The sequence below is a fragment of the Micropterus salmoides genome, unplaced genomic scaffold (genome assembly GCF_014851395.1).
Source record: "Micropterus salmoides isolate LMB-PRFRI ecotype aquatic unplaced genomic scaffold, ASM1485139v1 Ms_hic_scaffold_7, whole genome shotgun sequence".
In the NCBI taxonomy this organism is placed as follows: Eukaryota; Metazoa; Chordata; class Actinopteri; order Centrarchiformes; family Centrarchidae; genus Micropterus; species Micropterus salmoides.
Genome location: NW_024044459.1, coordinates 3,964,894 through 4,109,072, shown reverse-complemented (window position 1 = coordinate 4,109,072; position 144,179 = coordinate 3,964,894). Strand labels below are relative to the sequence as shown.

Genomic DNA, 144,179 nt, shown 5'->3' with positions numbered 1-144,179 from the left:
GGTGGAGGTATGAAACTGGATGCAGTCCAGATACTACAGCACAGCAGGAAGAGGTCAAAGGACACATTTAAAGGACACCTCGCTTGCCCAAGTAAGGCCATTGGTGTAGACAGAACACCCTCTAAGCTCTAAACAGTTTGAGGGAAGACTCTTTTATCTTCCGTCTTGTTATCTGTAGTACGGATTGAAATGCTGCCCAGATCACTTCCAGAAATCCCCTCTAGTATTGTCTGATGAATAAAGCCAGTGTAAGTGCAGGAATGCAGGAGAAATACGCGTCATAGCCTTTAGCCTCCAGACAGCAGCTGTCTGTGGTGCATGCAGCAGTAGCGCTGGACAGAAAAGGAAGATCTGACCGTCACTACAATGGGCACATTCTTTATTAGCCTAGATTCAGGCTGCTGTCACCCAGCCAGCATTCCTGAAAGCCAGGGGAGAATCTGGCTTTGTTCTGAATGTCAAGTATGCCTGGGATTGCATGAAACCATCAACAAAAGCCTTGATCAAAGCCTTTGCAGAATGACATTCACTTTCTGCTGTTACAAATAAATGCAAAACTCAAAAAAACATTATAGTTCCCGTAAAGTGGTGCTGAAAAATCAGGGCTGGTATTTTGGACAGAATGATAAGATGTTTTGGTAAGATATTAAAAGACATTACACCCTAATATGAAGCAAAAGGTATGATAAGGCATAAAAGCATGTTATATAACAGCATGTGGCATTAGAAAGTTTTACAAATGCATTAAAACCATCACAACCATTAAGGTGTCATACAGAACCAGCAGCAGCAGTGGTAGCAGGCAAGATAATAGTACCAGTAGTAATTGGCTTAGAAATAGCATACTGTAAATTAACTGCAGGAGTAGCAGTAATAGTATCAGTAGTAACCATAATTGCTGCAGTAGATTATGGTTACACTATTCAGATGTCCTTTGATTACATTTCTGCAGTTGCAGTAAAATGTTGTAGCAGCAGCAGCTAAATCCATCATCAATCTAGTTACTGCTAACTGTCACTACTTCAAGCAGCAGTAATAACAGCAGCTTAGGCTGTTAGAAGTGTCAGTAAAAGTAGAGACAGCTGCGGCTGCAGTAGTAGTAGTGTTGGTATTACTTGTATTGCAGTGGTGGATGAAGTATTCAGATACTTTACTTAAGCAAAAGTACTCATTTCCCAGTGTGAAAATACTAAAAGTATAAAAAAAAAGTATGTAAGTATAACCAGGAAAACGTACTTTGTTATGTCCCCTGTGACTGTTACTATTATATCATTAGACTATTATTACTCATGCATTGATGTAAAAGCAGGATTGCACCGTTGTAGACTGCAATTATTGACTTTTTTCATTATAGATTAATCAGTTAATTATTTTCTTCATTAAGCAATTGTGATACTTTTAGAAATGCTGTGACAATTCCCCAGAGCCTTTTACAATGGCTTTGTAAGTTTAAACCTCGAAATGATTTAAAAATACATTACCATGAAATGTTTTTACATGAAAAAAATGACTCAAACAGCATCAAAATAGCTGCCATAGTACGCAAAAAGCAAAAACATCATATTTTTAAACTAAATAAATATGTCTTGTGTGTAAAAATCTTACTTTGTAAGGTAACTAATAACTGAAGCTGTCAGACGTCTATGAAGATTCTCAGTCATCCAGGTCATAGTTATCCAACGAAGGCTAAAGTCAAGGGCAACTAGACTTGGTTGAAGATACTGGAAGTGAAGCTGTCAGATAGATGTTGAGAGTAAAGTAAGTAAAGTAAGTAAGTAAAAAGTACAGTATTTCTCTCTGAGATGTGTTGGATTAGAAAGTGGCGTGAAAAGAAAATACTCAAGTAAAGTATTAATACCTCTAATTTGTACTTAATTGCTGTACTTGAGTAAATGTGCTTAGTTACTGTCCACCACTGTTGTATTGTTGCTTTAATAATCTATAGTAAACTTACCTCGTCTATTAATGCTACTCCAAATCCACATCTTTGCAGGGAAAATTTCAAATCACAAAAACCACATATGACTCATGATATCTAGCTACACAAATATATTTTAAAAACAAATATAGTTCAGGTTTTCGTTACAGGGACAAACCAGATTTGCTATATCTGTTACTCAAAACGTTGCAAAGAGTCAAAGAAGACTGACTGTTAAGTTATTAGAGGTGTTCAAAACATATGTGACCAAATCTTTCTGAATGAATCTTCAAAGTGAACTGACTATACTAAATCACCATTGTCACTGATCGAGTAGCTTTTAGCACTGGAGCTCCTCTGAGTGAGTGCACTTGTCAGCTCAGCTGTGATTCACTGGTCGATTCTAGATGATAACCCTATATTTCTGATACTTTTCAAACCCAAATGCACCAGGGCAAGACATTACTGTTTTGGTCCCATCATGTCCACACATGTTGATCTACAACACAAAATCAAACATTCACTCTAATTTTGTTATTGATGGTGGTTTTTGGCTTTTTTCTTCACAGTATATGAGCTGTAGCTGTGAACATGACAGCTGACTGTGAACTGAATGAATGTGATCTGTGTTTATGCTCTAACTTTGTGGTTTGAAGTTGTGCAGTATTGATTATTTACAGGCCTGCATCAGGCTGATTTTGTTGGATCTGTGTTGTTTTTGCAGAATGGCTTGAGCCTGAATCCGCAGTTAATGTTAACTGAAGTCAGGCTTTCCACAATAAACCCAGCGTTAATTGTTGTGCCTTGTTTCTGGGAAACCCCGCTGTTCACCAGAATCACTTCTTCAACAGCTGTGAAGAATTTTCTGACATTTAGAACAAACCAATCCTGTTTCCGATGATGTGACACCTCAACACTCCTTTACCCCCCCAACAGCTGCAAGGTGGTGTTGATATTTGGCTTTATTATAGCAGGCGTCTGGTTTTGGGTGGGGCAGTGTGACGGATGGCAGGGCTGAGGCTGAAAATGCTCTGGTGCTGTAGTTCGATAAGTGCCAGCCAAGGGCAGCTGTTGGGATGGACTGTGTGGATTGCATTAGACCCTCTGGTGGGTGGCAGGTCTCTGAACCTTGCAGGGCATTGTTGTTGGCCCCTCCACAACACCCACCATCAAGTTTCCCATTTCAACACATTTTTGTTCTCTTGTCCCCACTCATGCTAAGGATAGATGATTTTGCCAGTATAAATGTGGTCTGGAAGTAATTTGTCTATTTTTTTCAAGGGGATTTCTCTCTGGCGAACTCCATGTGTCTTTCTCTCTCTCTCTACGCCTGGCTTGTTGCTAGAGCCATCACTGTTGCTTCAGGAGAGAGAAGTCCTGCAAGAGTCAGATGACGTGATTACAGTACACTAGCTGAAACCGATTTATTCACTGTGTGTTTAGGACAGTAACTGAGATTCCAATACTGACAACATTTAGTCTGCTAAAGCTTTGTAGTGACCTGGAGCTGAAGATGGAATATGTACAATGAAACCTGAATCCTTGCTCTGAGGGTGATGGGTTATTGCTGGGTCAGAACAAAAACAAAACAGGAATAACAGATCAGATGGTGGGATATTAAATGTACTTGTATGTATAGAAAAACATGTACAGTAGAAATGAGGGGAAATCAAATAATACACCAGAAATATGTATATGAAAAAAAAAAGTATGCATGTGAAAAAAAATACTTTTACATGGATGTAGTACAAAATGAACTCTCTTCAACATTTTTATTGTAAAAAGGAAACATGAGAGGATGTGGTCAATGATGATTTTATATTGGAGCAATTCTGTGATCTTAATCAGGCAAACAGGACAGTAATAAGATTGCCGTCGTGACTTCAACGTCATGTCTGACAGGGACGTAAATGAACACGCAAGGATAAGAAGAATCTTGTGGTTGGGGCTCGGACCTTTCTGTGTGGAGTCTGCAAGTTTTCCCCGTGTCAGCGTGTCTTCCTCCCACAGTCCAAAGACATGCAGATTAATAGGTTAATTAGTGACTCTGAATTGTTGTATATATGAGAGTGAATTGTTGTTTGTGTGTCAGCCCTGTGATGAACTGGCGACCTGCCCCGCCTCTTGCCCAGTGTTATCTGGGATTGGCTCCAGCCTCAAGCGAAGGGTAAGAGGTTATAGATAATGGATGGACAACAAAACATGACAAGAGCCTGCACTGTATGAACGTGAAGCAAGGCATTGCTCAGTTTACCTTCACATTTATGTATCTATTAATTTCATCTTTTTGAGATAAAGCACTATAGCACATCCAGATGTGGCAGCTCTATTGTTGACAGATGTATTTTCCTGTCACCATAGTGAACAGATGGGACTCCCTTCCTTGCCAAAACATTAAAACACATCATTTATCTATTTTGGAAAGACGTCTTGGATTCCATTTGGTGTTTTATTTGATGCTCTATATATTTGCCAGACTACCTGTTATCTTGTCATCTCATCTTAAAGACTCTATTATATTCATACCAAAATGAAGCAGGGGCACAAATTCAACACCTCATCAAGATGACTTATGTATGTATTTTGAAGAGTATTTCATCCTCATAAATAATCTTAGTTGAGATTTGTTTATGCCCTGCAGTGTTTTGCCTTGATCACATGCCAAAATCCGTGGGTGTCTTGAGGCATCTTTGTCTGCGCCTCTGCTACAAAATGTTGATGTGAGGTCGTGACACAACCCCTCCTCCATAATTTCCAAAGGCCTCCATTGTATCTTGTACAATGGCCTTATTTGGTGTACTCCTCGGTCGCTAGCCTAAACCTCAGGAAAGCCCCCTCTGCAAAGAACATGAGACATTATGGAGTGTGTGCCAGCTCCCATAGACATGCTCAAAGAATAGCAGTTTATAATTGTTTTTGAATATTAGACCCTCGGGCTTTATTTTACACGATGATTTCATAATGCTTAGGGGATTGACAGAAGGTTGACCATGCATACGTTTCCATGCAGCTTTGAAAAGGATGGTCCTGCATGTTCGCTGTCCTTGCTCTGCTCTTCCGTCTTATTCAGCCAACCCTTTCTCTTAAGTGAATGTTACAGGAAATAGCCCAAAGGGTCTTAATTAAAGTCATGCTGAGGTTCATTCTGTTCAGCACAACACTCAAGCTGTCACGAGCCCTATTTCCGTTTACACATACTTCTGTGTGAGCACTAATGTGTTTGCAATATGTTATTGAGGAGAGCTACAAATTTAAACTGCACAGCATTTTGCTAATCTTTATAAGTTCCATGTGAAAAACTTATCACACTGCAGTGCTTTACACTTTTTTTGATAGCTTGTAATTTTTCATCAAACTGGGCAAAAAAGAGAGAGAGGTGCAGTACGATTAGCAGCAAATTGAAACCCATGCCAGTTCAATTATCAGGTAATTTGTTTGTTTGTTTTTCAACCTTCAGGATGATTCTGACAGAGGTCAATATTTTGCGTTGTTTTCTGAGTCCTAAACAAGTCATTATAGGGCCCTCACCAAATTTAATACCATTTTGACAGAGTTAGAATTTGTAAATGTACAGAAACACTGTTGAAATGTTTTATGTATTACTTAAATACATTTAAGGACAATTAAAAGCGAAATGATATGGGATACTTTGGTATAGTATATTATTAATGTGACTAAGGTTGGGGTTCATCATCAAATCTGAATTTAGTTTTGGATCCCTCATTGAATCCACAAAAGTAAAAGAAAAAGCACAAAGTTAGAGTGATTCTTTTTTTTACCTCACAAATTATCTTTGGGCTGCAGAAGACAGCATTAAAGCTGAGGGTAGGCAACGTTGGAAAAACTAGCAAACTAGCATTTGGACCGAATTAAATGATTGGCGGTGTTTATTACAGTCCTGCGAATAGAAGATTGAGACTTGAGTCTCAGTCATGTGACTCTACTCCACAGTTTCTTTATGTTTATAATGAGACTAATACATGGAGGCCCTGATGAATTGTTGTAGAGCTGGGTGTGTATCTGTAAATGTGAGTAGATCATGCAATGGAGGGTCCCAATAGTGGGAGAAAAAGTACCTCAGTATAGCAGAGGCCTGTAACATAGGGACAAAGGTTTTACATGCCCGGCACTGTGAAGATATGATGGTACATGTTGAGTAGCTATGTGATGGAGATGAACAAGAGGCCCTGCTAATGTGAACAGGATCAAGTTGAGCTCTGATTTAGCAACAGGAGAGCCTTTGTGTTTGTCATATGGCGCTGGGACTGAAGCAGCATAGGTCATGTGAATTGTCAGTGTTCATCACCGTGGCTAGTGTGGACGTCATTGTTCCATTACAACAACATGTCAACATTTCGTGACAGAGTTCATGATTTGACACACCATTAGTGCTGTGCTCATCAAACTGAAGGACTTGCCTTGTACTCATTAATGAACTTCATTATCTGGGAACACAGTGCACTGAGATCTTTCAATAGCATAGGGGAGCTGATTTAAAAAAAAACCTACCACACCCACCATTCAGCTATTTCAATATCTCCCTCTGGAGTTGCATTACTTGGAGCTGAAGATTTTCAAATCCCCAGCCAATAAATCAGGCAGCCGTTCCCTTGTTACCATGGCCTAGGGCTACTCCTCTTAGTGTATTTTGGGATTGAGATCAAGCAGAGCATGACCACCTTTACCCCAGAAGTAAACACAGCTCATGAGAGCTTTTTTATCCAGAAATCAGAAGATCTGAGTTACTGGTCTTCATCTCTTCAACACGAGGTAGGATCCCATGGCATTTACTAGGTCACTATGGATTGGCTTATAAGGCTCACATCAGGCTTTCATAATGGAAATGTTATTTCACAGCACACAGGCACTGGTTTCAATTGTTGTATGATATTATTTATGTATAAAGACTTTACAATTGAACACATGACTTTATTGCAATCAGCATGCCTTTTATGAATAAACTTTAAAAAAAACGCTCTGCATAATTCACAAACAGGTAAAACAATGTAGTTGTGAATCATTAATGGTGTACAAGACCAAAGCAACACAAAAAAGTGCTGTAGGAGTTACCTCATGTGTCTTAAAGTTAAAACAAATCGTGGTCCCATTATTGAAGATGGCACAGCTTATTATAAGGACCACAATGGAAAAAAGCCTTTGGGCTTTATTGTGTCTTTATCCTTTTGATGATTTGTGTATCTCTGGCTAGAGGCCACTTTTATATTAATGATCAACAAAGAAGTTAAATCAATCAATGGCACAGTGAACCTTTTGTTATGACTGATTGGGGCGGTCAATTTCCATAGAGGTGAAAATGTTCAAATGCTCAACAATAATGACAAGATTTGGTGGTTATGCAAATGTTATTAACAATACAAAGGCTGCATATTTTATACAACATAGAAATGTAACATGATGCATGGAAATTAGAAAAAAAAGTTGTATGATATTGTCAAATGACTTCATGTAAATATAAAAACTATTACACTTAGAAACTTTTTTACATTGTCTTGTTTTTGGAGTTATATTATATTCAACATAACCCTCAAAACAAGATTAGTGGTATAGAGACAGGAAGTATCATGAGGCCGGAATAATAATCAACAGATACGTGATCAAAGTGCTTGGTGATAGGATGGAGTAGATGGGCAAATGAAACAAGGGTTGAAAGTTTAATTTTACAAACATTTTTCAGAAGGAGAACTACTCTGGATACAGAAATAATCTCATTAGTTGAGTTAAATGTTGGGTGGTGGAGCAAATAACACTAGCTGTAAAAATATCTGAAGCCTACTTAAAAGGCAAAAGATAAAAGAGGAGGTAGCTTATAGGTTATCTAGTTAGGTCACTGCATTTCCTCAAACTAGGTGCTAGCTTCAAGGAAACTCTTGACTGAACAAATAGACGACAGTGTTCATGTAGGGCACTTAAGTTGCGCTTGTATTGGCTGATCGGCATGCACTGTTTCATTAATGCTTCACCATCACTCCGGCTCCTTGGCATGCAGATGTACGCCACGGCCATTATAATCACTATTAAGGACCAACCAGACCTTAAAGCGGCACCACGAAGTTCATCTGTGCGTCTTAATGAAATTGGCAATGCTAGCAGATTGGTGACATAGTAACTACTAACAGGACTGTGTATCTGGCAAAATGCAATATTTGCTGTTTAACTTGCTATATAGACAGTCACAATTATTAAAATAGCTGCTGGCCACTAACAGGACAATAAGTTCGCTAAGTTTGTTCAAGAAATGTACTTCTACCATTGTCTCATAACTGTCAAACCATGCCTGTTTTGTTGAGCAGTTTTTACTCCAGCAGAGGAGGATTAGAAAAAGGTGCATGTTGAAATACTGCTAATAAGTTAGATAAGTCAGCACTGACAAGATGGTTTGCTCTCAAATTTTGGTGTCACGGTTGCATATCATTGAGTTAACTAAGATTTAATGTTCATGTACAGTATGTGTGAATTTTGGAGGGATTAATTCTCCCAGAAGAGTCCTTGTTGCTGCTTGGATTCTTGAAGAGCTCCCACAAAGCCCAGAGCCTTTTCTGCAGAATCGAATCCATTTACCACATATGGTCAATTTCTTGACATTAGTGTCTCTAACTGAACTCTCTTCTTTTCTCTTTTCACAGGGCGATGTAGTCTCAATGACTCTTGATTATTTCACTTATATAATGTAATAAGTGTATTGGTAGCGCTTTCAAAAAATATTGTTTCATCAGCATAGATTCTGATTCTTAGATGCTCAACTGTACGTTTAAAGAGTTATTGGTGGCTGTAATCATCCTCCTGTCTATAATGTTTGTGAAGTGACTCCATTGTAAGAAACTGGATACTAAACTGGACACAGAATCCACAGTTTTGAGTGTAAAAATGTTTTTTTAATGGTATGAATTTGTCTGGCATCGTGTCAGTGTAATTGCGCAAGGAGGGAATCACTCCAAGTCAGTATCGTCAGGAGGAATGATTACAGCAACCAAGACCTCTTTCATCTTACTTGTAGCTAAATATGTATTAGAATAAAATACAACATATCTGAATGACCCTTTAAAGAGATATCAAGGCTTATGTTTTAGTATCTACTTGACTGACATGAGCCAATATATCTGTCTGCTAGTTAGCCAGCCTGCTGACATTTCATAAATGACCATATAAAGAAATCTCTCTGCATTCCTAAACTCTGCCCAATGAGCTTTAACTCAACCTGTGAGATTATTTCCACTGTTTGCTGTCCAATCTACTGATATATTGTACAGTCACATCTCAAAAAACATTTGAGGTGTGTATGTTTGGTACACTGCGATCAGGTGTTTCAATAGCATGCAATGGTACTTGAAGGATGGTGTGGGTTCATCCTTTGTCCTGTTGAGTCCAATGTCATATTGGATTTGCTTCAAGGCTGTCAAAATACTGAGTATCTTCATTTTATTTAGGTGCCATACTGTGATCTTATCTGTAGCACAAACTAGCTGTGTTCATTGGTCAACAAAGTTTACCTGATATGTGAGCTGATGACCATTATCCCAGGCATACAAAACCTTCTCCTTGGGGTTGTAGTCAATCTGGGTGGTGAAGGAGTACTCATTGGTGAAGGGCAGGCGTGGGATGGCTTCAGTGTTGGTGTGGGTGTCATAAGCATAGGTCACCTCACCTTCCTTTTGGTTGTACACATTGACAGCGTACAAGACACCACAGATGATGAAGCAGTTTCCGTATGAGTTCCGTTTGAGACCTGTCCTCCAGGTTGTTTCCTTTTTCAATGACAGGTCTCCGGGATCCAGTTTACTGATGATGATCACCTCTTGCTGGTTGTAGTCATAGTCCATGGAAGGGTAGATCACCCACAAGCCGCTTTCGTCCACTGCGAAGTCAATGTCCGAGTGGCCTCTCCATTTCCAGGGGGTGGTGTCCTCGTAAACCACATCATGCAGCAGTGTCCAGGCCGCCACATATCGCATCCTCAGATCATACTTGATGATGTTCTTTGTAAAGGCTCTGTTGTAGTAGAAAGCTCCGTTATAAACCACATGCCCTGTGCCTATCCAGTTGTAAGGCAATTTGAAAAGGTTGCTCCATCGGCCTACAATAAACAAGAATATTATGTTATCTTTACTTGTATTTATTTATTTATTAAGAAACATGGATGAATACTCAATGGTCATTTGGAAATGGATACATCCTGTTGCATAAAACAGACCATTGTTTTACCTCTGATGCAAATGCTGCCTTCAAAGCCCATAAGTGCTCATGTTGAAGTGTATTATGACCTGAGGCTGCTCCATTGTGGCTCTAAGAAAAGCCAGTAGTTAGGTCTATTCAAAATCCTTCTCATCACACCTCAGCTACAGCTGAACTCCCTCCTTCTGGATTTTCGGGCTCCAGTAACTGCCATATAAACGTCAATCCAGGACTCTAATATGCCTTCACAAACATATATGGCAGACATCACTCTATGTCCATGACATTCTAGAGTCAATGATCCGATTATTTTGTAGTCAAGAAGTCCTGCTAATTTTGCTGATTGACACCTTGTCTGCTCTAAAGACTTGACTTGAGACTTAAAAGCAAAAACACTGAAGACTTAATATCTTATAACATAAAAAGGTAATTAAGACACCCACAGGTAAGCCTCGTATAGCCGGACATAATGTTTGAATCTTCAGTTATCAGGCCCATGCATTGAAAGCGCTTGGTCAGGTATACAAACAACGTCATTAATGCAACTCTGGTAGGAAAATGTTCAAATGGAGTTCAAATGCTCAGCCCCGAAAGACATGCAAATGACATGCAATTTGTTTATGATTCCTTGAGACTTGAGTCGGACTTGCCCTAAAACCAGCTCTGCTAGACAGTCTTGAGGAGCCAATGTGTTAATTGATAAATTTAGCTTGCAATAAAATAATTTTAAAACATTTAAAATGATTAATATGTTTGGTCAACAGCCAGCCTTTCAATAAGCGGGATAATATATAGCTAGCTGGTCATTAGTTGTAGTGCTTATATATTCATTATCTTTCACTTGTGCTAAGTTGATATTATGCCCTTCATAAAGCCAATAACATTGTTTTTACAATGCCAGACTGTGTACACACTGGCTTCCTTGTAACAGTGACACAGTTTGTTTAGTAGTTCACTTCTGAACAGAGGTGTCATTTTCTAATCACATCTGCTATTCTAACCTTCCAACCTCAGGTAGTCTGATTTAGATAATGGTAATAAAAGGAAAGCCCAGTGAAGGACAAAAACAACATGCAATAACCCCCCCCCCCCCCACCACCACCACCACCACCACCACCCTCGCCCTCCCCACCATCACCACCATCCCCATCCCTAAGTCCAGCCCACACTCTTAATCCCTCTCTGCTGTGCCAAGTTCAAAGGAAAGGCCAGAGCACATGTCAGGGAACAGCAGGTATCACCACCACTCCAAATACCTAGTCATCCGCACACAGCTGTGAGCTCACCGCACTGCAGGACGCCTCACATGTAAGTGCATTTAGAAAGCCCATTGTCCAAACACATCTAGATCAACAAACCAAGTCCTATGAGGGGAGATCATCTTAACTGTCTTAGAGAGTGTAATCCTATTCCTCAGTTGATTTGGATGTGGACGGAGTTGATTTTCCCACCCAGTGGAGCCATGAAACAACCAAGACCTGCATTCCACAGATCTCATCAGTCTCACAGAGCTCACTGGACAATCAACATGAATCAATGTCACATGTTATTAGAGAAAACACAGATATACATTAAAACAGGGTGATACTAGAGTTAGATCAAAATGTTGGGATGATAATGGTGTTTTGAGTTTGATGATGAAAAAGATGAAAAAGTGAAGATATTCATTACTCGTACTTACACCTGCACTGTAGATCTACACTTACACTTATACCTGCAATTCCCATTGTCCACTATAACTGCTGTACATGCTGTATATATCTTAGTGTATTCATTTCATTCGGTTCATACTGTTAAAAGTGCTCATACTGTTAATACTGTTTATACTGCATATATGTTAGTGTATCTTAGCGTATATATCACATTACATTACTATTATTATTATTATTATTATTATTACTTTTTTATTTCTTAGCCCTAAATCTTGGTCAAGTTAAATCTGAGCTAGCTTAATGATTTGATTGACAGATTTATGGGATTACAGTGTAGCTACGTGCATAGGCTATGAAGCTATGCTGGAGCAGGCCAGAGGTTTTCAAAGTCTGACAGTGTGGAATGCACCTCAAACCAAATCAAGACACACCCCTCCCCTGCTCCTACAATTTCAGGCTGCAATGTTCTTGATATCAAAATTGCTTCATTTTGTACTTACAGTACTGTACTTGTCTCCATGAGTTGTGTGTCACAGCCACTGCCATTGCCGCAGCTGCTGACCTCATGCAGTACCTTTGCCTCTCTAGGCCTACAGTGGCCCAAGAATTGATTTTACAACTTGTGTTTTCTCCTGCAAGTTCCTGATTCCAGTGGAGATAATGAGTGTCATGATACGGCTGTACCGGCCTCTCAGCTCTAGTGTTTCTTCTGTTTACCCCTCCTAGTGTTTTTGTCGGTCACCTTTTTGTTCTCCCTGTGTTTGTGTGTGTGGGTGTGGCACTCCTGGCTCTCCTCCCAAGGCTCCAATCATTTATTACCTGTGGCTCTTCTACACACCTGACAGCCATCTCCATATATAAGACATGCAGTATTTTAACACTGACTCAACACTCTATGCCTTGCCATATTGTCCGTTTACATATGTAGTATACAAGTCACGGCCGCAACTTGGATATTAAGTACTTTTTTGCTTTGCTTGTTTGCACTGCTCCTGACTACTGTGTTTTTTCTCGCCTGGGTCTCAGGTGTTTGTTCCATAGTTAGGAGCTTTCCGTTTGCCTGCTCTGTTCCACGAGTACTCTGTCTCTGCCGCCTGCCTGCTCACCGCACCGGCTTGCCCGCTCTAAAGACTTTCTGCCTGGATATCATCATCGCACATTTTTGGAGCCTGTCAATCAAACTTCAGTCTCACTGTCTGTTATTGAGTCCTCCGTTCCTACTGCCCATAAGAGATAGTAATGACAACTTTAAGGGAGGTGAATGTGATTGTATTGGAGTATTCTATGCAGTATCAATGCAATGCAAAATAGAGGTCACCAGGATGTTACCAGTTTTATATGTACCCACTGTATCACAAAGTGAAATAAAGCAGTTATTGTGGGGAATAAAATTAAAGCAGAACACTGATTATGGATGCAACTAGTATGTGGGTGCCATCAACAAGTGGAATTTGACACTGAATTAAGACTCAAAACCCAAGCCTAAAGTACCTATGGTGGGACTCCAGTTTACTCCTTGTATCAAACATAAATATGACTTGAGTCTAGGACTAATTGTTTGGCAATTAGGGCACTGTAAGAAGACCCAATTAAAGCACACCTTGCTTGAAGTTGTCCAGATTGCGGAACTCCACCAAGTTGTTGCCGTAGTAATAGTTTGTGACATAGATCTTGGAGTCTTTAGCCAGGGGATCCTTCATCCAGGCTCCCTCGTTGCGCCCATAACTGTGCTGCTTCTCTGGCTGCTCAATGGATGCTAGAGTGCCTTCACAGTTGAGGATCTTCCCTGGAAGAAACAAGCAGAACATTCAGCATGTATGCCTGGGGGGAATGACTTGCATTAACATGGGCTTAAATCGATTTCACACTCATAACATTTCTTGGCAAACTGGGCCTATACGCTTTGTGCTGCGAAATTGGTCCCTGTCACTACAACACGGCCTGCAACAGAATACCGAGTTTATTTACAGAGCATATAGCGTGTACCTGCTCTGTGGAGACTGGGCCGACTGTTGTTGTTGGAGTTGTCTAGAACCAGCACGATGGTCGGAGCTGGTCTTTCAGGTGCTGGTGTACTTTGTGTGGTGATAGCACTGGGTGTAGCAGTGGTGGTTGTTGTGGTGCTAGTAGTTGTGGTTGTGGTAGTAGTTGTAGTGGTGGGAACTGCAGTGGTGGCAATGGGTTCAGCCACGGTGCCCTCCACAGTTTCCAGGACCATTTCAGCTCCTCCGTCCTCTGACTGGTTTTCTGTGATGTGATGGACCGTGTACGTTTTGGCAGAATGGTCTAGAAGGGAGGGGAGGAAGTTCGGAGTTAGGCCAGAAGATCTAGATTCTGCAAGCTAGTTTTCACTGAAAATACACACAGTTCTGAGGCTGAGTGGAGATAGAGGGAAGTAATACTGAACAAGTGGCTTCTTGTTCTTGTTAGTGATTGTTACATTTAGGATAGTATGATCAAGTAGTGTGTAGGGACATCGTCTCTAAATAGTATTTCAAAAGTCTTTATAAAAGGTGTTTTAAGGTTTTCATTCACTGTACAGTACAGTATACAGCTCTTTGACAGCGGGAGACATATTATAGTCTGCTGTGTTCTAGAAGCTCACATCAAAGAAGGCACATTAGCAATGCAGCACACACAGAACACCAACTTCCTCTTCTCTGAACTTCTTTATCTTCTTTCCCTCCTAACCCAGCCTCTTCTTATTACTGCTGCAACCTAAATGATTGCATAATACAGTATATAATATAATATATATGGGATAAAATTCAGTAAAATACTGATTACTATCTTTTGGAAAATATGCATTATTTTTTATCCCGTAAACCCAGATTGGTCAGACTCTTGCCTCTTGTCGTCTAGTGTTTCAGGCTTCTATAGTCACACCAAGCTGATTCAAATCCAATCTAAGCATCTCCTTCTGGTGCTCATACTCTGACATCCTGTGCTGCCTGACAGATGTGAGAAGATCACAGCAGTGCTACATAAGTGGTGCATCTTCCTGACACACATACTCTGAACACATGGACCCGATGATGGCTGGAGTAGAAACAATATTCTCAGAAGGTTTTTACAATTAACAGTAGAAAGATAAAGATGTTTTAAATTGTACCTGGAATTAAATGTAACACTAATTCCCTAATTTAGTGTTAGTGTTGTGTGCATTCTGATGTAGAGGCATGGTAATGTAGTGTAGATAGTCTGCACTTACTGTTGTATTATCATGCAACTGGAGCTGCTGCCCCCATCACCCAACCCCGGATAAGAGGATGAAGATGGATGGATACCTCTGCAAGATGCCCTTTGGCTACAAATGCCTTAATCTCAATGTTACAGTTCCTGTTGTAAACAGTCAGTTGTCCAAATGCATTATAGGTTGTTGCAGCCAGGCGGTAATTGATTCAAGTTTGCTGGCTGGTAAAATGAGTGTAGGCAGTTTCACCCAGTGTTTAATATTTCCCTCTCTTTCTACAACATCTGCTCAGGTGTCACTGAGCAAGTCCCTGAACTCCAACTCAGCTGCTCCGTTAGACCAAAGTTACCAAGCTGAGGAAAAATCATGGTGTATCAATGAAAAAGTGTTCTTGCATCCTTCTCTTTGCCAGAGATTATGGAAATGCAGTGGACACGTTCCAGTGATTTGACAAGGATGGCTGGCTCACTGAGGTTCACATACATGGCAGAACACAAGGTCTGACAGTGTTATGTACGTGTGTCCTGTGCAAATGCAGCATACCTATTCAGTCAACTACACTTAAAGAGGATTGGAAGGAGTCAGGAAATGTTTTCTCTGCATTGGTGAGGGTCCCCACACATTGTTGTAAGGAGTGAAGCTGAGGCATGTCATGGACATGGCAGTGCTCCATTGAGACAGCATTCCATCAGGTCCATGTATTTTGTCAATAAAAGATTTGGACTTCCTGCCTGCTGAATATGCACCAGCAATCCAATCCTGCGCTGACTAGATCAGCTTCCCTTAAAACAACGCCGGAATAAATCTTGTATTCAGGGGATCTTGTGTCCACAGTAATGGATTCCAGCTTTTATTTTATTTTCACATTTAAAACATTCTCAGGAAAATTTTATAGTGTCCTCAAATGGAAACTAAATCCAGCTAATAGATCCTGACTCTGTTTCTATGACTCTCTAGCTGCTGGCTGATCCTTATCCAGCAAAGTGGCATGTGGGTTCAGATTAGATAGCTGAAGAAACTAATTTGGATTATTTTCAGCACCCACAGTGGATCACGCACAGATGATCGCACACAGATGGGAGTGCAAACTCAGCTAAAGTGCCAGCACAATGTTTGCTTTAGCTCAGAGAGTGTGGCTTTCTATGAACACACCACTATGCTGGGAGAGTATACAGAGTGTCCCAGCCAACCAGAAAACCCTCACCTCCTCTGTGCTCATCCTCGTCGGTCTTGGCAGCCTTGTAGTATGTGATGCCCCTCACCACACCAGGCTGGTGTCCAACCACCTTGGCTTTGGCTGTAGGGTCAGGCTTGACCGACTTCCCAGGTTTAATGACCTCTTTCTTGGGCTTTACGACCTTTTCTTTGGGCGGTTTGGGTGGGGGTTTGGCTACAGGGGTCTTTTTGTTGGGTATTTTTATAGCTTCCTTGGTTTTCTCACCATTAGTGTCCTGTAAACATGAACATCCAGGTTATGTCAAGACACTTGGTAATATTGGCTTGTGTATGAAAATGTATTTTTCCCTGTTCCCTGTGATATCCATCTTGATAATGTATCCCATTGTGTTAACATAAAACATAAATTATCATACAAATGATGCGTAGGCGTATACTACTGTTACTTGTCCTAGTGTTTATAATGTTACCAATGTTACTACTACTAGTACTACTGCTGTTACTATTGTATCTGCTACTAAGGGCTGTAGTCAAGACCACTTAAGCGGAGTCAGAGATAGGACCAAACAAGAGTTTGGACACTGAATCAAGACAGTCCAGAAACAAAACAGTGCTGATTCAATATTGTTCACACTTGTGTCTTATTGTTCATAGTGAGGATCAGCTGCAGTACACTTTAATCACACAGTTCGACCCTTTGGATTTAGATTGTTGATTGAAACAGGTCAGGAAACCGCATAAATCTTCCTAAATGTTCCATTATTTGCAAATGTTGTGGGCAAAAAGGCAAAATATTCTTGCACAATGTTACCAGCTACAGTAACACTTGTTGAGGCAGTGGAAACAAGCTTTTAACACAACATTGACATTATTGCCTTTTCAGATGATATGGGGAGCGTGTTAGCGGTTATCTATTTACACATCTAGCAGACACACAGCAACATCAGCATTCATTTGCAGCTGTGTGTCCAATATTCACTCTCCTTTTAGCTCAGTTTTGGTCTCCACCTAAAGGAAATATCTGGCTCTTTAGCAGTTAAATGCTCCACTGGGATCAATGGCTAGTTGCTAATTTTGTCTGACTGCCATTTGGTGCTGAGCTGGGAGTGTATTGTGAGCTTTTAGAGATTTTTATCTGCAAGCAGCAGCCTGCTGATGAAAATGGTGCATGTGACAGCAATGAGACCCAAACAGTAAAGTTGTGGGCCATTAAACCAAAACAATTGCCGAGCTGACAGACACTCAAATGCTCTATGGAGCATTTGAGGGAAATATTTCCCTTTAAGTTTATCAAAGAGAGCGACCCCTTTAACAAACACAACATCATCTGATCCATTGTAAATTTAAAAAGATACTTAGCCAATTTAAAGGAAACATTTTTGGGATATGTATTTATTTACTTTCTTGCTCAGAGTTAGATGAGAAACTCACAATCTGAACAGTAAATATGAAGCTACCGCAGGTGGCTAGCTTAGCTTAGCATAAAGACAGGAAACGGGGGAAACAACTGCCAGGCTCTTTCCTATGGTGATAAAAAAAAAAGTAGGCGGTGGTAGGTGGATTTTGACAAAAACACTGTAGTAGGTGAGACCGGTGGCTGAGAGTGATACAAGTAAATTAAAGCACCCAATTTACCAATGTACTGAAATAATAGAAAAACTGTCTGGAGACTGAGACTTAAGGCTGAGACTGGACTTAAGTACAACAGCTGCCTGTAATGTACTGCTACTCTTACAACTACTATCATTACTATAACAATTACTAGTACTATACTAATTACTATTTGTTCTTCTAACCTGTGCTTTGCTCTCAGAGGAGTCTTTCTGTAGCAGTTGCAGGCTGAGGCTGGAGATCTCCTTCTTGATGCTCATCATAATGTTGGAGTAGTTCTCATATCTCTTGAACTGGTTGGTGAGGCTCATCATGCTGTCCCGGACAAATTCATTATCTCGCGTAAGATTTGTCTTGATTGTCTGCAAGATAACATCATTATTATCACCACAGTCCATCAAATGACATAAGCTGGTAAGCGTGTCTCCTACCAAACTTTGATTATAGGAAGAACATGAGCTTGGTTGTTTTCCTACCTCCTCCAGTGTGTTCATCTGGGATACCACCTTGTTGATGTAGGAGTGGACTTTCATTAGATCCATGCTGTAAAGTGTTCCCTCAAGGAGGTCCACCATAGATTGGAGCTGGTGAGTCAAGTCATAAAAGGAGAACAACTAGCGTTATTCACCATCTTTTGAACATAAACCTGACTTCTTTATGTGCATCTTTTCAAATGGAGTAATAGCTCAAGTGTCCTCCCAAAACACTTGCTCTGATTACCACTATTGACATGGGCACTCTGCTCAATAAGCAGCTGAGTGCTCTCAGTTTGGGGCTCATTCAGGGTCCATCTTAATTATTATAGACCTTTCCTTTTCAATGCAAATATTTCCTCCAGAGAATTATTGGGTTAATCCATAGTTTAAAGTAGAGTCAGATCAAACATCAGGAACTGCCTTTTGTTTCATCTGGTACATAGTGTTATTCTCATTCCTGTGAAAAATGAAAGTTTATTTATATTGTTTTTAACTAAACTGTGTGTACTATTTTAATTTACATGTGGGCTTCTAGATTGCTAGGTCCAACACTTTGTAGCTGTGTTTTACACAAGTGCATGTGTTATTATTATTATTATTTTATTATTATTACTATTTTGTTGCTGGTTCTGTTATCAATTATCAAAACAGTTGCAATGTTTTAGCGAATTGACTAATTTTTTTGACTCTACAATATTTTTTATTTTTTTTATTAATAGCATTTTGTATCCTAAATGTAACATCAGTCAGCATTTTGGTCTAGAGCAAGATATAGTACATCTCAATAACTACCGGTCAGAATGGTGTTAAATTGGTATCGGTATTCATCATTGCCAGAGGATATTTCAAGTAATTTTAATGACTTTTCTGTAGTGATGCCATTCCACTTGTACATAAGAAACATTACATTGGGCATATCGCACTAAAAACTGCTGCTCCCCACTGCCGGGAAGGTTCTTAAAACAACAGCAGAATTGTTAGTGTGTTTTTCCACCTGATACTTTTTTCATTCTGAGGTGTAATAAACACTGTCGCAAGTGGGCTTCCTGAGTTTGGTTCTTTTTTCTTAAAATCCATCCTGTCTGGTGTACCAGAAATCAAAGTAAAGATATTGACACACTGGCAAAAAAGAGTGCTATAGTCTGGCTGTTTTTTATGTAATAGTGCCTAATATACTTTTAATTATTTATTTGGAAGAATTATGATGATTAGTACTTTAAAGCTCCTATTTGTATGATTTTAACATTTCTGACTTTGGCAACTCCTAGTGGTCAAATGCACAAATAGAATTAGTCTATATTAGTCACATTTTTCAAAATCATTTGAAAGATGGTTTGATCTTAAATATTCTACATATAGTGGCTTCAAGTTTCATCGTTCCTCACCTTTAATAACTCAGGGGCCTGTTTCTTCAGCTTCTCCAGCTTCCACTCATTCTCACAGGGGTTGAGGGAGGATGGTGGGGCAGTACACGAGCATTTACAGTCAGATCCGGAGCTGACTGTCTCCACAGTGTAATAATCCTCCACACGTACACTGCCGCTCCGCAGCCGCAAGCAAGCGTCTTTGCTTAAAGGGCGCATGATGCACTTACAGCGGCAGTCTGAACCTTCTGATGTCATCCGAACAGGCTCAGTCTCCCCAAAGATCTGGAAGACAGAATGTGAATTTTCCCATTTACAAATCCAAAAAAAAGGTCTTTTGAGTATTTTTTTGTGTTGTCACTACAATTGTCTAATTTTTGCACTAAAGTGCATGTAGTAGAAATGTCTTATTGTGGTATTATACTAAACAAGCAGCTCCAGGGCTGAGCACTTCTTCCACCAGTGAAACCTGTGTTCTTCCAGTCATCAGTTCCATTCGTCTAAACCCCTGCTGGTATTCCATGAATAATAAATCATTGTTTTTATTGTAGGGAAACAAAAACAAGGGAAGGAAAATGTTCCTGAAAAATAACCACATGCTTCCCCACTTTTGAATGTTAGCTGGTCTCAGAGGAAAGCCTCAGAGACAAACATAACTCACAACACCACCAGCAGGCCTTTGGCTGCCATGTATGATGACAGAGCTTTGGCAGGACATGTTCATGGCTTACTTATTAACAGAAAGTAATGCATGGCAGCCTGAGCAGACATTCAACAATTCCTATGAGAGTGGTGCAAGCTGGCATCCAGTGGAGATTGCTTTCACACAAGACTTTAACTACACAAATTTACTACATATTTTATTAAATATTTATCAGATATGTAGAAAATATGCAATAATGTGGTGATGGTGAGTTGGACTTTTTCCACTTAATTTTCAATTAATTCTACTTCTAAATAGTGGACTAGTTTACTTAGTTAAGTAGTGTGTGAATTTCGACAGGATTTAGTGTCTCAAATCGCATTATTTTTATTCCTACCAGATTTTCAACAAAGTTTCGTGTGGATATTCATTGTCTTTCTACACATGATGCCTGGAGTGAATCTCCATAGACCTCCATGTTACACTTTACAGCAGAAATAAACAAGTGAAATGCCTGGTACAAAAACGGATATGGTTTCTGTAAGTTACCCATTAATGACAACTGTGGCCACTTTGAGTGACAGGTGTGTGCCCTCTCAGGTGGCTAGCTGCTAGATGGTGAAACAACCAGGCTTCATTTGGGCCCCTCAGCTCCACCTCTCAGCCCATTTTTTGGATTAGCCAACGTCAGGCACTGTCAATATTGCACCAGTTGGAGCAACTGGGAGCTGCCGGGAGCCGTCTGCACTGAGCTTTATAATGGCTCTTCAGAAACCTATGGGTGATGTCATGGACACTATGCCTATGTTTTATACAGTCTATGAGCAGAACCAGAGAAATCGTCCTTTTTGTTCCACACATTCTTCTTACTTTTTATGTTTTATGCTAGTAGTGGCTAATGAAGCCCAAGTTTCTAGCCTTAAGCATAGATGAGGAGCGACACAGGTCTGGTCACCTCACTTCTTTCTAATGCCACACCCCAGATTTTTTCATCTTCAAACATCTTTAGTACCAACAACACTGACTCCAGTGACATAACTTGAGGACATCAGCTCTCTCTGGAGACATAAAAGGCTGCAGTAGTACTCCCAAAACCTGAAGGGTTGGTAGTACTGAATTTACTCTCGTTAGTGTAAGTTGTTTTTATGTACTTGTTCTTTTTTGGAGTATTTTAAAAATAAGTCATTTTGCTTTGACTTAAACCTTCAGTGCGACCTTTAATCTCTACCCTACTGACAGAGAGAAAAAATACACAACACTGTCGACATGTGCTAATGATCCTCCTAGGCTCTGCCACCCTGAGTTGCTTCTGTCGATGTGGTTGCCCCCCTGTCCTGATAAACCCTGTGAGAATGGAAAAAAGTAAGGAGCCATATCAGCAGCTGCAGCAGAGAAGAAGCTGGTGTGTTTGCGGCCGCAGGAGGACAGAGCCCCAGAGAGGTTACACTCAGCACACAGCTGACACCCTGTAAGAGATACATGTGTGGCTCCCCAGCTGAGGGTCAGGGGGTTATGTGAGGTGCAATTAAAGTTAGTGAAGACTGAACAGTACAAAAAGCAATACAATTAAAGTTGATGATAATTTGCATTATTGTATCTCAGCTTAAATAAAGTTGCATCTACCTTAACCACTGATTTAATGGATCACCAGAGGAGAACACTAAGTGATCCATATCACCTCCAGCTGTGATTTCTGCATTCAATTAGTAAACTTTACTTTCAGTGAGACGTGTAAGGCCTTACTGCTGTTTTTGACATGTTGTGACTACAAGAGTGCTCGTTCAGTTGTAAGTGTTAAAAAGCGGGGGAGCGCAGTGGTTAGAGGCTGAGGCAGAGTGGACTGGTTATAGTGGGACATAGAGGGACAGAGAGGCTGAGTGGACTGGTTATCGTGGGACAGAGAGGCTGAGTGGACTGGTTATAGTGGGACAGAGAGGGACAGAGAGGCTGAGTGGACTGGTTATAGTGGGACAGAGAGGGACAGAGAGGCTGAGTGGACTGGTTATAGTGGGACAGAGAGGGACAGAGAGGCTGAGTGGACTGGTTATAGTGGGACAGAGAGGGACAGAGAGGCTGAGTGGACTGGTTATAGTGGGACAGAGAGGCTGAGTGGACTGGTTATAGTTGGAAAGAAAGTCTGAGTGGACTGGTTAAATTGGGACAGAGAAGCTGAGTGGACTGGTTATAGTGGGACAGAGAGGGACAGAGAGGCTGAGTGGACTGGTTATAGTGGGACAGGGAGGCTGAGTGGACTGGTTATAGTGGGACAGAGAGGGACAGAGAGGCTGAGTGGACTGGTTATAGTGGGACAGAGAGGCTGAGTGGACTGGTTATAGTGGGACAGAGAGGCTGAGTGGACTGGTTATAGTTTTATCCTCTGTTGTGCATTGTACTTAAATGGTCTGCACCAAAGGGCATTCTTTTTGAAAACAACCATAATGACAGACAAGACTCTGATGTATCAATACATACTGTATATTGCATGTTCATATCATGCATGTACTATTCATAGTACTAGTTTGGTTTGTCACTTGCTATCACTCATGTTTTCAGTTCATGGGATGCATCTTACTTAGTTCCATCATTTGGAGTGATGACTGTTGGATCATGTGATGGAGGAGGGTTGGCCTGTCATCTCTGTCCGGTGAGATTTAGGGACCTCTATAAACTGCAGGATGGGCGCACATGTGGTATCACTTTTATCAGGAAGAGAGTTTAGCAACACCGAGATTCTTCATTAATGAGCTGTGGTCCTGTTCTCATGTGACTAAAGGGAGGAGGTAGTATTCTCAGTACAGTAGTATTCTCTCTTAGGATGGATCAATCTTTTCGTAATTCAATCTCTACAAAATAGTGACCATTCCCTCTTTGTGAGGTAGTTTTCCAAGAAATGGAAAATAGGTTTAAAGTAAACTTAAACAGAAATTCCTCCTGGTTATGTCAAAACAGCATATGTCATATTAAAAAAGTCCCTAGTTTAGTGTTTCAAATGTGAATATTTACTAATTGTCTCTTATTTATATGATTTTAAACTAAACTTCTTTGGGCTGTTGGTCAGACCAAACAATATATCTGAACAGGTCACCTTGGAGTCTGGGAAAATGGTATAGACATTTATCACTTTTAATCCTCAGATGAATCAATGCTGAAAATAATTATTAGCCCTAAATTGGATTACTGTATTCCTATTGGAGAAAGGGGGAGGAGTGGTGGAGGTGGTGGAGGCTCATTAGTGAAGGAATGCAGGCTGAGTGATGGGGGAAGGTATGGAGGAGGGTATGATTTCTCCTCCATTACTGGGAGGGGGTCCTGATATGGGGCAGGACTCCTGTGTGCAGAGCCGGCCGAGTCATGACCTATGTCAAGCGAAAAGGCAGCAGGTTGACAAATCCTACAGCCACATGAAAACAGAGTGGATTAGCAGATTAAACTTCTTTAACAGAGGCCATGCCTACGGCCCTGCTGAGCTGCATTGTTCAACCCTAGCCAAACACTGACTGCTGCATGGCAACATGAGCTTAGGTTACTTTAAGTTGGAGAAGTCAGAGAAATTCCAACCAGATTTACTTTGGTACTTAATGATTTGTCTAGTCAGGAAAGACTAAACCCTTACCTCAGGCTTTGCTGCAGGAGAAAAATTTGGCTGCAGCTTATCATGAAAAATCTAAATTATTCTGCCAATCAGAGCAGCTGCCTCCTCCTCCTGTCAAATCATATGTGCTGGTATGCCTAACTGACCATTCAACATCTCATGCCAAGCTGACCTACCAGCATGAGAACAGGCAACACAATTAAGACTGCTAATAATTAAGAGTACAGAGTATTTAACGCATGCTTTGAGCTTTGAGTCTTTGGCGTTGACCTATCAAGTGCAGTCAAGTTTCAGGTCAAAAAGAACACGGCTCAAACATGAACTCATGTCTGCACAATAGGAGGAAAAGAGCCTGCACGCAGCAGAGAGCTCTATTAGATCAACTGCTGCAGCCTTGAACAGCTAACACACCCTGACAGTGATGAAGTGAAACCCCAATTGTGCTCAGGATTGCTAAAAACACAAGAAGTGTTACACAATGGCTGCTTCATTTGTTAGCTTCAGAGTTAAAGGTCAGTGTTTCAGAAGCACAGGCCTGTTGTATCTACAGTCTTGTTCATACAAGGATATCCTCTCCTTTTAGTGCCTGGCCAGCTGGTAATCACTGGGACAACTGGGTGGTGAAAAAGGCAGGCAGTGGAGATATCCTGTGGCAAAACTCAAATGTTCCAACCTAAACAGTAGTGCTGTGATTCCTGTTTTGACCTGCAGCTAATTCAGCCCCCCACACCTTTTGAACTATTTTCCCACAAATGCACAAAAAAGGCACCATGAACATTAATTCTAATCAATCTTAAACCCACCAAGCTTGTGGTTTTAAAGGATGGACTATCCCTTTAAAATCCACACCATCTCTTGTCAAGGGTACTCAAGACCAAAACCGGGGTCCACATTCCAGCGCAAAGAGTCCGCCTGATTTTTAATCTAATTAGCAGTGCTTATGATAAACAGTCTTACTGTGCCACTGTAAAGATTAACTTGGTACAAAGGGGGAATTCTATTAAAGCCTTCGGTCTGGAGATGAACCATGAAGTCAGTGGCTCAGACTATAAACAAAAACACTAGCATTAGCACTGGGATGTTAATTAGCTTAACACAAAGTGTATTAAGCACTTGCTGCTTTTGGGGGTACACATCTACATTCCTGCTGGGTCTATTTATGTGTCTCAGCCCTCTCTGAACTCATCACAGCACATCATGACACAGAACATGAGAAAAAAGACTAACACAAATCGCCCTTTATGAAAATACTGTTATACTAAACAACTTAATGAATTACTTATGTGAAGTTTCCTCTCTAGCCACAGTAACATTAAATAACTCTGGAAGAGTTCCAGGGTTTTCACACTTCATTTATTTTGCAACAATCAAATCATCCGTCTCTTTTGAAAACACACAGATACAAATCAAGCTGTCACTATGGCTCCCTAATAAAATCCACATACTATAATAATCCATTCACAACCACAAAGAGACACTTCCCTAATTATTAGTGTGTGTCTGGTGACCTCAACTATGAGTGGAATGATAGACGTGCCAATGCCTGTTTCCCAGATGATTTGTTACAGCAGATGTTTATGGGAGACATTAAAAAGCTGCAGAGGTTATTGGTGGCCAGCGAAAGATACTGTTCACTTTTTATTGAGCGAAAAATAAATAAACTAACCTTCTGGTGGGTAGTGTTGTCAGTAAGATAAAGTGTCAATAGAGATGACAATTATTTAATATAATAGTGCAGATGTTAACAGCCGTGGATCTAAGCTTATATGGAATATTAATTGCTTAGCATCACAACTGCTCAGAATTCAGTCCACTCCACAAGCAAAGGCTCGACAGCCATTTATAAAATAGAAAATACATGTTTACATCATTTATCTACAGAATATGTACAACTAAATTATATTCCTGTCTCATTGATAAATTATATTCCTGTCTCATTTAATCCCGTGGTGTTTGTAAGAGACAACCGTCTTTATCCGAGTTGTCTTCGAACGCACATGGCAGTCTAAAGAATGACAAAGTCCATGACATGAAGAGGTCATGGTGAGTAAATGGGTCATACTCAGGATTCTCAGGCACGAGACTGAGGTTTGAGTCCTCTATGATACCTTTTTATTGTTACTATTGTTGACTTATTGTATTTGGATTTTAGGATTGGCATCCACGCAGATGATGGTGAAACTTCAATTAGTTAATGTAAGGATCAAGAACAGTCATGAGGGAGGGAGCTAGAAGTCATGCCCACAATCTACAGAGGAGAATAGTCTAAAATCTAATACCCATGCTGACCATTTTGTACGAAAGCCAATCAATTTCAGATGTGTGTAAAACAATGGTCACGTGCAGGGTCGTGCACCTGAGTCAGAAAGTTGACCCATTCCCACTAACATCAAAAGTAAGTTTTTTCAGGGTCATTGCTTTATTGTGAATGAGGCATTGGCCTCTCATTTCCAACAGCTTATAGCTTTGTTTTAACCACAAACAGAGAGACTCGACTCTCTGTAGATTTGATAATGTTGACTCTTCAGCAAGCCCCATGTGACAGCCCCAATTAAATGAAGTCATGTTGGCATAACATGGCACGACAAAATGTAATTTCATGTAGGCTACAAGGCACCATAGCACCTTAATCATCAAACCCTATGTCTGACTGGACTGTTTCACAGAGGCAGACTGAGCATCCCAGTCTGCTGTCTCCTTCTCTCTATCCCCCAGTTGACCTAGCACTGATTGTCCTCGGGTTTGTTTACAACCAAAACACGAAGCAGGTGCACACGATGGTTCCCACGCCACCCTCTGGTGCCCTCCATGCCCGCTTCTAAGCAGGCTTTGTCTCTCATTAATGCCACTGCCACTAGTCTGGCTACAGAGACTATGACTGTGCATCTCCAGTGGGCACAAGACTGGAGCTGTTACACTGCTGCATGATGAGGAATGTGTTGTGAGTAGAGACAAAGATAAATAAACTGTGGATTTATTGTAAAACCTTCAGTTGACTTTAGCACTTCACCTGAATAGATTCTAAAGTGACAACTTTATTTAACTCATTATTAATATTCATCATTTGTTCATTTAATGTTTAAAATACTTTTGGGGGGGCATTCTATACATTTTATTAATGAGTTGATAGTAGATAGATGAGAGATGGACAGGGGATGTTGCCATTCATGGTCAGTGCGTGAAGCCCACCAGGTCGCACCTATCTTGTGACTGACTATTGCACACTTTTCACAATTTACTTCATCAAGTTTTCTTCAACTCACAGCTGTAAACCACCACTAGAACACCACTGTTTCTATTTACTATTACCACCATTAGCTACAGTTACTATCACTACCATTACTACTTCTATATAGGGCTGGGCAATAAAATAATAATAATGATAATTGTTAACACAACTACTACCATTATCACTACTGATGCTGCTTTAATTTAAAAGTAGTATTACCACTACTATTTGTCTTCACATTCAACTGTTACTAATACAACTGAAACTACTGCTTCTATGACTACTTTTCCTACATTACTAGAGACTCTAATCTCATACAAGTAACAACTAATTTGTTACAATTATAAATTGATACAATCTAGAGTGACATACACTCTGAAACGACACTGCAAAACTATCCTGTATGTATACCTGAACAGTCCAGCCATATGTGATGGTTAAACATGTCATTAAAAGCTATGGGCATTAATGTACTACACTAATAGCCTCCACTCTTCTGGTTTCAGGCTTTCCACCAGATGTTGGTAGTGGTGGACAGTAACTAGTAAGTACATTTACTAAAGTACACTACAGCTTTAGTAGTTACTTTACAAATTACGCTTTTTACATACAATATATGAAGAGTTTTTAAAATATGATGTTTTGAAAGGAATTAAACTCCCAAACAGTTTATACGGGACAAGTACAGCTGAAACGATTAGTCGGTTGAAAAAAAATTAATTGGCAACTATTTATTTAAGTAATTTTTCATGCAAAAACATATCATGGTTCCAGCTTCACAAATGAATTATATTAATCATTTGAATGTAGTGTTAATAATGTTGAAGCATTATGAAGATGTCACTTTGGGATCTGGGTCATTGGGATTTTTTCCTATTTGCAGAATTTTAACAATCAGTCGATTATTGGGAAAATAATCAGCCGATGGATTCGTAATGAGAATAATTATTAGTTACAGTCCGATACAAAATAGTTCAAAATAAGCTCCACCTCAACCAACTGCATTGAGTACTTTAATACTAAGTACGTTTTCCTTATTATATTTACATACTTCAACTTAGGAAAATTTTTCAATGCAGAACTTTTACTTGTAACATTGTACTTTTACAGTGTGGTATTAGTACTTAATCCGTTTGGTCTTTCATTATTTCGTTACAAAACCAAATCGGAAAAAACAAAAAAACAAGTCGTTTGTTTGTTTTTTCTGTTTTAAAACCAAAACAGAAATCAAAGGAGCTGTGTTTTGTTCTATCTTTGAACGGTGTTGTATCCCTACAACCTGTTCTCACTCCCTGACTCGTCCCATATGGACCCATGGTCAAGGCCTTTCCGCGTTTGTAACGAACTGGGGATCTATAGTGTCATAGGTCAACACAGTGGGGGAAGCCCTGTAGCGTCAGTTTGTGACGGTAAAGGCAGATATATGATATTCAACAGAAAAGACTGAGTTAGAACATGGTTGGGGTGTACGGAAGGCCAGGACCTTTGAATCAGGATTCTCAGGAAAGTGTTCCTGTTCCAGTTGCTAGTGAGTTACAAACTGAACATTGAGCCAATATTAGCCTATGTTGCTTCAGCCTCTGGTACTGCAGCTATATAATATTGTCACTTATGTTGATGTTCAAGCTCATCTTATTTACATTTAATCAGGCACCGCCATCTGCTGCAGGTTTATCAAGTGTAACATACAAAGCTACAAAAATTGGACACATTAAATATCAAAATCAATATTTTTCCGTTTTAGTTTCTAAAACAGAAAAAACAAAAACCGATGTCTGTTTATCTGTTTTTCCGTTTTGAAAAAAAACAACTTTTATTTTTTTGATTCGGTTTTGAAAACGAAATAATCAAAGAACGAACCATACATGGACTGTACTTTTACTTAAGCAATGGATCTGAATACTTTGTCCACCACAGGATGTTGGTACCTGGCTGCAGGGATTTACTCCCATTCAGCCACAAGAGCATCAGTGAGGTTCAACACTGATGTTCGGTGATAACATCTGGCCCACAGTCAGCGTTCCTGTTCAACCCAGAGGTGTTGGATGGGGTTGAGGTCAGGGATCTGTGCAGGCTGTTTCACACCAAACTGGGAAGCCGTTTCTTTATTGCTTTGTGCACGGGCACATTGTCATGTTGAAACAGGAAGGTGCCAAACATAAACTGCAGGCACAAAGTTAGAAACATACAGTTGTCTGGATCATTGTAAACTGTAGCATTAAGATGTCCATTCATAGGAATTATGGGGCCTAGACCAAACCAGACACAGAGGGGTCCACTGTTGGCCACATAGTATACTACAAGACCTTTACTATTACTAACACTACCACATGCTCCTTCTATCACTGTTGAAATTAATAGTACTGCAAACACTGCTGCTACTGTGAATACCACTTCCTATCACCACTACTACTACTACTACTACTACGACTACTACTACTACTACTTCTTCTTCAGGGGGGGGGGTTACTCTTCACTGACCTACAATGCTGCTGATTTGGTCTCTGTTGACAGTCACACACCAGAAATGGCCATAAATATGCGACAGAGCCTGTGGTCTTCATATATAATGTGTACGGGACATGTTTTTTAACTTCTGGCAGTGTGTGTGTGTGTGTGTGTGTGTGTGTGTGTGCATTTGTGTGCGTGCACGTGTGACTGTGTGTGGAGCTGGATTAGGCTGAGGGAGAGTGAGGGGTTACTGGAGTCCAGCAGCTGTACAAACAAGGGCTGCCAGATATTACTGTTACCCCACTGAGTGCCACCTCTCCCACACTCTGCTGGCATCAGGCCTGCACTCACTGGACATATCATTACATAAAGTTATTGTTACCTGTGTCACCCAAAAGCCTTCATTGGGAGGATTACCGCTAATCATACAAAATCACACATAACCTGAACCATCTGCTGGCTTAAGACAGAAAATGTAAAGGTCTGGCTTGGGTAAAATGTTGGGTATTGGTCAAGTCAGTCATTTGTCTGAAGCAGACGTACCATGGCACAGAACATGAAGCAGATAAGAGGTGAAGTTGAGCAGAATGATAGAGGAAGTTAAAATACTGTTATGGCAGCATCTGCTGTGATTAAACATTGATAACTAGTGAGTCTGAATAGCCCTTGCAATCCTGGAAAATAAAGTGAATAAAACTTGTCTGAAACCTGCCTATTTTGTGTCATTTCTTACCTTGCTCTGTGAAGAGGCATCCTTACATAAAACAAGCAGACAGGCGAACAAGTTCGTGTACCTCCACATTTTTTTTATCCAGACTGCCTAGGCGTGAGATTCAGAAATCCAAAGCGACAGTCACTGCATTCAGTCCATAAGGTAAAGTAGTACGCCTATTTGAACTCCATTTCCTTTTCAAACAGCGATAATCATACAGTATGTGTCCGTCTGGCTCTGTGCACGGATATTAGCGTGTGTGCTGTGCTGTGCCTCCTGTCTGCGCCGCGCGCTCTGTTTTCAGCCAGACGCGCAGTGCGCATCATCTGCCATCCGCTGTCCTCCACTGATGGGAGGGGTTTACACACTGACACACACCGGTGTCTAGCCTATTCGGTAGGCACAGGACAGCGAGGTTTGGCTAATAATAGCCACAATAATATTAATAATAATCTTTCTTTATCTTTCTTATATTTTTCTACACTGCTGTGTTTATTGTTTATTGTTCAGCAAAACACCAAAGCAAATTCCTTCTATGCGTAAACCTACTAATAAAGTAGAGTAGTAGTAAAGTTAAGTAGTAAAGATTCTGATTCTGGTAATAATAATAACAATAATAATAATAACACACTGAACAAAATTATAAATGCAACACTTTGTTTTTGTCCCCATTCATCATGAGACAGACAGACAGCATGGGTATGGCACATGGATGTGCCTAGGCTGGCCACAATAGAAGGCCACTAGAAACATTCCACAGGCCACAATCAACAACCTGATCAACTGTATGCGAAGAAGACGTGTTGCACTGTGTGAGGCAAATGGTGGTCACACCAGATATTGACTGGACCTCCCCGAACCCCCCAATACAGTGAAAATGCACATTTTCGAGTGGCCTTTTATTGTGGCCAGCCTAAGGCACACCTGTGCAACACCCATACTGTCTGATCAGCATCCTGACATGCCACACCTGTGAGGTGGATGGATTATCTCGGCAAAAGAGAAGTGCTCACCAACACAGATTTTGTATTTGAGAGAAATAGGCTTTTTGTGTACATAGAGAAAGTCTTAGATCTTTGAGTTCAGCTCATGACGAATGGGGGGAAAAAACAAAAGTGTTGCGTTTATAATTTTGTTCAGTGTAATAATAATAATAATAATAATAATAATGACAACAATAATAATAGAACTGTTGTATAATGCGATATTACCTTTTAATTATATTTTATTCTAATTCAGTGCAGAAAATGTCCCACATTGAATGGTTTCACTGAGTGTAAGTTGGAAAGTGGTGATGAAATACACCATTTCATGAGGACAGCACCCTTGGGCAAACACATATTAGAAATGTCAAGGGCTTTTGGCGCCATCATCTGGCCAATTCTTACTTTCATGGTCCAACCTCACAGTTCTAAGTCATTGTACAGATGTCATGGGTTGTAAGACACTGGACACAAATGCAAAACTTCATCGGACGATTGACTTACATAGTAATGGAAACAGAATGTCAACAAATCACAAAAAGTGTGTATAGTGATGAGAAACAATGTAGCTATATAGCTTCACATTTGCTGTTTGGTAATTTAATTAAACATATTGATTTAGAAATATGCAACATATGGCCTAAGCACAAACCTTAATTGATTTTAAGCCCCAGAATTAGATTTTGACAAGTTCTTTATTTTTCGATTGTATATTGGTTACAGTGAAGTAATACAATGAGAAATAGAGAATCGCAGACAAAGACAATAATAGTGCAGAAGATAAAATATAGGAATAAAATTGAATACAATAGAATATAAAATAGAATACTGAGATGGACTGGTGTACAGTATGAAATTAATAAACTGTAGTGTAGGTTGTGCAGAAATATAGTAAATGTATATGCTAATGGACAGAACAGAATGTAGACAGGTAATGTACATAAATATATATACAGGTGCATCTCTCTCATCAAAATTTGAATATCGTGGAAAAGTTAATTTATTTCCGTATTTTAACTCAAAAAGTGAAACTTTCATATATTCTTTGTTCAGTACATATAAAGTGAAATATTTCGGCCCTTTTTTTTGTTTTAATCTTGATGATTGTAGCTCACAGCTCATCCATCCATCGTCAACCGCTTATCCTGTGTACAGGGTCACGGGGGGCTTGAGCCAATCCCAGCTGACATCAGGTGAAAGGCGAGGTACACCCTGGACAGGTCGCCAGTCCATCGCAGGGCCACACATAGATAAACAACCACTCACACTCACACCTAAGGACAATTGAGGATTACCAATTAACCTAGTCCGCATGTCTTTGGATGGTGGGAGGAATCCGGAGCACCCGGAGAGAACCCACGCAGACAAGGGGAGAACATGCAAACTCCACTCAGAAAGGCTGGGGCAACTGGGGTTTGAACCCATGACCTTCTTGCTGTTACGCGACAGTGCTAGACAGTGGAAGACTTTTAATTTGACAGTCAAGAAGACACTCATTGACCCCCTCCACAAGGAGTGTAAGCCACAGGTTCATTGCTGAAAGGGCTGGCTGTTCACAGAGTGCTGTATCAAAGCATATTTATGGAAAATTGACTGGAAGGTTAAAGTTTGGTAGGAAAAGGTGCACAAGCAACAGGGATGACTGCAGCCTTGAGAGGATTGTCAGGAAAAGCCCATTGAAGAACCTGATGGAGGTTCCCAAGGAGTGAACTGAGGCTGGAGTCAGTGCATCAAGCACCACCAAGCACAGATGTGTCCAGGAAATGAGCTACAGTACAAGTGTCACAGTCCTAGTGTCAAGCCAGTCCTGAACCAAACACAGCATCAGAAGTTTCTAACCTGGGCTAAGGAGAAACAGAAGTCCCAGAGTTGAGAGAGGAGGGGACCAGAATCCTAGTATCCACAGTAAGGGATGATTTGGCGTGCCATGTCATCTGCTGGTGTAGGTCTACTGTGTTCTATTGTCCAGAGTCACTGCAGCCGTCTACCAGAAGATTTTAGATTTCTTCATGCTTCCATCTGCTGACAAGTTTGAAGGAGATGCTGATTTCTTTTTCCAGCAGGACTTGGCACCCACCCACGGTGCCAAAACCCCTAGTAACTGGTTTACTGACCATGGTATTACTATGCTTATAACTCGTCTGACCTGAACCCCATAGAGAATCTATGGTCTGTCAAGAAGAAAGTGAGAGACACCACACAAACAATACAGACAAGCTGAAGGCTGCTATCAAACCAACCTGGGCTTCCAATACACCTCATCAGAGCCACAGGGCACCATGCCATGCAGCACTGATGCAATAATTCATGTAAAAGGAGCCCCAACCAAGTACTGAGAGCATAAATGAACCTTTTTCAGATATGTTCAACTTTTCAGAAGAACAACATTTCTATATTACACATTCTTTATTCTGATATTCTAATATGTTGAGATATGGATTTTTGATTTCCATGAGCTGTAAGCTGTAATGATTAGATTAAAACAAAAAAAGGCCTAAAATATTTCACTTTATGTGTAATGTTATTATTAATATTAATATTCTAATTTTCTGAGATGTACCTGTCTACCTACTGTAATTGTTTAATAGTTTGTAAATAGCCATAAAATAAATATATACGATGATGTGGACAGGTAATATAAGCATGTGAAGATGGGAAAACATGTTTCTGACTCCAGGACCATCAGCAAAGGTTCCCCTCAAGGCTGCGTTCTTTCCCCTCTTCTCTTCTCCCTGTACACCAACAGCTGCACCTCCAGTCACCAGTCTGTCAAGCTCCTGAAGTTTGCGGATGACACCACCCTCATTGGGCTTTATCTCTGGTGAGGATGAGTCCGCCTACAGGTGGGAGATCGACCATCTGGTGACCTGGTGCGGCCACAACAGTCTGGAGCTCAACGCTCTGAAGACCGTGGAGATGGTGTTGGACTTCAGAAAGAGCCCAGTTGCATCCTCCCCCATCATCCTGTGAGACTCCCCCGTCGCCACTGTGGACTCCTTCCGCTTCCTGGGCACCATAATTTCCCAGGACCTCAAGTGGGAGCTGAACATCACCTCCCTCACCAAGAAGGCCCAGCAGAGGATATACTTCTTGCGGCAACTGAAGGAGTTCAGCCTGCCAAAGACAATGATGGTGCACTTCCACACCGCCATCATTGGGTCCATCCTCACCTCCTCCATCACCATCTGGTACGCTGCTGCCACTGCCAGGGACAAGGGCAGGCTGCAGCGCATCATTCGCTCTGCGGAGGTGATCGGCTGCAATATTCCATCACTTCAGGACCTGTACGCCTCCAGGACTCTGAAGCGAGCAGGAAAGATTGCAGCTGACCCCCCCCCCACCCCTGGACACAAACTGTTTCAGACTCTCCCCACTGACACTCCCCCCTTTCAAATAATACAAAATACTCTGCACATGTAAATATTTCACTTCATATCATGCACAAACTTGGCACATTGCACATATTTGTTGTTAATTTTATATGACTGTTGTTTTATATTGTCAATTTATATATTTATGTGCACAATATCCTCTTCCATCGCAATGTCTGCACAAACTGGAGTAATGTACATGTAAATATCTGCCACATTATTCTTATATAACTTGCAATTGTTTATTCCATATTTATATATTTCTACATCTATTTATGTCAACTTGTCAACTTTATCTTTGTCTACGTGTAGCACCTTATCAGCAAAGCAAATTCCTCCAGCCTTTTGGGAAAAAGCTGTGATGTGGGGAAACACAGGGCAGGCTGTGGAGACATCTGCAGGACATCAAGAGAAACACACTAAACTTCATCTCTCTGAGCAGCAGTAACAGTTTACCCCAACAGTTTTCTCCACACATCAACATTTCTATGTAATTATAGGTCCAAAAATAAATCATAATGTGTGAATAGTAGGCTACTCTCAATCATTAGATGATGTATCAGCCTTCATAGTTTACTTTCCTGTGGAATACATGGGCTAATTAGCAGCACTGTATTTTACAGACTTTTAAATGATGTGGCTTTTTTAGATATAGGAAATCCAGGTAATCAAGGCCATTTCCAAGCAATTCTTAATTATTTACACTATCCATGAAATGCCATGTGACATAAAACACCATGTAAACCTAAATAAACAATATTCCATGATCACTGAATGATCACTTTGAGTTTAAGAGTCTGATAGCTTGGGGCGGGCGCTCTGCAGTCTAGTGGTGCGGTTTTTGGCTTAAACCTTGTCCATTCTTCAAACAGACCTCGATGCCCGGAAACATATCTTTTAATACGTGTTGTGCCGAATTCTGCATGCCTGCCGAGAATTGCATGCACCTCGCGGGAAATAACGCTCATTTATACTGAGAAAAGAGGTGGCTGCATATCTCGACGCATCCACCTCTTAAGGACACTTTGCTGTGCACATTGATCAAACAAGGTTATCACTACTTAGCCTACCGTATTTGCTGAAAGTGCTCAACTTCACTCGCCACCACACTCAAGTGTAACAAAATATTAACGACTCTAAACGTTCAGAAAATATAGACTAAACTTCGAATCATTTATTACCACTGATGACCCCACAAAGAATAGAAGGCCTATAGCGTTTAAAAGCAATATTTGGAGGTGCATGCAAAACTCGGCATAAACCTTAACATCCGTACAAAACATTTTGAGATTGGACTCACCCCAGGTGACCGTAAGTAGTGCCCCCTGGGTAATGCAGTTTATTTAGGGCCGTTATAAATCGCCTAAAGCACCTTATGGGGAGTGCGAGAAAGAGTTGGCCTACCGGCAGCTTGTCAGGGTTGATGGTGCTCAAGAAAAGTCGCGGTAGGGTATGCTAAAGGGTGAAATGTAGATGTGCCGGTGTAACACCAAAATATGTGACCTATCGGATTCTGTGACTAGACCCAAACGACGATTAGGCTACCGGCCCGCTTCAGGAACTGGACATTTTATTAAGAAATGCTAAAACATTTGATAGCAGAACAAGGATCAATCTGAAAACGTTTCTTGTTTTCACACATTATTACAGTGTGACCACCAGGGGGCACCACACACTCTTAACTATTTCTGACTGAAACATCTCTCTTAAATACGAATTAAAATTGGCTGGTATTGCTGAACGTGTAGGCCTGCTCCCAAACAAGAGATAATAACAGTTGGCTATTATTAGCATGCTAGCTTTCGGCTTGCCTAACTGCGCATCAGATTCAGAATGTGACTCCATTTCCCATAATGCCTGCAGTATTTAAATTCATGCGTTGCGTAATCTCTGTTGTGTGTTTCTGCTGCCTTCAGGTCATGTGGGAATCACCCACAGACTGTATATAAAAAGGAATCACCATATTTCCTAAAAGTAGATAGATGCCATATCACTATGACGAGTTCTGAACAGAAATGAATGTAATTATTGATTTAGATTTAAAATGGGCTCGGTCTTTTTTGCACACTTAAATTCAAGGAAGTAGGACGAACTAACCAACAAATTCACATAGCCATTTACTCTGGTTTGTAGCCTACACATCTAGCCGTAAAATTTTGGAACAGACTCAAAACAAAAGTATGGCCCTACTTTTTAAAAAAAATTTAAATACCATAACTATAGGCTATATATTCAATTAACAACACAATTATTAGATTTTGGCTCAGTTTTTTGGGGAGTTATTTATTATTTTGGTTTTACTCCAGTTTTATGTAGACTAGAACTGTACACAGTTTTGCAATTATTGATTACTATTAATGAATTGCTTATGAATTCTACTTTTCATTTGAAAGAGATGCTGTTTCCTTTGTCTAAAGTTACTAGTCTTGCTTTAAGATTTGAACATTATTTAGTTAGGCTACCTCTGCGTCTGCTTTTTCATTGGCCATAAGAAGCCGATATCCTCTACCCTCTTCACAGACCTCGAACGCACCACTCCTGGGGGTGTGGATCCAGTAATTCCCCGCTGACTGGAAACAGTAGGCGAAATCATGGGACGGCGGTCCGAGCATTGAGCCAGCCAGGCTGAGGACAGAGACAAAGCAGTGGCAGCGTGATCACACTTCAGACTGCATTATCACCATCATCGCCATCAACATTGTGCAGGTTGTTTTGTGTCGGTGAGAGGCGACATCGGGCTGACTCGGGATCAGCCCATGCAGGAGGATGGAAATAGAGAAGAGGACGAATGGGTTCGACTACCCCGAGAGAAACAACGCCAAGTCCGTTAACGGTAGGCAAACACAAGCTGCATGTTCACACACACCACCACTACAGTCTAACCACAACACACTGCTGCTGTGTGTGACTGGAACACACCTTTCCTCACCTCCAAACACCACAGCATGGCTGCACTATTTTTGATTAGCCCCAATCAGCGCATCCATCACTGATGCTGCATGAGCAGCTTACCTGCGCTTCAGCCCGTTCTCAAAGCCACTTATCCAAACTCCACATAGCCTACTTGCTAATATAATGCGTGCAATGGAAATAAACACAGAAAAGAAACACACAGTAGTGTGAAAGCAGTGTTTTGTTGTCATTTATGCCTGCTACATGAAGTTTAGGCTGTCAAACGTTCAGTGTATCTTAACCAGCGGTGGCTTGCAATCATACGAGAACGCATTTTGTTCTGAAATGTAGCTGAGTTTGTGGAAAGTGGAAATGATTGGATTGTCTTTACTGTGTGTTTGCTTGCTCCTTGAGCTGTGTGTGTGTGTGTGTGTGTGTGTGTGTGTGTGCGTGTGTGTGCGCGATAGCTGGAGTTGGGCTGGGAACAGAGGTCGGAATGTTTTTATTTGGAGGTGGTCGGTCAGGCTCGGGGAGATCGTAAAAGGTGAACTTTTGAACTTGGAGAACGCCCTTAAGCCAAAAGCCTTAGTCCCCAAAATCCGGTGTTGCATGCGCTGCTCAGGATGGTAAAGATGGAAACGAAGGTGAGGGGAAGGAAAAGCGATAAACAGGCAAGATGGGTCGAATTTGTGTGTGTCACCGCTTGTAAATGACACTGACTTTGCTGCTTACTCACTTGGAGATCACACTGGAACAAAAGTTTCCCCATCGGTTATTCCGTTTGCTTACAATTTATGATTCTTTAATATGTTCCATATTGACCAGTTCCAGGTCCAAACGCCCCACAATGCCTTTCACTAGCAGTGTCTGTCCCAGGCGCCAGTCGCATATCGTGCCCCATGTGGGTGACTGAAGATTTATTGACATTTACAAGATTAAAATTCCTTTCACTCTTCCTGAACTGAGCAGCTCACTGTGATTTATGTGGACGTTAACATGGACTATGTCTTTTGATTGGTATATTTGTGTGTGACTTGATTGCAGAATAACACTTAATTAGGCTATAAAGATTATAGAAAATTCGATGGATTTATCAAAACAAGTTTTCTTGCTTTTGTAACACACAGTGCATAGACTGTCTTGCATAGAGCATTCTAATAGTTACAAAAAATGATAGATTAAAATGATTTTCAAAACCTTTATTTTAGTAAAAAATTATTAGTCGAGCCACAGAAAATTTACTGTCACCAATTTTGTTTATTAATTTATCATTTAAAGTAATAAACTTTAAATATTCTCTGGTTCCAACCTCTCAAATGTGTTGTTTTACTGTCTTTCTTTTTAAATATTGGAGGCGGTTTGAACCATTTCTTGCCATGACATTTTAGGCCTCATCTTGGGCTTCAGGAAATTGTAACAGCCCTTTTTTTAAAAAAAAAAAAGAACAATTTTCTGACATTATATAAACAAAACAATGAATACATCAATTGAAGCAAACAACACAATAATCGGTAATGAAAGTCTTTTTAAGTAATAATCTTGAAAGATTTGAACATCTCTTGTTGAGCAATGTTTTTGCATCTGTCATGGCACAATAAAACAAAGTAAAAACATAACTAAATACATAAAACAACAAATAGAATAAGCCAAAGGAAACAGTTGCTTGAAGATACTTTTAACAGGATTTAATTTTGAAATAATCAATTTCATTAATTTGGAATTTCAGTAATTTTGTTATTTCTAAACAGTAAAATTCACCAAATTAAAAGGTATTTTAGAAATGTACACATCACCTTGAAAACAGTTCTTGTAATACAATAAAGAGAAAATTGCAAAAAATTCCCATTATATTTTAAATCTAATATTATACTGAATGATAATTCTAAGCAAGGAAGGCCTTTTTGAATAATGCAGAGCAGAAATGAGTAGTCAATTAGTCAAATTGTTGATCAAGAGTAAAATAATTGGCAACTATTTTTAATAACACAATTCAGTCAAGTCATTTTTTAAAGCGAAAAGACCAAACAATTCTCTAGTACTAGCTTTTAAATTGTGATGGTTTGCACTGTTTGTGACTGTTAATTGCAAATGTTCAATTTTGGAGTGGGCGCCCCCCCCACCATGATTGAGTAAATCCAGAAAATAGGCCCGGCAAGGCAGCTTCAGTGATATAGCACATTTCCGACACAGAGCAATGAAAAGCATGTATCTGAAAAATATTTGTTAGTTGCAGCCAAAGAAGAAAGACAGATGTTAAGGTCCAGCTGGTTAACCCGTTACTGACTGGTCAGAAGTGCACAAGTGTTGACTGTTAGCCTTTCTATCACCTCACATTGTTGGAAAACAAAGCAGCCAAACCCTCCTTCCAGCTCCTGTCCCAGCTTTTCCACATAACCACATTTTGAAAAACAAACTGAATTTCCATTGATCTTTGAATTGAACAACCTCCCCTCCTCACTGAAGTATGCTTGTTTTAATGTAATTGAACTGGAATTGTATGAAGAAGAAGGAGGAAGACCGGTTGGGTGGAGGGGTTGACTTTTTGTGTGGATCCATGTTTGGGCCTCGGGGGTTTGCAGCTGGCACGGTGGGGCAGATATTCTCAAAGAAAGTGCTTTGTCAGCCCCTGCTCTGGCTCGGGGGTCTGTCCTTTCCCTCGGGGCAGGGTGAAGGGGACGGCTGGCAGTGGGTGGGGCAGGGACAGGATGCGAAACCCCCTGCCGTGACGCTTGAATAATGAGCCAGCAGGAGTACAGTAGAGAAGGAGGAGCTGCTTCTGGTGGCGGTGGAGGAGGGTTGCCGGAGGTGGGCCCCGCAGGCAGATGTGATCAATCATGTTGTTTTCTTCATCTACTTAACTTGACTCCCTCCGCCATCAGTAGATCTGCATCTACAGTGACAAGCACCTCACCTCTCTCTCATGCACACACACACACATCAAATTAATGTATTTTGAATTGTTGGAACAAATATGTAATGTTCTAACAGAGCAGTGGTACTAATTTGGATGAAAATAAGGGTCAAATTGAATGAAAAGAGGGCAGACGTGGACTGTTTGCTTTCTTACAGTAAAGAGAGCAAAGCCTTAATCATAATAATTTTACAGAACCAACTTTTCTGTGCAGTTAAGATGAAAAACATAATTTCTCGATTAGATGGCTCATCATTTGGTCTATGAAATGTAAAAAAAGAAAAAAAAGGTTACAGAGAAACGCAGCAAATCCCTGTGTTTGGAAGCAGAGAATGATTGGCATTTTGTTTGTAAAATAGCTGAAACAATTCTCAAAATAGTTGCGTTTTTAAAAAAAAGTTTTGCCAGTCTAGTTTGTTCATCAACCAATAATTGCAGCAGGGCAGCTTAGTCTTCTCTTAGAGTCTTGGATTTTCAGGAGTTAGGTTTTTCTCTTCAACTAAGCGATTTAACAGGTATTAAAAGTTATTTATCAAGTGTTTAGATTTTTATTTAGACTGAATGGAATATCTGAAACTACACAAAATATTAAAAAAGTTATTTAGTACAATAGAAAATGTTGAAATGTCCCAATTTGTAAAGCAGTTTGCCAAAAGTTTCTATTTTTACAGTGCAGATCAGTCTGTTTCTTCAATCAAGTGGCACTGTCTTGAAACAAGGAACATCAGATATGACCCCCCTGCTGCAATGATTTTTTTAAACAAATAACTAAGAAACTCAAGGAAATGATTACTAGTTTCAAATGTAGGAATACAGGGGAGTTAATCTAAGGACTCCACCCATTCCAAGATAATTTCACCAGACTCAAGAAAATTCTTCGCCCAGGCTGATTAGCATTTCAAACAAAGTGATTTATCTCACAGCACGCTCCACAGCAGATGGTTTTACTGTTTAAAGAGAACATTTTGATGAATGAAGGCATTTTAAAGTGTGTTATCAGAATGAGGGCCTGTGTGTGCTATAATGATGAGAGATCATTGAAGAAAAGGTAAAGACTTAAGACTAATCATTTAACCCTGCATAAACTGGATTTACTTATTTTGTCAGCAAAAATTAACAACTTGCTGAACAAATTCCGAGAAATAAACTTTGATTTGGCAAATGTTTTATAAATTAAGGGAGGAGTGGCCTGATTAATTGAACTTTTTTCAGTTTTTAAGTTTAAACAATTTAAACTGAAAAGAGAAATGCGTACACAGTTAAACAATTTGCTTAACAAAACACTAATTTACAAAACATTTTAAGATGGTGATGCATCTGAACATATTGTCACTATTTATAATGTATGTATTAGTGTAGCGAAATATCCTTTCGGTTTAGATAAAGACACCATTTGTTTTGTTTCCTCTCCTCTAAATATCACATACATTTCAGAAAACACTGTAAAAATACATGCATGAATTTAACATCATTTTGTTTTCATATTTGCCTATTTAGTTATTCTGACATTAAAAATAAAAAGTCTGTTTTTTACATAGTCTTGATCATTTTTGAATCTCTTATGTGTGTTAGCGGGGTATTGGCTGAAACCTTTTTACTTTTGGGACACTATTTGGTCTTTTTTATGCATCCTTTTTGTCACTGTCATGCTTACTTCCTCATGCTCGCTGTTTTCTGATTTGTTGCCTGGTATGACTTCTGACTACAGAAATGTGAGTTGACCGGTTGTAATTTTGGACGGCAAAATAGAAAAGAGTACAACATTTATATTCTGGACTTGATCTTCACTAATTACATAGATTTTAGAAGGAACAAATGAAGATTTCAAAGACAAATAAACGTGTCAATGATGGGATGGTTGAATGATGAGGACTTGGTGTGAAGAATGAGGCCGAGTTGCTGGCTGAGAGGTCTAGAGGCTGAAAGCCCTTCATCCTGATGCTGCTGTTTCCTGGCAACACACGTGTGCGTGGTCAGAATGAAGAAGGTCAGATGGTGATGCAATAGCAATGACAGAACAGCAACAACTGCATACACAACGCTACTGGTTCGAATTGGCTTTGGATCGTTCCCCCCTCTTATCAGGACGACATTCAAACAGCCACATCACACAGACACCCTCTAACCTGACACTTCAGGTGCTTTGCATGTTGCAACCGGAAGAAATGTTATTTTACATGTTACACTACAATGGACTCCTACAATCCTATTGTCTTGAAGCATTTTTTTCTTTAACCAGTTTACCTTCTTTATACTATCTTGTTTTAAGACACTGACCCTCTGAAATTCCCTGAACCGGGCGAAACAGCCTCGGGAACAAATGGGATTATCCCAAATTCGATTTTATTGCTTTGACTGTAAAGATTGTTTGTACTTCTTTGATACTAGTGCCAATATAATACTTTGGTATCGGTACCAAAATTAAACCTTACTTTAAGAAATGTAAGCATTTTCTGCAAAACCCCTTTGGTTAATAAAAATACAAGCCATTTTGTTAGATTAGGTTAGTGTGTGGGTGTACGGTTGCTACAACTATGTGTATTACCATCAGTAAATGGTAGGGCTGAGCAATAGAACAATAACAAGAATTATGGCGATATTATTTTCCTCAAAAACACTATAACAAATGTTCAATAAATTCAATGATTTAATTCTTTTGAATTACAAACAAATTAGCACTTAATTTTTCTAGTAAGATAATTTTGTTGAGGAAAAGGGCCGGAAATTTTCTTTAACTTAATTTTACTAATTTGCTGTGAAAATATTTAATCATCATTGTTTTGAATGTTTAACCTCAAATTTGTGAAGTGATGCACTATTTGGCATCAAGTGTTTGTCATGTTCTGACCTTAAAGAATAGTTTAAAACCACAATTAACCACCTGGTTTCTTTCATTTGCACTCATGAGCACAAATCTGCCTTTAATCTTGAAAGAAATAATCCTAAATTCAAAAAAGGATTTACATTGCTTGTGACTGACTACATGCAGTTATAATTAGATTAAAAGTGTCATGGTTTGATTAAATCAAAACCATTACCATCATCCTTTAGCACTTTCTATCATTTGTTAGGGCTGCAACTTGTGATATTTTTCCATTATTGATTAATCTGACAGTTATTTTCTTGATTAATCATGTGCTCTATAAGAGGTCAGAAAACAGTAAAAAAAAAAAAATCCAACATAGTTTCCCAGAATCCAAGGTTTGTTTTTGATCAGCAGTGACAGATATTTAGTTCATAATGATTTAAACTGAGAAAAGCAGAAAATATCCACATAAAGGAGGAAGGATGCAGTGAGAAAAATGACCTTATGGAAATTGGACTATTCATGTGGAAAGACTATTGTGGATAGAAGGGTGATAGACTATTAAGTGAATGGATACATCTAAAGGTGACATGGTGAGTCACCTTTAATTATTTAGTGTTTATGACTTTTGATACTTAAGTACTCACAAAGCAGTTCTCATTTTTATCTATTAATAATTGATTGACGGTAATATTTTTTTCAGTTCACTTGATAAACTAAACATACTTTTTTAAGCCCACAAACATTTCTATCATCTTCCTGCACTTCTCCCATCCTCCTGCCGAGCTCAGAGCTCTTCCCCCGAGGCTGTGCTTGTGATTTTGTTGTTGTGTGGACTGTGATGGACACGTGGGGGAGGTGGCAGTGAGTGCTATGGGAACGGTGACCAGGGTCAGAGGGATGTTGCTCTTGAAGCATTAATGGCCCGCTCTCTGCTGACCTCCACGTAACCCAGGAAAGTATTTACAGCCTCCACTTGATCCATGAGCTACAGGCTGGGATGGCAGTGAGGCTGCTCTCTGAGATGTTTGCTAGCTTGATCCTGACACAACCTGAGGCTCTAACAGCTGCCGGTGAGCTGCAGGGGAGGATGGGGGGGAAGAAGCCGCCATAAACCATATTTTTGAATAGATTACAGTAAGTATGGGGGACAATTGGTACAGCGTCACTGGCAATCTGTGAACCACGCTTTTGTCAGGCCTCTGTGATATTCAACACATAGCATAGCCAGAGGCCATAAATGTCTTCAATTTGAGTTTGAATTTGGGTGGAGGATGAGTTTACAGGCAGCTGTAAAAGACTGAACTTGGTATGTAGAGTAGGCATGGCTTTCCTGTGAAAACCATAGCGCTGGAGGATGCAGTTGTCGGGGGGGGTTATAAAAGAGCAGCTGAGGAGTTTCAGTTCAAAAACGCTATTTCCATTTTACAGGGGAAAACGGGGATTAGGTGTCACTTATTTGGACATTTGAAGCTCCTAAGTGATGGTCTGGAGTATAGGTGCCAGTCCTCCCATGCTAGCCAGATTGGAAGCTGTTGAAGGTGATTGGTTGTTGAAGTCATTTACAGACGAAGTTGATGATCAGGCACCAGAGTCATTTCACAGTCAACAGAAAAGACACACAGAGCTGTGCACATTTACTCCTTTAACAGGAATCTGCAAAACAGTTACTGTTCTCATTACCTAAACACACACACAAACATTCCCTGAATGCTCACCGGAGTTTGTTTTTTACTGCAGCGCACCTCAGTTGTGAAAGTCCTAAAGGGCGGACAGTGCACACTAGGGCTGCTTCTACCAATTCTTCCTATTATCCAACCATTTATCCAGTTTGTTGTTCAGTCTGCGAGCCCAATCTTCAGATGTCTTGTTTTCTCCAGAGAATGTTTGACATTTTTTCTTTCATAAATGGCTGTCTGGCAATTGACTAATTGCTTTAAGTACACACACATTCAGTGCAGTGTTAAGAATGTGTTATCACTGAAAAATCAAATGAAGTATGTTTTAATATGCCAACTTTCAGGCTGAATCGCTCAGGTTTGGAGGATGCTGTTGACTGAGACTTTTGTGCAGGAGCCCCTCCATAGGGGCTCCAAATACATGGGTGCAATAGCTCAGAAAAACAGGCAGCTGTGTGGATTTTTCACATTTGAAATTTTGCTTCTTGGTTTGTTTTTTTTATTTTTATTTTTGTGGCTGGTTTTGTAAGATGATTATTATCAGATGGCTGCTATAGGCCTGAGTTTGCACAGTGCAGTACGCTCGGTGGCTCTGAGAGGTAGTAAAACTCTGACCTCTGGTATGATGAAAGGGAAGTTGCTCCTTTGAACGTGTCAAGTGGCGGTGACAGAGCTCCCACCCCTCTGACCACGGCGTGACCCTCAGCCCTGCTGCCCGCCAGGATTAACACTGATAAAGACACACATTCATTAGTTTAACATAACATGCACCGATGACTGCACTGTGAAAATGTCTGAGGCTGTAATATGTGGCCTTCACCTCATCGTTTGATCTTAAAGGATGCAATGTGGCCAACAATGTAGCATTAAATAAAAAGGAGGGTTAACTGTAACCTTAAGTGGCTGATCAATTTAATTAAAATATCCATCAATGAGATGGAGTTTTTTTTTTTCTGAATAAGAAATGTATGCTTTAAATGTGCATGTGCATTATTTTATATATATCCCAATATTTAGTCTAAATCCATATGGAAGTGCCACCTTACTTCCACTGGATACTTCTGGCCCAGGGTGTCTTAAAGTACAAATCTTTAAAATATTGGAAAATCAATTACAAAATGGAACCTAAAGATATTATATATAGTTTAAGCTGGATCAGGCAATATTGGTGAAACTTGCAAGAGACAGCTAGATATTGAATGTATCTCTGCCTTTAAGCCCTCCCACCAAAACCACTCCCTCTTGAGTGCACAGGCAGAGTGAGTGCAGGTAGGCAGGTAGGTAGGCCAGCCTGTCTGACTTACAGTCCTGTTTATTACAGTCTTGAGACAGCCACATGTACCAGATCATTTTATGTTTTGAGAGCCTTTGATTTATTAATTGCTGTTGGGATGTAAAGAGAATTTTAACAAATTTATCAAAAAATGCTTTTATAATAAATTGCATAGCCCAGCTTGAATGCAGTGCTTTATGTCTTTGGGTCAGTTTTACAAGTCTTAAAAGTAGTGTGTCTCAGGTTTCTGGTTCTGGTGATTTTATAGAAAATGTTATATTCCAATGCTGCGGGCATAATGAAGGTTCTGAAGAAAATTCTTCCCTCCGTCACTTCCAGGTGATCAGACCTATGTGACCTCCAGTGTAAAGCCTCTGCTGGTCAAAATGTGAGGCCATGAGCTCGGTGCATGTTCTGTGAACTTGAGTGGTGCTCCGAGGCAGCACCACGGGGGCGTGCGCTTTATCAGCCTGAAGCAGCGGGGTGGACAGAGTAGACATTGTGCCGCGCTGTGTTACACACCGAGGTCAAGGGTCAGGTGTAGAGGTCAAAGGGATGACCGCGGAGCAGCCTGTGAAGCCAGTACTTGAGTTCCTTCACAATCTGTCATATGCAATATCCACCATGGAGCGCTGAGAGGCTCTGAGCTAAAGACAGACTGCTAATCAGGACCCAGACTGTTTCTTATGAAGAGTGTGTTTAAAGTTTGGGTTTACCAGGTGTAAGGCAGCACCCCTCTTAGATTCAGCAGGCCATTCACACCCAATGAAAGCAACACTGACCACATAAAGGAACAATAGGGATTTGATAGCAGCCAGCTAGATAGTGATCTAGCAACAGCCCTAAATCCAGGTGTTCACAGTGGCAATATCGCCACTTGGTTATAACCCCATCTGCTCCTTCAAGGCTGTCTGAGGCAAACTGAAACGCCTTACTGTCATGCTTGGGTGTCCCTGCTGGAGGGGGATGGATCGAGTGGTGCCCAAAGGGTAACGCAGCCTACTCTATTCTGACCTCTCAGCACGCACAGGATTCATTCTGTCCTGCCGCAGTGTGAAAACAATGATCTATCTGTGGCTGCTGCTTCCTCTCATCCATCTTACAGTTGGGAGGGGTAATTGATTGAGTGAGTGAGTGAGTGAAAGAGATGATGTCACACAGCCCACAACTGTATTGTTCAAGATTAATCTTTGAAAACATTCCCCATCTGTGCTGTCCTCACTGCAGTCACTCGCTGCTGTGCTTAAATATGAATGGAATTTAGTGATAGGCAGCGAGAGCTGTTTAGGACATTTTAAATGTTGGGTTTACCATTTTATGAAGTTTAAAGCTTTTTTCGGCAGAGCTCTTTGTATGCTCAGCCGTAGTGTTGCTCATGCTAGCTACACCGATCCACGTCTGAATCTTTTCCCACGTATGAGCCAGAAATAAGAAAAGTGTCACTGTATGTTCACCCTACAATGTTTACCAAGAGAAATATACCAGACACCAAAAGCCTTTCATGAACTGGCTATAGGTTGAATCAGCAAACATTTATAGATCAGTTAATCAAGTAACTTTTCATACAAGAAATAAAAAAATCAAAATAGTGATATCTAAAGACACAAACTGGCAGTTTAAAGCCACAACATGCAGTCAAATACAATACAAGTAGTATTTTACTAAAATGTTTAAAAGTTTTCCCAAATTGGAAAACCTTTTTTTTTCTCGCCAACCTCCAGTAGTATCTGTCACATATCCATCAGATGTCATTTTCAGCTGCTAGGCTCAACCTTCACCAGAGCCCCACATTTATCACATTAGTTGAGGAAATATAAGAGTTTCAATCCCATACTTCCTCCCATCTTTGTGGCCATTTTTTCTGTTGATGTACCTAGCTAGATATGTCGAAACAGGACATCCCCACATTTAAACCAAAGCTCTGAAGTGCTACTACTGCTGGAAACACCTGGCCTATTTGAATCTCTAAACAAACTGGAGATGTGGATGGTGATTCCGAGGCCTGGAACAAGGCTAGTATAATGTTGCTGTGTAGTTTGGTTTGACTTATCCAGGTTATGAGATATTTGTCTTGTTGTAGTTGTCTCTTGTTTATGCTGCAACCCAAAAACAGTAGATGTAAATGGTGCTCAAAAGCAAACAAAACTCCAGAAACAAATTTCTTGAACCACAAATGTCTCTGAAATGCTTTTTCAATGCTGTGAGCACCACAAACATAGTCCCATTAACTTCCATTGTTTTGGGGTGGAGGCAGGAACAAGAGACAACTCCAACAAGACATATCTCACCTCAACCTACAATACTGTAGTGAAAACATCTTGTATACCAAATTAAAAGATGAAATATAATAACAACAGGAGCCTTGCAGTTTCTTGTTATGTATGTGATTCAAAGAATGGTAAGTGTAGCCAGTGTTGAAGAAGGTTAAAACAGCAGTGATAACAGCAGATAGTCTGGTTTTAGTTCCAAGTCAGGCTGCAAAGTTTTAAACAAACTCAAGTAATTTTCTAAATAATTTTTTACACATGGAAATTGGGTAATTTTGATGTAAAAAAAAATGCACCGATTGTTATGGCAAGAGTTATTTCTGGTCTCTGTATTAGCTGCTTCTGCTCAGTCAAAGAGGGACAGATCCTACTAATGGGCTTATTCACAGTAAAAGGGAGACCCAGTGGGGGTACCAGAGGTTCAAAGAAAAAGTTTGACCTCACTAAGGCTTGAATGGTGGCATGGCCAATAGCCAGATTACTCTGGTATCTAAATTCAGCCTCTAATCCCACTGACTGACTCCCCTTTCTACGTCTTTGTCATCATTTCCCCTCTGTCCTGTCCCATGTTTGGAGCCAGACCTGCAGTGTGACATGTGATAGATGGTGGCTGTGTGTTTTGTAGAGCTGAGATAAGAGCACGGCTGGCCCAGTGCCGGCCAGGCTGGCAGGTAGAGGCCAACCTACTCAGATAACAGGCTGGCGTTGCCCTCCGCTGGCCATGCGGAACCCCAGCCATCTGGGACAGAAGAGCAGGGACCGTGATGGGCTGATAGTGGCTGCATGAATGTTGGGGAGGGATTCCTGGGCAGGGCTAATTGCTTGAGGTTGAGGATTTCAGAGGCTGGGGGACTGTGCATTCAGTATCTGTTGCATGTAAATCCTAGTTGAAGCCTCTCCATTGTGACCTCGTGCACCAACGAGTCCAGCCATATGGCACTTTCTAGGAATGTTAATTCTGCTGCAGTGTAATATACATTATAGTGTCTACTGATTGACCACACTGTAAAGACTCAAACTCAATATGTATTGTAAGAGAGTTTGAAGGTCTTTCCTGTCCCTAGTATTTTAAGGATATGCTATTTGTCTTTGGTGTTCAGTAAAGAAGACATGAAGAACTATAAGCAGCAGGCTCATGGGCTTCTGGGCAAGAAAGAGTGTATGTGTGTCTCTTGATTACAGATAAAACCTGCAGATTTGTGTTCATTCATATCCACATCTTCAACTCAAAAGCAATTGCATAGTTACAGAATCATTTTTCACTTTGTGAAAGTTCACACAGTCAAGCCTGGGTGAAGCTTACTGTGATAGCCTGAGACAATAAGCAAACATGCAAGTAACAATTATTTTAATTTTAGATAAATCTGCAGATTATTTTCTCGATCAGTCATTCTGTAGAATGTCAGTAAATAGCGAAAAATTTAAAATGCAAATTATTTTGAATAGAAAGATATATAAATTGAAAGCTGTTCAGTTTACTATGATATATGGCATACAATCCTCACAAGAAGCTGGAACCAGAGAGTGTTTAGCATTTTTTCTTAAACTCACTGATGCAATGAATTGATTATCAGAATTGTTTTACAATTATTTTTCTGTCCATAAATTGCTCAGAACAGCGTAATTCAGGGGTTCAGTCACATGGCGTAAAGAGATGTCTGCATTCACTTGCTTACACTTGCAAATGCCACCTTCCATTCAATCTGCCTGAAAGAGCTCAGAGCTACACTACTGAGTCCCTTGTGGTAAATGCCATATTGAGCATGCATAGCATGTCTTCATCAACAAGGAGGGATACAGAAGGGACAAGAGGTAGTGTGTTATTTTGATGGGGAGCTGATTGCGTCGGAGGTTGCTGAGGTTGTGGAGGTGAAAGGTTAAAGATGCAGCCTTTCTTTGTCAACACACAATGGGCCACAGCGGAGCGGGCTCCGGTTGTATTGGCTACTGCTGGAAGCCTTCCCAGCCTCGGGCTGTAATGGTCAATAAACTGTCATGAGGATTAGCAACAGAGACCACACACTGGAGAGCTCAATTCTTCTCTACTGTTGGTCCATTATCAGTGTACACTGCAGCCTTGGAGTATGGACTGAAACCAGGCTTAATCCTGACCAGAAAGCAGCAGAGAAAATGGAAAACGATGTGTGGGAGGACTGATTGACCAATATCCTCGCAGTGTGTCCTTGTACAGTCATTGCCCTTCTGTTGAAAGAACATTGTAGCAGAAAACTGACCATTATCCAAAGCATGCTGTAGTTTTTTTTATTTTAAAATGTGTTTTTCTACCTCCCAGGCAGCTAACATTTCCAATAATTTTAATACAGTATTAACTAGGGATGAGACGAGATCTTGTGATGTGATAGTAATAAACCACACCGCTCGCACTGTGAGTCCAAGCAGCTGTGAGATGAGATGAGTGGTAACATAGCTGGTTTTAAAACGTACACATCTAAAAACTAAAGCGCAGCCTGCTCTGTTTGGGACTGTGAGCACTTTATCTGAGCTCCCGAAGTTAACGTGTGTGTGTGTGGATCTTTGGTGAGATTTCTGTCTGATCAAAAGGGTTTCATATACTCTCTGTTTCACATGCAACATGCAGTCCCAAACTGCGTCGGTCAAATGGTCTGAAGGGGATAACGTTACTACCAGCAAATCAAAAATGTAATGCACTGCAGAGTATTGGGCAAATGGACTTATCAAAGTCTGGTAATATTATGACTTTTCTCTGGGCATGTCAGAGAACACAGATATGTGGTAGAGAATGTGAATGTGCAGAAAGTTTTGAACATGAGAAGAAAATCTGCTGAAACACAGCTATTAAAGTCCAGGAGTTTATAACTAAATTAAAATTAATTTATCATTGTGGTGAAAAGGTGCCACAATCGCATTTAAAGAGGTTACTTCCCCAAACAAAGACACAAAGAGGAGGGGAGTCTAAATCATGAATCAGCAGGGGTGATATTAAATAAGTTGATCTACAGAAAAACAGAGAAACAGATCTGATAGCAGCACAGAATGACTGAGAGCTGCACTGGCTTATATTCTGTTATACTATATAGCTATAGAGTTTGAATTGTCACCTGCCACCTGAATTTTGTTTTTCTCTTTACATAAATAAAATAAAAAATCACCATAAACTGGTGCAGAAAAATTCACCAGTATTTAATGCTCAAAATTTTCTTGTAATTCAGCATTTCTTAAAAATAGTGTTAAAATCTTGTCTCGTCTTGATCTTGTGAACCCAATCTCGAATCTCGTCTCTTCTGGTGGGTTACGTGTCATGGGTTGTCACACCCATAGTATTAACATTTTCTCAGGAGACTTGAGACTGAGTTTGTAATCCTTTGCAATGAATATCATGTCTGGAGAGCAATTTGAAAAGTCTGCACTGCATTACCACACAGCACTAACGTATCTTTGACTAATATAGAAATAGACATGACAACTTTTTGACATTACTGATGTCAATCAAATTGTAAGTCTTTACATTATTTTCACATCATATGAAAATAAAATTGACTGGAAGAAGAGAGAAAACCTTTTTAGCATTTAAAGCGTCAGTTCACCAAAATCACAGAAACATTTCTCACTTGCCTCCAGTGGTATCTAGAATATAATTGGGGGTCCAAGCCCGAGTGGGCTGGGAACCCGCGATTGCAAGGTATCACATATGTAAAACCTTATATCCACGCGTTCGGGAGATCGACCTGAATTTCCTGGTAAAGGCCACGCCCATTTCCGCCTACACTACTATATCTCGCATCATAAACCTTATGTCTACGTATTTGGGGGATACTGCCAAATCGTATGGTATAGGACACGCCTTTGTGCGATGACATTTTAACTTTGCTACATCGCAAAAACTGAAAAACCTATTTTAATTAACTCCTCCAAAGCGTCAAGTCCGATCAGCACCAAATTTGGCATGGACCATCTCTGGACCAAGCTGATAAAAGTTTGTAGAGGAAATTTTGATCCGACAAAAAATGTCCTGATTATAGGCTAACAAATATTTGCAAAAACGCTGAAAACAGGAAGTTACATCATATCTAAGGTTTGGAATGTCCGATCAACACCAAACTTGAGGACCTTATGTGCCATGCCCCCCTGACGGGCTGTGCAAAAGTTTGTGCAGTTAGCCCCTAGTTGGCGCTATTAAAAAAAAAAAAAAAAAAAAAAAAAAAATCCCATTGACTTACATTCATTTTATATCTCCATAACCACAGGTCCGATTGATACCAAATTTGGGTCATTTATTCCTAATGGGCCCCTGATGATACCTGAAAACGTTGGTGCAATTCGGCCTAAAGATGGCGCTATAATCGAAGCTCAAATACCGTGGAACAACCCCATTCATTTCAATGGGATGTCAAACCAATGCACATTTTGACTCATAACTACGCGCCGCTATATCTCACAATCATAAACCTTATGTCTATGTATTTGGGGGAGACTGCCAAATCGTATGGTATAGGACACGCCTTTAACTTCGCTAAATAACGAAAACTGAAAAACCTTTTTAAATTAACTCCTCCGAAGCGGCAACTCCGATCGGCACCACATTTTGGCATGGACCATCTCTGGACCAAGCTGATAAAAGTTTGTAGAGGAAATTTTGATCCGACAAAAAATGTCCCAATTATAAGCTAACAGATGTTTGCGAAAACGCTGAAAACAGGATTTAATGTCATATCTTACGTTTGCAAAGGCCGATCTAAACCAAACTCGACCTCAGCGGGGCGAGGGTGGCGTCTGGCGCCGGGAGGCTTGGACCCCGCTTACAACTGCAAGCAGTTGTAAGCGGGGTCCAAGCCTAGGAATTAGAACTGTTTTTTTCCAGCAACGGCAGACATTGATGTTTCCCATTCTAATGACTTTTCCCATAGCACCATCATCTGGTCTTAGATTTGTCAGAGACTTTTGTTAACGACTGAATACCTGCAAAACAAAGGACATTCACTAAATTGTAGCCTACTTTTTGTTTAATGCTGATTAGCGAACTAAGATAGATACTCATGTGCAAAACTAAGATAGTGATCATAAACAAAAACATTATACTATGGAAGGGCTGTTGCGGTGAAGTAATTTCCCCCGCGGTAATATGTTGGGGCTCAACTGGATGAGATATTGCATTTTTCATCAATGAAGTACTTTGGTGCCATATAGCATCGTAAGAGTGTCTGTGGATCTCCCCTCCACTGCACAGCGAGACTAACAGCAGCTTTATGGTCGGAGCAAACTAGCTGCTGGGTGCTAGTCAACAACATTGCCAAGCAAATTCATTTTTGTAGTTTGACTGTCTTTTTCGCACATAATGTTAGCTATATAGTTACCTTCAGGGCATGTCTATCAAGTCAATTTACATCTTGCAGCAATGTACACACACACACACACACCGGTGCGGAGAAGAATGGGTTGTTCACAACTAACCACTGCGCAGGAGTAACCTTATAACTAAATTTCCACAGAAAGCAACATGAAAAACAGCTGCAGGCATCTGACACACTACTCTCGTTAGTTAGTGAGCTTCAAATGAGGCTTACCATTCAGTTTCTCTTGACTGTCCCTCAGGATTACGTTAGTCCAACCTTCACCGGGCCTGCTAGCCACCTTAGTCGTGCAATATGTCACATCAAGTTAGCTAACCTTAAAATAAAAAGTAAAACAACACGACAACACTTACAGCTTCCATCACGGTTGTTGTGGTGCTTGCCATCCTCCGCGGTAGGCTTGACTAATAGTGCGGTATTTCAATTTTGCGGTTATTGCGACAGCCCTATACTATGGAAGATTATATCATTTAAAAAAGGTGTGCTTGAAAATAAAGTTTTATACCTGTAATCTTAATGCTTGAACTTGCATGTTAACTTTGAACATGTAGGTTTCTGTCTGTAAACTTTAGTTGGTTTAGTTGCATTGTTGCACTGTGAGCATGGTTGCATACTAACATTTCCATTAGCGCAGTCTCACAGACTAGCTAGTGTTGCCGTTGATCCTTAGTCTTGTCCATTGCTGTGCGCAGCACAAATGAAAGTCCATTCACTTTGATTGTTGGGTGGAGGCAGAAACCTCAGACACAGATATCTCAAAACCTGATCAAATAAAAAACAAACTACCTGGATGGCTATATATGACTGGAAGTAAGTATTTTGTAATTTAGGTGATTTCATTAAAGCTGTTAGCAGTAATGTAATGTAAATTAGTTTAAACACATACAACAATGGCTTTGTCTTTAATTTCTCAGTAGGCAAACAAACTGTAACAATAAAATAGTATAGTGACAAAATGCATATAAATATATAAGTGTTGCCTCTACATCAGTGCAAAGAATATGGAAGACATTATTCCTAAATTGAACTGTTCACTTGTGATCTTTCTGTAAATCTGACTCAAAAGCTGTGATATATCTCAGAGTTTTAGGATCAGCGAGGTAGGGGTGCTCACAGACATTCACCTTTTGTGTGCATGCGTGTTTGTGTGTTGTACGTCAATATAAGTGTGTGTCTGCTCAGGGGAGGGCGACAGAGGCACGTGTGCGTTGGACACAGCTTGTGTGTGTTGGTGTATGCTCCAGGGAGAACATATGCTGGTGTTGACTGTGGGGCAAGGGATGGAGGTAGGAGGGGGGCAGCTGGCGTGTGTCGGGTCAGGGGTCTGCAGCTGTTGATAGCAGGGTGGTACACTGACACAGATAGGGGGATCTGAGGCACCAACAGCCCACACTCTGCACTGGTCTGGATGTGAGTGATGGAGCTCGCCGGGTGCTTTGTAAGTGAGATGTGGACGCCGTGTCTCCAGACGGTGGCCGCACAGATGGCCAGGCTGCTGATTGAGGCGAGATGGGGGGGAGGGAGTGGGTATAAAATAAAGCTCAGACGGCAAGAGGGTAACCAATATGAAGCAAACAGATTGTTGTGGGGTTATTGGTTAGACATAGTCAGATGATATGTCAGGCTTTGTATTAAAAATCAGATTTGGTACTGTCGGTGTGGTCTTGCTCTTTTTGTTTATGATGGACCTTCATTGATTCAGTAGTTAATGTACAGTGGATAAATATTAGGCTACACAAATGGAAAGGTCTTGTCCTAAAATCATTCTAATGACAAGTTTGATAGCCCAAGTACAAGTTTTATTTGGAGAAGTTTGCTTGTTGCTTTCCGCCAACTTATCTGCAGCCACTTCGGATTTGGTAAGGTTCAGGCAAACAAAAAAAACAAAAACACGTAGTTACAGAAAGATTGTCATGTTTTAAAGGAACCAGCGATGAAGACTAGATGCGAACAGTGGTTTTCTCAGCCAATACCAGACACTTTGTAAGCCCAACCATCTGCACTGCACTCTTTTTTTTTTTTTCACACTAGGACAACAAAATGCTACTTCCCCCTTTGCTTCTTAGCGACAGCAGTCATCATAAAAGGAAGTTTTTCCTTGCCTCTGTCGCCTAGTGCTTGCTCTTGATTGGAATTGTTGGGCTTCTGTAAATAACATCACAGAGTACGGTCTAGACCTGCTCTTTTATGAAAAGCGCTCTGAGATAACTGCTGTTGTGATTTGGCGCTATATAAATAAAATTTAATTGAAATTGAATGGAATCACAAAGGTTTGCCTGTCAGGAATAAGATCCTCATTGAGACTTGGTTAGCTTGGCTAGCAAAAAACTGGAAACTGGAGGAAACAGCTAGTCTAGCTCTGAATAATAAATACTTACAAAAAACAGCAAAATACACCATCCAACAACTATAAAGCTGACTTATTTAGACATTGCACCTTGGTTACAGTATGAAAATCTAAAAACCAGAAGTATGAATTAGGAGCTATTTCTGGGGAAATAACATTGATCTAGCATCTTCACCTGCAGGGGGGAGTCTGGGGAGAAACATTTGTTACTTTGTAGCATTGGGTATATTCATACATGATGCTGATATCTGGCATTTTGAGATCATCGGCCGATGATTGCACTCAAGAGGCCAATGAACATCAATGTCACACTTACAGGCAGCCCTGTCAGTGTGGCTGCTGTGGAACAACCGTGTGAGTTTTGGATGGGTGGTATAAAAGTTAGTTTTGAGCCCTAAATGTATTCTGTCACTGTCATCTTTTCTAAATGGCAACATGCTCCTCCCATCCTAGTTGACAAATATATCGGCATTATATTTCGGCTGCCTTAACCTTACTCTCTAAATATTGGCATTAGCCATTGAAAAACTTATCGACCATTAATATGGTATATACATTTTGTCAACAAATCAGGAAACCGTGCACACACAACACAAGCCTAAATGAAATGGGTCCTGAATCAGTTGGAAGTTCAAGACCGTTCCGGATTAAGATGATAATGAACATTGGTACAAAAATGAGCTTCGGACCCCTGTCACCTTTTTGTTTTTTGTGTCAAAAATAGAATTTGACCAGGGCCCCTTGATAAAATAGGCCCTGAAGATGAGGTAAATATGCATGAGCCACCTTATTATTTCAGTTATATTGTACCCCAGTGGTGTTTAATACCAAACAATTAATTGATTAATTAAAATGCCATAAAATAATCTCTACAGAGTGAACCTGGGAGCTTCAGCTTTGGCCCTGGGATAGTTTCACTTTGCTGGTTTATAATCCAGACATGAAAGACACTTCTCCAAGGATGCTATTTGGATTTTTTGTATTTTGCATCCTTTTTCCTATATTTTATTTTTATTTTGCATATTACATTGTCTCTATCTTTTTTTAGTTTTTTGATTCTTTATAAAAACGTTTACCCACTCCTTCTTGAGGTATTGTCTGTTGACAAACATAATGAGGGTTAGAGGACAGAGGGATGTAGCCCATACACTCTTCTTGGGATTGAACAGTCAGAGAGTGAAAAATTGGCTACAAACGGTCAGCCAGTCCAAAGAACCCCCGTAGATGTGTGCTGCCGCTGGAGTTCATGAAACTCAACAACTGAAAGAAAAGGAGGAGCATACACAAACCTTCTGAGTTGTATTCCCAAATCAGGACATTGTTTTTGCTGACACCTTCAGTAGAAGTCAGAGGCAAAGAGAATCATACCTCTCAATATACATATTCATAAACTGTATGAACTTAGAATATTGTGATCCGTGTGTTGCTGCTCGCCCACTGTCAGCCTGGCAGGATGATCATTTGTCTCCTGCAGGCAGATGAGATGTGTTGCCCTCAGTGAGAGCTCTACCCAAGTGCACATCAAGGTGGGAAATAAATCTTTTTAGCTGTATTGAGATTAAACCTGTGCTGTGTACTATTGTGAATAATAAATAATATACACAATCGTGAATAGAACAGTACTATGCCTTTTCATTAAGTACCCTCTGGCTGTTGCTGTAATTTGTGACATTTTAAGTTACACAGGACAGAATTTAAGCAGTTGTGGAGCCTTCAGCAGAGTTTGTCTTACTTCTGTAGGTGTGTATTAGGCTATGTAAACGTCATACTATAATTTAAACCGGGACGTATTAATCGACCAGGAGGTTTTTTTCTACTTTTCCTACAAAAGCAGGCTGATTTAGTGCTTCAATTAAGTCAGTAAACAAGCAGTACTGGTCTCTGCCCCATTAGATTTCTGTCCAACTGTGAACTGTTACTTATTAATCAGTACCGCCACTTTATGTGAGGTTTAACATATAATTCTTGTGCACAAGTCCTGCCCACAAATGCAGCTTGTGCAGGCTGTGCTGGTTTAGACTACTGACATTTTCATTCCACTGCAAGCTCTGCATGTGTCCCTTTCTTTCGTTCATTAAATCCACGTACACAGTTTCACTACAGTAAATACTTAGAACAGCTTGATGACTCTGTATTGCTGTGTGAAAACTGTCTTGATGACTTTCATTTCCTCCTAACCCTCTACAATATGTATTGTGTCTACAGTTTTGAGGAAATGAGCAAAACTGTCTAATAAAGCATACTTTTATAATGATATTAAACTTCTCAATCTCAGTCAGTGTGTGCGTCTCTCTGTGAAAAAACATCCAACAGCTAACCCACCTCTGTGTTTGTTTTTCCCCAGGCTTTTACAGTGACCATCCAGTGGAGTCTGAACAGAATGACAGTATGGGTGAGTAAAAAAACATGCATTTATTCTCAGGTGTGAACTAAGGATAGAGCCTAGTCTGGATATATTCTAGCACAGTACATTTGAACTGACTTCACTTCTTTATTTTTCCCACATCTTTCTTCAGTCATGGAATTATCATGTGACACTAACTGACTTTTCATGACATAACAGCTTTTTAGAAAAACAGAACTTACAAAAACACACTTTCTCTGTCCATCCTACAGTTTATCAGTTTTACTTTCTTGTATTAAAAAGACAATTTGATAGTTGCTCCATCTTGTGGTAAAGTAGCTGTAATGTTATTGAATGGGTTATTATTACCTGTCAAATCCACAAGAGGGGAGTATAAACTCAATAATAATGAAGCAGCTTCTTCTGGAAGTATGATCATCTGGCTCTTCAGTGTGAAATAAAAACAAGATAGTAAAACTGAATGTCTTCAAGTAGCTACATATTTATTATAAGATGATAGAATAAACATCTCTGTTTTCTATTTTGTTCCATTGGATAACCTCTAAGTCTGTGTAGATGTGTGTTAGTTGAGTGGTCAGAGAACAACAACCTCTGAATGAAAGGCTGCAACTCATGCCATCATCAGAACTGGCTCTGCATCATGACTGCGATACGAACCTAAAAAGTGAGATGTAAAAATGTCATAAATGCATGACTCTTGGACCAGAAGAAACTGGGAGCAAAGGGCTAGGGGTGAGGCATTGGTCCAATGTTAAGGTCCAGGTTCAGGCGAAGTTCACTTGGCACTCCCCTGGCTGCCATCACAGCGCCAGGTGGCATCATGGGGGGGTCAGAGGTCGGACACAGTTCAGAAACTGCTGACCTCGCCGTGACTCTGTGCTGACCTGAATGTGTGCAGCTCTCCTCTGGCCTGGGCTTTCTCAGCAGTCCCTCTTTAAACCTGCGAGAGGAGAAAGGAGGGAGGGAGCCGGTCGCTAAGAAGTGGAAGGAAGCCGGAGAGGAACTATTAAACCTACGCACACAGTGAATGGCTGGCATTGTTGCGTGCTACAGGAGAAGGCGTGGATTTATGAGGCTGAGCCTGATTGGGTTGTAAACTTGACTAGGTGGGCTCGTGGCCGCGGCCACTCTCTCTCCCTGCTGGCCTTATTCTCCTCCCAGGATGCCTCGGTGCATGCACTGGGCAAGGGTGATGCTGAGGTCAAGGGGGGCTGAGGCAGGGCTCCTCAGGCTTGTAAATGCTCTGACAGGGGTGGGAATTCAGAGACCCCCATTCAGTGACCAAAAAACCCAGGTCAGGGGCCAAATAGCTGAGTTAGCAACAGCTGTTTAGCCCTGTAGATGAAGTCCCAACATCAACTCGGATATCTCACATGAGAAAGTTTCGATGTTTTTCTCGACCCTTCATCTGAATATTTCTCACTTTAGAGCATCCATCACCATCTTCATAAACCCTATAAACCAATGAGAGTGCAGTGTTTTGGATACAGGTGTAGCTCTTTGGGGTGGTGGTAAAATGCAGGAGTCCATAAAAAATGTATCTGCACACTTATTCACTCACATCTATTTGGATCATTTTTTTTTTTTTTTTTTATTTCTACTGGATATTAATCACTGCTCAGGCTTGTCTTTGTGCTTTTTGCTTAGATGTTCAACTATAGAAAGTGTCTTGAGGCAAATAGCTCATATCCTTTGGATTAAAATCTGTTTTGTGACCTGCTTTACCTCTGCTCTGACCTGGCTCTGTTGTCCCCGAACCCCTCCCCAAATCCAGCAACACAGTTGACCAATGGTTGCTGAATGGGGTTATCAAGATTCTTTGGTGACTACCTCTGTTCATGGTTAATCATTACCAGCTGGTGACAGGACTTTCTCTGCTCAACTTTTGCCCCTGAGTGCTTTTAGTGACGGATCAATATGCAGTTTTCAGTTCCTGCAGTAAACCTTACCCATCATTTCTTGGTAAATGTACACAGTAGGCATGAACATAAAGGTGAAATAATAAATGTGATATATATATATATACCCTAGGATTTCTGTGTTCCGTGTCCAACTGGATAATCAATATGGATGATGGATCTAATTTAAAGAAGCATGATATAGCCAGCCTTCCTGCTGCACTGCACTTTCCAGGCCATAAGGGGGCAGTAGAGCCATGCCTAACCTCATGTGATGTATGATCCCACGTGCCACCTGGACCCAATGAACTCAACACCCATATGGAATTACTTGGCTGGAACCCAGCGCATGCCTTTCCTTTGTCCTCACATAACTGGGCTAACTTCATATGCCTGTGTCCAAAAGTCGTTCAAGATCACCAGGTTTTCATTTTCATACGTGCTACACAGCAGAGCAGTCAAACACTTGATGCCGCTTCAGATCCCTCTCTTTGTTCCTTTTGAGGTGTTTTTTTTTACCTTTTAATGTGGATTTCACTGTTAGCTTAAGGGCAGTGTTGGACTGAAGTGAATGTATAGATAAGCGGATAAAGAATGAAAGGCCACCTTTTTCTTTCACTTGATTTTTCTTTGCTTCTCCCATGGGTGCCTCTGCCTTTTGCACTCCGAACATGGCGTGAGTGCATTTGGGAGCTACTTCTGACCTTGCGCTTTCTTATCATTTTAGCCTTTAATAATTCATGATTAGCCTAGATTTGATTCACCATCCCTTTTTTTTTTTTTTTTTTTTTTTTCTTCGCTTGATGCAACTCGCGTTGGCGTTAGACTCAGGGTCAGCCCGCGGAGTGTTTCCAGGTCAGGGAGAAGTGGGTCATGCTGTTCTCCATGTCAGTGCCTATAACTTCATAGTGTGTGATGACAAAGCCAAACTCCACAGGGATAAACAAGCAGACTTTTGTGTGGCCCTAATATATATGTAGCAAGTCATATCTATCCACCGCATACAGGCCTTTGTAAATATACTGCAGACTTTTAGGAGCTTCATTCATTTATTAAAAGTGTAAGTTGTACGCTTAATAAGAGAATTTATTGTTTAAAAAGGGCCTGTTTTAGTTAATGCCTTTTAATATTTTGGTTTTCACATTTGGCTTCAATTGTTTTGCACTTGCTTACAGTACAAAAATGTGCACTTTTCCAATACTTTATCGAAGACGATAAAGTAATGATTATATACATGTACAGTAATTAGTAAACATTAGATGTGTTTTACACTTTTAAGATTTCTCTGTATATGAGCAGCACTCAAGTTAGACTGTATGTGTATGTAAGTGTGGAGAAATAGTGTTAGTTAGACTCTTTATTAAGACAGTTGAAAGACAAGAAGGGCCCCAGGCTGCTTCCCATTGTCCCCTCTGACACTTTCCCACTGTAAATACAGGAAAAAACATGCCTTTTTGGTCTGCTCTGGCTGGAAAACCTCAATGTGTTTGAAATTTCCCAGCATGTTAACATAACCTTACAGGGCAATTACTGCAAGATTAGTTCCATGTGTCTATATCTCCTCCAATTACATAGTGAAATGGGGTTACGAGGCTGATTAACTTTCCAAGAACTGTGGGCACAGACTGTTTCACTTTTAAAAAATATATATATTTGAGTGGGTTGATTTAAACTTAGGTAAAATGTAGTGTTTCTCCTCTGTGTTACATTGTAGTTACAGTGCATTTGAATGACTGTCCTGTGATTACAAAAGTCCCAGGTACAACCACTACAACAGCCTATTTGTCTTTAAAACTTTACTTGACAGGATTCCCCCTGGCCTTGGAAATGCTGTATTTTCATGGTGTTTGAAGAGGTTCTGTAGACAAGTGAATTTTAGGTCACGGGATATCAGAATATACAAAGAACAGTTGCTTCATGGAACATAGCTGACAGGCTCTTCCCACTTGTTTCGCACATTTGTTGCAATATTAGATTTTCAGCACAAGTGAAGTGAAAAAGCGGGCATTAATAAACAACTACAGAATACAATTTTGAGGTCATGGAAGTGGTGGCACTTAGTAATGGAAAATCAGAGAAAAGTCGTGCAATTTAACATCTGGGTCATGGTGGGAAGCCTGCTTAAGGAAGCATGCTGAACCCCCTAACTGTGAGCTTCGGATAAGACGGACAGCTAAAATGCCTACACTGAGGCTACAGTCAACAAATTTATTTATATTGAATAAAACACTTGTATCACTGGTCTAAAATGTGAAATGATGAAATAATGAAATGATAACCAAAACAAACAAGATGTTCAAACAAGATGTTCAAACTAGAATGTTATGTTAATTGTGATTTTCTACTTCTGCTGAATTTCACAAGATAATGCAATAAACTATGGCCTTTCTTTATATGCCAGCATCTTATCAATATCTGTCCAATGAGAAAATGCATTCTATAAGCTTTATAGGTTCAGATTGTTTTTTAATGTTTTATCCCATTTGCTACAAAGTACCTTGCATAACATTTAATTCAGAACATTATTATATTTTGAAATTATACTGTCTGAAAAAAGACTGGGGGGAAAAAGTCTGCTAATATTCACCTTGTTTAGCTTTTTTTAATCAGACAGTTGCTTATATAAATAAAAAGGCAAAAGGCAAAATTCACGTAAAGCTGCTTGTGTTTAAACATTTAACCTTTCTCAAAGTAATGCAAAAGTTATATCAGAACAAAAATTCAAACAACACCACTCAGTATTAGGTAGGTAGGTTTATTGTCACAATACAACAAGTTGTAGAGTGAAATTGAGTTTTGTAACTCCCTTCAGCTACATAGCAGACAATATACATTAATAAAGAATCAAATCTAGTTAAAAACAAACAACAAAAACCATTTACGGCTGATGCATTGTATTTATATGGGATTTTTTACTACGAAATAGTACCAGTATAGACCTCAGTAAGGATATATATTTTTGCTAGGAAGGTTTACTATGTTTGCTGCATTACAATTTTGCAATGATAAAGCAGACATGTTGTTCACTGTTAATTATCATTTATTACTTCACTTAAGTGTCTGCAAGTTGATTTTGTTATAGAGTACTTGAATGAGTTGAAACTGAAAATGTTGTAATGTGAGGTGCATTTTATGATTTACCCACAAAATAGACATTTTATTACTCACCACAAGTCACACAGATAGTTTTGGTTTACTTGTTCAGATTTTGAGATCACAGACTCAGGTTTCTGCCTCCACCCTAATACAATGGTGCTGAATGGAATCTTGTTTGTGGTGCTCTCAGCACTGAAAGATTACTTGACTCTGGATAACAGACCTTACGGTGAATAGGTTCCACTGGAACTACTTTCTATTGAGGAAATAGTCCCTATAAAAACTGTTGAGAGAATGGACTTTGGATTTTCTGGGAGTATTTTAAATAAAAAAAAATTTTCAGTTGTGCCTTCACTTCTATTATATTTGAACTCTCAGAGCTAAATATCTCAAAACTTGGACAAATAAAACCCAAACTAACTTTGTGTCTTAATACCACCAGTTACAAGTGTGAGCACATGTTTAGTCTAATTTAGGTGAACCTACTCTTCAAAAACAAGCAAAACTGGTAAATGTTGATGGGACAGCTAGTGTTAACTATTTGAAAAATCTGAACTTCAGTGTTAAGATATCCAGTACGGTGACATTAGTACATCAATACACACTGCACACAGTATGCTTGTATTTACCAGTCTTGGCCAGTGTCCATGCAAAACTTGGGTTTACCTTCATTTTCCACTTTACTGTTGGACCACATGTTGTATCAAGTCTTTGGATACACATCAGTTTCTGTCGTCGAACCCTATGGCCATCTGCTCACAGAGGTGTTTGAACCGCAGTCTGCATTCATTGATCAGTGAGTTATTCTCATGTAAACCCACCGACAGCAATGAATGTTTATTGCAGCCTTAAGAGTGACGCTTCCTGCATCACACCTGATCTGGTGCCCGATGAAATGTGTTCCTGGCATTCCACCCAACTGAAGGTCACAGGTTTGATGCATATGTGGTTCTGAATTTTGCTCTGGATGGGCGCAGAACTGAAAAATTCACGATGAATGGCTTCCAGAAAATCCTGTGCCACGGTGTCCCTCAGGGTACAGTCAACGGTCGATGGTTTTGGTTAGAGCTCAAACTCACCGACAGCGTTGAATGTTCACCGAGGGCACCAGCAGGCACTGTTTGTCTCGCCGTTGGTTTATTTGACTTGTCAGAGAAAATCAACATATGACTAACAAAAATCAATCTATGCAGTTTATTTTCTCTTGTTTTCAGGCTCTCTTTGTTGTTGCCATTTGACTCAGACAAGTGGAAAATCACAGAAACTGTCCCATTCTTGTTGGTTCCCTTGCAACACACATACCTAAAATTTCTGCAATTCCAATATAAACACATGTATATATTTTTTAAAGCCTGCTGTGATGGCTGACATGTCAGTGTTTTATATGTCCACCTCAGCCGTCAGCTGATGGAATGGAACAACAATTGAAAATGCAAACTTTGTAGTGCTAATCGTTACGAAAAAGACAGGCTTGACCTAACTGCGTGCTGTGAATATCACAATTGTGTGTGTGTGTGTGTGTGTGTGTGTGTGTGTGTTTCTCTTGGCCTGTGTGGAGCTACTCCATGCCAAAACATGTTACCACCCATGTCGGCATGGAAGTTCAAATGACGGTGATGAAAAGCCAACAGGAGTAAGAAGAGCCGGTGATGCAAAGAGGGTTTGGGTTTCCTCAAACAGCCGTGCAGTCATGATGAACGTCCTCATCATTGTCAGCATCGTCACCTTCTCCAAAACAACCAACAAAACTCTCATCTGTCTCTTCTGAGCCTGTGCTTCTTTCACCACCAGTCTGCAGCAAAAGGAACAAAAACTGTGTGTGTGTGTGTGTGTTGGGGGAAGGGACATTTATGGCATAAATAAAAGGACAGAAGACGACGTCAGTCAGGCTCGTGGAAGGAGGCGAATTGGCACTCGTGTGATCAGAGAACGCCGCTGTGCCCCACAGCTTAAACTAGTGCACTGCAGTGTTGAGCTAGTTAGAGATTACTGTTCCCTTCACCCTGCGCTGAACCTCAGCTACTGCTCTGGGAGTGCGCCTTCCTGTGTTCGCCTCTTTGAGGTTGGAAAATCATGCAGTCATGTTTTATTAATGCTCTCTCTGTCTTTCTCTGCTTTTCTGTCTTTTTCTCTCCTGTTTTGCCTGCTTCCCTCAGCACAGAAGAAGAGATTTGGAACACTGTATTTTGTTTGTTCTGCATCCTCTTTTCACGTAGAATTTTGGCACTTTATGTAGGTTGTGGTTTTGATTTCAAGAGGTTCTGAAACCTGTTAAGGAGGTAGTGAATATATGATGCAACTCATTATAGAGAGATTTGTTGCAGTTATGCAGGATTCGTGTTCTGTTCAATCAGATGGAAAAAGGGAGATTTCGATCTGCAGATTTTCTGTGTTCTCCCCAGGCTTTCAGAAAGAAGCCACACTCTCCTACTTTCTGCATAATGAATGATCACTTTGGGAGGAGAGAGGCACAATTCACTTTCTCCTGCTTTGACACAGTTCACTGACCATGGAGGAGACGTCAATATTACCACAATATAATAATAACTTAAACATTTCTCAATTCCATTTTTCATGAATTATTTTTATTCCCATCGGGTACTTATGGCCAAACAAAAGCCAAGAGGAATTTGCCTTGAAAATAATTTTCACCTTGACTCAAAATAACCAACTGGACAAAGGCTTTTTCATAAATATGTGTATAATGGGTAAAAGTTATTTTCTGGTTTTATGTTGGTACTCCTACTTCAATGTACAAGCCATGGCCAGATATTGTGCTTTTTCTCCCATTTTTTTCTCTCACTAACTAGATGCCCTTTTGGTTCCTTTTCTTTTCAAAAAATATATTCTCCACATTTTCCTAATTCCTCTCTGTGTTTCCTCCCACAGAAAAGGTGAAAGTAATACTTTTTTCAGTCACCCTGGCTCAGGCTTCAATGGCTTCCCTCCTTGGCACTTCTGTTTGGCTTCATGCCCGAGACACACAGAGGCTTTTTTCATTCTCAAACCACCCCCCTTGTTTTTTAATCTGACTTGACTTCCGCTCTCCCTGCACTAGGGAGACATATGGGAAATGTATGTTAACTGACCGCACGCATGCTGACTTATTCATCCGTTTGAGGCGTGGCCGTACTTCCGTATCGGGGTTCTTGATTATACCACTGCTGGCATGGTCCCCAGAAACTTTGCATAACTGACAAACTTGCAAAAGTATAGCTTGTGTAAAAATAGCTGGGCGAGCATGAGAGCCTGACAGGGCCAGAGTGAAGAGTGCAACAGTGTGACTGAACCAGTGTGAACCCTGCGTCGTCAGCACATTCTAGGGGTTGGACAATGAGAAGCACACAGTGTACTCTCTGTCATGTTGCCTGCATAGCTGGCTGGTCTGCAGCCAGGACTCCGTGCTCCCTGAAACAAGGCCAACGCAACGCAGATGCAAAAAATTCAGCAAGATGAGCTCAAATTCTTAAAATCCTTGTATCATACATGACAGTTTATGTTAGGCCTGCATGGATTGGACACGGCATTTTACCTGTTTATTGCGTGAAAAGGTGAATTTGAGGTCAGGGATAAGATTATACAGTACTAAAAACTAGATCCTCACATGCAGAGCTATCAATGTAACCAGGGTGAAGTGGTATGCTTTGGAAAAGATTAAGCCTTCTGAAAGGTTCAAGGACCTAAACGCTGACTAAAATATGAAGACGTGGTCCATGTGGGAATCTATTCTCAGACTACATTCCCAGGGGAATTTAGTTTATGCACCAGGAACAAGTACTTAGTGTTGCATAGACTGTTTCTCTCTGTTAGAGTTGAGGTTCGTCAGTTTCGTTTGGCTAAGCTTCTGGTATAATCAGAAAAATCTTAGCCAGGAACTTAAAATGTTGAGTTAGGAAGTGATCTGGGAGTCCCTGGATTGGAAGATGAATGTATCCACCCATCCAAAAAACCCCAACCTCCACACCCTGACATTCCACCGGTCTGTTACAGTGTAAAACCACCTTCTGTTTTCTTGTCATGGCCCAACCATTTTCATGGGAGAATGTATTTCTTTCACTTTTCGTTTCACATTGTGGCGATTTCACAGAATCTCACAGGCTTGACAAGATAGGCATCTATTCCAGCCACTAGACGTTCAAAACTTGCTTAATATCTGTCCTATTCCTCTCACAGTAGAAATGTTTTGCTCACATAACTGTACCCACAGTTAACCTGACACTTCCAGCATATCTCAGATGCCTGTTCAAAAATACTCAGGCTGGGAGGCTGCCAGCGTATGCGCTCACACACTTTCCCATCCCATCATGCCTCTTGACAATGATTATTATACAATCCACTGGCACTGTGAGACATCTACTAATGGAAGTGGATGAGGAGATTAAATCACTAAAATCACTCGCGCCATGTGTGATCCTCTTTGTGGGCAAACTCAATCAAATTCAACAAATATGCCTTAATTGCTGTGTCAGTCACAAAATAGGCTTTAAGTCAGATTGGACATTTTAATATCTGGTCGAATTAAGAAGTTTATAATGAGATTTAGCAGAGCAGTGGGCGCATGCAGTATCATATTTAACTGTCACACTGCTACGTTTGTTGTCACACGTTTGTAAAGTGGAATGGTCTGTGATATAACAGTGTTGATATAAAATGTGGAAGTCAATAAATAAATTAGGGTTAGATAAATATAAGACACCACTAATGACCTAGCAGTAGCAGAAATGTTCCCCACACATAATGCATAAAATAATATGCAATTTGATGGCTTACCTATTTAGAATTGACAAACTGCTCCAGCTGTTTATTGGAAAACTATAAACTTGTGTGATTCTAGTGAAGCATGCTACTATTCTGTGTGACTGTGGTATAAAGAAATTGGTGATATGTTATGTTACCTTACATTTTAGTCTGTGCAAGCTGATAATGATCATTTTAGTTTCAGTGTGTCCCATGAATTAAATCCAAGACAGGGAAAATACAGATTATCCGTTTTTTTTTTCATTATTTTTCTGGCATGTTTTTTGCCTTTATTTCGCTGGAATCATGGAAAAAGGAGATGACCTGCGACAAAGGCTGCTGCATAGCATTGTAGTGGTTACTGTATGGGTCTCAATGTGCTGGAATCCACCTTATCCTCCTTTAAAGATACAAAATATTGGCGCAAAAAAGCAGAACCCAGAGTATTTCGATTCTGGCATATAGAAACTAAAATTAAAGGAACCCTACCTGTGGAAAAAGCAATAGAATGTTTACAGAACTTTTCTGTCGAGCATGGTTTGACAAGCTTTAGCACAATTGTTTGGATGTTGGGTTGTGTAAAACTGTTTTTGACCATTGAGAAGCCGTGCTGGCTGAACCTGGGTACAGGCAGCAGTGTCCTGGCCAGCTCTGCTCCAGTGTAGGGACTCCTTCAGGCGGAGCGCCAAGCCTTTGCAGAAATGCCCTGCCTCCACGTGCCACGGATCATCCTGCCAAGGCTCCAGGGGTTTCATTTGCAACCTTAACTCTGCTGCCAGCTACTTTCTCAGCATTAACCCGCTACTCTGTGTTGGCGGTGTGACATACTGTTTTCTCCTCAATTCCACCTTGCTGCAGCTAGTATCCTTATTTTTTTCAGAGCTGATTGATGTGCCTTTCTGTCTGCCCTGTTTTCCTCTCTCTGCTGTGCACCTTTGAACCCAGTGTAGATGCACTTGATCACGTCACGTCAGTCTGGCTCTAGTTGACTTATCAACTCCTGCAGCATGGCCGAGAGAACTGCACTGTATGTCACACTGCTCTCTCTTCTCCAAAGCTTTGTCAACTCTTTTCTCTCTCATTTCTGTCATGAGCGCTGAGGCTGGTGAATATGTATCCCAGGCTCTTTTCGCAGCGTTTTTGAGGATCTCTAACAAAGCGAGATGAGAGAACCCTTTGTGGTTGTCTTCTGGATTTAACCGTGACATTTCTCTGGAGCCTGCTGCCACTTTTTATCTTCAACAGACTTTATCCCCAGGTCAGACTTGCGGCCCCTTTTGAATGCTGGCATTGTCAAAGCTCACACCCAAAATCCTCGCCCCAGCTATCATATTTCGTTATTCGGGAACTCAAGTCAGTTTGAATATCAGGGCCGTAATTGAGTCATTAAAGCACAACAAAAATATCTTGCCAAACACAAACAAATGTATCCTTAAGGAAACCCAAACAAAAGGTTATGTAACGCTCACTTATGGCACATAATCCACGCTTAATCTGTCGGGTCGACGCAGTGCAGTGGTGGGATCGTCGGCAAGCACGGTGATCAGCGTTTCCCTCGTCTGCCTGCCGCTGGAACTCGCTGCACCCTGGACTGCAGTAATGAACAGCAGGGAGCAGAGAACCGGGCCATCACCATGATCCTCATCATCTTAAAACACCCTCCGTTTCCTGCACCCACCCCACCCACAAAGAAGGGAAGCCTCACGCTGCAGGACTCAGAAATAGCATAGAGCAGGGAAGAAGAGGAGTGAAAATCACAGGCGGCAATTCTGATTTCACATTTCTGTTATCAGCGGGAACCAGCAGAGTGAGCCAGCATGGGAATGACCTGGATACTGATCGTCCTGTATTCTGCCCAGATGCTGCCTGTGCCACCTTACGGCCAGACAGCAGCCAATCCTTCAGCAGCTACCAGTGCCGCAGCATAAACACAAAAGACAATGGAAGATACGCAAAGTACAAAATTTGTACCTTGAATTGCTTCATTTTTCCATCTGTCTGGCGTGATTAACCATAGCACCTTTCTACACAACGCTGTCCTCCATCTTAGCTCCAGTTAAAATCCGAGCCCATAATGCTGTCATTGTTAGCACCTTGCTACACCTACTAGACTAAACAAGGCCATTATACTCTCTTTTTTGTCAACGCTGCCAATTTATGCCCATAAAGACATTATCAATTTTTTTAGCGTGAAAAACATTACAGAACATCGCGCCCTGTCCCAGTAGGGGAGCGTGTCGTTGCATTGCACCAGCAGGGACACTTTGTCCTTAATGCGCTGTACCATGCTTTGTGCTCTGTTGACCTAATCAGCCCCGCCTAAGCCAAAGTTAAGCTCATCTTTTTGTTCTTCTGTGTTTATGAAAGACAGGCCACCGTTCACTCCACTGTGGATAAAACACATGGAGCTCATGTATGATATTTTTAGAGATGCATAAATGCACAATTTTCCACGGCAGACGAACACTGCGGTATAAGTCGGGGATGTTTGAGACGAACATTGCGGCGGTTTGAATTGGCTGAGCCTATGCATAGCAGTTCGACGATGTGCAGCAGAGTTGTTGAGACCAGTGCTTTGGAGAGTTGCTCAGAGACTTAACCCTCCTCCCGGCACCTTCCTCCTCTCTAGCAGAGGAAAATCTCTGCTGAATTCATGTCTCCTTTCAGATTTCTAAGAGGCGTTAAACCTTTCTGGATTAAAGAAGGTAATCTGACAGGCGGAAGATTGTATTAGCTGGAGTGTTGGCAGAGCTTTTAATTTCTCCTCTCTTTTCATTTTCCCCTCTCAGCCTGCCTCTCCTGCTGACCTGCTAGATGGCATTATTGTGTTTTTCTTTTGAATTACAGCAAAAACATCCACATCTTCCTACTATTCACTCTCTTCTCTCCCTCTCACACGCTCTCTATCCCACTCTTTCCATATCTCTCTTCATCCGCTCTCTCCTACCTCTCTCCCAGGCTCTTCCAGCAGTGACAGCATACTTGTGTGAACCCATGATTTATCATTTGCTAATCCGTGATGATTATGGAGCTTTCCACAAGGCCCTTATCTGTTGCTGAGCCCGCTTTTCACTCCATAGCTGCCAATTATCTTTCAAGCAGCCTGCAAACAGACCTGTCTCTGCCAGCCAGCTGCAGAACCGCCACCGAGGCCTCTTATGCTTTATATACCTAAGTATGCATGCACGGGCGCACCAATGACAGGCTGCCTGGGTACATGTATTTTTGATCAGAGTGCTTGTTGAAATGTCAGACTGAAAGATGAAATTCAACACTGCATTTTGTAAATGTTTCACCTAAAGCTTAAACTCACATTCAGCATCACCTGGAGAGGGCAGAACATAAAACTGCAGCTGAAAAGCAACCTGCCTCATGGACACTTAAACTGCCTGACAAACTGGAACCAGCCATGGCATTACTTCACTCAAGGATAAAAGACAAATACAAACAACCAGCTGATATGAGATCCCCGCCCGATTCATTGTGGTGATAAATGCAATTTTTTAAGCTGTTGATCTGAATTTTCCTTCTGGACAGCTCTTAATGCGGAGAGCTGATATTAATTGAGTTACGTGCTGCTTTTGGCTAAACATAAAGCACAGAGGATGCTCTGTCACAAGCAATAAGTAAAATTATTTGACTTGACATCCCGAAGCTTAGATATTAGTATATTAGTATCAAGGTCAACATTCTGCTAGCGTGCCAAATTTACCACCCACACCAGGCCGAGAGCCGCGATGATGATGCCTCACTGTGACTCATTCAACACTTCCTGTAGGCAGACGGCAGGACAGCCAAGGTTGGAGCATGACAGCATGAGGTTACCGGGAGTGAGGCCTTGCCCACGGGGAGGGTATGCAGATCACGGCGCGCTCAGCTGATGTGGCGTCCAATTGTCAGTGTAATGGGAAGTGACGTGCACATCAGAGCAATGTGGGTCAGAGCGCCAGACGACCAGCCTGCGGCCTGTATCTGCTCCGCCTGTCTAATCTGCTGTATCCCGACCAGACGAGACTCTCTAATCGACCCTGATATTCACTGAACACACATTACCATCTCCCCTCATACTCAGGAACGCAAACACACTCGCGGCACGGAGAGAGTTCTCTATCTGCCACATTTAAGAGATTCAAATGTAGTGGGTGTAGGAAGAAAGAATGCAATTCTCTTGTAAGACTTTGGATCATTATTTAATTGTGAAGGAGGTAGGGAACAACCTTGTAAAAAAGAAATAGACATGCACAGTACTCGCTCCTCTTGCTGTTTAAGTCGAGCATGGCTAAAGGCTCCAGCAAATATCATTTTGGGCAAATTGGCAGGCCAATTTCTTTTTTTGGACTTCATCTCCCCATCTCTGTTCTCATCCTTTGATGTAATGATCAGTATATTTATAATATTGTCCACGCCTTCATGGGTTTTGAAATATAATTATGCAGAAGGCTAAATATAAAAGCCGGGGTCTGTGGTTCACCTGCAGTGTGATATGGATTGAGCTGTGATTTTTCAACAGGGGAAAATGAGTCGGATGGACAAAGAGCTTAATAAGATTCCCATGACATAGTCAGGGGCTGGCGTCTGAAGGGAGGAAGAGGAAGGGAAGGGAAAGGCAGGGGGAACAGGTTAGGCAGAAAGCAGCGGTGGTGGAGGGTAAAAAAAGTGCAAATTTTTGCGAGTGTTTGCTTAGCACCTGTGTACGGACCTCAGTCGTAGCCAGAGGGACGGGACATATGAGGGCCATGAAGTGTTTTGACATTTTCTACTCAGACAGGTTGACGGTTTTTTTACGGCCGGGGGAAGAGGCCCGTTGGAGTTCAGCCTGTGCGAATCTGCCTCTGCCTCTGCCTCATCAAAGGCAGTAATTTCCTGTTCATTTCAGGCCCCCATCCCCCAACCCAGAGCTCTTGTCTGCTAATCCCACCCCTGCAAACTGCCCCCCCTCCCCCAACCCCCACCCCGGGCCCCCCTGCTGGTGTCCTGCCCGCCTGTGCTTCAGCTTGCTACACTCCAGGGCTGGGGACTGGGAGGCTATGCGCTTTGTGTCAGCAGGCTCGCGGCTGAGCACTAACAAATCCTCATTGTCCCGCGCGGGAGTGGTGACAGAGGAGGAGGAGGGGGCCATCGCTGTCTGGATTCTATTCAAATCCAGGTACACACACAGGCCTGGGAGGCAGCAAGGGGTGCAGAGGGGCTTATAGAACTCCAAGCCTGGGACCAAAGTCCATCCAAAACCTGGACCGGGGTGCGGGGTCACAGGAGACGCTTACACAACTGGTGCCTTCTCTTAACTGACAGACGTTATTAGCTAATCAACAAGGGATACTGGACTTCACAAAACCATCATGGTTTCAAAATACTACTGAGCAATTTCAGGGAAAAAAAATAAAATCCCTCAAGTTCACCTCCACAGAGTCCAAGTGTTATCATTTTGCCAGCAAAGAGCTTTGGCTACCTGTAATCCTTAAACAAACTAAAGTTTGTGCTGTCACTAACAGGGTGTTTTTTGTCTCATTTGGGGACACAGCACTCTTGTATTAAAGGCTGTATGTAGGCTGAAGTGCATAGTTTAGAAGCATGTGTTTCAGTGACGGCTTCACTGAAAGGCTCTGTTGATTGGGGTTATGGAGGGTATGACAGCCATTGCTAGTGTTGAGGGCTGAGATGTGTATCTGGTTAACAAGACTGTACATGTAGAGGCATTTCAGAGAATGAGTTGTACTCTGCTTTCAGCCTGAGAGCCTCAGACTTGCTACATGCAGTACACACATGCACTCAGTTTTTTTTTTTTTAAAAGGATGTTTTGCAGACCACGGCCAGGACTGTTGTTTTTGTTTTGTTAATCTGAATTTGTGACATAAGTTAAAGTCATCACTTGTTTTTCTGTTCCTATAGCAGCTGTGTGTAGCTGCTTTTTCTCGTCATCACCAGCACTTAGATATATGAATCCAGACTTATTTATGTGTGTGTTGTTTGTTCATCCCGGCGTTAAGCCTTTGTGCTGTCTGTGAATGTGTTTTTCTGAAGGGGGGACTAAAGCAGCAGCCGTGTGTACATCTGTGATCCTGGGCGATGTTTTTCTCAGTTGTTGCTACTCCTTGACGCACTCAGCTTTTTGCGGTGGATTAAGAGCTTTGGACAAAAGCAGACTGGGACAAAAAAAAATATAGGGACGGCCAGTATTTCCTGTCACTAAATACATTCCAAACCCAGCGACCCCCACGCAAGCCGGCGGGGAAAACCAACGAAAAAGGGAATAGAAAAAAACAACCTCTGTGAAAATTACAGTCTCTCCTATTCTTCCCCTTTTGTTGCTGCCTATATTTAACCACCTCCTACATTAACACTTCCTCTGCTGCATTTTCTTCCCTTCACCTAGTAGTAGTTTTCGTTAACTCTAGCAAGTCATTGACACTAGCTTTTTGAATTTTTGATGTGGAACCATCGGCACTTTACAAAAGGCACTGGACAAGATTTCTACACAAACATGTGCTGAAAGATTTTCACAGTGATGCAAGGGAAATTATTTTTAGCTCATTCAACTGATGCCTCAACTGCCGGAGTTTTGACCTGCAAAGCATGCTGGGGTTTCTCAAAGTGGGAGAGGGCGAGGTGCAAGGTGAGCACTTTTAGAGGCAGTCATGAAGTGAAGCATGGTCACCCCTAACCCCAAACGCTAAAGGCGGGGCATCCCCTCCCTTCATGGAGCGAAGCAGCAGCTGGCTGACCTGTCCCTCCACTGCAGCCTCTAATGGCTGACCTGCCCTGTCTGGACGGCCCTGCTCGCTTTTGTCTACTGTCTGGCTCAGTTCCTCCCAGTCAAACACTGCTACTGACTACCGCAGTCCACATTCCCACAGAGCAAGCTTTAGAAAAAAACACACACGCAGACAGACATATACACACACACACACACACACACACACACACACACACACACACACACACACACACACTTGGCACACTTTGTCCTGCACACACAATGTCTCTGTCTCCCTCTCTCTTGCACATACATCCTTTTCAAAACTCTCCCACACACAGCGCCTCTGTCTGGTTTCATACACACACACACGCGCGCACAGTTTTAGACAAACTGTACCAACCACAAATGCTCTCATATACTGCATGAAGAATTAAAAATGTCTTTGTGGCTGCTATAAGTGAAAATAAAAACGTATATTTATACATTAACATTTGTAGAAATAGAGTAGTTGTTCAATGATATTTTGAATGTATTTTTTTTTTTTTTAATGAGTCAAGTGTTTAGTCAGTGAAGCTGGAAATGAAAAGAGGATCAGTTCAAATACTCACCCAAAGCGTGGTCAAAAGTTCGACGGCATGAATCTGTGGTGACTGGATGGTAGGGGGAAAAAAAATCAAACACGAGAGAGTGAAAAGCTTCCATATTTGGGGAGAAACCTTGTGTAGACGGGCTGAAAAGTTGCTGCTAAAATGAGTTGAACGGGTTCCTCTCTCTGTCTGTCTGCCGTCTCTCTCCGCGTCTCTCCCAGACTCATACACACTTGCGGATACACACTCCTGACACACAAGTCTTTCAGTCTGATCTCCCTGCCTCTAGTGGGAACTCAGCCAGTAGTTTGCAAATACAAGTGCCTTACAAATCTCTCTGTCTTTCTCTGTCTCTCTCTTGCCCTCCCTCCCTCTCTCTCCTTCCGTGGTTCTACATAGGTAAACAAGCACACGTATTCCCCCATGCATGCAACTCCCTTTCACAAACACACGCACACACACAAGAGCCTGGCTACGACGCAAGTTATTGAACTGCTCCACATTTTCTTGCATGCACTATATATGAGGCAGTTGATGGACAGCAGCACATAGTCATGTGTGGAGTGAAGGCTGCTGTGATTGGTTTAAGGCCTGGGAGTTGAGGGGGGGCAGGGGGCGCTGTGATTGGTCTGAGCTCAGACCATTGAAGATTTAAGGCTTCTCTATTGAATGGCTGCCTCTCTGGGTGGAGTTTGGATGACGCTGTTCAGGAGGGGGGGGGAAGCAACATCCTGAGAGTTTTGAGCCTTTATTGGAGTTTTAACTGCTGTGGTTGGACAGAATGGAGGTATTAAGATATGCTTATCACACTTGAGCAGCTGAAACCAATTAAATAATTAACCAATAATGAATTCATCTTTAATCTTTAAATCTTAATTTAAGTCTTTTTATCAATAAATATATATATACTTTTTCTTTTTTTTTTTTGTATTTTACAGACTAAACAATTAATTGATTAACTGATTAATCAGAAAAAGAATTGGTAAATTGAAACCAGTGAAAATAATCATCATCAACTTGCATCCCTAATTTTGGATGTATACCTTGGTTAAATGTGTCATTAATATTGAGGTAAATGAGTGAATATAAAATCTTGTCTGCTTTCCATGCATCCATTTAAGAAACATGTTTCACCAAAGAATCTCGGACAAGCTCTGATTTGACAAGCTTTTGAGGAACACTAAAACAATGCAAGGCTAAATCTTAATGTGAAAGGTGAGTATTGTCTGGACTAGGTAGGTGGGTAGGTTTATTGTCGCAATCTAACAAGTTATAGAGTGAAATTGAGTTTGTAACTCCCTTCTGCTACGTAGCAGACACTATACATTAATACAGAATCAATTATAAAAATGGTAAACAGAAATAAACTATCATCACTGGAGCAGTGCTGAGGATGAATTAGAGTTTAAGAGTCTGATAGCTTGGGGGGAAAAAAGCTGCTCTGCAGTCTGGTGGTGCGGCAGCAGAAACTTCCATATCTCTTCCCAGAAGGCAGCAGGGTGAACAGGCTGTGGCTGGGGTGGGTACTGTCCTTTAGAAACCTTTGGGCTCTACAGGCACCTCACCGATATCACTGATGCTCGGGAGGTGGGTACCAATTATTTTTTGAGCAGTTTTAATCACCGACTGCAGAGCCTTCCGGTCCTGGGCCGTGCACATCCCATGCCAGTTTGTGATGTTTCCAGTCAGGATGCTTTCTATTGCTCCTCTGTGAAAGCTGACAAGAACTTGGCACCGGAATTTGGCCTTCTTAAGCTTCCTCAAGTATATAGTCTAGACTGAAATGTAGACTAGGGCTGGATATTGAACCTATTGATACTTCTTAGAACTGACCAAATTGTGCTATGTTGGAATTTAATTTCTGATCACATTTGTAATCTACTTTCTTATTCTTTGATATAGTTGCCATTCAAAGTCCTCCATTACTCACACACATGTTTCGCTTATTGTTACGTGACCTGGATGTTTGAGCTTAACTGTACAGGATGACGTATGTGCAGAGTTTGACACTAGTAGGCGGTTTTCACATTCAGCTGTTGAAGTGTTAAAGTTTCTCTGGGCTAACCTGAAATCTCAGTTTAACACGTGGACATATCAGCAGGATTTTGTGACAGCTCAAGTAGTTTGCGAGCCAATCATGGTCGAGGATGAAATTTACAAAAGGGTGCTGTGGTCACTTGAAGACCCCTGTGCATGTGCATTGTGAATTTACTTGTCAGTGAAGCAGCAGACATCTTCTGTCCAGTAGTTACAATTTTGAAATGAAAAGTATTTGCATATTCATAGATTTTGAATATTTCACTGAGGGAAAAGCAATTTCACTTTTATTGATAAGGCTTAGCCAGGACAAATGTTTCTAGAGCACCATAAAATCTACATAAAAAGCCACATTGCTCAAAGATATTTTACTCTCTCTGTTTTGTACATTTTGTTCTATATTTAGTAAGCCAGGTAGTGTTTGTCAGTTTATGGGCAGGGCTTACTTTGATCTAGCTACACAGAGCTTTGATAAGTCTATTAGTGCTCTGCCTATTTAATTTGAAATCATACAAAAATGCAAATTGTGTTATGGAAGTAATTTTTGTGTTGAAGTGTCCTCATAACTCTAGTAAGACAAACGTGTGTGTGTGTGTGTGTGTTTTCCTTCCCCCTGAGTGATGACGGCATAGCGAGGCCTGGAGCGCCGCCAAGTGCTTTCATTCACACCTGATTAGATCACTCTGACCTGGATAACATGCAGCGCTCCACGCTTGGCAACACGCTGCCACACAATCCTTTTGCCTTTACAAAATACTGCTCTGGCACAGATTGCCTCCCAGTTAGTCTGAGATGATATTAAAGCCGATACCTCTGAACTTACATGTTGTTTACTCACCTGAATCACATCATCACTCTCTACATTTACACCCATACAGATCTGTTCTCACCAGTTTCGGCAAACTTAAACACTCAATTATCTGTTCTGTCTGAATTACTTATATTGTATTTCAGTACATCGAATCACAAAATACAGATTTGGTGTCACTAAAATGTCTTTCTTTTTCTACTGTCTGACATTATGCTGGAGAGGTAGTGTAATATTTGGGGACAACTTCTGTTCTGAGTCACCAGTGATGATTTATGCATTTTGGACATTTCGTTATTTCTAGAATTGTGTTCTGTTACAGAAAAGGCTGTTAATTGAAGGCTTCTTTTAGAATTTAAATTTTTTCTAAAATACATATTTTACTTGTAGGAAATTAGGGGCTGCCTATTAGCTTGCCCTTCAAAGAGCTAGCATTCATATTTATAACAGAGCATTGAGGTCAGAAAGGTCCGCCCCAGGTATATTTTTTACGAGTTGTCCATTATAAAATAAATTTGGAGACCGCTACTCGGAGATCATCCTCGACATTCAATCGCTATCTGTATTTATTTTTAAGGTACATCAGTGCCGAAAAAGTCTTTTTGGCAAACGGCATCAGCACATCCAAAGCAGCCTTGGATAGTTGTGGGTATTTCCTCTCAACTGAAATCCAAAAGTCAGCCAGCTTCTCGGAATTAAACGCTGTCTCCAAGGTTCGGTTGCTTGACAGTTCAACCAATGCGTCCTCCAGGTCGGATGTCAGATGATTTGCCCTCGTTACACGTAATGGTAATCTTATCCAGTCATTTTGTTCTGGAGCTGTTTCCTCTTGGAAATACCTGTTGAGGTGTTCCAGGAGGGCTTGGAGGTGGGTAAGTGATTCATATATCACGACCCACCTCCAAGCCCTCCTGGAATGAATCCTACATTTCAACTCGCTCAATCCATCGCTGGATTTTTCTTGTGAATGCGTGGATTTTATCATTCTGCGACATGACATTCTGCTTGTTTTTTCACCTTACAGTGACACATTAAGTCCATTCAGTTTTTCAAATATGCAAGACAAATACGCTAGCCTTGTTAAACAGTCAGGATCAGTGAGGTGGTCAGCGAGCTGGGACCCATGCTCTGACAGAAATAGATTTCCCGCAGCTCATACAGGCGGCTGAGCACATTCCCTAGCAAAAGCCACCTGACATCTGTATGGCATCAGGCCCCCATGCTCTGATCCCAGTTCGTCACAGAGAGTGGCAAACAGTCTGATATTGAGTGGATGGGCTTTTATATAGTTCACAATTTTTATTGCCGTCTCAAAAACATGTAAGTTCTGGGTCAAGTGTTTTGCTCGCAAGAGCTTCTCTGTGTATAATAAAGTGCGTGGAATTTATGTCAGGCGCCACTTCTAAGACTCTTACTTTAAGTCCTTTCTTTCTTCCCAGCATCGCTCCAGCACCGTCTGTACACACACCAACACACTCGTCCCAAGACAGTCCCTGTTCTTTAAGTTTTTAGTATTTGACAAATACAAGCAGCTGGGGAGAGTTTGATACAACTGTCATTTCATCTAACTGTAAAGCGTATTTCCCTTTCTTCACTCTGTCAACCAGCTGATGCTCTATGTCCTGGGCCATGTCGGAGATGCACTGGGCAATTTTTTGCCTGTGCAATTAAATATGCCACCTTATATGATGCTTGTTGAGCTTTGGCAGGACTGTTGTTTGTTTAGTTAGGAGTTTCTTTTGGCCTAGCAACTCTCACTCCTTTTGCTGGAAAAAATCTACTGGTTTAGCAGTGGGAGATGGGTGCTTGGATTTCAGGTGTCTTAGCATTTTTACAGGCTTTAGGTTTTGGTGTGCAAGCACCTCGTGCAGACTACACATTGGGGATGTTGTACTTCGTTGACGACAACACATGTGAATCCATACTGGATAAATTCCTCTCGATGCTATCAAGACTTGGAGGAAGGCTGATCCGACTGCTGATGGTTGTCCTTGTGCAGACGGCGGTCTCTAACTGTACCAGAGGTCGATGGCCTTTCTGATGATGGTGCTTCTGCTCTCCTCCGCTGGACTCTGCTGCCCTCTCTGGTGGGCTCTCCGGTGTGGTCTTTGCTGGTCTCCCTGCTTTGTCTTTGGTCGATATCAACCAATGTTTCATTTTGACAAAAATAATGTTCTAAGTGTAAAACCTAAAAATATCCTACATGCACATGTTGGAATACAACTGATGCTGTCGCTAATATGTCGTAAATCTGTTGTAATGACCTCAGCGGTCAGAGTGGTCAAACATAATCAAAAGAGATGATGCCTTTTTTTATTTGCTTGTTTTATTAAAAATGTAGCCACTATTTTTTTTTTGTATTACAATTATGGCTAATATATGCTATTTCTAATTGTTTTTAAATTTTTATTTTATTTCTGGAAATCACCTTGCCTCGCGACCCCCACTTTGGGAATCACTGCGAGTAGTGGACTGCTTGTAGTGCCATTCACACTCATTTCTAAATAGGAAAGGTATTTCGAAAAAAGTTGACTGTGCTTCTTCACAGAGGCAAAAATTGAATTGTAATGCCAGCATTCCTGGTAAGAAATATTTTAAGAGTCAATCTTTCAATGAGGCACAAATACGATTTATTTATTTAACTGTGTCTGTCTTGTACAGGGGTCGGTCTGAGGAATTCAGGAGAAAACCTCTAGCCTAGCTTGTGTGCAACAAAAACACACCTTTTGGTCAAATACATTAGGGTTTACTATTGTGTCTCACAAGTGAAAGAAAAGTCCACTCTCCTTGAATAGATCATATTTATATTTTGAATTTTAATTGCCATGACATCACTTGTATACTGTATAGCACTGAGCTACTCAAAAAGCTAACTTAGCTGAAACAGACATGAACATAATCCAGCTAGATTCTGATATGCCCTTCATTAAATATGTTTTCCTTTCCTTTAAGACAGCTTTGCAGTAGGTAGCTAGGTGTATTGACTCCCACGGGCCGTCAGGTCCTGGCGGAAGCTTTCGGTATGAGCACACAACTGCTGTGTTAACTTCATACTCGTGAAGTTTGAAAACTAAAATCCTCGGGATTCGACCAATGCAAACCATTTCAAGATGTAATCACAGCGGGCATGATCAGCTTCTCTGTCAGACAGTACAATCAAAATTGACACGACTCACCTATGAAGCCTCATAGTAATCCACCAATCAATTATATTCCAAATTTGTCAAACATCAAGATGATCCAATCCAGTAAAAATATTTAGTCCAAAACACATATTTCATCAATAAATCCCCAGGTACTGCTGCCGCATTGTTTCATATTTGCCGGCAGACGTGGCTCGTATGTCATTATAACCGTAATAACTCCGATTTGAATGTAACAACTACGATAGCTTGTATTCAAATTAGCCGCTGAACTCGCAATACCAAATCCGACCCAATAGGAGCTCACATGTCCCTTTCACAGCCTTCAACAGCCAACGAGAGCCCACGCTGTAAGGAAGGGCCAGCCCCTATTTCGTGGGTAGGCTGAGCCAATTGCAAGCAATTGTGCCGATGACTGGCACTTCGTGTAGCCAATAAAATTCTGAAAATAACTATACGCTAAGACATGCGCTTACAAAAACCTGTGTAAAATAGTAAATTTTCATGGTATTGATATGAAATTTAAACTGGGATTAGGTAAGGCTTTATCCTGTGGTCCTACAGTGTTTTCCAGCTAATAAGTCCCAGCTATAGTTGTCTGCATGCATTTGTTAGCAAGCGGAAATGAAAAATATATTAGTTTCAGTGTGTTTAAACTTATATTAATCAATTCCAGTAGCACTTATAATCATTCTGACTTATGGGTTAGACACTCCAGAGTGTTATCTTTCAGAGAAGCCCAAAACCAAATGATTCAAGAACTACATTCAATTTACTTTGGATATGCCTTTAATAGGCGTTTTGCATGAATTTTACAGGAATGTTAAGAGGTTAAACTTTTTGATGGCCTGTATGTGTGGTGGACACTCAGAGATGAAACGGATATCTTGTCACCTGCTTCTGCTTTAGAAAACAAAACCTTTAAAAAAATGTTGCACTGCTCCTTTTAAGGAATGCAAGTTAAGGTTATGCGTTAGTTGAAAGCCACAATTTCTGAGTGATTATTTTTGTATGGCTTTGGCTCAAATTGCATCTCCTCCCTTAACACTCCACACTATGTCTTCACATTAGCGAGTTGTTGTGTATCGAACACGGCATCTTGGTAAGGGATCAGCTAATTATCCTGGCGGGCTTCTCTCTAAAACACCTCTTTGTTGTGCTAATGCGCTCTCTTTGATAGCATCTCCATCCATAACCTTCTCCATGAGTACAGATAACCTGGAGGGGGTAAAGTGGTGTATGTAGGGCGCTGGGAGTCGGGTAGTGGGGGTCGGAGGGTGTGTTGTTGCAGCATGTCCTGCAGCTGTGCCTACGATGACAAGCCTGTCCTCAACCTGCCCTCAGCCAGACTAAACACAGCACACAACTTTACCTGCAGGGCTTCCTGCCTGCCTTCCTATCTGCAGTTCCAAAAGTCTTGTGACTTTGGCGAAGATGCAGTGCTGTTTTGGGATGTCACTGGTACATATCTGCATTGCTATCTATAGTTAAAGCTGTGACGGCTCTCTGTTGAAGTGTGGTAGGTTGGCTGCTCGCCATTGTGCACTGGCCTGACTGAATGCTCTGAACCAGGTTTTTGTGCCCATAGCAGTTCTGAGGGAGTCATGCTTGGTCTTTCTGGGCCACAAGGAAACTAGGTCACTGTGCTGTGCTGTCAGTCGTGCCGCTCTCTTGTGTGTGTGTGTGTGTGTGTGTGTGTGTGTGTGTGTGTGTGTGTGTGTGTGCACAACAGAACTGTAAAATAGGGCTTTTACATAAGGATGGGATGGGTTCCACAGATATGCAATATTGCTGTTGCAGAGATTCTCTCAAACTGCTGCACCCCCACCCCCTCCCTGCGATGCCACACTGGGAGAGAACGAGATAGAAAGAAACAGAGAGGGGGGTGAGAGAGAGAGAGAGAGAGATGAAATTCTCATCCTTGGTTCAGATCCCTAAGAACGCTTGGGAAGGCAGGATCTTATTATCACAGCAAATTTGCAATGTGCAGAGTGGAGGAGATTAGATGCGTCCTGCCTTTGAAGTGTATTTTCCAACCATTGTGCGATGGCAAATTCCATCAAGTGTTGGAGGGAGCCGTGATAAGAGGCACGGGTTATGAATGCTGCGGCATTAAAAGCCGTCATTTGAGCAATAAGATGAAACACTCACAAACTCATGCTAAATGAAAAATATTTCCCCTCATTTCAGCACTGTCATTCATAACTGTGTTGTGGAAAAGCTACAGATACTAAAATAACAAGGTGCATTGGATGGCTTGAATAAATGTCAAAATATGTGGAATATGGATTATACTTAATGTAAATGATGGGGTATCGGCCTTTGAATTGGGGACTCCCTTTTATCTTTCTCTCCTTTTACATATTTGCTCTCCAAATCAGCATCATTCAATGCAGCTCTGAATCAAATGATGCTGGATTAGATTGTTTAAGTTAATTCTCATCTAATAAAATAAATTAATAAAAATCAAGTTTAATCTGCATGTGATGCAACATTTTGGTTTGCAATGGAAAAGAAAGCTGTATTGATTGTTAAAACAGGGTTTTCTTCAGAGAATTGAGTGAAAAACAAAATTAGAAGGCATCAGATTTCCAGAGCAAACACAAAGGTGCTGCTGGGCTTTGATCAGGTCCCCTCGGTGTGTCCTCCTCAGCTCTTTGACCTTCACTTTGAGAGCTGTGGCTTCTCAGGGGTTGGGTGTCAGGATGGGGCCACAGGGGATATGTGAGGGTGAGCAGGAACGTCACTGGAGTAAACCTAACACTTCCATCCCCTCACCCCCCCCCCCCCCAGCCAAGGGTTCCCCAGGGGCTTGAGAGCTGCAGGGTGGGAGGACATCCCCAGGGCACCCAGCTGAGGAGTGACATCCTCAGCCTGGGCCTCAGATCTTGTTGCAGCTTCAGACCAAACACAAACAGTGCAGAGCTGCTGGAGGTGTCTCAACACACATACTGGTTCTACAGTTGGTGTTCTTTGTCTTATTCATCTTTGACATAAAAGAACATTGCGGTCTAGGTGCACAATGCCAAGAATGCTGAAAAAATCATTAATTAAATGGTAATATTCCAGATTGTCATTTTTTTTTTCTTTGGCTCCAAGCGCTCCTTGGTGTGGGGGTTTTCAGCAGTGTCTAGTAGTTAGTAGCTATAAGTCTGTGGATTACCTTATCACTGTACTGTACTATTGCAGAAAAAAGCGTTGCAGAATATCTATATTTACATACACTTTAATTAATGTGGATTTAGTTAAAATTTGTGTAAACCAGAAGCCTCCTTTCTATTAGCAGGGTTAGGAAACCTCGTTAACAAAAACATAATCCACGCAGATTTCTGCTGATTTCCTGGCCAGGTATTCACTTAAAGACAGACACAACAATTAACATTCTTATATTGACTAACAGCCAGCCACATCGTCATCATAACCTGAGCAGATGATATATTATTTCAGTCCTGGACATGGCATAATGTCATATACCACTTAGTAGTCAAATGCCCTCATACCCCCATTGGGGTTTATTAATAGCATGCCATTAACAAAAACAGCAGTGTAGTATACTTATTTATGCAATGCGTATAGCATGCCATTAATTATATATAGCCCGTAGAAGTTGGTGCTTGATCAGTGGATTGAACAAACAGCAACTTTCATTGTTGTTGACAGTGAAGGTAAACACCCCCACACATACCAGTTCTTATGCCTATCATAATGAAAGAATACTTTTCTAAATGAACGTTACTGCACACATTCTAAGAAGTTAAACTCAGAGGGATTTGAGACCCAGGTGTCTAACATTGTGTTTTGAGTCTGTCAGAGTCCTCCATGCAGTTCTTGTGACAGCATCTAGCAGACATCCAGCTGTTTAAGTGGATGTTAATTTTGTTACAGGCATTTACTGTAACTAAAGACCCACTATCAAAAACAGATCGGTCAGGCACCTGCTATGAAAATGTAGGCTACATTAGGTACAAGTTACTGTTTTTATTTTTAATATTTCTGCAGCTCAGTGAGGATTGGGAGCAGTTTAACTTTGAGCCAAACAACAAGACAATGACAAATTTATGTTCTTGGATGTGCTGGTGAAACACTGTATTGTATGCTGCGTTTCTAGAGACCATATTGTCAAAAATGAAAACTTCAAGACTACAAACAATTTGGTCAGTTTTGTGAATTCTGACTTCCCAGTAAACCTTTATCTCCTTTGTCTCTGCTACTGCTTGGCATTACATAGTTCCTTTGCTTACCTTGTAGCTGCAGTGAACAAATGTTGATGGAATGTCTGAAGAAGCTTTGTCTGGGAGTATTCACCTGCAGTACAGTGACACACAAAGTGGAACTGCTGTTTATCAGGATTTTGTGCAACATTTTACAAGACGTGGAAAAAAAAAAGAAGAGTGAGCGGGGCCAAACAATCCTTACCTGGTCGCTTGAAAACTCTCTGTATGTGTTTTGTCTGGCATTCAGCACTGGCCTTCATCAAAATAATTGGATTTTAAGAGGAGACTTTCTATGTTGGTCTGCCTTGCTTGGCAGAAATCGAAGACTCGGACAAGGGAGGAGGCTTCAACACAGTGACTGGTTCTTGAGGCAGATACTCTAGATGCTCCCCACATGCTGCTAGTGAAATATTGAGTTGGTTTTCGGGGGAAGCCTTCCCACAGAGCTTGGCTGGGATATTTTTAGACTACAGTCTCTAAGTGGAGGTCTGAGAAACAACACTTATGGGGGGGACACACACACACACACCCTTTTCGCCACTGATCCCCCACCCTTCCGTTTTTCCTTATTCCTCTTTTCCTTTTAATCTTGGATTTCTTCAACTTAATCAGTGTGGTGAATACTATGTCTGCATCATTAATGGCTTCATGAACTGTTTTATATATGAAGTCTTAATGTGTCCACGCTGACAGCTAAATGATTCCTCCCAGGTGTTCTCTAACCTTCTGTTTTCTTGTTGAAGTGGAACTATAGCAGAGCTGTATGCGCATACGCAAGGGCCCCTACAGAATAATTCATTTGCTGCTTTGATAAGTGATAATGGACCCAGTAAGGTATAATTCATATGCCCCAGATCTCTTTAGAGAGTAGTGGGACACAAAGTGTCCCGCTACATCACTGAGTACCCCCCTCTTTCAAGACTCTCGTCTGGTTGAAGAGGGACCATTTATTATTTAAATCCCTCTATAATTCATTCATTCCCCACCAATACATCCTCCGTTGCTCTTTCCTCATCTAGTGCAAATTAGCATGAGCTATGTATCTTTGTGTCTAACAACGGAACAGAGAAAGTAAGCAAACTGAAAAAGATAGCAGCAGCTCTGTCATACATAGATGGCTCAGTGCTTATTTCTACCATCCTCCTTGTGATGTGATGCTGTGTGACATATTGAGTCTAATTTGTAGCCTAAAGAACCAAACAGCTGTGGCCTATTTTGTTTAGCTGTTGTTCGGGTGATGTCACCATTTCTGCCTTGTAAGGCCGCCTTGCTCTCGGCGCTCGGTGTGAGGATGTCAGGAGCATTTCGCTAAGCTGCTGATGAGGAGGGCAGGGGTTGTGTAGCCTTTAGATTAATCTGATAAATCAACTGAGGCTGTTATGTGCAGTATTTTTAGACATCTATTAACCAGTGTTAAATATTCACACATACCCTTTGCTATATTTGACATGACCTATTCTTTATGTAATGAATAACAGATATTATGATGTTTGGAGGGTGAACATTGTCTTAAATGTAGAAGAATTACTTTTGCCCCCAGTGGTATCTAGCAATGCATATAGGTTTTGTTTGCTTCTGAAATGAGATTTGTTTCCACCAAAGAAGTAACTGGGACTTTGTTTCTGGAAAATATGTAGTTTAATATTTTTAATGTAAATTTTCAATGCTGTAAGCTCCAGAAAAGCACTTCGATTTACTTCCATTTTATTGGTGTGGAGGCAGACATCTCAAAGTCAGGTACCTAACAACATGGACACTATGGTAGGTGAAAAATGTTTGTAATAAACAAAATACAATAAAAATAATTAGTTTTTTCTGGCGCAAACTCGGTCTCCTGAAGATGACAGTGAATTGTGGTTGAAAGCCCGGAAAAGGTTAGTGTCCATGAGTATTGTTTCCCAGGCCAAGAATGAACTTTTACAATGGTTCCTTGGTTGAGCAATATGCACATTTGTGTAAGCGCAGGTGCCATATACACACAAATTAATTCTGCAGAATGGTTGCTTCATTGATGTATATATTTGCTCCTATAACATGCCCAAAACTTGTATTATGTGGATCTTTTTTTATTAAAAGTATGTGTAATCCTCAGTGTGTAATATTTAGTAGAATCTGTTGACAGAAATGCAAATAATATACATAACTATGTTTTCAGTGGTGTTTAAAAAAAGACCTTACATAATGAAGCGTTTTTATTACCTTAGAATGAGACATTTCTACATCTACATACACCGCGGGTCCTCTACATGGAAGTCGCCATGTTGCGTCGCCATGTTTCTACAGTGGCCCAAAACAGTCAAACTGCTCTACAGAGCGCGTTTCATTACTAAAGAAGAAGACAAAGACAGCGACGAAGACAGTGATGAAGTTTCCGCCTCCCGTCCAAATTAAAACGGTGAATCAGAAGATGTTTGTTTGAAAACGCTGCTGACCCGATGGACAAAACAGTGGACTTTATAAAAGGATGACACACACTCACATTTGGCTTTGTGAGTCGGTCTTATCAGTCATGCAAAACAAAAACACGATGCTTTAAGGAGTTTTAGTTTTGGCATTTTTATTAAAATATAAGTACTGTGTAAATAACACTTAACAGTTAGCCTAGCCTACTGTGTATTTACTTTGCGACAACTCCCAGTCTGTTTTCCGCTGCCGTCTCTCGTACTCCCGTGTTACTTTCAGTAACAGTTCCACTTTGTTGTCGGTCAATGCAAAAAAAAAAGAAAAAAGCCTGGTGTGGTCCTTGGTCTGTATTAATTTCTTCTTTCGCTAAATCGACTGCTACTGCGGAGTAGACCATCTGCTTCATTTTTACACTGGCATGCGCATGCACAGTGTAGGCTACCTGAACGGCCACTAGATGTGTGTTTTCAGTCCTTCAAATATAGACAGAGATCAACTCTGACAAGCAGCTGAAACGCTGCTGTGGACGGAGAAGATCGTTTTCGTTATAAAACTGTTTTAAAAACGTAGCAGTGTGGATGTAGCCTCACATTACCCAACTCCTCTCTCTACTCCTCTCACGTCAAACCTACCATTTCCCTGTAAATCTCCCGTATTTTTAACCTTTATAAAGTCAAAGAAAAACCTTCTGCCCGTATTTAAAGTGCTACTCTCCCTCTGGTAAAGTTGGTGGCAGCATGTAAGATATGTAGACTGTGCTTCCTGCAGAAGGATTAAAAATGAAAACAATCCACTGAAATGATATAAGGCCTATAGCCTACTGATGGCAAACCATAAGAAATTAGAATGAATATAGTAGCCTATGTAATATTAACAATTGACTGTATAATATGGAATTTACATTGTAGCCTATTTTTTTTTATTTAAATTTTCCTTATTTTCAAATCTCATTGAAGGCAGTTATGACTCCTCTCTGTAGCCCTTCTCCCTTTCTCTGCTCCTCTCTCTCCCCCCTAAAGCCCACAGAACCTGCCTGAGCTTTCCAGAACAAAAAGCAGCTACTTCAGAGTTTATCATCGACTCATGATGCCTGTGCTCCTTTATCTCCTAAATATTTTGGCTACAGCCTTTTTTGTTGCAGTTTTAATGGTTGTAGTAAATTTATAAAGATGCTGTTTGTTCTGTTTTTGTAGTTTATTCCACAGGAAAGCTATATTTGTTAAGCTATAAGATGTTCACAGTAACCAGGCAAAAGCTGCTATGGTTTAAGTCTGTAACACAGATTGAGCGGAATTTGTTGCCCATGTTTCCTGGCAATAAAATAAACAGTTGTCATTTCATGATACTTTATCATCTGTTAACTTTAACACTTAATACATTGTTTTAGGACCAATTAAATAAATATACAGTATACTATATAATGCTACATGATAAATAAAAGGCTCCAAATAGACCCAGTGATCGGTGATCGGTATCGGCTGATGCTGCTTTCAGCAATCGGTGATCGGCCCAAAAAATCCTGATCGGAGCACCTCTAGTAAGAAGTAATAAGAGAAGAGAAATTTGGATAAATGGAGGACCACATGAGCTGACAGAGCGTGACGGCCACCATAGATTCTCCTACACGCTTGCAAAGGGAGAGGGGAACGTTGAGTGAGTTGTTGGTTGCATTTTGCAACCCTCAACACTAGATGCCACTAAAACTTACACATTGAACATTTAAAACAAAATTAAGTAAGATTTGGTGGGTTTCTTTTGCAATTTGGTGTAATTCACAGCTTTCGCAAATAAGGACAGCTGTGTTTGTTATGATGAAGTCTTCTTCGGTCACTTTGCAGCCTCTGCCATGATATCCATACTGACAATACCAAGCAAGCTTCTCCTTATAGCTAGCTGAAGAGCCTTGTTGCTGTGTGATATGGTACCGTAAAGCATTATGCTCAGAGTGGTAATAACTGAGAACCCTTTTTCCCATTACAAGTCAGTGTGCCATCAAAATGATTTTGAAGATATTTAAATTTTTGATAAAATTACAACATAATGCTGTTTTAATTAAGTTAATTGAGTTTGACATTGATAGGGACATGTTCCTTTCATCCACCTATATCTATGCCGATGGCTGCAGCTTGCTATGAGGTCTCTGAGATCTGGACCTCTGCAATTATTTCCTAAAAATTTTTTAAAAAAATAAAACAATTTTATATAAAAGTCAATCCTTTAAGTGGCTACTAATCAGTTATATGGTGTGTTGTGAACAAAGTAGTCTCATCTACTGGCCCAGCTCATTACACACACTTCTTGAGAAGTTCTTGACTTGAGAAGTCAGTCTCTTCTGGGTCATTGTGCTGCTAAACTGACAAAATTTTGTAATTTCTTTTGCTCACTAATTATGCGCCTTAATTTTATCAGAATCTTTGTGGGCAGGAAATGTGCAGGAAATGAGGCACAGATAGATAGTTGTACCACAATGTTTCAGTGCTACCTCATTTAATACTATAATTAATTGGTCAATAATCAGAAATACTTGTTTTATTTTATTGCAAAGAATAATTACATTTAGTGTATTGGTGTATATTTAATTTAAAGACATATTAGGTCTGTGTATCTTCTACCTATCTATCTATCTCAACAATTTTATACTTCCTGTGGAACATCTTAGCAATCAAAATTGTAAATTTCCAAGTCAAAACTTTTCCAGCACCTCTTTCTTTACTTGTAATGAACATGTATTTTTGGTGGATGTAGCAATAACTACATTAAAAATTAATTATTTCCACCCTTGCCTGGGGACCCCACACTCTTGGGTGTGTGTGGGTGTTAATACAAAAAGTACAAACTGGGCAGTAGGCTACAAGTACATGAAGTAAGCAGCATTACCTTTATCTTGCATTTCTGTGTTGTAGTTAGGTTCAGAGGTCTTAGCCATGACAGTCTTATGACTGATACTGTTTTGCCTGCACCATAGTGCAACACTGCACTGGGTTCATTATGCATACCTGTTCCTTCCCGCAGTACAGGCCTCAGCATGTCAGGCCAATTGTCTCGACCTAGCACATAGACATAACAATACCAGTGAAGAAGTCTAGAGCCTCACTACTTAAAGACGGTATGTCCTGACAATTCCATCTCTATTGATCATGTTTATTGATAAGAGTTTTCTGTTTTCTGTTTCCACAGATGCAATCAATGAAAGTAGCCTGGGTAAGTGGAATACTCAGCGTTTTGATCATATGTGTGCTGTTTGATGAAGGTTATTTGTCGCGAACTAAATCATCAATAGAATGAAATGCTGTAGTGTGATGCTTTTTTTCTGCCACATGCATTATTGCTACTGCTGCTATTACTGTTACTACTAGTGATATAGTCTAGGAAGTAGTGAGCAGACTGTCAGTTTTTTTCAGTCTTTGTGTTTTCTTTTTTTAGATGGCCAAATTGGTCAGTCCTGAATAATCCTTGTCTAAGAAAGTTGTCTAGAATTTGTAGCTCATCATTTTCTGCCCAGGTTGCCCCATTTACCCGGTTATGCTCTTTCTCCTTAGTTAGCTTGGTTGGTCTTAGTGACACTTTGTGACATTAGCTTGGATCAGACTGCTGACTCATCCATCTGCTCTGGAGAGCTTTCATGCTTGTTGGAAACTTTTTTCCCTGCAATACAGGACATTTATTAACATACTCAAAGCCATCTGCCCTCCACTGTTCTGTTGTAGGTATATATGGAAAATAGTGTGCATTATCAGCAAAAAATAAATAAATAAAAATTACTCATGCAGAATGGCCCCTTTCAGAGTTATTTTGTATTATTGACTCTAACATGTAAGTAGCTTATTAAAGTGAAGCAATTTAAATTGATCATATGTTTAGAGGAATTTTAAATATATTAAAGTAAACATACAATATTTTTGCCTGAAATGTAGTGGAATATAAGTATCTATTAGCAGACAATGGACATTCTCTCTGTATTCATTCTCTTAATTACTTAAGTGCAATACTTGATGAAATATACTTAATTTCCACCACTGGCTTTGGGCTGAGACTGGGTCCTTGTTTGCGTTATTTCAAAAGTATTTTATCAAGAGATGTCCTTATTTGTCTCTCTGATTGTGGCAGTTGTTTGCGTCCAAACTGGTTTTGTGTTGCAATTACATAAACAATGCCTAGTGGCAGGCAGGGCTGCAAACGTTTGAATTGAGTTTGGAATGAGATTTGGTGTTGGTGAAGTCGGTGACATTACCCACATCAGGGGTTGGGCTATTTGTTCCTCAAACCCCATGGAGTTTGTTTAAAAAGTCAAACAGCCAAAAATCACAGTTTTAAAGCATGTGTAGATGAAAAGCCATGTCAATAATGATACTCAATGAATCAGTATGGTGTGTGTGTGTGTGTGTGTGTGTGTGTGTGTGTGTGTGTAGTCAATGCATTACTTTAGTCTGGTGAGCAAAAGGCGAGTAATGGCTAAAACAAAGGAAAAATGTTGCTTGAGGTCCTGGCTTTGAAGCTCTGATTTGCAGTTGGAATCAGTCTGGTCGGGTCTTAAAGATGCATAGGCTGGGTCTCAGTTTTAGGCCCATGCAGAACTCTAGCAACACTAAATTTTTATTTAGTGTTTTTTGTTAGAAGGAAATGTGTGGTAAAATAAATTCTCTCATATCCAACATCCAATAAAGCAGAGAGATCTGAATCTGAGAGTGAAGGTCTAGGTCATTTCTCAGGATCTTTCTATATCATCACAACAGTACCCAGACACCTAGGTATGACCTGTACTGATTATAATGTATGATTAACACAGTGATACAGACTGTTAGCTACAGCATGGAGGCTTGTGACATTCCTGCATTCCTCCTACTGCAGGGAGGAATGTTTCTGGGTAAACCTGCCTCAGTGCTGTTTCCAAATAATTCTCAGTGTTTGCTTTAATCCGCTTGAAGTGTAAGATGAGTGGGGTTTACTGCATTAGGAAATTTCACACATGTCAGTTATGTGGTGAAATTATACTGATGCTCATATACAGCACATTACTCAGAGAGGGAACGTTTTATATATGCGTGTTGTTCTATATGTTGTGGTTGCTCTTTTAAGATAATGTGTGTAATTCTAACTGACGAATACATTTTACTTTGAAACCCTCAATTGGCTATTACAACCCCATGTGGATTTTTCACATAACACCATATAAGTAGTTCAAGGCAGCGTTTAAATTAGCTCTTTATTAGCAAATTTGCATTTATCAGGAATATATGAAAAATGAAAGTGTTTTCTCATGACAAGATGAGATGTGCCTATGACAGCAAATCCACAGATGTTGGTAGTTTAAAGCCATAAAGCATATGTAATGTGTTAAATGCAGATATCATAATGTGGAGCAGACGGGGCCTTTCAGAACAGCAGGTATTTTGTATTTTTATGTGTGTGTGTGTGTGTGTGTGTGTGTGTGTGTGTGTGTATATGTATATGTATATATATATATATATATATATATATATATATATACACTGAACAAAATTATAAACGCAACACTTTTGTTTTTGCGACATCTTAGGAATTGTGCTGTGTGATGGAACTGCACATTTTCGAATGGCCTATTGTGGCCACCCTAAGACACACCTGTGCAATAGATGTGTGATCAGCATCATGATATGCCACACCTGTGAGGTGGATGGATTATCTCGGCAAAGGAGAAGTGCTCACTGACACAGATTTTGACGGATTAATGAACAATATTTGAGAGAAATAGGCCTTTTGTGTACATAGAGAAAGATCTTTGAGTTCAGCTCAAGATGAATTGGGGCAAAAACACCAAAGTGTTTATAGCATCGGATAATGTAGAGTAAAGCCAGCCGAGGTTGTACAGTTATATTGCCAAGTTCAGTATCATTGAGAAGCATTTCAGCACTGGCAAAAATAAAATTCAAAGTGATACACTTAATTTGTCAATGACTTGAACTTTGCTAGAGCTGCACTATTAAATAAAATATAAAAATGTGTTCATTAATCAATTAGTCAATTGAGCGAAAATCGACATTTTTTATAACCGATAACAAACAAAATGGGATGTTTTCACATTCTCAGATACGACAATTCGCAATCTTGTTTGGCACGGAAAAACAGCAATGTGTACTTAAAATTTAAATCCACAATTTCTCATCATGACACAGCCTGGAGGGCATTTCTTTTATCTGAAACTTGTACATCAGCACGCAGGCCTTCCTACAGTTGAGGTAAGACCAAGATAGTAAGATACCTCTTTGTCTCCACACCGAAACCAGTGCGACTGGCCTCTCCTAGTGTCCCTGCCTCCCTGATTAGAGGTCTCCTCAGAGCGTAATGACAGAATTGTGTTCCTGTCAGTTCCTGCTGCTCAGAGTGGGCTAATAGTCATGTTAGCCCACGCAGCATGTCATTAGCTCTCCACCCGTAGCCCAATGAGGGGCACGTCTGTCATTTCGAGGCTAAATCACAGGGCAGGCAGGCCGGAGATCGCAGTCACACCGGTGCTCTGAAGCTCCAGTGTTTTCCGCCCACCCTTTCTCGCTGCACTTAATATGCACTGACTTACACATAATGTATTAACATGGAGGAATTACAGCGACATGGGCTAGAGGAGGCAAATGGAAGTCATGGAAGGCACTTTAATCGGTCGCTGATACAGAGATCATTCCATCAAAATCGTAATTTGAAACACACTGCTCATTTCTGACTGATTGGATGATTCATGGTTATCACTCGGATGATTAACAGGCTTGCGTAGCATCTATCAGGGCTCGAGCTAATCTGCTTTGATTATTAGCCTCTAAGCCTTCCTTCCATGCTGGGCTTGTCGAGTACAGAGTGATGAGAAATTACACTCTGCTCATATTTTGTATTAATCTATCTGTGCTTACTTGTCAAACTGATAATTGCGTCGCCCATACAGATCACACCCTCAAGAATGTATTTGCAGTGTTTTTTCTAGCCTCACACGTGCAACAGTGACTTCACCCTTGTGTGTAATGTTACAGTGTATAAATCAATTATTGCAGTGTAAATACGTGGTTTAATAATCAAGTTATGTTTGATGTATGTAGAGTTCACATGTCTTCTTATAAGGGTTCGTAGACTCCTATGTCAAAAGTAAGTGTGTAAAGCTAACAGTCATACTAAATCAAACTAATTGTCTGTAGTACATGTTTCAAACCCCCAAAACTATTGGATGAGATTGACTGATTATCAGTCTGGACAAAGTGACAACAGCTACAAGTAGAAATCTCCTCTCCAACTGGGTTTGTTTCAGGTGTTCAGCTTCTCACACTGAGGGGTGCTAGCCTGGCCTGGCTCATCTACTCTGAAGAGTTCTACCAAATGTCATTAGCCAATTACACCTTTTAATCAGAAATATGATTTCAATACATATGTTGATGTTGAAAATAACTTTTCAATATAGTGAAATCTTTTCCTAATGGAATATAGTAACTACCAGAAAGAGGTTTGGCATGAAAATCAGCAGCCTGTATGAAGCATCTGTTACATGTATGCATACCATATAGAAATCAGTTTACCCTGTTTCTCCACACAATAAAACCTACTGCACATTTTACAGCTTATTGGTCACAGTGGGGTTTTAATACCAACCACAACTTGCCCTGCAGCTGAAACTTCATGGGAAATAAGCTGAGTACGACATATTTAACACATTTTCAGGCCTGTGGCTCCATAAGTAGATAAGAAGTGGATCCGTTTTTGATCCACGTGAGCCAGATCTTGGCAAAGCTGTGGGTCGATCCTTGAGTCAGGGGGACGAGCTGATAATTATGAGCGAGCGTGACCGTGTTATACAATACACGCATATCTTTACTCAGCGCCATGACCTTCTCCGCTAAGATTTGCGTCTGCCTAACTTTGCCCTTTAGTGGGGCATGTTGTGTAAGTAAAGGGGCACAACGTGAATAACATTGGTATTTGCGCAACAGCCTGTGCTGAGTGTAGAGCTAACTGGAGCAGGAGAATGGCGCTGTTCGGCGAGGTTCACGGCTGTTATTCCTACAGGCCATGAGCGTGAAAGGAGCTAATGCCATCTGACAGTTCTGGAGCAAGAAGAGGAGGGCTGGACAGAAAAGGAGGAGAGAGAGAGAAGGGGGGATGGGGGGGTGCTAAGAGATAGAGTGGGATGGGGTGGGGGTAGTACATGGGGGGGGGGATGAGAGAGAAATAGAGGATGAGCTAGATATGGACAAAGCAGGGATGAGGGATATGGGAGGGGAAGGGCTAAAGACATACTGTAGGGACCTCTATTGTTGCCCGCTGTAGAAAATGGCCTCTGAGAGCCATCGCCTTTTATCAGTGTGACATTAAAAGTTCAGATATTCCAACATTTTCTCTAAATAAGATGAAGCAGGAGCTGAAGGTTGGATATTCTATCAAATACTTGTCACAGTGCACACTGTGGGACAGATTCACTCACGGCTGCCATTTTGAAAATCTGTCTTTGAGGGAATTCCAGAAATCTTCTCAAAGCATCACACACACACACAGTGTTTCGTCCAATGTTTCTCTATGATTTTGGGGTGCACGGGCACTGTCGGCCATGTTGATATAAGACCCATTTCCATTTTGTGTTTCCGCGTCGTAAAATGAGTTATACTGCTTTAACACTGACAGACAAACAAAGTCGGAAAAGGAGGAGTGGCAGTAAAGAGATAGACGGCAGACAGATGGAGGGAAGAGGGAGTGGGAAGTGAGGTGGGATCCCACTGTAATTTGACAGGCTCCAGTCCCACTCAGGCTTCAGGAGCAGTTCTCTTGAAGGAGGCGTAGCAGACACCCTGCTGCCAACCTAACCTGTCATTATCGACATGGCAGAAAGACATAGAGATTCCGCGTCTTGTTGTCTCACCCTCTTTTAAAATGCACAACCAGAGATGTGAGAATTACTGTGTGTCCCATTGTGGCTTCATAGCATGTGGAGAGAAATTAGTCCTCAGATCTGTTGACTTTATTACACACTGAAACATTGAAAATATAAAAATGCGCAAATATAAGCCTGCGTAACAAGCTGCACTAAGTATGGCTAAAAAATCCTTAAGCAATCACATCTAACACCAGATTTCAATTTAGATATTATGTGATGCTTTTCATCTTATATTTGACATGTATTGTCTACATGTTGCTTATAACTGAAGTGGTTAAATGCTGCAATGGTCTATCCTTAAATAGTATAAAAATACAGAAAATGCTCAGTAGTGTTTTCATTTAGCAGTAGCCAGTAATTTTAGGTCCTGTGAAGAATATTTCTAGTAATAAACAATGAATTTTGTTTTATCACAACTGGACTCATTGGCTCAAGCATTATGTTATATTACAACTGTTACTTATCAGTAACAGGTCAACATTCAATTTGAATGAGACACAAAGGGGAAACCCCTTCCAGAGGCTTTCCTTAGCAGACAAACCTTTGTCAGGTGCTGTGTGTAGAGGGTACATGAGGTTTTGTTTGAGCTTGACTGCGTTTGTTAAATCTGATGGGAGGAGTTTTACCTTTTGACTAACTGTACAGCTAGTCTTGCAAATATTTGCCATGAACATAATTTTCTGTCTCCAAAATGGACGTATCATTTTTGCGACAAAAGCCATACTTTATTTATTTTTTTTAGAGCTGGAGCAAAACCTGTATTTTGATCCAGAATAGTCAGCCACCACTGGAAGAGAAACCACTTCTGTTAGCAGAAACCAAACAACATCAAAGGTGGTGTTGGTTGTTTGGCAGCAGATAAGACGATTAGGAATCAGAGCCCCCTCAGCACCCTCCATCATTAAAGCTGCTGGCCCACATCTATAGATTATAATGGCTGCTCTGCTGCCTCAGGTCGCACATCGCTCCACTTTGATCAGCCTGTTGAAATTTGTGAGTGAACAAGTCAGCTCATGCTGCTGACTTTTCTGGCTCTTTGGCTGCTGACAAAAAGCTCACAGGGACTCCATGTTTGTATAATATCGCCCTCTGGTGGGGAAGTGTGGTGCTGCCACCACCACTTACTTCTTATCATGCGATGGTGCTGTGATAATGACACAAAGGAGCAAGTGAACTAAGGAAGTGATAATTCAAAATTCAAACTTGTTTAAAGCTAAGACTTCTACAAGTTTTGTAGTTTTTACCATCTGTTTTGTTTGTCCACTGGACATTTTGATCATGGTATTTAAACTGTGACATTAAGGTGATATTAAACAATCCAGGCGGTTAGTTGCTGTTTCCTAGCTACACTTAACTCTATGCTTTTCAAAAGCCACATATTCTTTGACATCCAATAATATTATTGTTGCAATAAAAAAATGATAACCACTAAAACCATCTTGAAATTGTGAAATGAACAGCAGGCAAAATGAGCAAAGCTGCAGCTGCCCCATGGCTCAAGACTGTTATGGCACTGAAGGCGCCAGGTTCACTGTGTGGCAATATAAAGTGAAATGATGAGAGCCGGAAGGTAACACCTGTATTATCAAAACACCCACTATAAGGGTTATAATCTAGTTATAAGGACTTAACTATTTAAGTTTATATTGTGGTTCCATGGTGCATATTCCTAAATACTTTTTTGCATGGCTAAATTAAAACAAACTATTTATGAATTATTAACTAATACATGGAAAATGCCCAGAGAGTAAGCGAAACGGGGCCCTCTGGGCTCCCTAGCTGCTTAATCTGGCCCTGCTGTTAGACAACGTACCTATATGTCTTTGATATTTTCCTCAGTTTTGTGTCCTTGTAATGTAAAACCTTTCATTTGGGTAAGCAAAGTTGTATATAAAAGTATTTTATTCTTAGATGATTTCAGCACGTTATAACTGATAGAGTCATTCAGTTTTAGGGTGTCTTCATTATTTTCAGAGCTTGATTGCATATTGTTCTCCATTTGGTCAAACAGGATGTTGCTCCTGTCTGAAACTGTGATGTCAGTATAGAGCAATGCTTGAAACCCACTGTGAAAAACTGGAAGGCAGTAAATGTCCCTCCTCTTCTCCTTTTCTTTGTAAGGCATAAAAAGGCAGTGGTTTAACCTTTGACATCCCCTTATGCTGACTTGTCCCACTGTTCATCAGAATCTGACTCCGGTTAGGTAAATTCCAGGGTTAGTTAATTTTTTGGGTGGTAATAGATCAAAATCATCTGGCTACCGTGCCATTTTTGGGGTATGCCAAGAAATATGGAAAAACCTAGGCTTAGAAATGATGAGAACCTCTGTGAGGCAGAATGGCGATGGGAACACATCCAACCTAAAAATATCCAAACAATTTTTAATCTACCTTGCGTGTAGGTCTGGATATTGTTGTTGCACACCGCGTCCTCTTACCCTGACGTTGCATATTTACTGCTGCTACTTTACTGCTGAGTTGAATATCAGAAATGTCAAAGTTAGGGTTTTGTCCCTCACACTCCAAGCTGTGTTTAGAGACACAATTTTGTGCTTAGATTCAACAATCATCCAGAGAGAAATCCATTGTAGGAAAGGCACAGAGACTAATTTCAAGTGCAATGCAACAAGACTTCTGTTTTTCAGTAAGGGGTGAAAGGAATTCTGGGAGACCAGTAACTGAAGAGGTAGTGGATGAGGCAGATTGAAGGAGAGAGGGTATTAAAACAACACTTTATCGCTGAATAACTGGCTTGCAGTGAACATCACAGACTGCTGAGATGTGCAAGTAGAAGGGGATGCAAGGGGGGATGTTTTCTTAACATCTGCATTGTAGGATATACTGTATGTTAGTGATACTGGCCTTTTTCACAGCAGACATTTTGACTTGTCATAGTAATATTAGTGATGGCTCTATGCTATTCAAGTGTGCCAGTAAGTTATGACCGCGTTACAGTGAGACATCATGCAAAATTTCAGGATGCTGAAACTAAATGGAATTCAGCCATCATTCAATTTAATTATGTGTAAACGATGTAACTTGTGCTTTTCCCACTAGGACATGTCAAAATGTCTTCTTTCAGTCTTTATTATTAAAGTCACAGATGTCCAAACAAAGCCTTAGTGAGTCAGTTACATTGGTAAACTTTAGCCCTTTCGAACATGCACTTCATCATGGAAATGTGCTGGCAGTTTTATATGTCACTATCATGGTTGAATAATCCCATGAGTCACTTTTCCATAGAGGTCATGGCACAAAGTTAGAATTGAATGCTGTTGCATTAATGGAAAGGCTACTGCAACATATAGGCAAAAAAATATAATAAATGTGAGCCTTTTTTAAAAGCACAGTAATACATTAAACATGTAATTATCATCAACAAAATACTATAGTGAATGAGATCATTTTAAGTTGCAGAGGATGACCTCATGTAAGCAAAGTCTATAAAAGGATGCTTTTATTTAATTTTTTTTAAACAAAACACAATAGTCATTGGAAATCAGTCATCAGTCACCCTGAATGTCCAACTATCAATTAAGCCAACATCTAACGGAATGAATATCCAGTAATAAAGTGGTGAACTTCCCTACACCACAGACCACCAGGGGTCCTAAAATTGCCATATTATGTACATGTCAGTAAGTGTCTGTAATTTAATTAATTGCAAAATTTCAGGGATTTTACACCATTAAAGTACAGTAACAACTGAGGTAAGTCCTGCAACATTAGCTAATTTTGTGGACCTGTCTTATGCGGGGGGGTCCTGCTATTCTAGATATCCCCAAGTTACAGTATGTTTAATTAAGTTACCACAATTTAAATTACATAAAGGAAAACCTGGGAACAACATTGCCATTTTGGGAAATACACCTTTTTAATTTCTGCCATTAACTCTTTAAGTTGGTGGCCTGGTCCCCTCAGTTTTATATGCCCCTTGGAAGTTCAGGCAGAGAACAGCTGCATTGATCTACTGGCCATCAGGGATCCAAAAAGCAAATGCATCCTGGGAATGTAACATGGATCATTGTAAATCTAATCTGCAGGAGTGGACACCCATAGCGCTGAGGTCAGCAGCGTCCACCTCAAACAAACAGAGCAAGCAGCTTTTGAAGCTTCTGAGATGACTCGTCACAAAGAGTCATAAGTAAGTCACGTATCAATTAGAAATACCCAACATTTCCTGGTTACAGCTGATCACATGCAAATATTTTCTGGCTTTTTTTTCAGTTTCATATAATAATTAATTAAAATGACTGATGTTATTTCCATGAAAACCAAAATGAATGAAATTACTTTTTGTCCTCTTGTGAATGCTGCATTTATCAGTTTTTTGGGTATTTGAATATTTACAATAAATATATTTTAAAGGAATTAGCAACCTCCCCCCATTTGATTCATATAAATATAAAGTCTTCATGTGATCACACTTCATGTGTTCACACTTATTTATCAGTAACATAAATTCAAATGTTGTGTGGGACTGTTGAGAGTGTTGCTCTTGGTCTGCAAGAGAAATTGTTGTTGGTGGTCTTGCTGGCCTTCAGGCATGGTGAGGCAGCTCATTTCAGGTTTGGGCCTACAGAACGACACCCCAAAGCTCTGGAAGAAAGTAGGAGCCCACATCATATCAGAACACCATTAACTCCTACCTAAATTTTAAGAAAAGGCCAATGGAGGATTCATATTTCTCTCTGGCTCTGTTATACACAATATATTGAGTGTAGGCAGTAGGACTTACAGTACGTTTTTATCTGCAGAAGGGTGATGAAGGTCTGGAAGTACTTTGGAAAAGTTTATCATCCTTCTTTCAACAACAAACACTGATTGTTCTTCTTTGATACTTGGGGAATCAGAATGTTTGCATATATGTATCTTTGGAGGAGAACAAGAACAGTCCGGCCTATTCCTGTTTTTCTTGAAGCTCTTTGTCTGAAGAGTGGAGAGGTTTGGCCTGTGTGACAGTGTGCAGAGGGGGGAAGGGAGCTCAAACAAAAGAAATGCCCTTTGTTACTCTAATGTTTAGGGAAATGCAGGAAAACAAGCCACAAAACAGCTCATTCGAGCTGACATTGAATCATATTAGCATTTTAGCTAACAACTTTGGCTTGTTTTAAAAGGGCTTTGCTGCATGTGTGTCAGGAGCAGGAAAGTCCAGAACACAAGAACAAACATACTGTATCAGGAATGCTCCGGCTGCCTGAGGCTGATTTAGATCACATTTTCACTTTAAATACGCTTCTCATGTCTTGAGAGATACAACAACAGGAGTTTAAGTCTTTTAATGTTAGTGTCAAATGACAAAATCTTACTTGAAGTTTGACAATTAGTCAATTTGAGATGATTTCATCATATGTAAATCTCACTTGTGTTTTGTCCAGGCTGAGATGTCTTATTAGTTACAGAGCAAAGGGTGTAAATTAGAGCCCAATCAACAACAATTTAAACCAACTCACACTTGTTCTTTAAAAGAATCTGTAGTCAAGAAATTATTGACCTCAATCTAACTCAAGTTAAAATAGCATGTATTAAATTCTCGCCACTTGCAATTACAGGCTCCCCAAATGCCCTTAACTCAAGAGAACGCCTAAGGAAATGGAAATGTGTCCTAACAAATCAACAGAAGAAAATCTGAAACGTGTCAATGTTGTAATTCAAAGTTATTACTTATATAGGCATATTATCAATAACTGACATCTACCATAATCAGAAATGCTTATTAAACAAAATAGAAGATCTGAAATGTGTCATTTTAGAGAGCCAATTCGACATGAAGTAGAAGAATTGTACCATTGTAAGTGTCCAGTGAATGTACCAGCATTATATCCTCCGCTACGTCCTGATGAGTGGCCCCAGCCTCGGACCCTGTCCCAGATAGTGCGAAACGCCACATGACCGCAGATAACCAGCAGAGTGTCAGCGCTCCGATTGACTTCAAGGTTAAAGGCAACATGGCTGATTATGCCGTTCATCTTCAACGCATGGGAGGAAAGGTGTTAAGGTCAAGGGTGACATATGGCCGCCTCCTCTCCGCCCCCCCGCATGGCTCAGGTTTGTTTTCCTATCTAAATGGACAAACAAGGTTATGCCATTCGGACTGATAATATGTCAACAAAGCCTGATTCTGAACATGTTGTATGGAGCAAACATTCAGGCTATCTTTTGTTTTAATTCTTATTCATTGCATTCAGAAACAGAAAAGTGTATTCCCTGCAGGGTTTCCTAACTCAGAATAACCTTTGCAAAATGTCTCTGTTAACCAGGAATGTAATGATAAATAATAAGCTGGTCAAACCATGAGAACTTCTGTCAAAACATTTGTCAGCTTAAAGAACATCTTTGAAAATATAAAATGTATAAAGTAGGTTTAAGTCAGTTTACGCTCCCATATTTCCCTGCGGTTAACTCTTGATGAACTGCAAAGAATATTAATGCTCAAATCTACATGTCAACATGTATCCAATTGCAACACCTTGGCCAGGTCCTTCCTATAAGTCCTGCCTTTCACACTGTGACATATGGTAGCAGACTCTTATGGTATTAGAGTGAAGTAAACTGGGAGAGGGCGAGACTGCCTTTGCTCACACCAACAGGTTACATGTGTCCTTATATTTCTATTTCTATTTTGTGACAGCAGCACATCTCATTTTCTTCTGCCTGTATGCATTCGCGTAAGCTATCTCTCTGGGTTGCATTTGAATGTGAAAAGCTTCTTATATGTGACTTAGTGCGGCCAGGTCATTAGCATTCACATGGGGGGTTGGGCCCTAGGGGGTGGGGTGGGGTGCTGCTACTGTGAGAGTGAACAAGTGGTATTAGTAGGGTGGAGCTGTGGAGAGGGTGGGCTGGGAGACTTGCCGGGTGATCAGGACAGGCTTGTCCACTGTAGGTAAAGATCAGGGAGAGAAGAGGCTGCTGGGTACACAGAGCATCAGGTTGGGCAGCAGAGTTTAGGGTGTGGCACACTGGTGAAACACTGGATGCTTCTCACTATGGTCCCCTAGCCAGGCCACTGGAGGGGATGAAGGAAGAGAACCCACTGGATGGTAAGATATCTCTGTAGCTCTCACAGGGTTTTAAGGCTGGTTACCATGGCACCAAGATATGGCCTGATTCAGGTGAACTTCAATTGGATGGCCATTCAGGTCAACGGTGCGAGTAGGAAATGGGAGGGGGATTTCTAGAACATGCTTGCAAGGGCTGGGTTCTGTTTGTATGTTTTCCCCAATAATACTATTGGCAGTATGACTGAGTTTCAGCGGCATACCAAAACAATATCTTTTCTTACCTACAGGTAATATAAACAAAATGAACAAAATAAATACCAAAAGATGCCAAAGTTCTCAATGTGGTAAATGTTGTCTAAACGCAAGCAGCCACACAAGAAGTTTTATTAAATAGGACAGAGTCTAAAATAGGCAAAATCTTGACTGACATCAGGAACTATCTGATCAAAGTCAACTAGAGTACAAATCTAACCAGACATTTGTGTGTGCTGCAGACATATTTCGGTCAGTACCAAAAAGGTATTGGGTTCAATACCCAGCCCTAATTTCTGTAAGATGCAGAGGCTTGATTACTTTTGGCATGTTGATATTCACAGTCAGTTTGAAATTTTTTTTTATTCCAATTAGATTTTGTTGGAGTGAGTAAAAGTATCTCTGACATATGGATGTAAACCCCCAATTACAAAATATTCTCATTATAACCCATCAACCATCAATCTCAAAAGCTCTAAAAGTGATGTCTTTACATGGCTTATTCTGTTTGAAAACAGCAAAAACAAAACAAGAGGCATTCTTTTAGCAGCAATATAAAGTGGGATAAAGCAGCAAATTGGTGAACCAATAACCAGCAAATGTTTGTCATTTTTCTTGACAATGACCATGTCTTTTCAAAACCACAATTGCTTCTTCTGATTTTTTACAGATTTTCTTATATTATTTATTAGACTTTACTGAATCATTTAAAGTAGGGAAATGAATGCAAAACAGGGGGTGGTGGAGGGGACTACATGCAGTCCCAGCCTGAAACATACAAGTTGATCACAGTTATATGGTATTATTACTAAATATATAACTTGCAATCTATAATATCATTTGCATTCATTTCAATATATTTGGTTACCAGCATTACATGGCTGTAAGCCCATGAAATGTCAGAGTAAGTAAGAGATCAAATAAAGTACACAATTCAAATGATGCACTTTTAGTAATTTCTAGCATTAGCAAATATCCGTGGAAATTACATTAACTGACGGTGGACAGTATTTTATGTTGGGTGCATGAAACATTGTGGGAGTCCATGTTGGCTAATCTGGGAATATCTGACTTCCCACTTTGAATTAGTTTTTTTAAGTTTTAGTCGCATATGAAAGGATGTGTAGTAACAGAAAGTGGTTCCTTCAAGAGGATCCACCTCAGCGCTTCTCTTGGTCACCATCTTATTAGCATTCAGCTCCTTTGGCTCTCAACTCTGCTCAGTTTGTAACCAAGCAAGCTGTGAAACTTTAGCTTAAACTTTCGTCCCTGTTGCTCTAAGTGCTTCATTTAGTTAATGTCTGTATGTTTTGTCACGTTGAATCTGTGTTTATGCTTGGACATGCACTTTGATCCTCCTCAGAAGTGCCTGAGGCATGGTTGAGGGGAGGGGAGGCTAATTTGGGTGAGGGGGAAGGGGAGTGGTATTGTTGAACGGCAGCGAAAATAGGACTATCAGTTCCACTCAGATAACCCCTAGCTGTCATTGGACCTCAAGCCAAGCTGTGACCCCAGGGCTTGAACTCTGCAGTCATGTGACCAGGCAGTCAAGTGACCAGTGGTGTTGCTCGGCTCTGGCTATGGTCAGAGAGGGTCAGGCTGTCGAGGAAAGAGGTTGCAGGGAATGAGAACAGAGAACAGAGAGAGAGAGGCAGAGAAAGAAAGGAGTCATGAGGCGACCAGGCCCAGTGGCTTTTCTGTAGCCGAGTCTACGCGTGAATGGGTTCCAGGCAGACTGGGAGAAGCATGAAATGGATACATGGGAAGGTAAGGGAGGCTAGAAGAGAAAGCTATTGCTTTATTTTATTGGGCCATACTTGAAGTTACGATAATTGTGTTTGAATGGGAGAGCAGAGCTGTTTGTGATTAAGCAGAGAATGTATTTGAACTGCATTCTGGTGACTTCACATTTTCTTTTTATACCTTTTATTATTTGATTGAGGAGGCTAGTTTCCTTTTTCTTTTTATATGTGTTAGATTTGTATGTTGCTAATCCGTCAAACATAGCTTCATACCTTGAAACACAATTAATGAATGATATAAATACAGAAAAAAAACAAATAGTTCCAGGTATATGCTGCTCTCAAGATCGTAAAGAAATACTAAATTCTTTTTGAAATTGTGCTATTTGTGTAATTTGACAGGATTAGCCCTTTATGCTGTAAGTTGTTAATGATTTTCAGGCCAGGGTAATGAGCAGAGAGATATTCCAGATTTTCACACTGTTCCTTTCGATCGATGCCTTCAGATGCTTTGTTTATGTGTATTATGACGTGTTTTGGTGCAACGGTGATTTGCACAGCTCGCCTCCATATGTATTGATCTTTGGTATGTGGCTTTGGGTTTGTACACAGTCAGCAGTGTTTATGTCATGGAGGATCACTCTACTGGCCAGTCACCACTAGACCAAATCTGAGAGTTCTTTCATATATTCTGATATTTTTCCTTTGCATGTGTCTTTTTTTCTTTCTTTTTTTTTTTTTTACGTTCATGCTGTTTGAGAGTAGTTTCTCCTATGTGTAACTGTTAAGTGGGTGATTTTTCCTTGAACTTTGTTGACTGTGCTCTCACCAAATTGCTTTTATCTCTTCTCTCTTTTGTTACTTCATTTGGCTATTTATGTGAATTATCTTAAGTGCCAGAATAAAATAACCTTCTTTTGGAAGTTGTCACACCACATCCCACCAGAGCACCCAGCCCCTCCCTCCACTTGAATTGCAGGAATTTGGAATGTGATCCTTTCTCACTCTTAAGATATAGTCCACATGGCAAAGCAAAGTGACTCACCAAAATGTCCTGGAACACTAATTTCTGCTGCATGTCCTTTGAGAAGCGCGTATCTCGCTGTGTTTGTTGATCATACAGTTCACTGAAAATGTTTGTTGTAACTTGCTAATCCTCGACACAAAAGCTGCGCTCAGGGAGTGTAAAGACAATCAAAGAATTTCTGGCAGTATGTCCTTCATTTGATATTTTCCTTCAAGGACTTTGGTGTAGCATGTGGAGGAACCATGTTACTGTATTTGTCCCCTCCCCCCTCATGTTAATCCCCCCTCCGGCAGCCATGTTGGTTGTGCTCCAGCTGAGGGAGGGTTAACTCCATACTGTAACTATACTATAGCTCTCTGCATCACCTTCATTCTGCGGGAATCCCTTTCTGTTTTCATATTGTTTGTTGACATTGAGAAGAAAAAATGGGAAACGACACACAAGAGGTAAACAGAGAGAGAAGGGGAGGTTGTGGACAGGGGACAGAAGCTGTGTGAAGATCAATAGTAACAATGGGGGAGGTCAGCTGGGAATCCTGTGCGTCTGTAATGCCTGCTTATGAATAGCCAATGAAAGAAGCTGCTCGTTCCAGCCATGTACGCTCTTATTTCCTAATTTCACTGAAACATATCCATCTCCCTGGTCCTAGCCTTGTCAAACCAGACATCAAGTCCATCACTATGCAGATCTTTGTCTTTCATGGGTGTGTTATTTCACCCTTCCCCCAGCACATACACACACTCACACAGGATTGAACTTCTGATGCATTGCTTTGCAAATCTAGTTTTTGTCTCTTTGCCTATTTTTATGGAACAAGATGTCTGCTAAACAGAAGATGATCAGCTGAAGTGCAGCAGGCTCCATTTTTATTGGTGGGCATTTTAGATTTAGAGTATTGCGGTCTTTTCTTAAGGCTGCACAATTAAATGAACATGATCGACGGTGATATCGCCATTTAAAATGTGTGCTCCTCTCATGGCAAACTCTGCTGCATATCAAATCAAGCGCTTCCTAAACTTACAGCCGGGGGGGGGGGGGGGCGATTTGGCTGTGCACGCACCCTCCTGCTGCTACAGTCCAGAGTAGACAGCAAAGACCACAAGTCCGCTGAGGGAGCTGGTCGCGGCCCTTCTAGGCAATGCATGGGAGTCAATCAGACACAGCTATAATAGACAAAAAAGAACCGTTTATCTACACAGCCTACTTAATCATAAAAGAAGCACAAAAATCATGCACTGATTACCAAATCTAAATTTAAACAGGTCAGCAAAATCAGGCAGGCAAAACGCTCTGATTCTGAAATGCTCCCAGTGGGAGATGCAGCCTGTAGACGACCGAACAAAACCGGGTCGCAGAGAGCCATTGCTGGTAAGCAGATTAGAAGTCATAAGTAGAGCCACAAAAAGGACAAAATAAGAACAAGCCAACATTGTGCTCGTGAAATGCATCTTAGACGCTTCCAGTTAACACTTCAAGTTAATGCTGTGCAGAGGACGGGACAAAACCGCAGTGCAGCAGTAGCTGGACTTAGTTGTAAAAATTTTATTTATATCTTGCTTCTAGGCGATGATGCAATTTAAGGACCAGTCTTATTTTGATGCAAAGATTTGTACATTAGCAGAAATGCAGCACATCATGGATGTGAAAACAGTCGTTATTTAAAATTGAAAGTGCAATAAAAATATGTTGTCCCTAAAATCAATGAATAATCGTGATTAATCGTGATCTTGATCTCAATATAGATCAAAATAATCGTGATTATCATTTTGGCCATAATCGTGCAGCCCTATCTGTCCTGCATGGGAAATACAATTGGAAGTTTATCCTGCTGGTTCGGCGGTCTCTGGGAAGTCCCCCCTCTTATTAATAAAGGGGAGACTCAAAATTCATTATATGTGCGAAGCACATGGTTTATATCAGCATCTGCTGACCTGACATCAAAAAAGGAGCTCAGGGCCAAAACCAGTTTCTGCTGGCTTTTTAAGCAGAGGTTTCATGTTCCACAAATGAAAGGAAAGAAGGAACAGACCATGCCTCATTTCCTCTGTAGTACACAACTTGTATGGCACATAATATTATATTCTTTTATTTATCTTTTTTTTATTCAACACATTAAATTCCATTGACATTTTTCAAATTCACAATGAATAACAAAAAAGATCAGCCTGATGACATTTTTTAGCTACTGCTTCTAAATCCAGCGTAAGAATAATTACTGACAGATGTAAATGATCCTACATAATATTTTTTTTTTTTGGGGGGGGGGGTCAAAAACCTTTTGACATTCACTTCAAAAAGTGTTTTTATTGTTTTAGTCAGCTCAGTAATATGGCTTGTGTATTGAATGTGAATGTGTTGGTAGCACTGAGTATCAAAAACTGATAAGAGACTTAAAACCTTGTGCACATCGGTCTAAATGTATGGATGTTAGAATACTCTTCAACACAGTTCTCCACATGCAGACATAAATTATTATATAGAATCAAAAAGCATTTAAATGATCTTTTCAGATGCAAACAAAGCTGAGACAGTGAGCCAGACTCCTACAGTTGAGGCTTTTCCCACATTATTTAACAGTAGCATCACATTAGCATACCATTAATATGTTAATATGTAGCCTATCTTTGGTGTGGTATTACTCAATGCTAATGATTTAGCCTCTAAGCCTGGGTGTATATTATCAAGACAGCAATGTCAACAGGTCGCCATTGTCTCATGGATGAGCCCAATCTGCAACTGCATGCACGTAACTTTAAAGATTAGCATCACAGAGTGCGATGCCAGGAATGCTGGATCTGAGTCATTGGCCCAATCCCAATCCTCCATGCTCACAGACTCAGACTTTGAGACATGTTCCCGGTAAGAGGGCTGCCCCACTGCCACACACACAAATCAACAAGTGCATAAGGGCTGTCTTGCTGACTTTTTGAACCCTTAAGTGCACACTTTCAGTAAGACTACACCTCTGCAGAAGTGTTAAAATAAGGTAAACAAACATGGAAGGAGCAACTAGAAGAAAACATTTGTTTACATATAAGTGTATGACGTTGTTAAAAACAAGTACATTGATTATTTGAAATTTACCTCTTGTTCACTCTATAAGACTTTATGACTTATGGATTACCTTCAAATCAGTCCCTAAATAAAACTGTAACGTTACATGATCAACAATAAACACTAGACACTACTTGTTACGTAGGCAGGTTATAGGTAACGGAGGGAGCGGAATAACAGCAAGCTCATCAGAAGTCCCACACCTCGAGTCGTCTCAAGTCAAGTCTGAAGTCACTGTGTGTGCGACTTAAGTCGGACTCTAGTCCGAGTGTCAAACTCGATTCCCCACCTCTGACGTCAACTAAGGGCCCATCCACACTACTTTTGCTATGTTTGCACCTCCCGTCCAGACTAAAATGGCGGAAACGAACACCTAAAATGGAGATGTTTGAAAACGTTGCTGACCCCGTTTTTTGTTTTAAAACTCTGGGTAGTGTTTTAGTGTGGATGGGGAAAAAACGGAAGATTTTAAAAACGATGACGCAGACGCTCACGTTTGGCTCTTTGATCTGATTTGATTCGGTCTTCTAAGTCATGCAAAGCAGAAACACGATGCTACTAACACAGTTTTTGATTTGGTATTTTTATTCAAATATGTTGTACCGTGCAACATTTATAGCCTATACTTGTACACTTGTGTCGCTGTTTACTTTGCGACAACTCCCAGTCTGTTTTCCGCTGCCACAATCTCTAACAGTCCCAGCTCGTTATTGGTTTCATGCAAAATAAAATCTGCTGTCATTCTTCATATGCATTACTATATTCTTTCGCTAAATCTTCTGTAACTATGGAATAAACCATCTGCTTCATGTTTACACCGGCACGCGCATGCCCAGTGTACGTGAACAGGCACTAGATGTAATATAGATGGAAATCCACTCTGATACGCAGCTAAAACGCTGGTGTGGACGGAGACCGTATTAGTTTTTAATCTAAAATGGAGTAGTGTAGAGGGCCTATGTCTGAGAGTTCAGGCCTTAGGCTTCAGGGTGTCGATTGGGATTGGGCCATAGAGTGTCTTCAGATGTGTGTTCATGTACATACCAGTCACAGGGGGTGACTCAGGGGTTGCTCCCCTGCTTCACCCCCAGGTAGGAGAGATAAGTTTCAGAGGAGAAAAGATATGAGGAGGGGAGAGGGGGAAGAAGAAAGGCTGAAGAAGGAGGAGGGAGGGTGACTGCAGCGGAAAAGTACAGCAGATTCCTTCAACCCCCGCTCTCTGTCTCAGCTGGGCTCGATTGTGATGGAAAGTCCAAGACAAAACCTGAAGAGAAAACCCCTTCAGCAGCAGGCCTTGTTGCTCTGTCAGCCACTCAAAGGATTGCGTCACACTATGCATCAGCCATTGTGTGTGCACGGTGTGCACAATAGGGAGATTTGGCCACGATACGTCTCTGTTCTCAGCATGACAAACAGCTCACACAGGGGCAAGGAGATTGAGAAACCTCCATGGGCACTGTTTAAACTGGCATTAAAAAGTCAAGCAGCAGCAGCATGCTGTGTGGGACTGCTTCAGACTGGTTTCAGCCTTAAAAAATCACGCTGGTCTTGTACATTCAACCTTTTTTTTCTGTGTGAATTGAAAATGGGTTCCAGAGCATTGGGGATTCCTGCACACAACCTAGAGAGAGGAACAGAGGGTGGAGTTCAAGATGAAGCTGTCCTTTTATAATTCTTTATTGTCATTTTGAAGGCATTCATTAATCAGTCACTTATCAGTTCTTTAAACAAAAACACCCTTTCTGTAAATAAGAAATGTTTCGGTCTTAGTCAAGATTCTTACTCAGTTGTGGGGATTTTCCAGATGCAACCATCTAACATTAACCTCAATTCATTATCTAAAAAACTGTAAGATTCTTTACAAGTTGCTTCAGTTTACTTAAAAAACACTGGATTCTATATCCTACAGTGCCATCAATAGCATCTTTTATTAGAGCCTCCCTGCCTGGAAGTAACCCACAGCTTTCAAACTCCTCGTCTCCAAGCACAAGCTGTGAAGACCCTGATGATGTCATCAGGCAAGACATCATTGTAGCAGTACACCTCTGCTGGATCCATCTATCAGCTAAAGTAATATCTGTTGTACTTTCAAACACAGGCCTGTTATGGGAAGTGTTCCATGTTGGCTAAACTTGGCAGGGCTGTTATGGCTAGAGTTTCCTCCTCACCACACATTCTCATCAAATACTGTCATCGGGGAAGAATAGGATTCATCCAGGCTGATGAAATAAGATAGTTACCAGCTGAGGATACTGGTTATCAGGCTCACCTCAGCTGTAGTAACTCCTCTAGTAAAGCACCATGTGACCTCTAGCCATGCAGATAGTTTTGGTTTTATTTGTCCTAGTTGTCTCTCAGATTTCTCCATCCAACCCCAATACAACAGATGTAAATGGAATTTAAGTGATGGTGCCCATAAACTAAAAAATACATATAAAAACAACAACACTGTGTCCAGAAACGGTTTCCAGTGGAACTATGGTTTATACGGTGTTTTTTCTTTGCCTATTTTTTTGTCTCTGTCACTTCAATTCAGACTTGTTTTGTCTGAAGAGTTATGTTACATGTTTGAAATGTTAGCAGTCTGCGGCAGACTCATGGTCAGACATGCTGCAGACAGAACATTTACCCTAACCCGAACCTTTACAAAGCGAAACCCTAAGTAAATGTCATGAATATTTAACTGTCATCTACAGGCAGGAGGAGGAGGATGTGACAATCTGAGATCAAGTGTGTGAAGGTGTGAATCAGCCTGTTTATATGGTGGCCATGCACTTGAAAGACAGGGTGATAGATTTGGCAAATAAGCCTGAGTGAAGGCAACTAATAGCCATTGTGTTTTTACCTCACTGAAGGAAGTCAGGCGTTTCACGTTAGTTATATGGTTTTAATGTGTTCTCCAAATGAGCACATGGGCTGACAAATGGCTGGCTGAGGATTATTTGATCTTCCTCATGTTTTATGATGCCAGGGACCTTCATAGCCCTTATTCTAAGCTCTGCTTACAGTAACATCATGTCTTTGAGTAAAGTCAAAGCATCGATTTCAGCTGGAAGTGCGGCGTTTCTGTGTGATGGTGAGAAATTAGTTGGGTCTTGAGGCTTTTTGGAGGAGTTGCTGTGGTTTTTCTGAAGCTTAGAAGCTGAAAAGCTCTTTATTGAGACTTTAGCTAAAACTGTGGTGATTGGACTTCTTGGTCATTTTCAAAATGAATTCATCATAAGGGTGTAACGATCAAAATTAGTCTATACATTTTTTATCCGTCCATCCATCCATCCATCATCAACCGCTTATCCTTCGTACAGGGTCGCAGCGGGCTGGAGCCAATCCCAGCTGACATCGGGCGAAAGGAGGGGTACACCCTGGACAGGTCGCCCCATTAAAGAATTAAAAAAGGGTTTTAATAGTGGAAATTATCCAGCAATCAGAGATACATACTTCGTATTCATTAATACAGACAGTATAATATACTCTATATTGTTACTCTCCTAGGAAACCACGCATCTCCAAAATTTCAACTTTTCAAGAAAAGTAGCCTTGTTTTAATCAAAGTTTTCTATAAACCTTAGATATATGAAAAACTCACACATGTGCTTAAAACTTTAAAATCAATCTGTTCATTTATTTGGAGATAAATAATTTTTAAAGGATATACGGATCCCTAAATGCAAATCCACACATTACGTGTTATATTGCCCCTTCTTCAAGTTAATTTGATTTAGGTACTGTTTATAAAACAGAAACAATTAGTTGATTCATTTTTAAATTTTCAAGCAAAAATGCCAAACATTCCCAGTATCAGCTTCTCTTATGTTATGATTTCATGCTTTTCTTTGTCTTATGTGATAATAAAATGAATATATTTAGATTTTTGACAAAACAATTAATATGCTGATGGCTTTAGAAAATGATGACGCTGTAAAGCGCCGGGTCACACTGTGTGCTCTTGAAGAAATTGCAGCAGCAATGGTATTTCTCTGACTGGTAGGGCTTCCTAGGGCTAATCTTAACTTGTGCCATATAGAGTTAATAAAATAGTTCTATTCTAATCCCAAGATGGGCTCACGGTGTGACACCCATTGTCTCTGTACAGTATGTCTGCCCCTGCAGTCTTCTGCAGGTAGCAAATTTAAACCCCACACCATTTAAATGGTAATCTGTATCTGGGATTTAGAAATCCTTTATTCACCACTCATTATCTTGGAGAGGCTTTATGCCATGTGGCCCTAGACCCCCACACCCACCTCCTTCTAATTACGTTTAGTACATGAACCCTGCAGCCAGCTATGAAAACCCCCTCTCTCTGGGAGGCTTAGCTCTCAGGTCAGCGATGTGTGATGAGCTGGCCCTTTAAATTATGTACACACAAAAAAAGTTTAATCCTGCTCATTTGAATATTAAAGATGATGTTACTCTGGCCTCTTTATTGTCAAAACATTGTGCCTTATAATCAGTGATGGGTGACTAGGTCAACCAGTGACAACTCTCACAATATCAGGTTTCTTCCAGTCATGTCCCATGAGGTAAACAGTATCGTCTGTGTGTGTCTGTGTGTGGGTGGGGGGAATCTACAGCTGCTTCATCTACACCCTTTAACAGGTTCCAGAGTCACATTCTTAAACATGATGATATATTTTTAAGTGTTTGTGAGTGTTGGGGACATCTGTGACATCAGCTGTAGGTTTCCCAAGGGTAGGTTTGAATCTTTGATATGAAAATCCACATTAACTGACTGTGATGGGCATCTCCCAATCAAGTAATTCTAAAAGGATTAGTTGATTTATCAATATTTGATAAACAGAAAATTAATGATCAATTGTTATTAAATAATAGTGATAAAAGTTTATCGCAGAAAAATGCCAAGAAATCACTGGTTTTAAAAGTATTAGTAGTTCTCAACAATCAAGAAACATGCTCCATACAGTACCTTCATTTAGACTTTAATGTCTTTTCAATAAAACACTTTTAGAAGTATTCTACAAAAAAATGTACAATAATATAATAATAAACACCAACAGTACATAACTTTATTTGGAGCAGAACATGTCACATTGAATGTGATAGAGAGGCAGCTTGTCTGAATTATTCTAAAATCTGGAGCAAAGGCAAGATATTTTGGAATGATTGCAGTGTGTGATTCAATGTTTTCTCATATGTGAAAACACCTGACCAGTCCTACGTCACCAAGGCTTAAACAAATCTATTTGAGTCATCTAGTAGACTATTTAAAAGGAGTAAAACATGCAGTAAATCCTCCCTCAGTACATAAAGTAAACAAAGATGCACCAGGAACTCGTGCAGTCAGTGCTTTGCTGTACACATTGAGCCACGCAGAAATCCTGCTCGTCTGCCTCCATTATTGGCTTTCTAACCACAGAGTCTCCTAGGAGGGTAAAGATCCCGCCTGTGTGTAGTGCAGTTTGTTGCATTACACAAGAGTCTTAAATCAATCAGATGTCCAGGTTAATCTCCAGGCTCAGCAGGCAGCATTAACTTGCTGGGCAGCAGCCTCAGACCTTTTTATGTCTACTTCATTCTTTGTGGCTACACATGTGCAATCTCTTTATGATAGCACACATGCTGCTGTCCACATACATTTTTGTGTTTACTGGGACGACAGACTTTCTTTAGTAGAACATTACAACTTTTTACATCAACCAGTAGTCCTGTTTCCTTTGACCGATACCTGCAGGAGACTGAGAACAACCGCCTGAAGCATAAGGGTAACAGATACAAGGTAATCAACAATAAGCAACTAACCAAGGACAGAAAATACCAAATTCTGCCTAGGTGAGAAAAGGCCATCTTGGTGATTACCTTAATGGGCTGATCAAAAGAGACTCAAAGATTATACTCGGTTATCTCATGACCTTTCAGATTTATATTGCAACACCTTGTGGAACTCCCAGCAGAGGTAGTTTTGAAACAGGCGTCGACAGTAACGATTTCCAGGTTAGTATTCGAAGTCTTTTGAGAAACTGAAAACCAATTGAATTTTTTACAAAAAATAGGGACAGCAAACAGCGAAATATGTACCACAAAATAAAATGGATATTTAACAGTTGGAACCGGAACCAGACAATGATGCACATTTGTTGGTTTACGCACATGCTCACAGGTTTCTGTTTTAGAGACAATGGCAAAGAAATGAAGTTATTTGACTGTGGGGGGAAAAGTGTGGCGAACCTGTCAACATCACAAACTAATTCTAAACATTCTTTAATGTTACATTTTCATTAAAACACTGACGTATAACTACATAGTATCTTAATTACTCAAAATATAATATGACTAAAAATAGCAACCATATTTTCAGTGTTGGCAACCAAAAGCTGATGCCTGGGTGCAGGTCTGGCAAACATTTTTAAAAGTCAGTTTTGAGTGTTGAGGAGTGGGCTACAGATAAAGTCTTCAGGCTTTATACAACCTTGTTCACATATGCAGTAGTACTCCCCAACACCTGTAAACAGACACAATACTGGGCTAAATGGCTAGCTGAAATAAATGAAAAATAAAACCTTTCAGAAATGAACTTCAGTACCAGAATTTGTTGCACGTTTAATGTCATGTCTTATATCTACCTCACAAACCTTCACATTGTTGCTTGATTATCGTTGCTTTGGTTCCACCTTTCATTGTTTTCATATCACCCATTCAGTGTTCCCAGTCCCACGAATCTCATCCCACAGATCCCTTTGTGCACCTAAAACCAGATGTAACTTTCCACTGACCAACAGATGTAAAAAAAGAAAACCATTAAAGCCATTAGCAGTTATTTGAAGCTATTCATTCTTTGAAAATTCCCATTTCATGCAACCAACATTACAAATACTTAGTGTTTGTAGATCACAGCTGAACTCGCCAGTGAAACCGACACTAAGGAGGAACCATCATATGAGACACATCAACATGTCTCAGGCCATATTCCTGCTGCAGCCAGGCTTTAAACAGCAAGACTATTCTCTGTAACTATCCAATCCATCCTGCTGCCGCTGTTAGCAGGGGGATGTCTAGGGGTGTGTGTGTGTGCCTATGTGATAAAGCTTAACACTGTGGACAGCACAAAATACGCTTTGACTTAATTCTCAGCTTCCTCAGTGGGTTTGATTATGTGCGTTATGTGGCCCGGAGGTACGGGGGGGATTAAGAAAAGATTTTCAACAGCTTTCTCAGATTGCTGTCTTTACAGTTTGAGAACACCTTCATGATTAATAAAGCAGCTTCACAAGAAAGGTCCACAGTGAGCTACATCTCTCTTTGATCCTTTCCCCACCCTATCACACATGTATGTTCTCCCATACGTCCAAACATCCGCACTCATTTCAAATCACTTTGGAAGAGTTTGGCCCATCTGTTCTTCATGCTGTCTTAATGTCTTATTCTTTCATGGTCATCAAGCTGCCTGCCAGCCTTATAAACCCACAATGTAATGTGTGTCGTTTCTACTACTATTTTTAATGTACTTTGTTCAGGACATCCTGTTCCACATGACTTCCTTGCTGTGAGCCCCTGACTATCCCCTCACATGTGTTCCACATAATCACACTCACTTATTCCTGTCCTAACAACTTTTCACAGTTTGGAGTAATCAGCTAAAAGTGTGTGCTGTAGAGAACAAGGTGAAGGTTAATGATTGATAGAGCGCCTGTGTGGAACATCCAGGCTGGTATGGAGCGGTCCTGGTGGACTGCAAAGCACTTAATTAGTAAAATTAGCCACCAATTGGAAGAACAAGTTAAAAATATATATATTTTAAAGGATACAATAGGTACTAGATGGATAGATCAAAATTTAAACACTGAAACGTTTGTCAGAAATTGAATGATGGTGCAAATTTTGACAAAGTCCAATGTTTTAGACAGTAATAGTTCTCAGAGGTCTTTCTAAGAAGAGGCCTGTTCATGCGGTAGTGCTGTTAAGAGGAGTGAAAGGAGAGACTGTAAACAAATCAGTCATGACGTTTTAGCTTGTTGCTTCCTCTCATCAGAGCTGCTGAATTAAACATACACAAGTCGTCTCCGTTCCTCATCCTGCTGCCTGTTACACCTCCACTTTCACATAATGAGAGTTAGAGCTTAAGAATCCTTTGGATTAGCCAGAGCCTGGCTAGCTCTTAAGCCCCAACCGCCCCCATGATCTCAATTAAAACTTGTGCCTTCAGCGAGGTTTTTGTACCCACTATTTTTTTCAAGCAGTGTGGAAGAATAAGTGTAAAGAAATGGGTGGAAATGGTGCTAAATGCCTCCCTATGTTTTATTTTTTATTTCCCTCTGCAGATGATCCAGCTGACCAGCGTACTTGCCTTATCTGTGGAGATCGCGCCACAGGCCTGCACTATGGCATCATCTCCTGTGAGGGCTGCAAGGGCTTCTTCAAGCGCAGCATCTGCAACAAGCGTGTGTACCGCTGCAGCCGTGACAAGAACTGCGAGATGTCGCGCAAGCAGCGCAACCGCTGCCAGTACTGCCGTCTGCTCAAGTGTCTGCAAATGGGAATGAACCGCAAAGGTAACGTGTGTACATCACAGGGACATTTTAACCCCTCAACCCTTTAATCGTTCCAGAAAAATGCAAATGGTTGAGATGTCCATCTTCATATATGACAATGTCGTCATATAACATAGAAACATTAAAAAAAAATCCAATAGTCATATAAAAACAACAACAAATCATATGAGGTGATGGATCCTCTTTTCTACAAACCATCGCCGACTTTAGTCTAGATATGCTCTTTAGGCAGGAGTGTCACCGCCCCCAGTGATCAGAGTGACGTTTGTCAATGTTCAAAGCTTTTATTGTGACTAAATCTGGCTTTGTTAAATCAGCATCACGCTGTATTTGTCTGATTAGTGACCATAGTTTCATTGATCTTTAAAAAGTCTTCAACAAACATAAAATGAAATAATGTTAGATTTATCAAACTCACAACAGGTTCTAATCAGAAGATGTTGTATTCCATCACAACATCTAGTTTAAAAAATCTTGCATTAATTCAGTAATCATCAGACATTTTTTGCGAGGTGTGGGGTAACTTATTTACAAAATTCTGTTCCATAACCACTCTAAAACTAAACTAAATCAAAAAATAATTCTTGTTATGAAAACATGTCAAATGCCAAGAGTGATTCATCTGCTGCCCACTGCCAGCTGAACCCTGACTATGGGATTTTCTTTGGCCCAACATACCTAAGTACTAGAGATGGCTCAGTCAGGTTGAGTTAAGAACAATGCTGCCTCCTAGTGGAGGCAAATTGTAAGTGGCTCTTCAGTGCTCCTCCAGCCTGATGGACCCATTTTATATGATGTATTCTCCAAGTACTTTGATTAAAGCAAGCTTGCTTGAGATGTGATATGGATTTACTAAAAAACATTCCCAGGAAACAGAAAAGCCCCACCTCTGCCTGCCAACAGGAAAAGATAAGTTAGAACAGAAGAGACAAGCCGCCACATGGATATATAAGATGAGAAGCATAGTACTATGCATTGGTGGCGATGCATAGTACTATGCATTGGTGGCGATGCATAGTACTATGCATTGGCGATGGCGCAATGGATTAGACACCATTGTGTCCCTGAGTAAGACACTTAACCCCTCGTTGCTTCTGAGGCGTGCGACCTAAATGAACAAATGTAATGTAGTTTCAGCCACTAGGTAGAGCTATGATACTAATCATGTTTTGTTAATGGACCACATGTAGATTGAGATTTCTGTTCTTTCTTTTTATCTTGTAGCTATCAGGGAGGATGGCATGCCGGGAGGGAGGAACAAAAGCATCGGGCCTGTTCAGGTAAATCACTGACTTCATGTTCAATAATTACCAGAAATGTTGTTTTTGTGACATTCACTGACCCTCTCTCCCAGCTTCCACTCACTCTATACATATTATTCTACCTGATTCCCAGAGTTAGCTCTCTCACCATGAATGCATTCACAGCACCAGCTATTCACTTAAATAACACTGAGTTGGAGTGATGTAATGCTAATGATTTGGGTGTTGGGATACTTGTGAAGCATGTAATGAGAGTGAGCCCTGACCTTGTTGTATCATCAGTATAATCATGTAGCCGCTGATTATTACCTATTCAGTGCTGGCTTCATTATTAACACTGGTGACAGAACAAATGGTCAGAAAAATGTGTGACATGAGGCTAAGTACCACTGAGCCACTATTCAGGGGAGGGATGTGGTCAATTCATTCCAGCTTCAATTCAGCAAGTCAGAAAAACAGAAACTCCCGCTTCCATTGAAAGATGGCTTTATTTCTAAGCCCTAACAAAAGAGGGACCTCTCTGTCATTAATATGGAATGAATTGCTGTTTCAGTATGTGTACTGAATTGAGGAAGAAGTGAATTGACCCCAGCCACAGATACAAGATACCACATTTTCTGGCATGCTAATATCTTTCAAAATGTCTTTTGTCTGTGTTTTCTCCTTGTACGGACCTGCAAGGATTCTATTATTTTAGGTGTGTGTGTGTAAGTGTGTATCAAATACACACCCATACAGACACATACCTATTTGCCTGCTCTTTCACTAGCTCCCTGTTTTATTGTGCGATTGTGTCCTTGCTCCTCAACATTTATTAAAAAGCAACGCGGTGCTAGTCAATGCTTATCAATTGAACTGCGACACACAGTACTTTTGGTCACATGAGGATGTGCTGTGAGCTCCAGAAAAAAACAAACCCTCTTTGTGTTGGTGTGTGTGTTTTAGATCACAGAGGAGGAGATAGAGCGGATCATGTCGGGGCAGGAGTTCAAGGAGGACGCCCCGGAGCACACCTGGGGCAACAACGGTGACAGCGACCACAGCTCTCCCAGCAACGGAGCCTCGGAGGGCAACCAGCCGTCACCCGCTTCCACTCTGTCATCCAAGTGAGTTGTTCATCTCATACACTCCGCCATGTTGCGCCAGCACTCGCCCCACCATTGAGATAATGAGCCGGCCCTGACAGTCTAACACCTCGTTCCCATCTCACCCAGACTTTAGTTAAGGTATTCATCAGACGAAGAATGCCTGAATATGCAGCTCCTCAGGCTTGGTGATGATAGCAAACACAAAGTACTCGCTGCACTATCTGCTGTTCTTGCTATGGAGACAAGCACATTGTCTATTTACACTCATCAAGGACAAATATTGTCTAGGTACTCGCATGACGGTATTTATTTTAGTCTCATTTTGTATAAACATTAGGTTTATCTCCACAGCCTGATAGCTATTTAGAGGAATATTTGTTTTATCAAATGGCTTTAAATCAGAGCAGATATTAACAACAACGATAGAATGCATGTGCAACATAGGCTTTGGTATGCAAGTACAAAATTAACTGCAAAGTTTTGTCTAGAAGTTTCTACAACAATTACAAAGATTTTTAATGTTGAAGAGAATGGAGGTCCATCACGTTTCCCTAGAGACAGGTGAAAAGTATAAAGTTTAAAGCAATAGCTTGTATGTCCAGTACAGAGATATATTAGGTCTGGCTCATGTTTAGCCTAGCTTAGCACAAACACTTAGAGCAGGGGACAACGATTAGCCTCACTGGACTGGACACAGACACATCAATCTTCTGATTTGACTATGGGTAAAAGTGTAAATATGTGTAGTGTATTTTCCAAAAGTCAGACTATTCCTTTAATGACAAAAGAGTAAAATATGCGAGTAACCTTTGACCTTTTTGTGCTTCTAGTCGCTCTGTGGAAATGAACGGCTACACGGCAGCCCTCAGGGACCAGTATATCAACAGCACCATGTCCACACACTACCAGCTCCTTCCTCACCTGTTCAGTTACGCTGCCCAGTCTGGCCTGCTGGCCCCCCAGCCCCGCAGCCTCTACCCACAGTCCCACCCTCTGGTGCTACAGCTGGTGGCTGCTGAAGACCTGGCCCCCCTGGCCACCCCTATGCTCATAGAAGACGGGTGAGTCAATACATATACAAGATACTACACACACTTACCCACTCTGTAGGTACAGCACAGACCATGTACTTCCCCAGTAAACAGAGTATGTGCTGATTGAAAGCTTTGGGTTGTCCTTTCACCGTGTGATAAAAGGGCCGTACTAGTAAATACAAAATGCAAGCACAGACTTGGAACAGCTTGTATTTTTGTAAAAATTCAACACTGCATTGTTCACAAAATTTGGCTGTTGGAGGGTTTCTTTTAATAAAATGCGTCTGTTCATTTAATTTAACAAAAGTGCTTTAAAACACACAGTACAGTCTTTTATTTTGTCTTTTATGTATTTAATAAATGATGGCCAAAAGACCTTTGAATTCAGCCTTTCTGCTGCTATTTTGCCCATGGAGGGTAGGCAGACTAGGCTCAATGTAAAACTTTGGAATAAGTGTCAAAAATGTTTCCACTACATAATGTGTAATATGTGTGAGGTACAAGAAAACGAACTGGGCAGGAAACAGGAGCCACCTAGTGGCGTCATTACAGAAGACACTGAATGACTTTTCCTATTCCATATCTTGTCACATCCCTAGCAGTATTTTTTTAATTCAGGAGAAATGATGAGCTTTTACATAAACAATATATGGCTTTTTATATCACAGCCAAAATGGCTAATAGAGTAGCAGCTCTGAATTCCCACTAGCCAAAAGGTTTTCTTCAAATTAACCAAATCATGAGTCTTTAGTTCAACATTAATAAAAAGAACCAAACACACTAAGGAGAAGTGTGGCCTAAGTCCACTGAAGATAAATGCAGTGATATTTTAAATTTGATGCAGCATCCACCATGTTGACTTATAACTTGACAATAAAACCTGTCAGAGTATTTTTACCCTTATCTGGCCAAAAAGAAGGCATGTAGCATTGAAGATGTAATCAACCAAATTGCATCATGTGAGCAGGTGATCCAGAGTGAACATACAGATCTGATTTTATACAACAAACTGATATTTTGGTCATATGTCGCTCCTTACCTTCTTCCTTTGTCTTTTTGTGTGTCCCAGGTACAAAGTCACACAGGTGGAGCTGTTTGCTCTGCTGTGTCGCCTGGCAGATGAGCTGCTCTTCCGTCAGATCTCCTGGATCAAGAAGTTGCCGTTCTTCTGCGAGCTCTCCATAGAGGACTATACCTGTCTGCTCAGCTCCACCTGGCAGGAGCTCATCCTGCTCTCCTGCCTCACCATCTACAGTGCCCAGATCTTTGGAGACCTGGCCAACGTCACTGCCAAGTACACACCGTCTGACGATGAGCTGCAGGGGTGAGTGGCACGAGCTTGGAGAGGAAAGACATGTAACATGTTCGCCATAGTACCTTTTGTGATGGCTTTAAGGCAGAGATGCTCACAAGTCTTTGAGCTAGTCAAGTCTCAAGTCTCTCGTGGTTATAATGAATGTTGTATCACCTGCTGCGTTCAATACAGGCTTCTTATAAAACTGCATAGCTATAAGGGATTCTGTAACTGTAACCTGTTTTTTACTCGCAGAGCACAACCATGTAACGTGCAATGCAATCAATGACAGCTTATAAACTACTGTAAGTCAACACATTCCCTAGACTGTCAAACCCAGTGTAACGTTAACTAAATAAAACCGTTACACTGGGTTGGGAGGATTACTTTAAAAATGGAATCCAGTACAATTACAAATACTTGTTAAAAAATGTAATCAGTAACATAATCCAAGTACCACAAAATAAAAGTAATGTAATATGATTGCATTTAGTAACTTTTGGATTACTTTAATGCCAAATAGGCAAATGAAGACAAGAGAAGTATCAATGATGCGTTTTCTGATCAGTGCATTTTTAGACAACAAAATCTTCCCTTCCCATGAAATCAAAATCCATGTTTATGTTTTGCACTAAGTCACCACTATGGCAGGATCGGGCCCATCAATGACATAAAAAATGTGTTTCGTAGGTATTCTTGATGATATTTAAGAGTTTGTCATTTGGAAAAGCATTTTAAAATGTTAATGACTCATTCTGCACTTGTTGCATTAATTTAGCATCCAATGAAAAGATTTCTCAATGCGATGATGCTGAAGCATATTGTTTCAGGGGCTGGGCCCCACTGATTACTGTCCAAAAACACAACTTTTTTCACCGATTGTCTGGATCATAATTGATGGAGAAATATTAGAAATATGGAAAAAATATATTCTAGTTTTTTCTCGGATGTCCCCCTGCTGCTCTGTCTCAACTCTGTGATTCACAGAGTTTCCTGATGGACAGATAGCTTTACTTGTTGCTGAAGTTAGGTAACGGCTAACTAGCAGCTGTTTTTAGCTCAGTTAGCTGTGCAACTACTGGTCAGATTAGCTCTGCCCCTACTCGGAGCTTGGAGCACCGGGGGAGTGTTAGTGTTTACCACTGACTGTATAGAGGTGTTTACACATTTATGCAAGCACTCAAGGTTTTCAGGACATGGCGGGTGGGCCCAGCAGGTAGTGATGGAGCGCATTGTCTGTCAACATTGTCTGGGCATGGTGTCGGACGCACCGGTACATAACGTCCCAGAGGTTCTCAATTGGATTCATGTCTGGGGACTGGAGGGCGAGTCAGTGGCATCAATGCCTTGGTCATCCGGGAACTGCCTACACACTCTGGCCACACAAGGCCAGTCATTGTCCTGCACCAGGATGAATCCAGGACCTACTGCACCAGTGTAAGGTCTGACAGCAGTTGGCTACCATGTGGAGGTCTGTGCGACCCTCCAAGGATATGCCCCCCCAGACCATCATTGACCCACTGCCACACTGGTCATGCTGGATGATGTTGCAGGCAGCATAACGTTCACCACGCCGTCTCCAGACTCACATCTGTCACGTGCTCAGTGGGAACTTGCTCTCATCTGTGAAGAGAACGGGGCGTTAATGGTGGCCCTGCCAATTCTGGTGTTCTCTGGCAGATGTCAAACAAGCTGCACAGTGCTAGGTGGTGAGCACAGATCCCACTAGAGGACTCGGGACCTCTTGCCACCCTCATTGTGTCTATTTCTGACAGTTTGGTCAGAAACATGAACACCAGTAGCCCACTGGAGGTCATTTTGTAGGGCTCTGGCAGTGCTCCTCCTGTTCCTCCTTGTACAAAGGAGCAGATACTGGTCCTGCTGATATCTCTGAAGTTTAATTGACATGATGTTATACTGTGATGATTAAGTGTTCCTTTATTTTTTGAGCAGTGTAGTTAATACTGCTTTAAACAAGATGATTGGTAGCTGATGACATAATCTACCAGACATTAAGACAACAATGAGGTAGCTAGCCACATAGTTATGTTTGACATCTGTAGTTCCGTATCAGAAGAATGACTGAAGAAATTACCTACATTCATATGTGTTGGTAATATCTCATCCACAGTGACTCATATTGCCTCCTACCTCTCTTTTGCGGAGGCTATGGTACTAATAACATTCACAAGATATTAAACGGTACATTTCACCTCCGGGAGCCTTGCCAATTCAATATTTCAGTGAGAAGAAAGGTGGATATCAGGAATTAAAATTTTCCCCACTGCAACAACAATCATCAACACAGGCAAGACTTTCAACTCTGTGAGCTCAGTATCTCCAAAAGGACTTCATAATTTTAATTTAAGGTTGTTGGATTAGGGCCAGTGAAGTGGTCCGTGAACAGTAGGACTCCCCAGGACAGAGCTGTGGCTAGCACCGTCAGGCATGTGAAATACATGCATATCCCACGTTAGGTCAAAAAGGAGGTGTGGGGTTTCAGTTCTGTGTAAATCAGACCGGAATTATCTGACCTCATGACACACATTCTCCTAAAATATGGTGGTGTTCTGCGGCTTCGGTAAATTTGCCTGTACTTTAGGAGTGAATATCTGATTTACAGTGGCAGCGTAAAGTTTGTGAGAGAGACTGGAACAGCGGGAGCCAGTAAGACTGAGAAGTGATGTTTGATGAGTGGAATTAAACTTTGTGAATCTTTCTAACTCCCTCAAAAAGCTGTGGGATTAGCAGGACATTTTAGTGCTTCCAGTAGATCTGATGTATTCCCTTCCTGATTTGTGTCTTGTTCATTGAAGCATAGAAGCTTAGGATAATGAGGCTTAAGGGATTTTATGTTTTTTATTTTTTTGACATGCTTTTTTCAATTTCATCACAGTGGAATTGTGACAGTGAAATGTGGACAGTAAACCTACTAAAACTCTTCTGTTTTGTTTGGACAATATAGCTTCCAATGGTACAATGGTACATTATTTATTATACCTTATTTACCACTACATTTATCGAGCATAACTGACAAGTCTGTGTCTGATTCTTCAGCTTCAGCGAGGACGGCATGGAGGTGATGGAGAGGTTGATATATCTATTTCGCAAGTTTCACCAACTGAAGATCAGTAATGAGGAGTATGCCTGTATGAAAGCCATCAACTTCCTCAACCAAGGTAAGCAAGCTCTGCATTTACTAATCCAAGCTTGGCCCTTACTTTTCTCCCCCCATACAACTCTTATTTCATTTGTATATCTCTGCAGATATCAGAGGACTGTCCAACATCTCTCAGCTCGAGCAGCTGAACAAACGCTACTGGTATGTTTGTCAGGACTACACTGAATATAAGTACCCGCACCAGCCCAAACGCTTCCCTGAGATCATGATGTGTCTCCCGGAGATCCGCTGCATTGCAGGTAAGTACTTTATAGTACAATGGGCAGTTTATTTATGTTGTAATGAACACTGCTGCCTTTAGATGCTGGTAATTTTCTTCCATCAGCCAGCGACAGATTAAATTTCTTACAGTGGCTTGTTTTCATAATTTGTGTCTATACCATAAGTTCTCTTTATTTACCTAACATGCATAGAGAACAATGCCTTTATTTTAGATTAGAGATGCAATTTGTTTATGATTTGTTTTGTAAGTATATCTTAACATACCTTGGGAAGAAGCCTGATCTGCGGTTGATGATGTTTGCTGTTAACGCCAAACTTCCACCATGTTCACTGTTGTTTAACTTGATAAAGTCAGTATAACATTTCCACATTTATGTCATACTTCCCGCTCTGCTGTTCCCACTCATTAATGCATTTCAATTATTGTAACCTTGCCATTATGTTTTTTAACTGTCTGTGAAACTCATTATTTCCTGCACTGACTCTTCACATGGAAAACCTTCCAACAGCTCAAACGACATAATCCCTCTCTCGCTTGGTCGGCTTTTAATTTGAAATATGTGCAGGTAGTGTTGACTTTTACTGAACACACAGCGAGAAAAGAAACTCAAGTAGAAATGACTGAAACTGATTAGTGCATGGAAACAGTATGTCTGTTAAAAAGAGGATCTGAAACAGGAGAGTGGTGATGACTATGAGATGACTCGTAGCATTAGTACTGAAGGAACTGTGGTGTTAAAATGTCCATTAAAGAGAAGCTAAGCTAATCCTGAGCTTGTGTGCTGCATGTGGTGTTTGTTTGCAGGAAAGCTGGTGAATGTCCCTCTGGAGCAGCTCCCCCTCTTGTTCAAAGCAGTCTTGCACTCCTGCAAATCCAGCCTGACCAGCTACAGGACCGGCCCGTCGCCCTGTGTGACCACCTCCTCTGGAAACTAGGCCTGACCCCCCCGAGTCAAGGGACTGGTCTCCCCCCTTGTGAATGTGACAAGCAGCTAGTTTGTTTTTTGTAACTTTTTTCTTTATATATTTATTACACGACAGAGCTGAATGTATGCTGATTTACACTGTGCACATGCTTCTGTACAAAACAAATGCTCGTAGATGCATTGGTCTTTGGAGTTTACAAGTGTGTATCCAGTTTGCTCAATGTGTCAGTGTTGCTATTGTTAGAGCTAGACTTTAAAAGAGTTTATTTTATTCAGACGGGGGCAGATAGACACATGTGACGAGTGTTTTAAGACTACCTCAGGAAGATGTTGTTGCTATTTTCAGGTACCTTTTCTTGCTGTTAAATGAAGAGTTGCCCAGTCTAAAACCAAATCCCTGTGGATGCTTTGGCACCTCAATCAGACACTGAATGTTCAAAGGAGCTGCATAAATCAAAGATTGAAAACCAGTGTTTTGTTACACTGAAAATGCAAAATTAATTGGCAAAATTGAGCGACTTTATCAGCATGGACTCTCAGGCATCCTGCTTATGGGAGGCGGCCTTGTCAATTTAACATTCCATGAGTTAAGGTGACAGTTGGATCTGTAGGATTTTCATTGAAAAAGGAGCATACGGGTATTTTCTACAATCATAGACTGGGGATTTAAGGCTTTATTGCAGGGGAGGGGAAGATAGCTAGGTTTGCTGTTTTAGTTTTATTGTTTTTCTTTTTTGACCAAAGTGTTATGCAATGCTTTTTTCAAACACCCATTGATGGGTAAGGAGCTGATAGCTCCAGCAAAAAAAAAAAAAAAATAGATTTCTTATCAATGAAGGACCAGGATAAGAAATGAATCAATCTGTGTCAGAGGGGAGAACCCTCTGCTGGACAGACAAGTAAGTTGCCGGATTTTATTCTAAATGCTGCTAAACGTGCACGCATTCTTGTGTATATACACATGTATGCATAGAGCAGATGTGATTCCCAGTCTTTGTTTTTCCCTCTTGTCAGATGGCTCATTTTTTTGGGCTCTGCAGCCTTCAGTGCCAGGAACTTGATGCACTGTACACTGCTCTCAACACACTATCATCTAAATTTCAGGTCCACAGTACTGGCTATGTTTGGTTAAAGTGGTAGTCTGTGAAATCTTGCGTTCCACAATTTATTTAGAACAAACTAAAAGCTAGAAAAACAATGCTTGGTGTTTTGGAACCACCAGAGATCTTCATGGGTCGAAAAAATGTATGACCTACTAGAACCAAAATGGAACCGACAACAATTGGATCCAAGTCAGAACTCTCAGTGTTTGCTGCCTCCAGTTCATTTGAAGCTGGTGTAGAGCACTAGCCTGAGCTAACTTATCCAGCTTCAAACCGGTTGGGAACACCCCAAAAACTAATTGGTCCATTCACAAGTTCTTTTGGCCAGTGTCATGTCAGTTTTAGAGGAACTTAGACTGTTTTTAGGTCTTGTCAGGTCCAATCAGAATTTTGCACAGACCCAAGACCAGTAGCAGTTTAAGGCAGACCTGATCCAGATCCAAGGGGCGCAGTGTGATTTGGCTCACATGTGGTCCTCTGTGTTTTCCTGGGTAAGGTTGTTGCAAAGACAAAACAAATGACATTTCACTTAACAACTGTCTGACACAAATTTTGCAGATTATCACTTTAACCTGGCTAGCAGTGGATTCAGTGTGATTGACCCGGGCCATGTCTCAATGAATCCAGACTTGGTTTAGGTGAGACTTTAGGTGACTTACCTCCGGCTTGCATACCCTCTGTGACAGATATGCACATTGTTTAAAAAAAGCCATAGAAAATGGTCTTTATTTTTGAAGTATGAGATCATCATTTCAAACTGTTTGAAGTGTCTTCTTGGATTTCTCAAGTTTTTAGCCGTTTCATGATGTACGAACAATTTGAAATGCAGACAAAATGCAGTCCTTGCAACGACTCTCTTTTTTGCACACGACGGTGAGGTTCGGAGACCTTGACCCTTGACCTCCTTGGCCACTGCCCACCCAGTGTGTTCCTCTCTCTCAGGTTCCTGCCAACCTGGATCGTAACAGGGTAAAGTGAGTGTTATGTATTGCATTCAGGAGTTCCTCAGTGACCACACTGATGTACTTGTAGTATTAGTAGATGTAGGTTCCGGGACATTGTAGGTCCTCTATAGAAAAGTGTTTTTCTTTTTCACTTTATTTCCCTCAAGGTCCCCAACCCCCACCCTCCACCCCCCTTCATTCAGTGAAAGTGGATGTAGTTTGAAGGTGAGACAGGGTGGATTTTTCTCTTGGCATTGGTGATGGAGTGAGCGAGAGACAGTGGCATCTTCAGAATGCCGCGGCTTCTCTCTCCTGTTTCCATCCACCTCTCTGTGTGCAGCCTTAACACCATCAGTCCAATGCAGAGTTCCTCTTTCAAATGTTTCAGTTAGCCTCTTTTTTCATTTTTTGATTTTTATACATTTTCATGTACCTTTTGTAGTTATTGTGAATCTTTTGGGTTTTTGTTGTTTTCACATATTCATTGTCTTTCTTTTTTGTGGAGTGAAGACAGCCCCTATCATTTTCTAAACTTTGATTGAATTCTTTACTTTTTTTTTTTTTTTTACATGATTTTTAATAACTCATTCCCTTGTCCACAGTCGTTTATGGTAACAGGTATTACTCAGGTGATGTCAGCCATGTTTTACACAGACAATACTGACATCCTGGAGCCCTTTAAGTATTATTTGAATCATTTTCCACTGAACCATGAGGTTCAAAACTCTGATTCTTGGATTCTAAGAGCAGTTAAGATGGATGTATGGAGAACATCACCTGTCTCCATTTTGTACAATATGCATCATTCATCACACAGGCCTCTGAGGTTAAAGGGTAATTTTGTCTGAATTGCAAAAAACGTACAACATTTTCTCACTTACCTCTAGTGTTATCTAGCCACTGTGATTGTGTTTTCATTGGAACTGTTTTCCACTAAAGAAATAGTCCCTATCAAAACTGTCCATAATGTTAAATGCTGTTGAAAGTTAAACATTCTGTGCTCTATTCCAAGTAACAGGGACACTGTGTCTGGAAAGAGAAGTTTCTGTGAAAGGTAAAAGGTAAAGGTAATTGGTTTATACTGTGAGCACCATAATTATATAACCATAATTAAAATAACTATAATTGTGTCCTTGACTAGATACAACTAAGTGAGTAAGTGAGAAAATTATTTTACTGAACTGGACACTTGAAATTGCATAATCTCAGGGATATGTACTCTTCTTTAAAAGGTCTGAGTGATGTGATGTATAAAAAGAAAATTCCCCCAAACTCATTGACCACTGCTGAGAAGCAGCTGATTTCATTGTAGATTTTTTTAAAAGAAAAAAAAATAGCTGTCATACAATAGTGTCAGAACGTAAAGAGCGGCCATTTTGCCCATATGTTTAACAATCAGTCTTGGAAATGTAGGATTCTTTTAACTGTAGCAGAAGTAAGAGAAAGGTCCAGGGTGACCAACAACAAAGTCACTTCATCTCAAAGTAACTCCAGGAATGCGCTGAACATCACAGACGACTGAGATCTGACAGTGGAAGAGGATCTGAAGGGGGATTTTTCCTTTAATGTAGCAGAAAATAATATCAATACTGGCCTCTGCCCATCAACATAAAATAAAAACTCACCACAGCTACCTCACTGCCATTGCTCTGACTTATCATATTTTGATACACAAGTGTTTTTTAATTTTCTGTATTTGTATTTTTTTTTTTTTTTTGCAGACAAGGACAAATATGTCATTTGCAATTTCTGTACTGAAACTACCTCTTTATTTGTCATCATGTTGCTTACTTTCAAATAGGTGATTTTGTTGTCTTATTTATTGGTTTCATTGCACCAATGTTCTGTTATTTTGTGTCTTTTATTTCACTCAGTGACCTCTCCAATTTATACCAAGCGCTGATACCTGTTTTCTTCATCTTATTTTAAAAGCGTAAACATGTTGCCTCATAATCCTCTCTACCTCAGACTCGCCTGCTGTCAGCAGCTTGTATTTTCCTTGATCTCTGGCTGTATAGTATGTTACACACTCTTAATGTCTCGTGTCAGGGATCCTCTTCCTCCCTTTTTTGGATTCCTTTCATCTTAAGTTAGCGTCATATTTTATTTCACTTCAGCCCTGTTATCGTGAATCCAATACCAAAGATGAAAGAATTTCAATGACAGCATGACATGAATGTCAGTTTACTGATTAAGCATTCACGTGATGCATTCTTGCTGCAGTTAACCTGTGCTTTATTTTCCTGTGTTGACCTTTTTGGAATACGAAAGTTATCTTGTGAATGGTTTGCTGTGTACGCTATATTCACCACATCATGATATGACAGTGTGTTTTTTTTCCCTCATTGTGCTCCAAGATTGTTGTTCATTGTTAAGGTGGTTCAAGGTAACATGGAGTGATAACAATGGAACTGTTATCATATCTGACTCTGTCAATGCAGAAAATTGTGATCGATTATCAATTGGAGAACGCAATTGTGGTCAAACTGACATATCTTTGTGTTTACATGCTTTCGCTCACTCGTCTGACCCTGACTCTGTGGCACGCGACTGTAGACAGACTACTGCAGTGTTACCACTGGGGCTGGACTCATGGCTTTTGAATAGAAGCCTTACTTATTGATATAGAACATCGTGACATTCAACAAGAGGGGACATTTTAGAAACAGTTTTGCTTTTTAAATGTATATTCTGGCTCTTGAGGTCGATACATTTTAATCAATGTGACTTAATTGCAGAGATCTGGGGTTGCTGAGTCCACAGTTAAAGCAGCTTATTTGGAAGTAAAAACCAGTACATTAGTATTTAGGCCAAATTTTAAACATCCATTACATCCTGCAGAAATAGATTATGATTGAACTTTGACCTATTTTAGATATCCACATAGGCAATTTTACGAAGCAAGTGGCGCTTTACTTACATTTTTATTTCAGAAAACGGCATTAAACTGCAGATGCATTGAAAATCTGGTCATCTGACTGCTCATGTTGCTTGTCTTAGACTCCCCTTGTAATTGTCTACAAGTGTCCCCAAATCCCCAGATCATAGTAATGACAATTGATAGAAAATGTCATCATAGCAATTGCAGAATAATTTGAAAAATTAAGATTAAGATTCAGGTCATAAAAAAGCAGAATTTCTCTTTAAATAAAGTAAAGGTTAAGCCATGTTTCACACAGTTTTTGCAGCTGTGGTCAGGGAAGAACCACCATCCATCTCGTAAAGATTCTCCATAAAAGGCTACAGGCAAACCAACGTATGTCTCCAACCCTAGCACTGTAACACTGCTGGTACCCTGGAAAGATGAGATCTGGAGTACACTGTTATAGTAAGAGCTTATAATAAAGTTGAATCGTCAGTTGTTTATTAAAATCTCTGTGCTCCCGATCTCATCTTTTCACATCCTGTCTCAGTTGTCCTGTCTGTTGAGGCACCAACAGTTGAGGCTGTTTCGGCTTTAAGTTGGCTGTTGAGCAGAGACTCCCTCACCACAGTTAGAACTCTGTTCTACAGGAACACAAGATAAGAAGAGTTTGGAAGAAGTAAAAGAGTAGAAAATTTTTGACATATCTCAGGGAAGAAATAGATTTACACACTGTCATCACCTGTGAACAGAGAACTGAAATGCCTTTATGTTTTTCTCTTCAAAAATCTCTTCTCTGCTCTTGTTACTTTAACTACCTGTGAAGAATGTGATCCATTACGTGTTAAAAGCATGTTTAGAATGTGTTAGGACTTGAAAACAAATAAATGTGAACGTTATGCAAGTGCACATGGATAGTCTGCCATTTTTCTGCCCATCTCTCACTTTTCTACGCAGAGATAAGGTGATCATAAGAAACGATGTGATTATAGTCTATTCAGTCTGCGATAATGAGCTTATTGAGGGGTAACTAGGCAGATAGTATAGAGCTTCAAAGCTGTGTGGAATACAGTTTGGACATACTTGTCCCTGACCTGTTGCTCGGCGCACTCAAATGTGTTTTTCATAGTGAGATGCTACCGATGATCTAAACACAAGAAGTGTGTTTCAGCCTGCTGAGCAGTGATTTGTTTTAAACATGCCAAATCAACTCATACTGCAAGTAATGGCAACATAGGTGATAATGCTTTTTATCTCTATGGGTCAATGCTGAGAAATGTTTGTTAATAAACAGTATACTTGATTGGCTGCTGTTGTTTCATACAATACACATGATACAAATGATTATTAATATATTGATTACAGAGAAACGGTAAACACATTGCTTGCAAAAGTAATCTATTTACTTCTTTACTTTAAGTTAAACAGTATTCCCTTATATGAAAATGCTTCACATTTAACCATCAGATGTTTATATTTTTAATCTGAATTTACTTGCCTTTTATCATTTGAAATTCTTACTTGATGGGGTATTACACATAGATCTAGATTTAGAATTTATCAAAACCAAAGAAGCACACTTTACTTTACCATGATCACTCACACTAGTTTATTTCAGTCGACAGTCAAAAAAATGACGTTTTTCCTGAACACGTTTCCTTGACCTTGATGGAAAACGTCATGAGGTCAAGAAAGATGAGGAAGGACTCATGAAAAGACAACCATGTCACACGCATAAAATAGGTACTCTGTTGTTTCTACATTTATGTCGTTTTAAAAAATTTACATCGTTACTTACACATATTAATTTGATACAATCTCTAAATTAGTAAATAGTAAGTCATAATTAGGAGAAGACAATCAAAATCTACTAAAATGTTAAGGTTAGGCAAAAAAAAGTTGCACGCTGCAGCTGCTATGGAGGCAGAAAATATCCACTTAGTTCAGTTAAGTTATAAAATATTTCTGCTTTAATAGAGAGTAGAGAGACACAGGAAATGCAGGAGAAAGAGATGGGCCATGACATGCAGCAAAGGGTCAGCTGTTGGAAGGCTACAACGGCGCCCCTGGTTCTGTAAATAATAATAGCTATAACAGCTCATTCTGTTTCTCCCTTCCAAACAGGCTTGAAAAAATGAATGACTAAACATATGTATGGAATAAATGAGGGGAGAGGGGAGAAACCTATCAGCAAATAATAGAATCCAGTTTTTTAATGGCTGTGACAGGGGCACACACCATAGGCATCATCAATAGTGCAACAAAAATGGCAGCTCTACAGGTGGAAGTTAATATCACCCACATAAACACACATCACAAAAAAAACAGGTTGTTTTAAAAGGCGGATTAAATGTAATGAGGCAGTGTATCAGATGGTTTTCACTTGCAATCCAGGATCAAGGCTAGGATTAGTACTTCCTTTACAAACACTGACACTTAACAGATACATGAGGTTCAAATAAGTGCACCGTCTTTGCTTTCAGATCAAATTATTTATTCAAACTGAATTTAATGATGACATCAATAGGCATGCTGGGAAACTGCTACTCACTGCTTGGAGCTATTTCTTGACCAGCAGCAGCTGGGCACAGTATTAGGGATGCATTGGTGAGTCCTGCAACATACAATATAAAAATAAATTTATCGGCTTTGGTGTTGTTGGAGTTATGGTCAGATTAACCTAATACCGCAGTTTTACATAAAAAATACACGTGAGGCCAACACCGTTTTGAGCCACCATCAAAGAAATTATAACAAGTTGGCATGATGGCACATCTGAAGCCCCCCCCTCACCAAACTGCTTTTTTTCCAAGCAGACTGGATCAATTAAGCTCCATAGTTCGAATGTCCACATCCATGTGCATTGCTAAAATTATACATCAATCTAAGCCTAAACAGTCACCCTCCCTACACACGCTCACACACACACAAATTCACACAGATTATTATGTCAGTGAGTGATGGTTGTCAGTGGGGATGCTGATTGCATCATGAGTGCGGGGTAGACCTGATGTCCAAGAGGCATCACTTTATCTCCTCAAGGCTGAAAGAGTGGCTTTTGACAGGCCGTCCTAATCCTTCCACCCCCCCCCCCCCCCCCCCCCCCCCCCCCTAACAAGCCTCTAATCAGATCAGAGCCAGTCAAGGCTGTGAATCCCCCCGGGTACAACAACATCACTGAGGTGGGGGTGGTGGGCTTGGAGGATGGATTTCGTACATGATTATATAAGAGTGCAGGACCTGAGCCTCACCCTTTGCTGGGAGATAGCCATCTCAGAGCAGTGCAGACATGTATCATTGGGAAGGGTGTTTATTTGACTGATGTGTTGGTGTTTCTGGTCTCACCTTGGCACAAGAAATCAGACGCTGCCCTTCACAAATGCCAACTGCTGCAACTGTGTTTCCTGTACCTAAAGTCCAACATCTTCTCTTTGATAAAACAGGTAAATGTTTTATATACAGTGATACAACTGCAGGACCTTATCACAGTGGATGGATGTAGTGTAAATACAAATCACTGCAATAATCTGTATAATGTACCAAATCAACCAATAAAAGTCTAGTTAGTTGCACCTTGTGCATTGGTTTCAGTTTCCCCATCAGACTTGCTTTTAGCAATGTAACTTATAATAAATCAGAATTTTCCTTAAGATTTAGTGTGCCAGCCTAAAAATGATCCATTGAATTTGGTTGGATGGTTTACCCTTTCCTTCTTCACTGATCCCAACCAATGTAGGCCCGGATGACTGAGAACCTTCACAGACACTTTGACAGAATACCGGTGGTACCGATATAATATTGATCGCTTTAGCTGGTGAAGTAATATGGAAACCGAAACAAGTTTTTGCACCGGATAACATTAGCAACTTCTCGGCGTTAGCCAGCGAGCTAACATTTTCTAACATGAGTCAGCATCACAATATATTTCACATGCTTTGCAGTAATGTTAGTTTACCTGTCCAATAGTATGAAAGCCAACTCTGTGTTGGTTTTGTTGGTTTCAAAACAAAGGTCTCTCCCTGACTCAAGCCTTTTTGATGTTGACCGTGTTTTCACAACATCAACCTGGTTCTTGTTTGGCCTGAAGGGCTTCAGCACATAAAACTTGTTGTTGTTTTTATCCTTATGTAGAGTTCATGTTGGAGTCTGTATTGTGCGGTTAGCCGAATGTTTTGTGGTGTTAGTGGACTGCATGTTGTTAGCTGCAGTGTTGTTGCTGTAGTCGTCAGGACACTTGGGAGGGCGCACAGGGCTACATTCCAACCCAGTGCCTTCACATAAGAAGCAGAATAGTGGCTGTTCCAAGCTACAGAAAAAACAGGCATGTGGTTCATTTCTAAATGAGGCTACTTCCAATTGACAAAAATGAAGTAAAAAAGTGATTTATTAATAGTGCTTTCATTGAACAACTACATACAGCCCCTTTAATCCCACAATGTAGAAATTCATAGTGTTCAGCATCAGGGCATAGAAGACACTCAAAGGTGAATGAAACAATAAATAAATATAAGTAAGGAGAATAAATAGTAAACAGTTGCATATCTACAGTATTGCAGTCACATTATAGTCACATTATTGCAGGGTTTATTAGTCCTGGTGTATGTGTGTTTTGTCCATGAGTCTAAGAGCAGTGCTGATTGTAAAGACTGACAGCAGTATGAAGGAAAGACTTGTGGTAGCTCTTCTTGATGCAGCAACCTGTCCCTGAAGGAGCTTCTCAGTGTCTTTTGAGCATCCTGCTTGGTATGGGATGCGTTCTCCATCATGGAGGACAAATTAGCCACTATCCTTCTGTCTCCCACCACCTGTCAAGTCTCCTTCTATCTACCAACACAATGCGACTGCCCCAGCAGACCAATGTTACTCACTGAAAAGTAATAAAGAGAAATGACTTATCCATGAAAGTAATTTGTTATTTGTCACATCCTTTCTGATACTAAGCTCAGGGTCGCCAAAAGGTGCCTTTAAACAACTCCAAAGCCTTCGCACTCACATATCATATATTCATTGTGTAGTGTATAGACAAAAAGACATTGTGGTTTAAAAAGCAGCCAGACCATCAACAATTACCTCGGCCCTGGTGACTGCTAGCTGCAGCGCTTCAGTGGTCCAGAACTCTCTGTAAAGCGGGATCACGCACCCTCCAATTTGGAACACCAGGTGATTCCTGAATGCAGGTTTTGCATGAGGTTAGTACTCACAAACCAGCTAATAACATGTTAACTGGACTACTAATTGAGTTACCGGGAGTCACATTTCTCCTCTTTTGGTGGAAGCTAATCGCCAGTCCTTCCGCCAGGTCTACTTACTAACTTGTTCAAGAGCTTTCACAGTCTTCATCAGTGGCCGGAGGTTGCTTAGATGTAAATATTCAAACTGATTCTGAGCATTTTCAGGACTTCTTGTTTATGCTGACGTAAAGTTTACTTTAAATTACATCATCCTTTTTGTAGTCATAAATAATGCCAACCAGTTCTTTAAAAAGGTAGTATTACACCAGTATGGTAGGAGACAAAGTAAACAAACCTGCACTGTATGTATGCAGACAGTGTGTTGTTAGTGGTATTTAAGAATAAGGCACACACCAGCAGCTGACTAGACCAATCAAACATTTGCAGGTACGTTTGCATGCTGTTTAATGAGCAGTTAATTAACTATCTAGCCTGCAAACTGTTAGTTTTCTCCCTGTTGCTTTCAGATTATTTCTGAAAAGAGAACACAGGACAAGTGATTACAAAGCAGATATGTATTCTGTTTCAGACCAGAAAAATGCTATTTCAATTAATATTAAATTAATTATATTTTAAAAATGTATTTCAGTTGAGCTTGAGATTCGTTCTTGAAATACTGTATGAAACAGCAGTTTGATAAAACAATCTTAACTCAAGGTCCACTTACTACCGTGTTCTGGTGCGTTCAACTGGATCACATTGTCGAGCTCAGTTCTCACGTCTAAATAAAAAAGTTGAATAACCTGCCTAAGAAAATGCAGTTATCAAAGTTTGGTCTTTTAAGTAACATTTAAAAAAGGAACATAACTCCACCACCACCACAACAACAATAATAATAATTCTGCCTTAATTTAAGGGACCATACAAATGATTTCCATTTATTACAATTAACTACAGATTGCCTATATTTTATGTTATACCCCTGCCTTCCATTTTCCAAAACATAAAGTAAGTGTTCATATTGATATCCTTGCAGAAGTCAGTGGGTTCAGGTAATTTAAGTACACAATGAAAATCATTTTGCTGACAGGGGCGTGCTACTCTTGTGATAAGTAATCAATCACAGATTGATAAGTAATCAATCACAGAACAAATCAACATTCGTTGTCAAGTTTCATTAATGTTGTCTAGTAATGCAGTGGTGTTAAAATAATTTTGAAAACATCATTAAAGCCAACACATTAGTGGATCTCCCCAATGGGCACCTACACGCAATGAAATAACATGGTGGTCCGCTCATACATCTAGTGTTATCACTGTTATCAGCCAACATACCACCCACCACCCCAGCATTCACCCGACTCATTCAATTTAACTGCAGCAGCTAGCTGATGTTGCTGCTGCTCAGAAGTACTCACTCACCAGTGGCATTGCAAGCTTATTCCTATCACTATTTCTGACACATCACACAATTGAGTAGCCTACATACTTTACATACTGAGTAACAGTGTTGGTGCCTGGCTTTCTTTTTATATGAGATGACTTTCAGATGGGGCAAGAAAGCTGCTTTCAATAGTGCCATTATGTTAAGCTTAATTAATTGTATTAGCCAAAGAACAAAGTATGATGAGAATGTTTGTGACGCTGAGGTCATGTCCTCTGTATTTTCCTGTGAATTGTAATATGGCGTTGTGTTTACATTCTACAACTTAGAAAATGGTGGATATTTTACAGGCTGAGAAAGAGCAAGAGCAAGACAGAAGAGAGAGAGAGCAGGAGGAAAGAGAACACACATTAGTGCAATGCAAGTTCCACATATGTGTGAAATAATAGCATTCGTAATAATATTAATATATTATATTAATTATATTAAAATATTAAAATAGTAATAAGATAATAATAGAACTCATAATAATAAGTGTAGCTGTGGGTGTTGAGCAGGAACATTGGGGCAGGACTATGAGCTCTTTAAGATATGATGGTGCCTGACCATTGAGGGCTTTAAAGTGAAGAGAAAGATTGTGAATTCTATCAGCTAATACAGAATTAATATTACCACTTTACTGGTTCTTGTCAGTACACGCGCCGCAGCATTTTGGATTAACTGGAGAGTCTAACCACGACAAGAAATCTACAGTGCGGGCAATGACACAATTATAAATAGATTGTAACATATGTAAGTATTTTATCTAGGAAGCAAAACATGGCCATGTGCTCCTTTTAATGACGTTTCTATTAATGTTTTCTGTTTATTCATTTTCTCTGCGCAGCGTACGCGCTGAGAAGCACTGTGTCAATACTATTGCTTGCTATTTTAACAAATGACCTTGCTTCGGTTAAGGAAATGTTCTGCGTCACTTGTGTCTCACAAATGGAATATTTCTGACATCAAATCTATGAATTGTCCAAAAGAGATGATTCAGCATGTGCTATATCTATATTAGATTCTGCAAATAAAAGACGGACATATAGTTCTAAATGACCATTTACGAGCATGAAATCATACATGTTTCATATTTTTATTATAATAGTTGCATAACCACTATAACAAGCATCACAACATATTGTATAGTGATAAAAAAATAAAAAGGAAGAATACACAGAAAAGCAGAACAAAACTAAAGCGATAAAAACAAGGAAAACTGTCCTCAAGCTTCCAACTCGAAATGAGGCATTTCATGAAGGCATCAAGACTAAAAGAAACTGTAAAGATTGAGTATGATCAAAGAGAGGAAGGGATTCCAAGTTTCCTTTTTTTTCCAGATTTAAATTTTTTTCTGTATTTGATTATTTCTGCGAGTTAGAAGCTATATTAGTCCATCAGCATTACATTGTTGTTGCAATTAGTTAAAATATAGAAATATAGAAACTCACAATATTATGAAGGTTTGCTCTGGTTGTAAGTGCTTATTAAGTGTGTTTGACATTGCACCAAAAATATATATTCAGAAACATTGTAGTTTGGGGCAGAGCACAAAAGCTGACAATGATAGATATGGATACATTCCAGGTTGTCGTTCCACAGATCGGATAATATCTTTACACCTAGTTCCTCTTAATACTTTCTTTATATCCTCTGTATTTTGAGATTTTGAAAAGCAAAAGGTGATTTTTTTTGGCCATATGCCCAACCAAAGACACTGATCAAGTTTATCTGGGAGGGAAGATTTCACATAGTTCCTAACCTGGAGGTATCTACAAAATTACAAATTAAATTGACTTATTACTTACTTGTCAACAACTTATTAGGCAAGTTGTTGATGACGGGTAAACGATTCTTCCTGTTTTTCCACTTGCGTATTATCTGAAGTTCAGGGAGAACATGATGGATTTGCTGAAACAGGAAGTAAAACGGATGATATAGAGCCATTATCTGAGAACAGGTGGATTTCACCTGTTCACAAATTCGAATAGTGCTGTGAATAATATTGATTACCTTTCTAATTAGATTTTTTTAAAGTGATGGGAGATAAAAGTATTTCAGAGTAGACATTGAATACAAACAGTCCTACCTTTTATCTTTGATCAATAACCACAATCAGTAGTTTCATCAAATAAATCAAATAACGTTTCAAAACTTAACTCAGCAGATGAAGCATTCACCCCAAAATTCAACCCCCCCACCCACCCCCACATTAGTTTGGTCACTGTATTTACGTCAGTCAGGACACATGTCAAGGCTGGAACTGACTGTGCAGCCTGAACTCTTTAACTCTTCCACTATGGCATGTCCTGGCTCATGTTAGCAGAGCGTGCGCTCCACCGCTCTCCTGAAGCGTGCCTTCACCAGGTGTGGTCCTCCTCCCTCTGCACTCCCCCATCTCCACCGCCCCTCCTCCCTCCCCTCTTCCTCTCATCTCGTTCCCCTTGACCCTGACCCAGTGCGACCTAAATGCTGATAATGAGAGAACAGCCCCGCCATTCCTCACCCCTCGCCAACTGACACACTTCCAGAGGGGGATAACCTTGTTCCCTCACATTTCTCTGGTTGCGTCTGCTGCCATTTCCTCTGTGCTCCTGAACGTGCTCTCTCCCTCTTTATGTCTCCCTCCATTCCATTTTAATGACCAATCCATGACATAGCATTCAAATAAATGTCCACTTTACAATTATCACCAGCTTAAATAATACAGTGATCCAACTAATGGAAGTTGTTTTAAAGAGACCCCAACAAGCCTGCTTTCTGATTTCTTTGTGTACAAATATAAGGAGGCACTACTTACCTGTACAAGTATTCTTGTCACACAGACAAGAGACAGATTCATGCAGCCAGAGATGCTAAGCTAAGCACTGGGGTAGGAACAGGGCTGGAATGGTATGGAGGAGAAAGACTGTCAAAATATCAGTTCATACTCAAGATAAACCAGATAAATTTAAAGCTGCAAGCAGCGTTGGGCGGGCTCTCACACGTGTAGCGCGTCGAGGTGTGAGGCGGCCACGTTAGATCTGCAGCTGTGAATTTACCATGGGCTTCGGACGCTGCACAAACGCGTTAATCATCACTTCCTGTGTCCCCTTTGTGGCGCTATATAGAACTTCACACTACGACTATAACTGAACATGTAGATGTGTTCGGGGCGGGACTGTTATCAAGCACGTAAAGTTTGGTGCAGATGTGAGCATGTACACTGAAGTCACAACAAGTTTCTCTTTCATTGCGAATCATCGATTTTGGACACCAAGGCACGGGCACGCCGTTTCACAAAAACTCACCGTTTGTACAACTTTTAATCGTCAATGGCTTTAGAGTAGACAGGAAAAATCTGAAGTTGGTTGGACTATTTCTGGGGAGTTCGTTAAAGTATGGTGTGTGTAAAAAAATCCCAAAATAACCATACAATTCAAAATGCCCGACTTCCTGTTGGGTTTAGGGCATTGCTCCAAGAGGCTTTTTTGTACATCTGGACATGATACATGTGCCACAGAAATTTTGTACATGTAGGCAAAACTTGCCGTGGGGGCTGCATTGTTGAAAATCACTTCCTATCGCCAGTAGGTGGCGCTATGACTATGGTATTGTACATGTGTTTAGGGCAGGACTCTTTTCAAACGTGTAAAATCTGGTACAGATGTGACCATGTACAGTCAAGTTACAACAACTTTCTGTGTCATGGTGAAGAGTTTAACTTTGCCGCCACGCCACCGCCACACCGTTAATTGCAAAGTTACGAGTTTCACAACATGGCTTCATCAATGCGTTAAGGGTTTTCTGGGACAGTTTTGAAGGTGATCTGTCCAACCTGCTAGGAGTAGTACATTACATCGTAAAACGTGTCACTTCCTGTTGCCAGCAGGTGGTGCTATGACTTTGAGTGAATATTATCATGTACATGTGTTCAGGGTGGGACTATTGTTACACTTATCAAATGTGTACTGAAGTTATATCAACTTCCTGTTTTATGGCAAATCAGCAATTTTCGATGACACGCCACAGGCAAACTGGTTGACTTGTAATAAATGTTTGAATAACTTTTAATCGTCAATGGGTTTAGAGTGCACAGCGAAAATCGAAGTAGATCGGACTAAATCCCTAGGAGGAGTTTGTTAAAGTACAAAGTGTGTAAATCGCCAAAATTTACCTCTAAATCCAAAATGGCTTTTTTGTACGTCTGGCCATGATACACGTACCACAGAAATTTCAAACACGTAGGTGAAACTTCGTCCGGGGCCTGCTCTGTAGGGGGCGCTAGCGAGTCATTTTGCAATGCCCATGCGCCATGTCTGAATTATGTACAAAGTTTGGTGAGTTTTTGAGTATGTTTAGGCCCCCAAAATTGAGGTTACTTTGCAGAAAAAAGTCCCTTCAGTTTCAATAGGGAACTCGCACGGTTTGTGCTCAGGCCCTAAAAATATTCGTTATAACATACTTTTAAAAACTATCTATGCTGCACCCCTGATGAATATACATTATCCACATAATGAAATAAGAGTATGGGTGTTGCACTTTCAGAAGATCTAAGCAAGGTTATAATCAAGGGCAATCTGTCCCTTGGATAACTATGACCTGGATAACTGAGAACCTCCACAGACATTTACAGTAGATGTCTGATGTTATATTTCTTCATTAGGTCTGCATGATAAAGTGCCTGAAATGCCACTAATGAAAAAAATTGAGTTTATTGCTGCAAATTTACATTCTCTTCCAATACATTAACTCACCAATTAGAAACTTATTCCATTCCTTCACAATACTGAATAAGCTGAATTATAATGATGTATCATGATCTGTTGGCATGGTTAGTCAAAGAACAAAGCTAACTGACAGCTGGCTATAGTCACTGGTGACTGGAGGACCTGTTTTAAAGGCAGGTAATCACATTTAAATCACACCCTGTGGATGTGCGGATGTAAAAGTATAATTTTAGTTTAACACATGCAAAGGAGATACTCAAAGGTATAAATTCCATCCATCCATCCATCGTCAACCACTTATCCTGCGTACAGGGTCGTGGGGGGGCTGGAGCCAATCCCAGCTGACATTGGGCGACAGGCGGGGTACACCCTGGACAGGTCGCCAGTACATTGCAGAGGTATAAATTCATCAATGCAAAAAGGAATAAAGTCCACCACGTTC

The 144,179-nt window shown here is 40.6% G+C and overlaps 2 protein-coding genes across 4 annotated transcripts; one reads left to right on the top strand and one right to left on the bottom strand.

Moving 5' to 3' along the window:
* Positions 1 to 6,789: 6,789 nt before the first annotated feature.
* Positions 6,790 to 30,297, bottom strand: olfml2a (olfactomedin-like 2A). The gene is made up of 8 exons (XM_038704112.1): positions 30,229 to 30,297; positions 19,602 to 19,865; positions 18,217 to 18,324; positions 17,926 to 18,102; positions 16,158 to 16,404; positions 13,747 to 14,046; positions 13,361 to 13,546; positions 6,790 to 10,010 (listed from the first exon to the last, which is right to left on the bottom strand). Exons 1-8 carry the CDS (start codon positions 30,295 to 30,297, stop codon positions 9,406 to 9,408), a joined length of 1,956 nt encoding a protein of 651 aa, XP_038560040.1. The 3' UTR covers positions 6,790 to 9,405.
* Positions 30,298 to 37,088: 6,791 nt separating this feature from the next.
* Positions 37,089 to 133,343, top strand: LOC119892010 (nuclear receptor subfamily 6 group A member 1-A). 3 transcript variants are annotated; one of them, XM_038704064.1, is made up of 11 exons: positions 37,089 to 37,394; positions 58,411 to 58,458; positions 91,229 to 91,252; positions 118,287 to 118,517; positions 119,742 to 119,797; positions 120,725 to 120,885; positions 121,698 to 121,928; positions 122,971 to 123,225; positions 126,253 to 126,374; positions 126,463 to 126,615; positions 127,404 to 133,343. In XM_038704064.1, exons 1-11 carry the CDS (start codon positions 37,328 to 37,330, stop codon positions 127,532 to 127,534), a joined length of 1,479 nt encoding a protein of 492 aa, XP_038559992.1. In that variant the 5' UTR covers positions 37,089 to 37,327; the 3' UTR covers positions 127,535 to 133,343. The 3 variants fall into 3 exon arrangements, with proteins under 3 accessions (XP_038559992.1, XP_038559994.1, XP_038559995.1); XM_038704066.1 differs by lacking the exon at positions 91,229 to 91,252 and having other exon boundaries at positions 37,090 to 37,394; XM_038704067.1 differs by lacking the exons at positions 37,089 to 37,394; positions 58,411 to 58,458; positions 91,229 to 91,252 and adding an exon at positions 105,803 to 105,954.
* Positions 133,344 to 144,179: the final 10,836 nt, after the last annotated feature.

Excerpts from the sequence above, each read along its gene's own strand:
- olfml2a (XM_038704112.1), bottom strand. The coding sequence starts at position 30,297 with ATGTGGAGGTACACGAACTTGTTCGCCTGTCTGCTTGTTTTATGTAAG. Across the intron at positions 19,866-30,228 it reads ATGCCTCTTCACAGAGCAAG|ATCTTTGGGGAGACTGAGCC; the intron begins GTAAGAAATGAC and ends TCTGTCTTCCAG. Across the intron at positions 16,405-17,925 it reads CCTCTGAGAGCAAAGCACAG|GACACTAATGGTGAGAAAAC; the intron begins GTTAGAAGAACA and ends TCATGTTTACAG.
- LOC119892010 (XM_038704064.1), top strand. The coding sequence starts at position 37,328 with ATGGAAATAGAGAAGAGGACGAATGGGTTCGACTACCCCGAGAGAAAC. Across the intron at positions 91,253-118,286 it reads AATCAATGAAAGTAGCCTGG|ATGATCCAGCTGACCAGCGT; the intron begins GTAAGTGGAATA and ends TTCCCTCTGCAG. Across the intron at positions 123,226-126,252 it reads TCTGACGATGAGCTGCAGGG|CTTCAGCGAGGACGGCATGG; the intron begins GTGAGTGGCACG and ends CTGATTCTTCAG.